The sequence below is a fragment of the Balaenoptera ricei genome, chromosome 10, assembly GCF_028023285.1.
Source record: "Balaenoptera ricei isolate mBalRic1 chromosome 10, mBalRic1.hap2, whole genome shotgun sequence".
Classification (NCBI taxonomy): Eukaryota; Metazoa; Chordata; class Mammalia; order Artiodactyla; family Balaenopteridae; genus Balaenoptera; species Balaenoptera ricei.
In genome coordinates, this window is record NC_082648.1 from 32,365,814 (window position 1) to 32,509,992 (window position 144,179).

Sequence of the window (144,179 nt, forward strand, 5' to 3'; positions counted from 1 at the left end):
TTTCTGTTTGAATAAAAAAAAAAATCCCACAAGGACTCAGAGGCAAAAAATATACAAATCAATTTTCACTGCAAAGTAAAGGAGCTGTTACAGTGAAGAATTACTGCACTGAATGTCAGTATTATGACATAGTATGAGTGTGTTTCATGTTTGGTAATTGCAATCATTGTTGCTTTTGTTGTGGTCATCCATGTACAATGCTTGGTGTCAGTTTATTTATCTCTTGTAAAAATAAAATACAGGGTGTGTGTGTGAAAAAAAATCTTGTATCCTGCAGCTTTGCTGAATTAAAAAAAAAAAAAAAGGAGGTGGTGGATCCTAACAATGTCCATTGTTGGTATGTTGGATGGGATAATACTTCTTTGTGTGGAATAGTTCCAGGTTTTGAAGGACATATACCATTCTCCTAGAAGCCTGTCACTTATATATCAGTAGCAAACCCTTAGTCTTTGTGACAACCCAAAACAATCCCAATATTTCTAAACACTCCCTACAGCTCCTCATATTGAAAATCATGGATATTATATTATCCCAAAGAAGAGTAAGAAGCATTGCTTTCCAAAGCTTTTATTGCTTCATTTTTTGAAGAGCTTTCTTGCTTATGAGATGATCTTTTTACAGAAAACAAAGGGATGGGACTGGAAATCTCAATTAAGTGTATTAACCGCTCTTGTGGGAGTATCTGAGAAAGAGAAGCAGAATAGCTGAAAGAATGTGGTATTCTGAATAAGATATCTAAGTTTAGTTTAGAAGTTCAAGTAGTTCCAGATGATGACAAGTTCACCTGTAGCCATGGAAGTGGATGGCTTATGCAGGTAGAGGTGAATATCATTAGAGATGAAGATGCCAAGGCACAAAATGGCCATGTTTTTGGATGATTAATTCACATGTACATTGAAAAGATTCAGAATGATGGCAGGACTTGGGACAAAGAAGAAACTATGTGAGGTAATAGAGATTTAAAAAGGGACATGTGAAAAGATATTTGTCACCTCCCGTAGTCAGGAAGAAGCAAATTAGAAAATAATAAGGTATTATTTTTCACCAGTTTGGTAAACATTAAAAGATTGATAATGTTCTGTACTGGGAGCTGAGCAGGCAAACAGATATTCTTATGTATCCCTGAAGGGAGTGCTACTATCTTTTTGATTAGACATTTGAAAATATCTATTAATTCTCCTGGCCCATTTTTGAGAAGTTATTCTGCAGGAACTTAGTTACAAATCTGTTTTTTTAGTTACAATTAACATAAAATTTTATATTATTTTCAGGTGTACAACATAATGTTTCAATATATTTAATCATTATGAAATGATCACCACAATATAATTCAGTTACCATTTACCACCACACAAAGTTGTTACAGTTTATTGACTATATTACCTGTGTGTACATTACATCCCCATGAATTATTTATTTTTATAGCTGGAAATTTGTATGCCTTAATCCTCTTTACCTATTTCATCCATCCCCCTATCCCTCTCCCCTCTGGCAACCACCAGTTTATTCTCTGTATCTATGAGTCTTTTTTCCATTTTGTTCTGTTTATTCATTTGTTTTGTTTCTTAGACTTCACATATAAGTGAAATCATACAATGTTTTTCTCTTATTTCACTTAGCATAATACCCTCCAGATCCATCCATGTTGCCTCAAAAGCAAGATTTTATTCTTTTTTATGGCTGAATAATATTCCATTGTGGTGTGTGTATATATATATATATATATATATAGCTATCACATCTTCCTTATGCATTTATCTATTGCTGGATACTTAGGTTGCTTCAATATCTTGGCTATCATAAATAATGCTGCAGTGAATATAGGGATGTATGCATATTTCCAAATTAGTGGGGTTTTTGTTTTGTTTTGTTTTGTTTTCTTCAGGTAAATTCCCCAAAGTGGAATTGCTGGATCATATGATAATATATCTTTAGTTTTTTGAGGAATCTCCATACTGTTTCCACAGTGGTTGCACCAATTTACAAGCCCACTAACACTCACAAGGATTTCCTTTTCTCTACATCCTCTTCAGAACTTGTTTTATGTCTTTTTGATAGTAGCCATCCTGACAGTTGTGGGATGGTGTCTCATTGTGGTTTTGATTTGCATTTCCCTGATGACTAGTGATGTTGAGCACATTTTCATGTGCTTGTTCACCATCTATATGTATTCTTTGGTGACTATTCAGATCCTCTGCCCATTTTTTATTTATTTATTTATTTTTGGAGGTTGAGCTGTATGTATTTATTTATATATTTTGGATATCATCCTCCTATCAGATATATCATTTGCAAATATCTTTTTTCATTCTGTAGGTTGCCTTTTCATTTTGTTGGTAGTTTCCTCTGGTGTGCAAAAGGTTTTTAGTGTGATGTAGTCCTTTTAGTTTATTTTTGCTTTTTGTTGACCTTGCCCAAGGAGACAAATTTTTTTAAATGTTGCCAAGATTGATGTCAAAGAGGCTACTGCCTATATTTTCTTCTAGTTTTATGGTTTCATTTAAATCTCTCATCCATTTTTGAGTTTATGTTTTGTATGATGTGAGAAAGTGGTCCAGTTTTATTCTTTGCATGTAGTTGTCCAGTTTTTTCAACAACATGTGTTGAACAGACTGTCTTTTCCTCATGGTATATGCTTGCCTCTCTTGATGTAGATTAATTGACCATATGAGCATAAGTTTATTTCTGGGCTTTCTATTCCATTCCATTGGTTTATGTGTCTGTGTTTGTGTCAGTACCATATTGTTTTGATGACTGTAGCTTTGTAGTATAATTTGAAGTCAAGGAGTGTGATACCTCCAGCTCTGTTCTTCTTTCTCAAGATTGCTTTGGATATTCGAGGTCTTTTGTTGTTCCATTACATATTTTAGGATTGTTTGTTCTAGTTCTGTGAAAAATGCCATGGGCATTTTGATAGGAGTTACACTGAATCTGTAGTTTGCTTTGGGTAGTATGGGCTTTTTAACAGTATTAATTCTTCCAACCCAAGAACACAGGATATCGTTCCATTTATTTGTGTCATCTTCAACTTCTTTCTTATAGTTTTCAGAGTACAGGTCTTTCACCTCCTTGGTTAAATTTATTCCTAGGTATTGTATTCTTTCTGATGCATTATAAATGATATTGTTCTCTTGATTTCTCTTCTGATAGTTTGCTATAAGTGTGTAGAAATGCATCATATTTCTGTAAATTAAATTTTTATCCTGCAACTTCACCAAATTGATTTATTAGTTCTAAGAGCTTTTTGGTTGGGTACAAATCTTTTTATAACAGTGTTAAAAAATTGGTAACAATATATTTATCAATAGTGGGACAGTGCATTGATAGTATGGAATAATATGATCCTACTAAAATGAACATTAGAAATAAGTGATTTAAGAGCAAATATCTATAATAAGTAAGAATTTTTTGCAGTTACAGAATTATATGTGGAGTAAGCAATAAAAAGGAAATAAATCCTGTATATATTGGTATAAAAGTAGAGAAAGGTTTGGAGATTACCCACCAATTTGATCACATGGTATATATTATGGGATAGGATTAAATGGAAAAGATAGAAATTATTAATGCTTTCCTTATACACTTTGATTTTTTTGACTTGTCAGTACTACTTTTGCTTTTAAAAATAAAATTATCCTAATAAATAAAACATTTTCTTCAAAGGAAATTAAAATCTTATAAGAGGATAAAAGAAGTATACAAATAGCATCAAGAAGCAGAACAATTGATGGGCCTTGAAAGATCAATAAATAATCTATTGAGGGCATAGTCTAAGGAAAGACCTCCATGAATTTTTTCTCATGCTTAATAATCTTTAAACAAAAAAATAATATTCAAAATTCTAAGTTAGATAGTCAAGTAGACAATGTACGAGCGAGATCTACCTTACAGAAAATTTTTTTCTTTATATGTGTTAGGAGTTCCTTCAAACATTAAGAAAAAAAAATGCTTCAGAAAGCAATAAGCTCTAGATTTTGACAAGCAGTATTTAGAATTTAACAGGCACTCCATGGTACATGTTTCATTGCCTGAGACATATCCTTAAAACTATTCACTTTGTCTAGATATTGCCTAGAAACAGTGTATTGTTTTACTAAATACAGCCCATCCCTAGCCTTTGGCTATAGATACAGTATTTTCATGACAGTATTACATGTCATGAAAATGATAAAGAAAAATAAGAAATAGCAGGCATATGTGAGAGATGAAAGCTATTATCTCTCTTAACCCAAGGTCATGAAGAATTCCTGCATATGAATATTATGTTTTGCAGAACTGGAATATACAAACTACTTCTTTAGCCCAAATTGTCATGGTGTTGCTGGGTTGTTGGGGTTTTTTTTCCTTCATCTATTTAAGCTAATGCATCATGTTTGGAACTACAAACCTGGGTGTCATCAATGAACTCCACCCCTCATTTCCAGTTCCACAAGAACCATAAGTAGGTGGATAGGTGTGTGTTAGGGTGGTAGCCCTGTCACATCCATCTATCATATCCTTGCTCATCCAGTTGTTGAGTCAACAGGAAATTGCAACCCTATAAGGAATAAAGGAAAACATCCACTTAATCTTCAATGTTTCCAACTTCACTGGATATTAAGGGAATCAAATTCCAACTCTACAGCTTCTAATTGTATGATTTGAACACGTTATTTTATCTTCTAAGCTTCAACTTCTTTGCCTATGAAATAGTGATTGTATCCTCTTTGTAGAGCTTTTGTGAACATTAAGTGAGAAAATACATGATAAGTTCCTGGTGCAATGTCTGCTTAGAAAATATTGACTCATCTCCTCATCTACCTATTTTACTTACCTGACTTCTTATTTAAATTTTCTCTCACTCTCTAGTTCACTTACTTTCTGTTCTTCCTGACCCTTTTCCTTCTCTAAATGCATATTCTTTCTCTGGAACAATTGTGATTCTTTTTCTCCCTTAATATTGCACTCCTTTTAAATTTTAACCACTAGAGGGATAAATAATAAGATATAATTCCACTCATCCTGATCTCACTGGGATCAGAGGATAAAATCAAAGAATCAAAGAAGAATCAAATAACTACAGAATGTTGACGAGATATTAGAAAACATATAATAAAACACGTAATATTAAATGAAGGGACTAGGTATTTAAACAAATATGAACAGTAAACGTTATAGTTTTCAAATCATTACCTCTACAATATATATAGTTAAAAAACTAAATTTTATTTTTCCTTGAAATTTTCCTCTAAGCCATTTTCTGAAAAAAAAAGACAAAAGACAAATGTGAGGGCAGAAAACTTTTAGCAACAAAGCCAGTTTGCAGGTTGTTCAATTCAAGTAATTTAAAGTCCAAAATAAATCCATACATTCAATTAAAAATGTATAATCTCTATTGCACAGCAAAGGAAACCATAAAAAAAAACTCAAAAGACAACACTCAGAATGGGAGAAAATATTTGCAAATGAAGCAACTGACAAGGTATTAATCTCCAAAACATACAAACAGCTCATGCAGCTCAACATCAAAAAAATAAATAACCCAATCAAAAAATTGGTGTAAGATCTAAATATACATTTCTCCAAAGAAGACATACAGATGGCCAAAAAGCACATGAAAATATGCTCAACATCAGTAATTATTAGAAATATGCAAATCAAAACTACAATGAGATATCACCTCACACTGGTCAGAATGGCCATCATCAAAAAATCTACAAACATCAAATGCTGGAGAGAGTGTGGAGAAAAGGGAACCCTCCTACACTCTTTGTGGGAATGTAAATTGATACAGACACAATGGTGAACAGTATGGAGGTTCCTTAAAAAAGTAAAAATAGAACTACCGTATGGCCCAGCAATCCCACTCCTGGGCATATACCCAGAGAAAACCATAATTCAAAAAGATACATGCACCCCGATGTTCATTGCAACACTATTTACAATAGCCAGGACATGGAAGCAACCTAAGTGTCCATCAACAGAGGAATGGATAAAGAAGATGTGGTACATATATACAATGGAGTATTACTCAGCAATAAAAAGAACAAAATAATACCATTTGCAGCTACATGGATGGACCTAGAAATTGTCATACTAAGTGAAATAAGCCAGACAGAGAAAAACAAATATCACATGATATTGCTTACATGTGGAATCTGAAAAAAGGGTACAAATGAACTTATTTACAAAACAGAAGTAGAGTCACAGATGAAGAAAACACACTTATGGTTATCAGGGGATAAGGGGGGAGAGGTATAAATTGGGAGATTGGGAATGACATATACACACTACTATATAAAAAATAGGTAACTAATAAGAATCTGCTGTATAGCACAAGGGTAATGGTCTAAATGGGAAAAGAATCTAAACAAAAAAAAAAGAGTGGGTATATATATATAAAATATCAAATACCCTATATGATTAAAAGTATCAATTAAAAATGTAAACAGTAAAGAAATGATGAATTCATGTAAAATATCCAATCCAGAAGTTACACTTTATATTTATTCACCTACTTTTCACACATACAGCAGAGCCTTATTTCTGGGATGCTACTTTGTATTTTTGTTTGTTATTTGTTCATTATTCTCTTATTTAAAAAAATGTTGCTCTGATAATTTGAGGACAATCTAGGCCTCACATAGTTTTACCACAGGAATCCTGCTGGCAGTGAGAGTCCTGTCTGTACCTTAGAGCTGCACTGGAGAGGACCAAACAGTTGGAGGCTCCAAGATTAACATTCCATCAAGATGGAAGTGTTCAAATATATTCTCGTGCTTAAGTTATATTTTAAGAAAAGGCACTTATATGTTTGTCCATATAATTCTGTGTATAATTGGCAATATTTAACATTTTAAACAACAGTTATAAAATGGTAATAAGTACATACCTATCAATAATTGTTTTAAATGAAAATGAACTAAATTCTTCATTCAAAAGACATAGAATGGATGAGTGAATTAAAAAAAACAGACCCATCTATATGCTGTCTACAAGACACTTGCTTAAGATGTAAGGACACACACACGTTGGAAGTGAAGGGATGGAAAAGGGTGTCTCATACAAATGGAAACCAAGAGAAAGTTGGGGTAGCTATACTTACAACAGACAAAATAGACGTTAAAATAAAAGGCTTAATGGGAGACAAAGATGGGCATTACATAATGATAAAGGGGTCATGACAAGAAGATATAACATTTGTAAATATTTATGCACCCAATATAAGAGCACCTATATAAATAAAGCAAATATTAGCACATTTAAATGGAGAAATTGGCAGCAATACAATAATAGTAGGGACTTTAATCCCCCACTTACATCAATGGATAGATCATCCAGGCAGAAAATCAATAAGAAAACTGTGGCCTTAAATGAGTTTTACACCAAGGAACTTACTAGATATATACAGAAAATCCTATCCAAAATCAGTAGAATACATTCTTGTCAAATGCACATGGAACATTCTCCAGGGTAAATCATATGTTAAGCCACAAAACACATCTCAATAAATTTGAGAATGTTGAAGTAATATCAAGCACTTTTCCCAATCATAATGGTATGAAACAAGAAATCAATTACAAGAAAAAAAATTTAAAAATCACAAATATGTTAATATAAACACCATGTTACTGAACAACCAGTGGCCAATGAAGAAATCAAAGAGGAAATTTTAAAATTCCTTAATACAATAAAAATGAAAATAAAACATACCAAAATCTGTGGGGATGAAGCAAAACCTGTTCTAAGAGGCAAGTTCATACTGATACAGGCCTAGCTCAAGAAGCAAGAAAAATCTCAAACAATCTAACTTTACATGTAAAGGACCTAGAAAAAGAAAAATAACTGAAGCACAAATTTAGTAGAAGGAAAGAAATAATAAAGGTCCAAGCAGAAATAAACAAAAGAGAGACTAATAAGACAATAGGGGAAAATCAGTGAAACCAAGAACTTGTTCATTGAAAAGATAAACAAAATTATCAATCCTTTAGCTACACTCACTAAGAAAAAAGACAGGGCCTTTTTTATAGAAATTAGAAATGAAAGAGGAGAAGTTATAACCAACACCACAGAAATAAAAGAATCATAAGAGACTGCTATGAAAAAGTATACACCAACAGATTAGACAACCTTCTAAAATGGATAAATTTCTAGAAACATATAATCTTGCAATACTTCATCAGGAAGAAATAGAAAATCTGAATAGCCCTATTACTTGTAAGGAGATTAAAGCAGTAATCAAAATCCTACCAACAAACAAAAGTCCAGGACCAGATGGCTTTAAATGGTGAATTCTACCAAACAATCAAAGAAGATTTAATACTTCTCAAACTCTTCTAAAAAATTGAAGAGGAAACACTTTTGAACTCATTTTATGAGGCCAGCTTTACTCTAATATCAAAACCAGGCAAGGACACTACAAAAAAAAATGAAAATTACAAGCCACTATCACTGATGAACATGGATGCAAGAATCCTCAACTATTAGCACACTGAATCCAACAATACATTAAAATAATCATACATCATGATCAAGTGGGATTTGTTCCAGCGATGGTTCAACATCTGCAAATCAATCAATGTGATACATATTAACAAACTGAAGAATAAAAATCATATTATCATCTCAATAGATGCAGAAAATTTTTTTGGCAAAATTCAACACCCATTTACAATAAAAATTCTCAACAATGTTGGCTTAGAGGGAACATAACTACATCATAAAGGCCATATATGACAAGTCTATAGCTAACATCATACTCAATAGGGAAAAACTGGAAGGATTTCCTGTAAGATTAGGAAGAAGACAAGGATGTCCACTTTTACCACTTTCACTCCACATAGTATTGGAAGTCCTGGCCACAGCAATCAAACAAGAAAAAGAAATAAAAACATCCAAATTAGAAAGTAAGAAGTAAAACTGTCACTGTTTGCAGATGACATTATTTTACATATAGAAAACCTTAAAGACCCCACCAAAAAAAACTTATAACAAATGAACAAACTCAGTAGAGTTTCAGGGTGCAAAATCAATATACAAAAATTTGTTCCACTTCTATACACTAACAGCAAACTATCAGAAAGAGAATTAAGAAAACAATCCCATTTATAATTGCATCAAAACATTAACCAATAATTTTAACAAAGGAGGTAAAAGACCTGTACACTAAAATTTATAAGACATTGATGAAAGGAATTAAAGAAGACACAAATAAACGGAAAGCTATTCTGTGTTTATGGATTGGATGAATTGGTATCATTAAAATAGCCATACTTCTCAAAGAAATCTGCAGATTCAATGCAACCCCTATCAAAATTCCAATGTCCTTTTTCACAGAACCATTAAAAAACACTCCTAAAATTTGTATGAAACCGCAAAAGACTCCAAATAGCCAAAGTAGTCTTGAGGCAGAACAAAGATGGAGGCATTACACTTCTTGATTTCATGACTTTACAAAGCTATAGTCATCAAACAGTATGGTATTGATATAAAAACAGATATATAGACCAATGGAATAAAATAGAGAACCCAGAAAGAAACCCACGCATATATAGTCAATTAATTTATGACAAAGGAGTGCAGATTGTGTAATGGTGAAAGGATAGTCTCTTTACTAAATGGTGTTGGTAAAACTGGACAGCCACATACAAAGAATAAAATTAGACTACTGTCTTACACCATACACAAAAGATCACTCCAAATTGATTAAGGACTTGAATATAAAACCTGAAACCATAAAAGTCCTAGAGGAATACATAGGTGGTAAACACCATGGCATCAATCTTGGCAACGTTTTTTGGGGAATCTGACTCCAAAAGTAAAGGTAACAAAAGCAAAAGTAAATAGTAGGATTACATCAAACTAAAAAGTTTCTGCACAGGAAATAAAACCATCAACAAAATTAAAAGGCAGAATGGGAGAAAATATTTTTGCAATTAGATATTTGAGAAGAGGTTAATATCCAAAATATATTTTAAAATTTATACAATTCAACAATGAAAAAACAATCCAATTTAAAAAGGGGCAGAGGAATAAACATATTTCTAAAGAAAACGTACAGTTGGCCATCAGGCACATGAAAAGATGCTCAACGTCACTAACCATTAGGGAAATGCAAATCAATACCACAATGAAATATCACCTCACACGTGTCAGAATTGCCATTGTCAAGTAGATAAGAAATAGTAAGTAATGGCAAAGACGTAGAGAAAGAGAATCCTTGTGCCCTGTTGGGGTGCAGCTATTATGGAAAACATTATGGAGTTTCTTCAAAAAGTTAAAAATAGAACTACTACGTGATCCAGCAATTTCACTTCTGGGTACATATCTAAAGAAAACAAAAACACGAATTCAAAAGGATATGTGCACCCCTTTGTTCATTGCAGTATTGTTTACAATAGTTAGGATATGGAAACAACCTAAGTGTCCATCAATTGATGTATGGATAAAGAAGATGTGAAAGACCCTGTGACAAGAAGGTATGTTTCCCATTTCAGGGAGTGAAAGAAGAACTTGGAGCAAAGAAGGCATTGTTCAAGAAGAGGCTCTGGAAGGAGAGAATCCAGATTGTGCAGGGTTTTATAGGCCAAATTAAGATTTTAGTTTTTCCCAAGAGTTACTGAAAGTCATTGAGAGAAGAACAATAGGATTAGAGTTGCATTAGGAAAATCACTCTGACTATTGTGACTAGAGTGGATGGGCCCAAGAGAAATGTGTGCCCATGTGCAGCATGACACATGTAGAAAAATGTTCATAGCAGTTTACTGTTCTTAACGGCCGTAAACTAGAAACAGACCAAATGTTCATCAAGAGTAGAACGAATAAGTAAATTGTCACTTATGTATACAATGGATTTCTATGTAAAATGGGAATGAACAGACTAAGACTGAACACTACTATGTGGATGAACTTCAAGCACATAATGTTAGATAAAAGCCAGACACAGAAAGACACATACAGTGTCATTCTATTTGCATAAAATTAAAAGCAGGCAAGACTAATGTGTGGTGCTAGAAGTTAGGATAGTAGTTATACTACGAGTGGTGAAGGAGGGAATAGTTATTAGAAGGGAGCATTAGGTGGGCTTCAGTGCTGGCAATGCCCTATTTATTAGGTGGTGGCTAAACAGGTGTTGGATTTGTGACAATGTATTTCACCGTATATTCACACTTCGTGCAATTTTCAGTATATGTACAATATTGCACTGGAAAAAACATTTTTAAACTTTTTAAAAGAATAGATTGAATTATTAAGAGTTATTGAATGGATACTATGAGATTGGTTGGGAAGCAATGGCAGTAACCCAAGTGAGAGAAATGATTTCTCCTTGAACATTGCTAATGTGAAGATGGAAAGGAGACTTATTTGAGAGTTATTATTTAGGCGGCAAAATGAATAGAATTTGGTGCTGAATTAGATATGGACTGTGAGGAATGAGGAACTAACAAGGAGTATTCCTTGGAGCAACTGATTTTGGAAACAAAAGAAGCAGTCCTCTGTTTGTGAGAAGGGACAAGGGGTAGAACAAATGAGCTGTGAGAAAAGGAGAAGGAGGTAGGGTTGCATTTGTTCAGAGAGCAGAGACAGAGTTGTGGAGACTGAGAGAGTGAATGATCTAAAGAAATATGATAGAATTGCAGAGTGCTACTGAATCATCATAACTTTCTAGTGAACATTTTACTGTGAAGGGTGACTTGCTCCATCAACACTCAGCTGTTCCTGTCCAGGCATGAAGAGAACCAGTGATTAGGATCACATATGATTGGAGTTTTGCTGGATGGGTGTGATCAATATTGTTTTCAGGTAATATGATAAGTCAAAATAAATCAGTAAGAGGTTGGGGTACATTCCAACTTTCCATCCTCATCATAATGAAAGAGGATTTTCAATGAGCATCTATTCAAGTGTTCCCTGGGAATATGGAAATTCACTTGAGAAGGTAACAGAGATGAGGGAAGCCAGTGTGATGAAGGTCATAGGTCTCCAGAATTACTATTCCTCTCCTCTCTAAACATACCTTCCATTGTCACTACAACCACAGTCACATATTACTGTTTTTCCTTCTTATCTTTCTCTTTATTGTTCTTTTTCTACAAGTCCCTTTCTCTTCCTCATGTCCTCTTCCCTTTAGGGGATTGTATGGAAGAAATAAAAGAAGTGGATCTGCCAAAATTGTGTTGGGACGCTGGCAGACTTGGGACTGGAGAAACTAAATTGAGAGGAAGATTAGTGTTTTAACTTTTTGGACACATCAGTTTATCCATAATTTTAGGCTTTAGTAACCAGTGGACCCATTGCAAAGACCCAATGCAAAGTCTATACGATTTAAGTGATATGCCAACTAGCATGTGGACACTAGGCAAAATTGCAAAAGAAAGCATTTTTACCTTTTTTTGTGTGCCTATCTCCCTTTTTCTTTTGCCAATAGCTAATTTATTCATTCAGTTATTCAGTCATTTATTCCACAAACATATTAACTACTGATGTATAGTAATATATCAGACACTAAGCTAGTTGTCTTCTAACAAGTCAGACCTGGGGGGGGGGGTCTCTTAATCCAAAAGGACCACCCCTCCCTCCTAAATTAGCCCTCTCTTTTCCATGACTCAATCAAAACCAACCATTCCCTGAGGGATGCTGATTAGATTTTTATTTAGATAACTCATACAAGTATATGCATAAATGGTAATAACTATAAGCATATGCCAGGCTCTCTCCTGAGCACTTTATAAGTATGAATACATTTAATCTTCACAACATACTATGAGGTAAGTAGTATTATTATCTCTATTTTATTTTATTTTTATTATTTTTATTTTTTTTCACACACACACACTGTATTTTATTTTTACAAGAGATAAATAGACTGACACCAAGCATTGTACGTGGATGACCACAACAAAAGCAACAATGATTGCAATTACCAAACATGAAGCACACTCATACTATGTCATAATACTGACATTCAGTCCAGTAATCCTCCACTGTAACAGTTTCTTTACTTTGCAGTGAAAATTGATTTGTATATTCTTTGCCTCTGAGTCCTTGTGGGATTTTTTTTTTACATTCAAACAGAAAGTCACAAAAATTATACTCATCCTCATCAGTTCACTCAGTCCCATGTAATTAATTTTTTTTTTCATCTTGATCTTTTGTTAGCACTTTTATGAGTTCATCAGTTTTTCACTAGAGTTCTGAAAATGTTTATTCATTCAGTTCAGCAGTACAGGCAGTTACCAGAAACCTGTACTTGTGAGAGTCTTTTCCATGAATTTCTTGAAGATGAAACCCTTTTATAGGAACATATTTGCAAAAGCATCAGAGTACACCCAGAACTGTCTGTAAATGAAAAAGACTTAAAAATGACCACGGTTAAAGATTTGATGATAGTTCATAATAATACAGTTGACAAGAAAATTAGTTATTTCTGAGATATACATTTTAAAGTAATAACTAGGATTGTGACTTATAACATTATACCAGAACATATAAGATTTTTAGAAATTTCATGTAATGTCTGAAATATTTATATTAACATATTTCCATACAAATAACCCAATGAAAGTTTAGTATTAGTTGTTTTGTTTGTTTGTTTTATTATACTGCAGGTTCTTATTAGTCATCAATTTTATACACATCAGTGTATACATGTCAATCCCAATCGCCCAATTCAGCACACCACCATCCCCACCCCACCGCAGTTTTCCCCCCTTGGTGTCCATATGTCTGTTCTCTACATCTGTGTCTCAACTTCTGCCCTGCAAACCAGCTCATCTGTACCATTTTTCTAGGTTCCACATACATGCGTTAATATACGATATTTATTTTTCTCTTTCTGACTTACTTCACTCTGTATGACAGACTCTAGATCCCTCCACGTCTCAACAAGTGACTCAACTTCGTTCCTTTTTATGGCTGAGTAATATTCCATTGTATATATGTGCCACGACTTCTTTATCCATTCATCTGTTGATGGGCATTTAGGTTGCTTCCATGACCTGGCTATTGTAAATAGTGCTGCAATGAACATTGGGGTGCATGTGTCTTTTGGGATTACGGATTTCTCTGGGTATATGCCCAGTAGTGGGATTGCTGGGTCATATGGTAATTCTATTTTTAGTTTTTTAAGGGACCTCCATATTGTTCTCCATAGTGGCTGTATCAATTTACATTCCCACCAACAGTGCAAGAGGGTTCCCTTTTCTCCACACCCTCTCCAGCATTTGATGTTTGTAGACTTTCGCATGATGCCCATTCTAACTGGTGTGAGGTGATACCTCATTGTAGTTTTGATTTGCATTTCTCTAATAATTAGTGATGTTGAGCATCTTTTCATGTGCTTCGTGGTCGTCTGTATGTCTTCTTTGGAGAAATGTTTATTTAGGTCTTCTGCCCATTTTTGGATTGGGGTGTTTGTTTCTTTAATATTGAGCTGAATGAGCTATTTATATATTTTGGAGATTAATCCTTTGTCTGTTGATTCGTTTGCAAATATTTTCTCCCATTCTGAGGGTTGTCTTTTCGTCTTGTTTATGGTTTCCTTTGCTGTGCAAAAGCTTTGAAGTTTCATTAGGTCCCATTTGTTTATTTTTGTTTTTATTTCCATTACTCTAGGAGGTGGATCAAAAAAGATCTTGCTGTGATTTATGTCAAAGAGTGTTCTTCCTATGTTTTCCTCTAAGAGTTTTACAGTGTCCAGTCTTACATTTAGGTCTCTAATCCACTTTGAGTTTATTTTTGTGTATGGTGGTAGGGAGTATTCTAATTTCATTCTTTTACATGCAGCTGTCCAGTTTTCCCAGCACCACTTATTGAAGAGACTGTCTTTTCTCCATTGTATATCTTTGCCTCCTTTGACATAGATTAGTTGACCATAGGTGCATGGGTTTATCTCTGGGCTTTCTATCTTGTTCCATTGATCTATGTTTCTGTTTTTGTGCCACTACCATATTGTCTTGATGACTGTAGCTTTGTAGTATAGTCTGAAGTCAGGGAGTGTGATTCCTCCAATTCCGTTTTTTTCCCTCAAGACTGCTTTGGCTCTTCGGGGTCCTTTGTGTCTCCATACAAATTTTAAGATGATTTGTTCTAGCTCCGTAAAAAATGCCATTGGTAATTTGATAGGGATTGCATTGAATCTGTAGATTGCTTTGGGTAGTAGAGTCATTTTCACAATGTTGATTCTTCCAATCCTAGAACATGGTATATCTCTCCATCTGTTGGTATCATCTTTAATTTCTTTCATCAGTGTCTTATAGTTTTCTGCATAAAGGTCTTTTGTCTCCCTAGGTAGGTTTATTCCTAGGTATTTATTCTTTTTGTTGCAATGGTAAATGGGAGTGTTTCCTTAATTTCTCTTTCAGATTTTTCATCATTAGTGCATAGGAATGCAAGAGATTTCTGTGCATTAATTTTGTATCCTGCAACTTTACCATATTCATTAATTAGCTCTAGCAGTTTTCTGGTGGCAGTTTTAGGATTCTCTATGTATAGTATCATGTCATCTGCAAAAAGTGACAGTTTTACTTTTCTTTTCCAATATGTATTCCTTTTATTTCTTTTTCTTCTCTGATTGCCATGGCTAGGACTTCCAGAACTATGTTGAATAATAGTGGTGAGAGTGGACATCCTTGTCTCGTTCCTGATCTTAGAGGAAATGCTTTCAGTTTTTCACCATTGAGAATGATGTTTGCTGTGGGTTTGTCATATATGGCCTTTATTATGTTGAGGTAGGTTCCCTCTATGCCCACTTTCCGGAGAGTTTTTATCATAAATGGGTGTTGAATTTTGTCAAAAGCTTTTTCTGCATCTATTGAGATGATCATATGGTTTTTATTCTGCAATTTGTTAATATGGTGTATCACATTGATTCATTTGCGTATATTGAAGAATCCTTGCATCACTGGGATAAATCCCACTTCATCGTGGTGTATGATCCTTTTAATGTGTTGTTGGATTCTGTTTGCTAGTATTTTGTTGAGGATTTTTGTATCTATATTCATCAGTGATATTGGTCTGTAATTTTCTTTTTTTGTAGGCTCTTTGTCGGGTTTTGGTATCAGGGTGATAGTGGTCTCATAGAATGAGTTTGGGAGTGTTCCTTCCTCTGCAAGTTTTTGGAAGAGTTTGAGAAGGATGGGTGTTAGCTCTTCTGTAAATGTTTGATAGAATTCACCTGTGAAGCCATCTGGTCCTGGACTTTTGTTTGTTGGAAGACTTTTAATCACAGTTTCAATTTCATTACTTGTGATTGGTCAGTTCATATTTTCTGTTTCTTCCTGGTTCAGTCGTGGAAGGTTATACCTTTCTAAGAATTTGTCCATTTCTTCCAGGTTGTCCATTTTATTGGCATAGAGTTGCTTGTAGTAGTCTCTTAGGATGCTTTGTATTTCTGCGGTGTCTGTTGTAACTTCTCCTTTTTCATTTCTAATTTTATTGATTTGAGTCCTCTCCCTCTTTTTCTTGATGAGTCTGGCTAATGGCTTATCAATTTTGTTTATCTTCTCAAAGAACCAGCTTTTAGTTTTATTGATCTTTGCTATTGTTTTCTTTGTTTCTATTTCATTGATTTCTGCTCTGATCTTTATGATTTCTTTCCTTCTGCTAACTTTGGGTTTTGTTTGTTCTTCTTTCTCTAGTTTCTTCAGGTGTAAGGTTAAATTGTTTACTTGAGATTTTTCTTGTTTCTTTAGGTAGGCTTGTATAGCTATAAACTTCCCTCTTAGAACTGCTTTTGCTGCATCCCATAGGTTTTCGGTCGTCGTGTTTTCATTGCCATTTTTTCTCTAGGTATTTTTTGATTTCCTCTTGGATTTCTTCAGTGATCTCTTGGTTATTTAGTAACGTATTGTTTAGCCTCCATGTGTTTGTGTTTTCTACGTTTTTTTTTTCCCTGTAATTCATTTCTAATCTCATAGCATTGTGGTCAGAAAAGATGCTTGATATGATTTCAATTTTCTTAAAATTACTGAGGCTTGATTTGTGACCCAAGATGTGATCTATCCTGGAGAATGTTCCGTGCGCACTTGAGAAGAACGTGTAATCTGCTGTTTTTGGATGGAATGTCCTATAAATATCAGTTAAATCTATCTGGTCTATTGTGTCATTTAAAGCTTCTGTTTCCTTATTTATTTTCATTTTGGATGATCTGTCCTTTGGTGTAAGTGAGGTGTTAAGGTCCCCCACTATTTTTGTGTTACTGTCGATTTCCTCTTTTATAGATGTTAGCAGTTGCCTTATGTATAGAGGTGCTCCTATGTTGGGTGCATACATATTTATAACTGTTATATCTTCTTCTTGGATTGATCCCTTGATCATTATGTAGTGTCCTTCCTTGTCTCTTGTAACATTATTTATTTTAAAGTCTATTTTATCTGATATGGGTATTGCTACTCCAGCTTTCTTTTGATTTCCATTTGCATGGAATATCTTTTTCCATCCCCTCACTTTCAGTCTGTATGTGTCCCTAGGTCTGAAGTGGGTCTCTTGTACACAGCATATATATGGGTCTTGTTTTTGTATCCATTCAACAAGCCTGTGTCTTTTGGTTGGAGCATTTAATCCATTCACGTTTGAGGTAATTATCAATATGTATGTTCCTATGACCATTTTCTTAATTGTTTTGGGTTTGTTTTTGTAGGTCCTTTTCTTCTCTTGTGTTTCCCACTTAGAGAAGTTCCTTTAGCATTTGTTGTAGAGCTGGTTTGGTGGTGTTGAATTCTCTTAGCTTTTGCTTGTCTGTAAAGCTTTTGATTTCTCCATCAAATCTAAATGAGATCCTTTCCGGGTAGAGTAATCTTGGTTGTAGATTCTTCCCTTTCATCACTTTAAGTATATCATGCCACTCCCTTCTGGCTTGTAGAGTTTCCACTGAGAAATCAGCTGTTAACCTTATGGGAGTTCCCTTGTATGTTATTTGTTGTTTTTCCCTTGCTGGTTTCAATAATTTTTCTTTGTCTTTAATTTTTGCCACTTTTTTACTATGTGTCTCGGTGTGTTTCTCCTTGGGTTTATCCTGTATGGGACTCTCTGTGCTTCCTGGACTTCGGTGGCTATTTCCTTTCCCATGTTAGGGAAGTTTTCGACTATAATCTCTTCAAATATTTTCTCTGGTCCTTTCTCTCTCTCTTTTCCTTCTGGGACCCCTGTAATGCGAAGTCGTTGCGTTTAATGTTGTCCCAGAGGTCTCTTCGGCTGTCTTCATTTGTTTTCATTCTTTTTACTTTAGTCTGTTCTGCAGCAGTGAATTCCATGATTCTGTCTTCCAGGTCACTTATCCGTTCTTCTGCCTCAGTTATTTTGCTATTGATTCTTTCTAGTGTAGTTTTCATTTCAGTTATTGTATTGGTCATCTCTGTTTGTTTGTTCTTTAATTCTTCTAGGTCTTTGTTAATCATTTCTTGCATCTTCTCAATCTTTGCCTCCATTCTTATTCCGAGATCCTGGATCATCTTCACTATCATTATTCTGAATTCTTTTTCTGGAAGGTTGCCTATCTCCACTTCATTTAGTTGTTTTTCTGGGTTTTTTTCTTGTTCCTTCATCTGGTATATAGCCCTCTGCCTTTTCATCTTGTCTGTCTTTCTGTAAATGTGGTTTTTGTTCCACAGGCTGCAGGATTGTAGTTTTTCTTGCTTCTGCTGTCTGCCCTCTGGTGGTTGAGGCTATCTAAGAGGCTTGATGGGAGGCTCTGGTGGTGGGTAGAGCTGACTGTTGCTGTGGTGGTCAGAGCTCCGTAAAACTTTAATCCACTTGACTGTTGATGGGTGGGGCTGGGCTCCCTCCCTGTTGATTGTTTTGCCTGAGGCAACCCAGCACTGGAGCCTACCTGGGCTCTTTGGTGAGGCTAATGGCAGACTCTGGGAGGGCTCACGCCAAGGAGTACTTCCCAGAACCTCCGCTGCCAGTGTCCCTGTCCCCACGGTGAAACAGAGCCAGCCCCCGCCTCTGCAGGAGACCCTCCATCACTAGCAGGTTGGCCTGGTTCAGTCTCCCCCAGGGTCACTGCTCCTTCCCCCAGGTCCCAATGCACACAGTATTCCATGTGCGCCCTGCAAGAGTGGGGTCTTTGTTTCCCCCAGTCCTGTCGAAGTCCTGCAATCAATTCCCACTAGGCTTCAAAGTATGATTCTCTATGAATTCCTCCTCTCATTGCCGGACCCTCAGGTTGGGAAGCCTGACGTGGGGCTCAGAACCTTCACTCCAGTGGGTGGACTTCTGTGGTATAAATGTTCGCTAGTCTGTGAGTCAACCACCCAGCAGTTATGGGATTTGATTTTACTCTGATTGCGCCCCTCCTACCATCTCACTGTAGCTTCTCCTCTGTCCTTGGACGTGGGGTATCCTCCTTGGTGAAGTCCAGTGTCTTCCTGTTGATGATTGTTCAGCAGCCAGTTGTGATTCTGGTGGTCTCGCAAGTGGGAGTGAGAGCATGTCCTTCTACTCTGCCATCTTGGTTAATCTCTATCTCTATTTTAAAAATGAGAAACCCAAGGGATGGAGAGATTAAGTAACATGGTCATCAGGGAGGTGGTAGAGGCAGGATTCAACAAAACAGTCTTTCTCCAAAGTCTGTTTTCCTAATGTCACTGCTCAGGTTCAGCTGCTCGCCACTTGAAAGCCAATACTCAAGAGATGAAAGGGAAAAGGAAAAAGCTACTTTTTTTCAGGAAGCCAGAAACCTGGGGAGAATGTGCACTCATGTCCAAAAACCACCTCCAAATATTCTGCTCAGCCATGAAAGTTTTTAAAGGGAGAATCATCTGGGGAGGGGGGTCAGAGCCATTCATTGTTACCTTCCACTGTGTGCAGATTTTCTTCTGATTGGTGGTGAGGTAACCAGGGCAGTGTTCCAGGACCCTTGTGCTCAGTCTGAAGTTATCATCCTCCACCTGGTTGGGGGCCTTTTCTCCTTCAGAAGAATTCAAAGGTATTCTGTTATATATATTCCTTGAGGAGAAACCAGGACCCTGCCCCATGGCTGCACTACTGTTTCTTGACTGCTCCTCTTTGTTTCTGCATTCCCTCCCTTCTCTGATAAGCAGCTCTTTGAATCTGCCCTTTGGAACTCAGGGAAGGTCAGGGAGGCTGAACGAACCTTATTTCCTACAAAAAAGAAACAGGGGACACGGAAAGAATTTATACCTGGGAGGACCCCACAGGGTCCTGCTGCATTTCACAAATCACTGCCCAACATAGCCTACACCTGAGGCTTGTTGTGAGGGGAGAAGAAGTGCTGCATTCTAATAGACTCTGTTATGGGTTGGAATTGAATTGCTTTAGCCTTTGAATTCACGCTTTTGTTCTTACCATCAGGAGTCTAGTGGCCGTTAGGGTGAAGTTGTTCAGTTGCTATTGAATTTTATGTAAACATTAAAGAAAGCAAAAGTCTATTCATGTCTCTAATTTGGAGAAAGACCTCTTTATGGTCATTGGGATTGATAATAATGAGGGTATAGGATCTACGAATTCCTAGGCCTATTCTATCTGACTTGAGGGGTGTTGACACCTACCCAGAGAAGTAGAAAGAGGAAGGATATACACTTGTGGGATCTCAGAAAGAAAGAAAACATGGAGCTAGGTGATCCAATTAGACAGTTAATGTGATATCTAATTTCTACTAAATCAGCAAATTATGTGGAACTTTTATAATCAGCATCCTGTTGGGAAGACTGAGACCAGTGTATTACTTCTTAACTTATTCTAGAGAAAAGGAAAGAAGGTGGATGAAACAAATAGTATGAAATCCCACGATGCTCAAGTTTTTTCAGCAGAAAAGAAAAAAATACACATTATAGTTTTACCTAGCAGTATGGGTTTAGTTTATGAGGATATGAAGGAGAGAATGCACTTCTTTTTATATCTCTTCCTCAGTGATTTCACTCATCCTCATTAATTCATTTTCATTCTTTCATTCATTCATTTTTATTCTTTTGCACTATTTTTATTCATTTGTTTACTCATCCATTTATGCACCTATTGAACAAATACTTTTTAAATGTCCTCCAACTGCCACGTATTGTTCTAGGTGCTATAGATATTGCCATAAATAATACAAGCAAATTCCTGGTCCAGAGTTCACAGTCTATGGAGGGCATAGGTAGTAGACAGAGAGAAACAACTAAGAAATTAATGAATAAGATAAATGGAGAAATGAGTTTCATAAATAAAACTGATGTGATAGAGAGAAACTTGTTGGGGGGTTATTTTAGATTATGTGACAAATGAATAAAATTGAATAAAAGGTAGCATGTGATAAATGTGATGACAGGATTTTAAATAAAGTGCTCTGTAAGCATTAAAAAAGAAAGAGTTTTGTTTAACTGGAAATAATTTAAGACATCCTTAAAGCTAGATAGAGTTTTGGTAGATGAAGTTGGTGGAAAAAAGACATTCCTGATTTGAGAAAGAAAATGAATAAAGGAGGAAATAAAAGGGAACACCTGCCATGTACAGCCAAAGGAATGAGGTGCAAAAGGATGGATGAGGGGTAAGGGGAGACAGCTTTTGGAAGCAAAGGAAACAGACTGCAGTCCTAAACATCATGAAACAAGTTTTAATTAAAAAATTCTTCAGGCAAAGGACTTGAATAGACATTTCTCCAAAGAGGATATACAAATGACAAAGAAGCATGTGAAAAAATGCTTAACATTACTAATAATCAGAGAGATGCAAATCAAAACCACAATGACACATAACCTCACATCTGTTGGAATGACTATCATCAAAAAGACAAGTGATAACCAACAAGTGTTGGTTAGGATGTGGAGAAAGAGAATCCCTGTGCATTGTTGGAGGGAATGTAAATGGGTACAGCCATCATGGAAAATAGAATGGAGGTTTCTCAAAAATTAAAAACAGAACTACCATATGAACCAACAATCTCATACCTGGATATATATTCAAAATAATTGAAAGCAAGGTCTTGAGATATTTGCACACCCATGTTCATAGCAGCACTATACACAATATCCAAGAGGAATAAGTAACCTATTCTTTCAACAGATGAAAAGATAAATGAAAGGTGGTAATACATACAATGGAATATTATTCAGCCTTCAAAAGGAAGGAAATCTTTTCACAAGCCACAATATGGATTAAACTTGAGGACGTTATGCTAAATGAAATGAGCCAATTTAAAAAAGACAAATTCTGTATGATTCTACTTAGATGATGTATCTAACATTGGCAAATTCATGAAAGTAGAATAATGGTTACCAGGGGCTGGGGGGAGGGGGAAAGAGGAGTTATTGATAAAATTTCAGATTTATAAGATAAAAAATACTAGAAATCTGTTTCACAACAATGTGAATGTAGTTAACTCTACTGAAAAATACACTTGAAAATGGTTAAGATGGTAAACTTTAAACTTTATGTTTTTTTATCACAATAAAAATAATTCTTCAGTTACTTTAGTTCTCAAAATCGTTATGCTGCTTTTGTATTAAACTATTAAACTTCTAAGGTGTGTGTGTGTGGGTTAGGTTGCAGGAAAATATATGTATCTGTTTGGATCTACATTAACCTCATTTATCTAAACCCCACTTACATGGATCTTGGAAACTTTTCCCATATTGAGCAACAAGCTGTCCTAAACAAGGGGACTTTGATTATTGTTTCAACAGTTTTTATTACTCTTGAATTATCAATATCTGTGTTGCAAAAGTTCCCATTACATTAGTTTCCCAACAAAATGTCATCTGATTATAGGACTTCTTTTGCCTCACCCTGTGTGAGTTCTGACACATTTCTAGTGTAAACTTGTCTAACTTTATACATCTGCATAATGTCTAGACCCAATACTTTGTAAGTATTAAGTTTAATATATTCAATATGTAAAAATTAAATAATATATTTGATATATAAGGTTGTCTCCTCTTTTATACAGATTAAACTGTAATTAAATGATAGATCCAAGTGAATATCATTTAGTGTTTAATATTTTATTGCCTCATTGATGCCTTATCTATTTTATAGGCATTAAATTACATAAAAATACATAAGGTGAATACTTAATCATCATATCACCTACATTAGAACACAAGTACAGAAATAAAGCATATAATTTTAAATATGTTTAACTCTGGAACCCTTATCTATTTACTTTTATAATTATTGGGGATTTTTTGGTTGTTTTTGTTTTGATTTGTGTTTTGCTTTTTAGAACTTTTCTGCTGTAGTTATCTTCATTTTGTGTTAACACGAGAGAGATGCTTTTCGTTGTACAAAACTGGCTCACTTTACATGATCTGAACTTGAGAAGCTTATATTTCTCAGGTTTCAAGACAACAGGCTAAATGTATGGGAGCACCTACTGGTGAAGGATGATATAGTCCTACAGACTGGTTTTATTGGACCTTGTAATTTAGACCAAGTTGGAGGGCATGAGGCTTATGAAGCCCTTAAGTGTATAATCAAGGGAATTCTGCTGCCAAAAAATGTTTATTGCTTAAATATTGCAAGAGAGTGGTCTTAGGCAAGAAATACAAGAACTGAGAAGACACTATAAAACAAATATACCATTTAGATGGGACCACAATATCTAACAGACATAAAATTGTTTAGTATTGAGGTACTAAAAGGTTTCATGAGGGCTGAGATAAGGTTTGTCTCCTTCACTTAGGGATTCACTTCTGAATCCCTAGCATGGTAACTGGTACCTTGAATGTGTCAATAAATATTTACTGAATTAATAAATGTTAACCGATTTGGAATTTCTTCCTCAAAATATCTGAAAATTTGCCTTCTGTTCTCCTTCTCCCATAGGACCATATCCATCGTTTATAATAAAAACAAGGAAAAATATAATTTGTGTGATAAATTTCTTTTTTAGATGAAAAAAAAAATGCTTCTTTTTGGTTAACCAGAAACCTTGAGCCAGTTAAAAAATATACTACAACTTTAGAGTTAAAAACTGCAATAATGAAAAATGACCTAAACTAATTAAAAGGAAGGTGATGGGGAGTTGCAAAGGCTTTGTAATCGAATATTTCTAGGTTCAAATTTCAGCTCCATAGCTTAGTAGCTGCATTAGGTTGGATGAATTGCTTAACTTCTCTGTTCTCACTTTCCTTTTTTATTAGAGTTTTGTGAAGATTTAATGAGTCAATGTATATGCAATGCTTTGTGCCTACTTGGTAAATAATAAATAGCAGCTATTGAATTTTTCTCTGAATGAAGGTACTCATTTTCCTAATTTTCAGTGGACCGTAAGCTTCTTGGGAGAGGGACCATATTTTATTCATTCCTAGAACATAGCACAGTGTCTGGCATAAGTTGGTACTTAATAAATAAATGTGTTGAATTAATAAAGAAAATAAATATTTAAACAACTATTTGGTGACTACTGTGCACAGTACTTGACAAAATTGTGCATGATACAACTTGTAACTGAGTTGTATGTAGACACCCAACAGAATCATTTAAAATATAGAAAGAGGATATTTTCTATCACTGGAATAATCTGTAATTCCTTTGATTAATCAAGTTTTTTTCATGATGATTTAGGAACTCACAAGTAATGCTGAGCTCAAATAACTGCATACTGGATGGAGACTATATTATAATGTATTCACACCATAACCACATTGTAGCTTAGTCACATAGTGATTTTTACCATTAAGGACATTTTTCTCATTTGCTTTCATTAATACAACTACTACTCAACCCCTGCTTAAAAGTATAGATAATTGGTTTTGAAAATTTCACAATAAAAACTGTAAAGCCGTTTTGTACTTGGTAATCAGGAAAGGCACCAGCAATGAAGAAGGGATGCTTTTAATAAAAATATTTTATACATCCACCTGAAAGTTCTCATGTGGCAAACATTACAACTCTTAATCATACCTAAATGTAAATCATCAGACCTGTAAATACTCTGGGTTATGTGAAAGTACTTTACACTTCTAAATGAAAATAATTTTGCCCATAAAGTAGTTATATCAAAGACATCTCTTTTAATCGATAGTTTAATAACCATTACCATTTTATGCGTATCTCAGAAGTGTGTAACATTCTCTGGATTGGTGTTCCAATGTGTAACAAATTTTTCTAGGCTTATGGAATCAAAAAACTATTCCAAACAGGTTTTAATAAGCTAAAACTATTGCCAAATATGAAATTATATTAATGATATTACTATCAAGGGAAAACCATTCCCATTGGAGACAAATGTAAACTCGGGTTGAATTTCAAGATATATCATTCTCTTTGAGATTAATGGAGAAAGATTTTTACACATTATCTTGTCGACAAGAATGCACACTATTTAGACTCATGCTTGGCATTATATGCTGTAGAAATGTAACGCAACATTTTCATAGAATGCAACTTATTTTCCAAGTTTATAAGTTAACAAAAAAAAGCACATTTAAAAATCGAGCTCTATAAACTTACAGCTTTTTTTGACCAAAACAAAACAAAACAAACGGAAGTCAAAATAATTGGGGCAAATAGATAACATGGTAAAACTTGTTTGAAAATTGAAATATTCTTTCTTTTTCCTTTCCTCATCTATATTCAAAGATGGCTACTTCATTTCTCAATCTTGTTCACATTTTTCACAAAATATAGCTATAAAAATAGTAAAATATGGTATACTCATTGGACCATTTTATAAACAGTTAAATGAAACATAAATACAAATTCAAATTAAAGATTTTTTCCCCCTGCAAGTTAGAGGATATTGGTCATGGAAGAAAATTCAGAAAAAAAAAAAAAAAAAAAAAAAAAAAACAGGCACAAAAAAGCACATGTAAAACATGTTTCTCTTAGAACTTTAACATTTAAACTGCAGTGTGTATAGCTTTTAATACAGAATTTTAAACATCCTTGAATCCTGTACATTATAAATAATGAGTTCTTTACCTCAGCCAGTTGGTAGGATATATTAAATAAGGGCTAATTAAAACTCTAATATTTGTTTTGGCATTCTTTTCAAAGTTTCAAAACACAATATATTGGTTCCTAAATGCTTTATTTTTCAAATTAAGAAAATTAAGGCATAAAAATTATGTACATATTTCAAATGAAGACTTTTCATTTTCTTCTTATAACTTTAAAAATTAACTTAAGCTACTTGCCCCAGAATTTTCCCTACAGCCATATAAACTGAATAACTGCTAATATAGAACTTAGATTAATGAATAATTTTTATCAAGTTTAAGTTTTGGTTCCATGCATTTTTTTTTTAAACCTTTGATGTCTGCCTCACTTTTCTAATAGGAAGTAGTAGTAACTGACAAATGAATAAATGAACAGCTAATGATACTAACAGAAAAACTTAGATGTACTGGTTTTGATTTTATATTACATTCCTTCACATAAGGTGGTTACATTTATTGATAATTAAAAATGTCTTAGCATGGAAGAATTGAAAATATGAAAATGTCATGATTCTATTACATGTTCTATTACAGGCATCATGAATGACATCCAGGTACTCTACCAGCTGAAAAAGTCTGAGAATCACTGACTTAGCATCTATTATGGCTGTGTCTAAATATGCAAATAAAATCCTAAACCATTAATAACAGCATTCCCATTTTCCCTGGCCTATCAACATGGTGGCATAGGCAGTAGGAGATTAAAACGGTAGTCCTGGCTTTCATACTTCCAACTCCAAGGCAATTGAATATATAAGATTTATTTCATATGACTATTCCATATAGATTCTTTCTCATTATGTTCAATAAATATTAAATTGATTTATAACGCAATTCCTCTTCTGAATGCTGGTTGTAGGGGTACATTAATATTGCGTATAAGTGCATAGCTGCTGAAAGATTTGCTAACTTTCCTGCCCTATTTTAAACCACAGATCAATAACCTTTCCATTTTGTACTTAAATTTCCATACCTTGTAAACAATAATCAAATAACAATAACACTAACATTACTAAATTTATTCTCTTTTCAACATCTCATCTAACTTTTATTGCTATTATAGCCCAGTTGAATTTCAAGGATAATAATGAAAATAGCACTGAACCAGGGAAACAGGGGAAATTCATTTGACCCCTGGATCTGCCCCTAAATAAACTGCATGATTAGGGCAAATCTGAGTGTCAATTTTCTCAAAAGCAAACTAGGAAAAAAAATATTTGCTTCAAAAGTTTGCCACAGGATTAAAATTAATTGATGTAAGTGAGGATTGTAAGTTATAAAGTACTATTCCAATGTATGTTATTACTACTATCATTTTGAAAATCCCTCTATTCTATTATAGCACTGCTATTTTCAAAATGTGGTGGACTCCTCCTTTGGGGACAAAAACAAGCTAAGTATTTCTGGACAGAATTTGCAATAAATAATCCTTCCAAGTAAAGTAACAGGCTGAGACAAACATTGTTTGGATACTCCTTTTCTGTATTGGCAATTCTCTTTTTAAAATGAAAGTTTATTAACAAATATGTAAGAGTCTCATTAAAATGAATTTATGTGCCCACGAGATGCTCAAAATCTAAAATTAAAAATAGGGTATTTTATACATATAAAAGAAGTATAGCCATGCTTTTTTCTTTCAACCCCTGCCATTAAAAGAATTTCTTTCGTATTGAAATTATCTATCAAACTGTTAGCGGTTTTGTACACAGGTTTTAGTTGACCACTAGCAATAAAGGAACATGAATTCTAGCTGTTAAATCTAAAAACCATAAATGGACAGAAATGTTACTCAAACTTCTAATTTTCTGCACCTTGTTTCAACCCAAACACTGCTCTTAAGTTGTCCATTCTCAAGATATGTCCCATGTTTGTTAAGAATTTCAGACACAACACATACACATTAGCAAATCTAGTATTCATCATGAATTTACCTAGAAAATCCTGTTTTACATGTGAATTAGGCTTTCACTAGGAATTAGTATAAGCCATAATGACTAATCTTACATAATGCATTTGTTTATTTTCTTCTGAAAAGTCAGATCTTATATTTCCTTGATGCTAAAATCTTATAAAACATTTCTTGCTGTCTTTTTTTCCTCTCTGCTTAGCTTAACACAATGCATGCCCTATAACAGTGTCTCTGAGCCTTTAACTAAAAATTAACTTTTAAAACATGTCAAAATAAGTTAGGATGTCTCATCTTCATTTTTTATTGTTTTCAGCACCGAGTCTTCTCCCAAAATTTTACATAGTTCATTGAGTCTCTGCTGCATTTTGGGAATTCCAGCTAGCTGAGATTCTAGCTTTTGTTTTTCTTCACTTAGTGTTAAACGAATAGCAGTGTCCAATTGTTCAAAGCGCCAACCTCCTTCACCATCAAACTGTAATAAATGAGTGTGGTATTTCCTGCATAATCAAAATGAAATGATATTATTAGCAATAATTACAAAAAGCCATTTTAGTTATAGATTTATCATTCTAATTGATATCCAAAGGCAAATTTTAAGTAAGGTGCCTATTTTACATTTGATTTTCAAGAATCCCTCAAAAGGTAAAGTATTGTGATTTTTTTTTACTCCAGAAGTCATTAGTCTAGCCTCTAGGAAATTCTATTGCTTGTATTAAATTTATTTTATATTCTGAGTATACGTGAATTGCAAAGGAAGACATACTGTTGCATCTATTTATATTCATAGTCCAGTATGAATAAATATCAAAGCATACTTAAAATGGGAATAAGGAAAGGAAGCAGAGGGAAGAAAGTAAAAATTTAAAAGGCTATTAAAAAAATAACTAAGAAAAATAAAGGAAATACAATACCAATTCATTAGTACACTATCCTTTGGGAATGAGTTAGTCAAGTAAAAATTTCTCAAAAATTAAAGTTTTAAAACATTAAAAAAAAATGAACTGATAGAAATCTTCAGCTATCAATACTTCCATGCTTTCAAATAACTTAATCTCTTTTCTCATGGCTCAAGTTCATAATTAGGAACTTCAGAGAGGCATGGAGATGACTTTATTGATGAGACAGAAGGCAATTCACCTTCTCCTAAATGAAGGCTAAGGACACCAATCTCTGGGAATTGTAGGGTGTGTGTAAAGAGGGTAATCTGGCAGAGCTGTCCTTGCATGGCTGAGCCACTGCATTTTGTCACTATGCTGAAGAGGCACATGTTCTTATGTGTCCTCAGTTTTTGTCTTTCTCTTACAGTTTTTCTCACTTCCTGCTCTTTTTTAAGCTGTCATCAGTCATTATTTACTATGATCAGTGGGGGTATATCAAGTAGCTTTTACCTCCATTTTTAAACTGAGATATGATTCATATACCATAAATTCATCCTTTTAAAATGTAAAATTCAATGATTTTTGGTATATTTACAAGCTCATGCAACCATCAGCACTATCCAATTCCAGAATATTTTCTTCACCCCAAAAAGAAACCTCATACACATTAGCAGTCCCTCTCAACTTCTCCTTCTGCTCAGCCCCCACCAACCACCAATCTCCTTTATGTCTCCATGGATTTTTCTGTTCTGGACATTTCATATATATGGACTCATACAAAATGTGGCTTTTTGTGACTGACTTCTTCCACCCAACAAAATGACTTCAAAGTTCATCTAGTTGTAGTGTTAGTACTTAATTCATTTTTATGGCTGAATAATATTCCATTGTATTACACATTTTATCTATTCACCAATTTATAGAAATTTGGGTTTCATCCCATTTTGTCTGGATGGTTTTAACATGCTCTAAGATGGGGAAACTAAACTAAGTTAAACTATGTCTAAAAGAGTAAATATCACTCTCAAGCTGAAGGCTGAAGTTCATGTGTTTGATAACATATGACAGAGATTAATCTTTTCCATATGCTTTTGAGTAACTATCTTTAGTTTTAAGTTTTCCAAAAATTTGACCTCACAATGGGTGGGACCTGACAAAAATTAAATTGAAAACAATGTATTCCTACATCAAGGGAAAAAATTTAAATGTGACAAAAGTGCTATTAAAATATGAGAGCTAAAACAAAAGTAATGGAAAAACAAAAGAAGGATGGTGATATAAGAAAGAGAAAAAATAGTAAAAAAAAATCATTTTGTTTATTTCATTCTCAACTTCTCTTGGGCTTTCCTAACCTTGGATCTACAACCAGGAGCAATTTTAGAACACAGTAGTTCAGATCTTGAGCAACTTCCATCTTCAATTTATATTGGAGGTTTGGCTCATCACTCTGGTCCTACAACATTATTTGGTTTTTACATGGGGGAAGAAACTGTATAGGTGTTTCATGACCTGATATTCAAAGGTGTGTTCTATATTATGGGCTAAAATAATATTTCAGAGTTTATCTTAGTCAGAGGAATTTAAAAGAAACCACTATTTTAACAGAGGCTCTTTGGAAATAATCTGCAGACATTCTACACAAATAAGATAAAGCACTGGAGAGTGATAATTATAAAATTGTAATTCTATTCAAGAATCACATAATTTAATAAGCTTCTATAATTTTTGACCTCTTCAGATACTGGTATTGATTTTCATCTTTATAATCAACAATTACCCATTTGCTGTTATGGAGGAAAATATAATACATATTTTTCCTCTTCTGAAATCTTTTCAGGGAAAATAAGAATTTCATGTAGGAAGAAAGGATAATCAGAAATAATAGATTTCTACAACCTAAAATAACTAAACCAGTTCATAAAGCAGAACTAATGCACTTTTCAGTTTACGGGGAAATATACTATGGGTAGCTGCAATTAAAAACATGTTTTTCTTGTTAGAAAGTATAAAATTAGATTTTATTATTTGTTTAAAAAATTGTCCACTACCCACCTATTTGAATGGCCAAAATCCAGAATACTGACAACACCAAATGTAAAGCTGTGGACCAATAGGAACTCTCTTTCATTGCTGGTTGTAATGAAAAATGGTAGAGCTACTTTGGAAGACAGTTTTGCAGTTTCTTACAAAACTAATCATACATTTAACAGTACGATCCAGTAACTGAACGCCTTGATATTTACCCAAAGGACTTGAGAGAACTCATGTCCACACAAAAACCTGCATATGAATGTTTATAACAGCTTTATTCATAATTGCTAAAAGTTGGAGGCAACCAAATGTCCTTCAGTAGGTGAATGGATAAACAAACTGTGTACATCAAAACAGTGGAATAGTGGGAAGCAGCCGCATAGCACAGGGAGATCAGCTCGGTGCTTTGTGACCACCTAGAGGGGTGGGATGGGGAGGGTGGGAGGGAGGGAGATGCAAGAGGGAAGAGAAATGGGAACATATTGTATATGTATAACTGATTCACCTTGTTATAAAGCAGAAGCTAACACACTATTGTAAGGCAATTATACTTCAATAAAGATGTTTAAAAAAAAAAAACAGTGGAATATTATTCAGCACTAAAAAGAAATGAGCTAGCAAGCTGTGAAAAGACATGGAAGAAAATTAAATGACTATCATCACCAAGTTAAAGAAACCAATTTGAAAAGGCCACATACTGTATGGTTTCAGGTATATGACATTCTGGAAAAGGAAAAACTGTGGAAACATTAAAGATGAGTGGTTTCTAGGTGTTGGGGAGGGAGGGATAAATAAGCAGAGCACAGAGGATTTTTAGAGCAGTGAAAATATTCTATATAATACTATAATGATAGATACATGTAATTATAAATTTGTCCAAACCCATAGACTGCACAACACTAAGTGTACCCTAATGTAAATTATGGACTTTGGATGATAATGATGTGTCAGTATAGGTTCATCAATTGTAACAATTATACCACTCTGGTGGGGGATGTTGATAATGGGGGAGGCTATGCATGTGTGGGCAGAGCGTATAGGCATATTTCTGTTCCTTTCAATTTTTCTGTGAACCTAAAACTAAAAAAAAGTCTTAAAAACAACAATAACAACAACAAAAACCTCTTTGTTCTTAAATTAAGAAAAAAAATGGCTGAATATGCTTCCAATGTCTCTTTAGGCTACTTGAATAGGAACTAAATGACAGGAAGGCATAATAAACCCATTGATAGAAGTCAGAAAAACACCAGGACTAAGAGCCGGAAAGGACTCAAAGAGTTCTTCTGGCCTGGTTCCACAGGCATATGTCATAACTGTCTTAAACCAGTTCCTGTTGGTTTTATCCAAGGGGAAATCAGAGCAATCACACTCATTGACATGGACTCTACCTCATCCTGGACTAGATCCAGACTGCCTCTGGGGAGACTGGCAAATCAGGGTCCTAACACTCCAGATGCTAATTAATTCTTTAGCAACAGAGAGACAAACTACAAAATTCCATAGAAAGGGTCACTTCATGAAATTCTCTATTTTCAGGTAAATTATCTGAGGAAAGAAAAATATGAAAAATCTGAATGTTTAAATAAAGTGTGAAATAGATTATTATCTTCTCTATAGAAGTAGAATTCAGTCAAAGAAGTTTGAACAATTAAAGCCTGATCTGCACGGAATGCTCAGCTTACTCACAATTTTAAAGTAAACATTTCTATAAGGTAAAGGGTCTGGAAAGGCTTCAAAGACCCAAAGGCTTTAACTCAAATAAAGCTTGCTACTTAGTCTAGGTATGAAGTTGTGTATATAATGACAGCTTTGGCATAAATGTGATCAGCCACATGCCAAAAAATGCTCCAGTCAGAGAGAGAGGAAGAATCCTTCCTGTCCCTTGGGAAATAGGAGGCCAAAGCATATAGAGTCCATTATATAGTTACTAACATGTCAAAGGAAAAGATTTTGATTTATGAAATAGAAATGCGAATGTAGAGAGTAGAATGTAGTGTGAATGAAAAAGTGTTTTTATGATTTATGCATGAGATACATTTTGAGTTCCTTATAATATGTAGAGCAATATAGTAGAGTATAGGGAGTATGATCATAGTAAATTATTTTTCTCATTTTTCTAGCTCTCAGTTTCTTCATCTGTATAATGGGAAAAATTAGATTACCTGTACTCTATAGCGTTGTCATTAGGCTTAAATAAAATGAGCCTGGAATAGAATAGGTGCTGAATCTGCATTAGCAACTATTATTATGATGATGAATCAATAAAAGAGTAGGGGAATGATAAAAATGGTATTGTAATTTTTTAAAAAGGGAAAACCCCATTAGGCTTTTTTTTTTTTTCTTCTGCCCATTTTTGGATTGGGTTGTTTGTTTTTTTAATATTGAGCTGCATGAGCTGTTTATATATTTTGGAGATTAATCCTTTGTCCATTGATTCGTTTGCAAATTTCTTCTCCCATTCTGAGGGTTGTCTTTTCGTCTTGTTTGTAGTTTCCTTTGGTTTGCAAAAGCTTTTAAGTTTCATTAGGTCCCATTTGTTAATTTTTGTTTTTATTTCCATTACTCTAGGAGGTGGATCAAAAAAGATCTTGCTGTGATTTATGTCAAAGAGCGCTCTTCCTATGTTTTCCTCTAAGGGTTTTACAGTGTCTGGTCTTACATTTAAGTCTCGACTCCATTTAGAGTTTATTTTTGTGTATGGTGTTAGGGAGTGTTCTAATTTCATTCTTTTACATGTAGCTGTCCAGTTTTCCCAGCACCACTTACTGAAGAGACAGTCTTTTCTCCATTGTATATCCTTGCCTCCTTTGTCATAGATTAGTTGACCATAGGTGCGTGGGTTTATCTCTGGGCTTTCTATCCTGTTCCGTTGATCTGTATTTCTGTTTTTCTGCCACTACCATATTGTCTTGATTACTGTAGATTTGTAGTATAGTCTGAAGTCAGGGAGTCTGATTCCTCCAGCTCCGTTTTTCCTCTCAAGACCGTTTTGGCTATTTGGGGTCTTTTGTGTCTCCATACAAATTTTAAGATTTTTTTGTTCTAGTTCAGTGCTTGTGATTGGTCAGTTCATATTTTCTATTTCTTCCTGGTTCAGTCTTGGAAGCTTATACCTTTCTAAGAATTTGTCTGTTTCTTCCAGGTTGTCCATTTTATTGGCATAGAGTTGCTTGTAGTAGTCTCTTGGGATGCTTTGTATTTCTGCAGTGTCAGTTGTAACTTCTCCTGTTTCATTTCTAATTTTATTGATTTGAGTCCTCTCCCTCTTTTTCTTGATGAGTCTGGCTAATGGTTTATCTATTTTGTTTATCTTCTCAAGGCACCAGCTTTTAGTTTTATTGATTTTTGCTATTGTCTTCTTTGTTTCTATTTCATTTATTTCTGCTCTGATCTTTATGATGTCTTTCCTTCTACTAACTTTTGGTTTTGTTTGTTCTTCTTTCTCTAGTTCCTTTAGGTGTAAGGTTAGGTTGTTTATTTGAGATGTTTGTTGTTTCTTGAGGTAGGATTGTATTGCTATAAACTTCCCTCTTAGAACTGCTTTTGCTGCATCCCATAGGTTTTGGATTGTCGTGTTTTCATTGTCATTTGTCTCTAGGTATTTTTTGATTTCCTCTTTGATTTCTTCAGTGATCTCTTGGTTATTTAGTATCGTATTGTTTAGCCTCCATGGGTTTGCGTTTTTTACGGTTTTTTTCCTGTAATTCATTTCTAATCTCATAGCGTTGTGGTCAGAAAAGATGCTTGATATGATTTCAATTTTCTTAAATTTACTGAGGCTTGATTTGTGACCCAAGATGTGATCTATCCTGGAAAATGTTCGTGCGCACTTGAGAAGAAACTGTAATCAGCTGTTTTGGGATGGAATGTCCTATAAATCTCAATTAAATCTATCTGGTCTTTTGTGTCATTTAAAGCTTGTATTCCCTTATTTTCTGTTTCGATGATCTGTCCATTGGTGTGAGGTGTTAAAGTCCCCCACTATTTTTGTGTTACTGTTGATTTCCTCTTTTACAGCTGTTAGCAGTTGCCTTATGTATTGAGGTGCTCCTATGTTGGGTGCATATACGTTTATAATTGTTTTATCTTCTTCTTGGATTGATCCCTTGATCATTATATAGTGTCCTTCCTTGTCTCTTGTAACATTCTTTATTTTAAAGTCTATTTTATCTGATATGAGTATTGCTACTCCAGATTTCTTTTGATTTCCATTTGTATGGAATATCTTTTTCCATCCCCTCTCTTTCAGTCTGTATGTGTCTCTAGGTCTGAAGTGGGTCTCTTGTACACAGCATATATATGGGTCTTGTTTTTGTATCCATTCAGTGAGCCTGTGGCTTTTGGTTGGAGCACTTAATCCATTCATGTTTAAGGTAATTATTGATATGTAAATTCCTATTACCATTTTCTTAATTGTTTTGGGTTGTTTTTGTAGGTCCTTTTCTTCTCTTGTGTTTCCCACTTAGAGAAGTTCCTTTAGCATTTGTTGTAGAGTTGGTTTGGTGGTGTTGAATTCTCTTAGCTTTTGCTCGTCTGAAAAGCTTTTGATTTCTCCATCGAATCTGAATGAGATCCTTGCTGGGTAGAGTAATCTTGGTTGTAGGTTATTCCCTTTCATCACTTTAAATATGTCAAGCCACCCCCTTCTGGCTTGTAGAGTTTCTGTTGAGAAATCAGCTGTTAAACTTATGGGAGTTCCCCTGTATGTTATATGTCGTTCTTCCCTTGCTGCTTTCAATAATTTTTCTTTGTCTTTAATTTTTGCCAATTTGATTACTATGTGTCTCAGAGTGTTTCTCCTTGGGTTTATCCTGTATGGGACTCTCTCCACTTCCTGGACTTGGGTGGTTATTTCCTTTCCCATGTTAGGGAAGTTTTCGACTATAATCTCTTCAAATACTTTCTCGCGTCCTTTCACTCTCTCTTCTCCTTCTGGGACCCCCATAATGCGAATATTGTTGTGTTTAATGTTGTCCCAGAGGCCTCAGGCTGTCTTCATTTCTTTTCACTCTTTTTTCTTTATTCTGTTCTGCAGCAGTGAATTGCACCATTCTGTCTTCCAGGTCACTTATCCGTTCTTCTGCCTCAGTTATTCTGCTATTGATTCCTTCTAGTGTATTTTTTATTTCAGTTATTGTACTGTTCATCTCTGTTTGTTTGTTCTTTAATTCTTCTAGGTCTTTGTTAAACATTTCTTGCATCTTCTCGATCTTTGCCTCCATTCTTTTTCCAAGGTCCTGGATCATCTTCACTATCATTATTCTGAATTCTTTTTCTGGAAGGTTGCCTATCTCCACTTCATTTAGTTGTTTTTCTGGGGTTTTATCTTGTTCCTTCATCTGGTACATAGCCCTCTGCTTTTTCATCTTGTCTATCTGTCTGTGAACATGGCTTTTGTTCCAGGCTGCAGGATTGTAGTTTTTCTTGCTTCTGCTGTCTGCCCTCTGGTGGGTGAGGCTATCTAAGAGGCTTGTGCAAGTTTCCTGATGGGAGGGCCCATTAGGTTTTATGAAATATTATTTATAAAACATTTTTGTTCATTTTTCCTTAAAACAAAGCAAAAAAAAAAAAAGCTTTTTCTTTCCTGTGCTTTCTCCAACTTAATCATATGGAGGGATATCAAGTTGTGATATTTCTTTTTCCTGGATTTTTAAAAAAGAACTAAAAAGATGATGCAAATTATATAAATATATTCTTTCCCAGTGTATGCTATGGAATAATGACTGTTTCAGTTTAAAAAACTCACTGGAGTTTTCTACTTCTTTTCAGAATTATTGGAATGTGATGATAATTTTTAAAAAATTCATTGTTATAATGTTAGGTTTGGGGTACCTTTTGTTCTTCCATTACTGTTATATTAGTTCTCATATTTTAATAGCAGTGTTTTCACATTTCAATTTTTCCCTTGACACAGAAATACATTGCTTTCAATTTAATTTTGGTCAGGCCCCACCCATTGGACAGTCAAATTTTTGGAAACCTTAAAACCCTAAAGATAGTTACTCAAAAGTATACAGAAAAGATCACTAATCTCTGTCATATGCTATCAAATACATGAACTTCATCCTTTAGGTTCAGAGCGATTTTACTCTTTTAGACATAGTTTAACGTTAACAGAAATACAGGCAGAAAATAACTGATATGTCTTATGCTCTATAGTAAAAAGTTTGGCAAAGTTATTCTTTCAGAAATATAAAGAAAAATCATCTATCATAAATGAGCATTGGAAACACTTACCAAAGAGAAGGCCTGTGTGTTATAGAAAGTAAGGAAATTCCAGTCCCTTTCGCAGCCTGAAATATCTTTCCTTCAACATCAATGCTGACAGCGCTGGTGCATTCATCCAGCAATGCATATTTTGGTCTTAAAAATAAGCACAAATACATTAAAATTTTTCATTTTGAATTATAATTCTTTCTTTGGGTAATATGAGCTGCAATGTTAACAATTTTAAAGGAGCAAAAGAGAATAATGACAATATTAAAGGTGATAAATAATAAAGCAAAAAAGCAGTCATTACCCCTCTTTGGACTAGAATTTCATATTCTTCTTAGATTTTACTTTTTAAATTAATTTTTATTGGAGTATAGTTGTTTTACAATGTTGTGTTAGTTTCTGCTGTACAGCAAAGTGAATCAGCCATATGTATATATATATCTCCTCTTTTTTGGATCTCCATCCCATTTAGGTCACCACAGAGCACTGAGCAGAGTTTCTTGAGCGATACAGTAGGTTCTCATTAGTTATCTATTTTATACATAGTATCAATAATGTATATATGTCAATCCCAATCTCCCAATTTATCCCATCCCCCTTTTCCCCCTTGGTGTCCATATATTTGTTCTCTACATCTCTTCTTAGATTTTAAAATAGATTTTTTGATACCTGCTCATAATACAATATGCTTTATTGCAGATGGGTGAATCATGAATATGAGGCAGAGGAAAAATGAGACAGCTTACTGAATGCACTTTCCTGGAGCATGCATGTTCATTCTTGGTGACAAGGTTCTGACTAATTAACATGAAAAATACATTACACATAGTAGCTAACTATCAAACAGGTCACAACCCTGTTGGCAAACATTTATTGAGAAGATAATTTTATCAACAATGTGAGTACCTAATCACAATTAATGGAATTTCATTGATTCAAGACCCTGCAAAAGTAAGTATGCTTAATCTGACAAATTTAGAGTAGGCATTTAACCTAGTAACTTTGAGACCATGTTCTTAAGGAAAAAAATCAGTAAATAGTTTTCTGATTGTACTCAATAATTTTTTTTCCTAGCTCAATTTTTACTCTGGAAATGACTGTCTACTACTATCAGAGGCACCTATCATTTGCCACCATTTCCTTCTGATAACTCTCTCCTTTTCATTTTCACCCCACAGGACTTTATCTTTTTTCCCCTTTCTCTGTCTTCTTTCAAGCCTGTCTAGACTTATTTGGTACTCAGTAGCATGACTTAGTTTTGTTAATGGGACCAAAGGTCAACTCATGCACTGTCATTTATTGTTTATTTCAGGGTTGAAAATCAGTACCAAGTATTTACCAGGACAACTTCCTCTGAAGAAATTCTGATATTTTAGAATAAATGACAATGAAAGTCCAGGACCAGATGGCTTCACAGGAGAATTCTACCAAACATACAAAGAACTTACACTGATCCATCCCAAACTCTTCCAAAAAGTTGAAGAGGAGAGAACACTCCCAAAGACATTCTAATGAAGCCACCATCACCGTGATACCAAAAGCAGACAAAGACACCACCAAAAAAGAAAATTACAGGCCAACAACTTTGGTGAATGTAGACACAAAAATTCTCAAAAAAGTTAGCAAACCAAATACAACACATAAAAAAGATCATACACCACAACCAAGTGGGATTCATTCCAAGTTCACAAGGATGGTTCAACATAAGCAAATCAATCAATGAGATACACCACATCAGCAAAAGAAAAGAAAACCACATGATCATCTTGAAAAATGCAGAAAAAGCATTTGACAACATTCAACATCCATTCATGATAAAAACGCTTACCACAGTGGGTAAAGAGGGAACATATCTCCACATAATAGAAGCTATTTATGACAAACCCACAGCCAATATAATACTCAACAGAACAGTGCAAAGCTGAAAGCCTTCCCACGAAAATCTGGAACAAGATAAGGATGCCCACTCTCCCTCTTCTATTCAATATAGTATTGGAAGTCCTAGCCATAGCAAGCAGGCAAGAAAAATAAATAAAAGGTATCCAAATTGGAAGAGAAGAACTGAAATGAATTCAGCAAGGCAGCAGATTACAAGATTAATATACAGAAATGGGTTGTATTTTTTACACTAACAATGAAATATCAGAAAGGGAATGCAAACAAACAATCCCTTTCAAAATCACATCAAAAAATAAAATAAAATACTCAGGAATAAACTTCACCAGGAGGTGAAAGACTTATATGCTGAGAACTACAAAACATTAATAAAGGAAATTGAAGATAATTCAAAGAAATGGAAAGGTATCCCACGTTCTTGGATTGGAAGAATTAATACTGTTAAAATGGCCATAGTACACAAAGCAATCTACAGATTTAATGTGATCCCTAACAAATTACCCATGACATTTTTCACAGAACTAGATCAAATAATTCTAAAATTTATATGGAACCATGGAAGACCCAGAATTGCCAAACAATCCTGAGGAAGAAGAACAGAGCAGGAGGCATAACCCTCCCAGACTTCAGACAATATTACAAAGCTACGGTAATCAAAACAATGTGGTATTGGCACAAAAACAGACATATGGATCAATGGAACAGAGAGCCCAGAAATAAACCCACACGCCTATGGACAATTAATCTTTGACAAAGGAGGCAAGAATACACAATGGGGAAAAGACAATCTCCTCAGCAAGTGGTATTGGGAAAGTTGGACAGCTGCATGTAAATAAATGAAGTTAGAACACACCCTCACACCATACACAAAAATAAACTCAAAATGGCTTAAAAACTTAAATATAAGGCAAGACACCATAAAACTCCTAAAAGAGAATGCAGGCAAAACATTCTCTGACATAAATCGTACCAATGTTTTCTTAGGTCAATGTCCCAAGGCAATAGAAATAAAAGCAAAAATAAACAAATGGGACCTAATCAAACTTGTAAGCTTTTGCACAGCAAAGGAAACCATAAGCAAAACGAAAAGACAACCTATAGACTGGGAGAAACTATTTGAAAATGATGTGACTGACAAGGGCTTAATTTGCAAAATATACAAACAGCTCCTACAATTCAATAACAGCAACAATAAAAAAAAAACCCAATTGAAAAATGGGCAGAAGACCTACATAGACAATTCTCCAAATAAAACACACATATAGCCAAAGGGCACATGGAAAGATGCTTATCATTCCTAACAATTAGAGAAATGCAAATCAAAACTATAATGTGGTACCACCTCACACCAGTCAGAATGGCCATCATCAAAAAGTGTATAAATAATAAATGCTGGAGAGGTTGTGAAGAAAAGGGAACCATTTTACACTGTTGGTAAGAATGTAAATTGTTACAGCCACTATGGAAAACAGTATTAAGGTTCCTCAAAAAAACTAAAAATAGAGTTGCCATATGATCCAGCAATCCCACTCCTGGGCATATACCCAGATAAAGCTATAATTTGCAAAGATACATGCACTCCTATATTCATAGCAGCACTATTTACAATAGCCAAGACATGGAAGAAATCTAAATGTCCACAGACAGATGAATGTATAAAAATGAGTATACACACACACACACACACACACACACTGGAATATTACTCAGCCATAAAAAAGGCTGAAATAAGGCCATTGGCAGCAACATGGATGCAACTAGAGATATCATATGGATATATGTGGAATCTAAAATATGACACAAATGAACCTATCTGTGAAACAAACAGACTCATGGACATACAGAACAGACTTATGGTTGCCAAGGGGGAGGGAGAGGTTGGGGTTAGCAGATGTAAGCTATTATATATGGAATGGATAAACAAAAAGATCCTACTGTATAGCACAGAGAACTATGTTCAGTATCCTATGACAAACCATAGGAGAGGAATTTTTTAAAAAAGAATGTGTGTGTGTGTGTATGTGTGTGTGTGTATATATATATATATATATATATATATATATATATATATATATATATATATATATATATAACCAAATTACTTTGCTGTATAGGAATAATTAACACAACATTGTAAATCAACTATATTTCAATAAAAAGTACAGTGTAAAAAATAAAATAAATGACAATGAAAAGATACAAATTGAAACAAGTATTAATTTCTCATTCAGCATAAATAATTATTTAGCCCTGCAAACTGTTTTTCTATGATGGACTTGCTTATCAATAAGGTCCTGTTACCTACTGGGGGGGCAGGTATAGTCAGGGATAATAGATACAGGAGTCAAAGCCAACTTTAACACTCCATTTGACTTTAATATCAACTCTCTATGCAAAGAATTAAAAGATCACTGCAGGTTCCCCTTGACAACAGAAATAGTTTTGCTGGTTAGTTTTGGTTACTGTTGTGGTTTAAGTATTACGCTTTATTTCTTTGTCTCAGAGTTGATTTCTGTTTGTGGATGATTTTCTTAAGTGGAAACGAGGGAGAAGAAAAGGAAGTATAAAACAGAGAGGTTTGTAGTAAAATTTTCCTTTTTCTATAAATCTCTTTTCAGTAATTAATTTACTTATCGTATTCTGTCTTATTTTTTAGAGTACATTGAGCTAAACAGAAGAGATGCAATTTTAGAATTAGAAAAATAGTATATTTCTTACCATCCATTGTCATAGCAAACCCTAGCCTATCAGACGTAAGATGTATCAAACACTTTGTTTTCTTGGTGGGACGGGTTGTGTGTGTGTGTGTCTGTGTGTACACATATGTAAGTATATTAAGCAATGGCTGTATGCTGAAACTGATATAACGAAGTAAAACATTAGGTAACATTGTTTCTCAGATTTTCCTTCCATTCTCTTTTGGTGCATCATCAGAAGAGTGAGCCTTGAGAAGGATCTAATCTATTACCCATAAGAAGGGACTTTTCTGGTGAGTCTTTAAGCATTAAAATTAAAATCCTCTCGGTCAAGGCCTGTTGGACCAGAGTCTGGCTTGGCACATCCATGTGGCTCACAGGGTCTTGGTGCTCCGGCTGGGTGTCAGGCCTGAGAGTCCGAGGTGGGAGAGCCGAGTTCAGGACATTGAACCACCAGAGACCCCCAGGCCCCACATAATATCAGTTGGTGAAAGCACTCCCAGAGATCTCCATATAAACGCTAAGACTGAGCTCCACTCAAGGACCAGCAAGCTCCAGTGCTGGACACCACATGCCAAATAAATAGCAAGACAGGAACACAACACCACTCATTAGCAGAGAGGCGGCCTAAAATCATAATAACTTCACAGACATGCCAAAACACATCACTGGACGCGGTCCTGCCCACCAGAAAGACAAGATCCAGCCTCATCCACCAGAACACAGGCACCAGTCCCCTCCACCAGGAAGCCTACACAACCCACTGAACCAACCTTACCCACTGGGGGCAGACACCAAAAACAATGGGAACTACGAACCTGCAGCCTATGAAAAGGAGACCCCAAACAGAGTAAGTTAAGCAAAATGAGAAGACAGAGAAATACGCAGCAGATGAAGGAGCAAGGTAAAAACCCACCAGACCAAACAATGAAGAGGAAATAGGGAGTCTACCTAAAAAAGAATTCAGAGTAATGATAGTAAAGATGATCCAAAATCTTGGAAATAGAATGGAGAAAATACAAGAAACGTTTAACAAGGACCAAGAAGAACTAAAGAGCGGACAAACAATGGCAAACAACACAATAAATGAAATTTAAAATTCTCTAGAAGGAATCAATAGCAGAATAACTGAGGCAGAAGAATGGATAAGTGACTTGGAATATAAAATAGTGTAAATAACTACTGCAGGGCAGAATAAAGACAAAAGAATGAAAAGAATTAAGGACAGTCTCAGAGACCTCTGGGACAACATTAAATGCACCAACATTCAAATTATATGTGTCCCAGAAGAAGAAGAGAAAAAGAGACAGAAAACATTTGAAGAGATTATAGTTGAAAACTTCCCTAATATGGGAAAGGAAATTGTCAATCAAGTCCAGGAAGTGCAGAGAGTCCCACACAGGATAAATCCAATGAGAAACACGCCAAGACACATATGAATCAAACTATCAAAAATTAAATACAAAGAAAAAATATTAAAAGCAGCAAGGGAAAAGCAACAAATAACATAAAGGGAATCCCCATAAGGTTAACAGCTGATCTTTCAGCAGAAACTCTTCAAGCCAGAAGGGAGTGGCAGGACATATTTAAAGTGATGAAAGGGAAAAACCTACAACCAAGATTACTTTACCCAGCATGGATCTCATTCAGGTTCGACGGAGGAATTAAAAGCTTTACAGGCAAGCAAAAGCTAAGAGAATTCAGCACCACCAAACCAGCTATACAACAAATGCTAAAGGAAATTCTCTAGGCAGGAAACACAAGAGAAGGAAAAGACCTACAATAACAAACCCAAAACAATTAAGAAAATGGTAATAGGAACATACATATCGATAACTACCTTAAATGTAAATGGATTAAATGCTCCAACCAAAAGACACAGACTGGTTGAATGGAAACAAAAACAAAACCCGTATATATGCTGTGTACAAGAGACCCACTTGAGACCTAGGGACACATACAGACTAAAACTGAGGGGACAGAAAGAGATATTCCATGCAAATGGAAACCAAAAGAAAGCTGGAGTAGCAATTCTCGTAACAGACAAAAAAGACTTTAAAATAAAGACAAGAGAGAAAGAAGGACACCTCATAATGATCACAGGATCAATCCAAGAAGAATATAACGATTGTAAATATTAATGCACCCAACATAGGAGTACCTCAATATATAAGGCAAATGCTAACAGCTACAAAAGGGGAAATTGACAGTAACACAATAATAGTAGGGAACTTTGATACCCCACTTTCACCTATGGACAGATCATCCAAAATGAAAATAAATAAGGAAACATAAGCTTTAAATGACACATTAAACAAGATGGACTTAATTGATATTTATAGGACATTCCATCCAAAACAACAGAATACACTTTCTTCTCAAGTGCTCATGGAACATTCTCCAGGATACATCATATCTTGGGTCACAAATCAAGCCTTGGTAAATTTAAGAGAATTGAAATCATAGCAAATATTTTTCTGACCACAACACTATGAGACTAGACATCAATTACAGGAAAAAAACTGTCAAAAATACAAACATATGGAGGCTAAACAATGCACTACTAAATAACCAAGAGGTCACTGAAGAAATCAAAGAGGAAATCAAAAAATACCTAGAAACAAATGACAATGAATACACGATGGCCCAAAAGCTATGGGCTGCAGCAAAAGCAGTTCTAAGAGGGAAGTTTATAGCAATACAATCCTACCTCAAGAAACAAGAAACATCTCAAATATACAACCTAATCTTACACCTAAAGCAATTAGAGAAAGAAGAAGAAATAAACCCAAAAGTTAGCAGAAGGAAAGAAATCATACACATCAGATCAGAAATAAATGAAAAAGAAATGAAGGAAACAGTAGCAAAGATCAATAAAACTAAAAGCTGGTTCTTGGAGAAGATAAAGAAAATTGATAAACCATTAGCCAGACTCATGAAGAAAAAGAGGGATAAGACTCAAATCAACAGAATTGGAAATGAAACAGAGAAGTAACAACTGACACTGCAGAAATAAAAAAGATCATGAGAGATTACTACAAGCAACTATATGCCAATAAAATGGACAACCTGGAAGAAATGGGCAAGTTCTTAGGAAATCACTACCTTCTGAGACTGAACCAGGAAGAAATAGAAAATATAAACAGACCAATCACAAGCACTGAAAATGAAACTGTGATTAAAAATCTTTCAACAAACAAAAGGCTGGGACCAGATGGCTTCACAGGCGAATTCTATCAAACATTTAGAGAAGAGCTAATACCTATCCTCCTCAAACTCTGCCAAAATATAGCAGAGGGAGGAACACTCTCAAACTCATTCAACGAGGCCACCATCACCCTGATATCGATACCAGACAAAGATGTCACAAAAAAAGAAAACTATAGGCCAACATCACTGATGAACATAGATGCAAAAATCTTCAACAAAATACTAGCAAACAGAATCCAACAGCACATTAAAAGGATCACACACCACGATCAAGGGGGGGTTATCGCAGGAATGCAAGGATTCTTCAATATACACAAATCAATCAATGTGATAAAACATATTAACAAACTGAAGGAGAAAAATCATATGATCTTCCCAATAGATGCAGAAAAAGCTTTCGACAAAATTCAATACCCATTTATGATAAAAACCCTTCAGAACGTAGGCATACAGGGAACTTACCTCAACATAATAAAGGCGATATATGACAAACCCACAGCAAACATCATTCCCAATGGTGAAAAACTGAAACCATTTCCACTAAGATCAGGAACAAGAAAATATGCCCACTCTCACCATTATTATTCAACATAGTTTTGGAAGTATTAGCTACAGCAATCAGAGAAGAAAAAGAAATAAAAGGAATCCAAATTGGTAAAGAAGAAGTAAAACTGTCACTGTTTGCAGATGACATGATACTATACATAGAGAATCCTAAAGATGACACCAGAAAACTAGAAGGAGTAATCAGTGAATTTGGTAAAATAGCAGGATACAAATCAATGCACAGAAATCTCTTGCATTCTTATACACTAATGATGAAAAATCTGAAAGAGAAATTAAGGAAACAGTCCCATTTACCATTGCAACAAAAAGAATAAAATACCTAGGAATAAACCTACCTAAGGAGACAAAAGACCTGTATGCAGAAAACTATAAGACACTGATGAAAGAAATCAAAGATGATACAAACAGATGGAGAGATATACCATGTTCTTGGATTGGAGGAATCAACACTGTGAAAATGACTCTACTACCCAAAGCAATCTATGGATTCAATGCAATCCCTATCAAACTACCAATGGCATTTTTCACAGAACTAGAACAAAAAGTTTCACAATTTGTACGGAAACACAAAAGACCCCAAATAGCCAAAGCAATCTTGAGAAAGAAAAACGGAGCTGAAGGAATCAGGCTCTCTGAATTCAGACTATACTACAAAGCTACAGTAATCAAAACAGTATGGTACTGGCACAAAAATAGAACTATAGATCTATGGAACAGGATAGAAAGCCCAAAGATAAACACACGCACATATGGTCACCTTATCTTTGAGAAAAGAGGCAAGAATATAAAATGGAGAAAAGACAGCCTCTTCAATAAGTGGTGCTGGGAAAACTGGAAAACCAAATGTAAAAGAATGAAATTAGAACACTCCCTAACACCATACCCAAAAATAAACTCAAAATGGATTAAAGACCTAAATGTAAGGCCAGACACTGTAAAACTCTGAGAGGAAAACATAGGCAGAACACTCTATGACATAAATCACAGCAAGATCCTTTTTGACCCACCTCCTAGAGAAATGGAAATAAAAACAAAAATAAACAAATGGGACCTAAGTAAACTTAAAAGCTTTTGCATAGCGAAGGAAAGCATAAACATGACAAAAAGACAACCCTCAGAATGGGAGAAAATATTTGCAAACAAAGCAACTGACAAAGGATTAATCTCCAAAATATACAAGCAGCTAATGCAGCTCAATATCAAAACAACAAACAACCCCATCCAAAAATGGGCAGAAGACCTAAATAGACATTTCTCCAAAGAAGATATACAGATTGCTAACAAACACATGAAAGAATGCTCACCATCACTAATCATTAGGGAAATGCAAAATCAAAATTACAATGATGTATCACCTTACGACGGTCAGAACGGCCATCATCAAAAAATCTACAAACAATAAGTGCTGGAGAGGGTATGGAGAAAAGGGAACCCTCTTGCACTTTTGGTGGGAATGTAAATTGATACAGCCACTATGGAGAACAGTATGGAGTTCCTTAAAAAACTAAAAATAGTACTACCATAAGACCCTGCAATACCACTACTGGGCATATACCCTGAGAAAACCATAATTCAAAAAGAGTTATGTACCACAATGTTCATTGCAGCACTATTTACAATAGCCATGACATGGAAGCAATCTAAGTGTCCATTGACAGATGAATGGTTAAAGAAGATGTACCACATATATACAATGGAATATTACTCAGCCATAAAAAGAAATGAAATTGAGTTATTTGTAGCAAGGTGGATGGACCTAGAGTCTGTCATACAGAGTGAAGTAAGTCACAAAGAGAAAAACAAGTACTGTATGCTAACACATATATATGGAGTCTAAGAAAAAAAAAAAGGTTCTGACATACCTAAGGGCAGGACAGGAATAAAGATGCAGATGTAGAGAATGGACTTGAGGACACAGGCAAGGGGAAGGGTAAGCTGGGACGAAGTGAGAGAGTGGTATGGACATATATACATTACCAACTGTAAAATAGCTAGCTAGTGGGAAGCAGCCACATAGCACAGGGAGATCAGCTCGGTGCTTTGTGTCCACCTAGAGGGGTGGGATAGGGAGGGTGGGAAGGAGATGCAAGAGAGAGGGGATACGGGGATATATGTATACATATAACTGATTCACTTTGTTATACAGCAGAAACTAGCACAACATTGTAAAGAATTATACTCCAATAAAGTTGTTAAAAAAAAAGTACCCCCCCAAAATAAAAATAATAAAAATAGTAATCCTTTCAAAAAAATTAAAATCCTCTCAAAAAGAGTATACAATTTTGATACTTAATACTCCTTGCCAAAGTTCTCCATTTTAGTTAGCGCAAGTGTTCCACATTACAACTCAAATCTTGTTATTAATCCTTTGAGAATGAGGAGAGGCACTTTCTCATTATTATACGTTTCCTTCACTCGATTTTTAAAAAATTTTACTTTTTAAAAAAATTTATTTATTTAATTTATTTATTTTTGGGTGCATTGGGTGTTTGTTGCTGTGTGTGGGCTTTCTCTAGTTGTGGCGACCTGGGGCTACTCTTCGTTGCAGTGTGCGGGCTTCTCATTGCAGTGGCTTCTTTCATTGTGGAGCACAGGCTCTAGGCATGCAGGATTCAGTAGTTGTGGCTTGCAGGCTCTAGAGGGCAGGCTCAGTAGTTGTAGTGCACGGGCTTAGTTGCTCCACAGCATGTGGGATCTTCCCACACCAGGGCTCGAACCTGTGTCCCCTGCATTGGCAGGTGGATTCTTAACCACTGTGCCACCAGGGAAGCCCTATTTTTACTTTTTGTTGAAGTATAGTTGATTTTCAATGTTGTGTTGATCATTGCTGTACAGCAAAGTGATTCAGATACACACACACACACACACACACACACACACACACACACACTTTTTTTTTCCCTTCCTCAGCCATGCTGCGTAGCATGTGGGATCTTAGTTCCTTGACCAGGGATTGAACCTGCACCCCCTGCATTGGAAGCATGGAGTCTTAACCACTGGACTGCCAGGGAAGTCCCTATACATTCTTTTTTGATATTCTTTTTCATTATGGTTTATCACAGGATATTGAATATAGTTCTCTGTACTATATAGTAGGAACTTGTTGTTTATCCATTCTATATATAAAGCTTACATCTGCTAACCCCAACTTCCCACTCCATCCCTCCCCCAAGCCCCTCCCCCTTGGCAACTACCAGTCTGTTCTTTCTGTCTATGAGTCTGTTTCCATTTCATAGAGGAGTTCATTTGTGTGATATTTTAGATTTCACATATAAATGACATCATATGGTATTTGTCTTTCTCTTTCTGACTTACTTCCCTTAGTATGGTAATCTCTAGTTGCATCCATGTCGCTGTGAATGGCATTATTTCATTCTTTTTTATGGCTGAGTAGTAGTCCATTGTATATATGTACCACATCTTCTTAATCCATTCATCTGTTGATGGACATTTAGGTTGTTTCCATGTCTTGGCTATTGTGAATAGTGCTGCTATGAACATAGGGGCTCATGTATCTTTTTGAATTATAGTTTTGTCCAGATATATGCCCAGGAGTGGGATTGCTGAATCATATGGTAATTCTATTTTTAGTTTTCTGAGGAACCTCCATACTGTTTTCCACAGTGGCTGCACCAACTTACATTCCCACCAACAGTGCAGGTCCTTCACTGGATTTAGCATTTCTATTTCATTTTATTTTTTTTCCAATAAATTCTGCTTTTCAACCTGCTCATCTTCCCTCATCTTTCTGTGAAGCACTAAATTCTTTCCACTGTTATAACTTTATTTTCATTCAGTATCACATTATATCCAAAATATTTTAGATACAAAAGTTTCAAATATTTAGTTTAAGTTATATGTACTTAAAATCTCTTTAGGTTAGCATCTTTTATTAATGCCTGTTGTTTTTTCTTACAGAGCTTATCTTATTAACACACTGACATAGTGAGAAATTTATGATCATACCTTACATTACATCATATTACATTTCACCAATTATGCTAGGGATCATATTACTGAGTATTTATGGACGAGGCTCAAACAGATTCAGGGTAATAGTGGGTAACAGCTGGTCATAAACGTCACACTGTAAAGTTTACTCTTGAATCTCACCAAATCATCTCAAAAAGGTCATTCCAAAATGCACTTCACTAAAAATTCTGAGTTCACAAATTTTGGTTCATACTTCTTTAGCTTGCCATATTCTTGAACTAACCGTGTCATTATTACAAATACCATGTTATTACACAATATTTTTTCATTAATAAAATCCAGGTATAACACAAAAATAATACATATTTGTATGATTTAATTTATTTGAAATTGTAGAACAGGAGAAGTAATTTATCAGGATAGAAATCAGAACAGAAATTGTCTATGGAGAGATTTGACTGGAAAGGGGCATGAGAGACTTTCTATGGTGATGGAAACATTCTTTATGTTAATTGGGATATTGGTTACATAATGTATATACATTTGTCAAAAGTCATAGAATTGTATACTTAAATACATTTATGTATGTGGTACATAAATTTATAATAATAATAACACTAATGATAATACTAATAAATAAACCCTGGCTAGCTATTACATAATAGTACACATAATAGCATACAAAATAAAAAGAGGGATATAGGGAATTCCCTGGCAGTCCAGTGGTTAGGACTCTGTGCTTTCACTGCCACGGGCCTGGATTCGATCCTTGGTCAGGGAACTAAGATCCTTCAAGCCGTGTGGTGTGGCCAAAAAAAAAGAAGAGGGATATATAAACTGCAATATGCTTTATGAAAGTAGTTACATTAAAAAATAACAACCAACTTTTGTATACCAAAATAGAGAAAAAAATTATACCAAAATTTTATGTTACAGGTAGTGAGACAACAGATTTTTTCTTATTTTTACTTATCTAATTTTCTACTTTTATAATATAAACATATAATTATATTTAATAAAGTTGTTTAAATTATTTTTTTAATGATAAATATTTTGTGTTATATTCTCACCAAAAAGGCTGAACCTAAATATAATCAAGCTTTTAGCTCTAATTTCCAGTTTACAAGACAAATAGGAGACTGAGGAAAGAGGTAAAGGGATCTCATGAGGAAGCAATCAGATCAATCTAGAAAGGACAACATTCTTACAGGACAACTGACCCAGTTTCTTTAACAAGTCAATGGCATAAAAGATGGGGGAAGGGGACAGAGGCAGGGAGAAGAAGAGACTCTTTAAATTAAAAAATAATTAAGAGATATATAACAACAAAATTCAGTATATAAAATTTGTTTGGATCTTGGTTTGAACAAACCAAGCATAAAAAGATATTTTTGAGACAATCAGGGAAAATGAATATGAACCAGGTATTACATGATTTTAAATGATTATTATCAAATTTTTAGTTATGATTATGATATATTATGTAAGAAAATATCCTAATATTTCAGAGATTGATGCCAAAGTATTTAATGAAAAAATTCCATGATTTTGGATTTGCTTTAAAATGCTTCATAAATAAAAAATAGATAAATCAAGTGCTGTATTAAATCAGTGTGATAAGAATATGGGATTCATCTTACAATTTTCTCTCTTAGATGAAGTTTTAATGGTTTTTCCATAATAAAAGATTTTTTAAAAATTGGTAGCCAACTTGTTGCTAAGTGTTTAATGAGGCTTACTTGATAATTTTTTTGTGTGTGGTCTTTATCAGCTTTTAAAAGTTCCCTATGAAGGTATTATTGCTTCCACTGCAGCTTCTTCAAGAGTATGGCATATGCCCCAGCTTATGGTCTGTTCAGGCATTCATGCACATAACTCTTGGGCTTTTTTGCCCAAGATATAAGTGTTAAAAGTGAGTAACAACTCAGGTTCTCATTGCCAGAGGCTTAACGTAAAAAAAAAGGGAATTTATTTTTCACAGAAGAATAGGACAAAAAAGAGAAACAAATTAGAATAGCTTTAATATTTCTTTCCAATGTCTTATGTTTGGTACCTTGAATTCAAAAGGCTATGAAGCTGGTTGCAAATAGAAAAGTTTTATCAAGAGAAATTTTTTCCTGCATCTCTTTATTTCTGACTCCATTAAGACTTAGGCTGGCTGGTTCCTTTTTCCATTGGATATGCCTCTGATTTTCAAGGAGGAGAGCACTACTAAGTTTTATAGGCTACTGAGTGGTTAGAAAGTTAATTTAGTTTGAATTTAATAATTTAATTGAGAAGTATTACTGAATGTCTACCTCCTGTGTTCACAACAGTATAACAGTGGTTATGTATTCTTCACATTTTAAAATTAGTAATAATCCTACTTTCAAACTTAGGACATATAAAAATTTAATTTTGTCATCTAACATTACTCAACATAAAAAAAATTTTAAAAATACTTGGAGATTTCTGTCACATTAAAAAAATAACTTAGGAAATTAAAAAACTGTAAATTCTAAGCACTAGTTTTTCAGAAAAATATTTTCAGGCTAAAGATGAGGGCACGGAATCCTAGCCAAACATTTTTTGGTTACAACAATGGAATAGTCATTACTTGAGTATAATATACTTACCTATGATAAAACATGCGAGCCATGCCCATTCTTTGCTTTTCCCCTCCTGACAGGACATCTTTCCAGTCCATAACAGCATCCCATCCTTTAAAATATATATAAGTATATATTTTATAAGGCATCTTTTAACTAAAGAGAGCATATTTTACAGTTTTTATCCAGACAAGTGATTCCTAGCAAGTTTAAGTTATTAACACAAAGAACCTGATATATCTCAGAAATGCTTGGATAAGCTAGAGAGCCTTATTTTTAAGCATTTTATTTTAGATTTGATATTTTTTACCAGTAATAATTACTTACATTGACAAAATGTCTTCTAAGAATTCCAAATACTGACAGTCTGAAAATGTGTTTGTTTCTGAATATCTCCAAAGAGTTGATAGACTTAATTTGGAGAGTGGTGGGAGAAAAGATCAACAGATTTGCATAGGCTTATTGCAAAGTCTACAAAGGGTATGACAGGAGCTAACTTAAATGGTTTCCATCTGCCTGGCACTTTATATGAGTTTTCTCATTATATATTTCACAACCTTATTAGGTAGCTATTATTAGTTTTATTTTATAGGTCCATAAGCTGAAATTCATGGAGAAATTGATATATCAAATTTTACACAGCTATATATTAGAGTTAGGATTTATATGCAGGTCTATTTATATGCAGGACTTTCTGTTGGCTATTTATTCAAAAAGCAAGCCTTCTATTTTTTAAAAAAATAGGTTAGGTCAATACATACTGATATAGAAACGTACCTAGAATATTTTTTACATGGAAAACCAAATTGCAGAATTTTGTGTGTGTTTGTATACAGTTGACCCTTGAACAACACAGACTGAACTGTGAAATACATGTATTAAACATGTATTTTTTTCAATAGTAAATACTACAGTACTATACAATTTGCAGTTGGTTTAATCCGCAAATGCAGAACGGCAGATATGGAGGAACCTTGGTTAGAGACAGCCTACTATAAGTTATATGCAGATTTTTGATTGCAGATTTTTCGATTGCCTGCTAAAACTTTTGAGTTTAGTGGAACAAAGGACATGATTTATTTAAATATGTAAAATTAAAGTTTCCTTTGACTCAAATACTTTTCTCTTTTGCCTTCTCAGTTGGCAGGGGGAAAATTTTTTAAGCCCAGAACACTTCTCTACTGTATAGCAATCTGAATCTATTTTTCAAATCCTCACTTATGTTTCATAAATGCTATACAATTAAGTCATAGAGAAAATTTTCTTTCTACAATTTTCACTAGAAGCAAGAACACATATACATATATAAATTATGATTGCATTTCTGTAAATAAACACACATACACAACCTCTCTGGGAATAGAATTATGAGACTTTTACTTTCTAAGCTATACATTTTTATAATATTTGAAAATTTTATTATTTTAAAATTATTTTTATGGCTTTTCTTAATTTTGTAATAAGAAAAAAACGTTACTTAGAAACAAAACCATGCGGCCTATTAGGAAGACAGCCATATCAAGTATTTTTCTGAAGTGGGAATATCATAAAATGGAGCAGACTAGGCAAAGCCTGATTTTCAAAGAGGAAAATGACTGTCAAAACTTCACATACACACCACACACACACACACGACATTTCCAAATCCCAAAGTATTCAAGGCTTAATTTTTCCATTTGGAAAAATATCCAGGCTCTTTGCTTTCTTTATTCTTCCTCAGCTGAATTTTCATCTTTATTAAAATTTCTAAATAAACTTGGTCAAAGGGAAAGGAAATAAGAAGTAGAGTTTCATTGTTTCTTGTGCCCTGGATTGAAAATAAGATTTTCCCTGTTTCCCAATGATACTCCCCAGTAGGGACCAGTGTTCATTCTTGGGCAAACTTCCAGGAATTTTCTATCTATTTAAAAACATAATTTTATATTAGGAAAAAATCTCTAAATGCCATGTGGTTCAAAGTTCTTGCTTCTAGTGAAAACTGTTGAAATAAAATTTTCTCTATGACTTAACTTTATAGCATTTATGAAACATAAGTGAGGATTTGACAAATAGGTTCAGGTGCTACACAGTGGAGAAAAATTCTGGGCTTAAAAAAATTTCCCCCCTCAACTGAGAATGCACAAGACAAAAGTATTTGGGTCAAAGGAAGCTTTAATATTATGTATTTAAATAAATCATGTCCTTTGTTCCACTAAACCCAAAAGTATTAGTAGGCAATATTTCATGATCAGAGAACATATAAATCAAAACTCTGAGTCATAATATCATCTCTGATGTTGAAATAGTGAGAATAAATTAGCTAAGAAGTGAACAGTTTTCCTGCTTCCTAAAGATGAACAAACTGCTTTAGTTCACGTCTATTCATTAACACTTCTACTCCTTTCTATTTTGTAATCTCTTTGATGGAATAAAACATAGTTTTAAAATCCATCTTTTACTAAAGCCAAGAATATCTCTAAGCAAAGTATTAGCTAATCTTACTAGAACTTCAGCAGGCTTCTTCCAGAGTAAGTGATGTCCTTGCAAATTTAAATGCTTTCCTGCTTTGCTTTAAAACACGTTTCATGTTTTAAGGACTAGGCAAGTAAAGTGGGTTTCCTTAGCATTTTTTTTTTTATGTGTAAGGATATAGCAAGTCTTATTAGCATCTAAGAAGCTAAGATAGCATAGAGCAGTGGCATAGCCTAATATAGAATATTGACTTTCAAGTCCCATCTGTGTTTGAATCCCTGTCCCACGACTTGCTGAGGGCCCTGGGGAAACTACTAAACTTCTGAATTTCATCTGTAAAAGGGAGTTGGTAAAACCCACATCACCAGGCAGTCACAAATATTAAACAGGATGACACTGTAAATTGCTTAATATGTTATATTCTGCAGAGTAAGTACTCAATAAACCATAACAATTACTATTACATTATTAAGGAAAATTCTGAAAAACAGTTCCAGAATTTCTTTTGACTTCTAAAAGGATAGAATATCTCATGTTTATTATAAATTTCTATTCAGATTGTTCGATTTCAAACTTACCCAAAATTAACAGGCAGCTATTATTCAGCCACAGTGTTTTAAAACTGGGGAAAAGTTCACCATATGAAACAAAAAGAAAACCTGCTTTCTATATTTATAGCACTTATGAATTATGTTATTATAAACACAATAAAATAAATAGAATAATGCCTCTTTTGCCTAACTCATTTGCTTATTGTAAGGATCAATAAAATAATACATGTGAACTTTCTATATAAAATATCAAGTACCATCACACAAAGACAAAATATCATGGTATCAATATCAACTAGTTCTATTACCTTTAGCAACTGATTCTTGCACATTTACTATGTGCCACTGTTTTAAATACTTTACATACAGTCTAACTTAATCTTCACAGAATCTTTATAAGGTAGATATTTATCCCCACTTTACAGGTGAAGATACAGAGAACAGAGCTATTTAAGATTTTTTTTTTCAACATCTTTATTAGAGTATAATTGCTTTACAATGTGTTAGTTTCTGCTGTTTAAGAAAGTGAATCAGCTATACGTATACGTATATCTCCATATCTCCTCCTTCTTGTGTCTCCCTCCCAGCCTCCCTATCCCACCCCTCTAGATGGACACAAAGCAGTGAGCTGATCTCACTGGGCTATGTGGCTACTTCTCACTAGCTATCTATTTTACATTTGGTAGTGTATATATGTCCATGCCACTCTCTAACTTCATCCCAGCTTACCCTTCCCCCTCCCCGTGTCCTCAAGTCCATTCTCTACATCTGCGTCTTTATTCCTGTCTGGCCCCTAGGTTCTTCAGAACCAATTTATATATGTGTTAGCATATGGTATTTGTTTTTCTCTTTCTGACTTACTTCACTATGTATGACAGTTTGTAGGTCTATCCACCTCACTACAAATAACTCAATTTCGTTTCTTTTTATGGCTGAGTAATATTCCATTGTATATATGTGTCACATCTTCTTTATCCATTCATCTGTTGATGGACAATTAGGTTGCTTCCATGTCCTGGCTATCATAAATAGTGATGCTATGAACGTTGTGGTACATGACTCTTTCTGAATTATGGTTTTCTCAGGGTATATGCCCAGTAGTGGGATTGCTGGGTCATATGGTAGCTCTATTTTTAGTTTTTTAAGGAACCTACATACTGTTCTCCATAGTGGCTGTATCAAGTTACATTCCCACCAACAGTGCAAGAGGGTTCCCTTTTCTCCACACCCTCTCCAGCATTTACTGTTTATAGATTTTTTGATGATGGCCATTCTGACGAGTGTGAGGTGATACCTTATTGGAGTTTTGATTTGCATTTATCTAATGATTAGTGATGCTGAGCATCTATTCATGTGTTTGTTGGCAAACTGTATGTCTTCTTTAGAGAAATGTCTATTTGGGTATTCTGCCCATTTTTGGATTGGTTTGTTTATTTTTGATATTGACTGCATGAGCTGCTTGTATATTTTGGAGATTAATCCTTTGTCAGTTGCTTCATTTGCAAATATTTTCTCCCATTCTGAGGGTTGTCTTTTCGTCATGTTTATGGTTTCCTTTGCTGTGCAAAAGCTTTTAAGTTTCATTAGGTCCCATTTATTTATTTTTGTTTTTATTTCCATTTCTCTAGGAGGTGGGTCAAAAAAATCTTGCTGTGATTTATGTCATAGAGAGTTCTGCCTATGTTTACCTCTAAGAGTTTCATAGTGTCTGGTCTTACATTTAGGTCTTTAATCCATTTTGAGTTTATTTTTGTGTATGGTGTTAGGGAGTGTTCTAATTTCATTCTTTTACATGTAACTGTCCAGTATTCCCAGCACCACTTATTTAAGAGGCTGTCTTTTCTCCATTGGATATTCTTGCCTCCTTTATCAAAGATAAGGTGACCATATGAGTGTGGGTTTATCTCTGGGCTTTCTATCCTGTTCCATTAATCTATATTTCTATTTTTCTGCCAGCACCATACTGTCTTGATTACTGTAGATTTGTAGTATAGTCTAAAATCAGGGAGCCTGATTCCCCCAGCTCCATTTTTCTTTCTCACGATTGCTTTGGCTATTTGGGGTCTTTTGTGTTTCCATAAAATTGTGAATTTTTTTGTTCTAGTTCTGTAAAAAATGCCATTGGTAATTTGATAGGGACTGCACTGAATCTGTAGATTGCTTTGGGTAGTATAGTCATTTTCACAATGTTGATTCTTCCAAACCAAGAACATGGTGTATCTCGGTAGTATAGTCATTCTCACAATGTTGATTCTTCCAAACCAAGAACATGGTGTATCTCTCCACCTGTTTGTATCATCTTTAATTTCTTTCCTCAGTGTCTTATAGTTTTTTGCATACAGGTCTTTTGTCTCCTTAGGTAGGTTTATTCCTAGGTATTTTATTCTATTTGTTGCAGTGGTAAATGGGAGTGTTTCCTTAATTTCTCTTTCAGATTTTTCATCATTAGTATATAGGAATGCAAGAGATTTCTGTGCATTAATTTTGTATCCTGCTACTTTACCAAATTCATTGATAAGTCCTAGTGGTTTTCTGGTAGCATCTTTAGGATTCTCTATGTATAGTATCATGTCATCTGCAAACAGTGACAGTTTTACTTCTTCTTTTCCGATTTGGATTCCTTTTATTTCTTTTTCTTCTCTGATTGCTGTGGCTAAAACTTCTAAAACTATTCTGAATAATAGTGGTGAGAATGGGCAACCTTGTCTTGTTCCTGATCTTAGTGCAAATGGTTTCAGTTTTTCACCATTGGGAATGATGTTTGCTGTGGGTTTGTCATATATGGCCTTTATTATGTTGATGTAAATTCCCTCTATGTCTACTTTTTGGAGGGTTTTTATCATAAATGGGTGTTGAATTTTGTCAAAAGCTTTTTTTTCATCTATTGAGATAATCATATAGTTTTTCTCCTTCAATTTGTTAATATGGTGTATCACATTGATTGATTTGCGTATATTGAAGAATCCTTGCATTCCTGGAATAAACCCCACTTGATCATGGTGTATGATCCTTTTAATGTGCTGTTGGATTCTGTTTGCTAGTATCTTGCTGAGAATTTGCATCTATGTTCATCAGTGATATTGGCCTGTAGTTTTCTTTTTTTGTGACATGTTTGTCTGGTTTTGGTATCAGGGTGATGGTGGCCTCATAGAATGAGTTGGAAGTGTTCCTCCCTCTGCTATATCTTAGAAAAGTTTAAGGATCGGTGTTAGCTCTTTTGTAAGTGTTTGATAGAATTCACCTGTGAAGCCATCTGGTCCTGGACTTTTGTTTGTTGGAAGATTTTTTTTTTAATTTAATTTTATTTATTTTTTTATATAGCAGGTTCTTATCATTTATCTATTTTATACATATTAATGTATGTATGTCAATCCCAATCTCCCAATTCACACACCATCCCCACCCACCACTTTCTCCCTGTGGTGTCCATATGTGTTGGAAGATATTTAATCACAATTTCAATTTCAGTGCTTGTGATTGGTCTGTTTATATTTTGTATTTCTTTTTGGTTCAGTCTTGGAAGGTTGTGCTTTTCTAAGAATTTGTCCATTTCTTCCAGGTTGTCCATTTTATTGGCATATAGTTGCTTGTAGTAATCTCTCATGATCCATTGTATTTCTGCAGTGTCAGTTGTTACTTCTCTTTTTTCATTTCCAATTCTGTTAATTTGAGTCTTATCCCTCTTTTTCTTGATGAGTCTGGCTAATGGTTTATCAGTTTTGTTTATCTTCTCCAAGAACCAGCTTTTAGTTTTATTGATCTTTGATACTGTTTCTTTCATTTCTTTCTCATTTATTTCTGATCTGATGTGTATGATTTCTTTCCTCCTGCTAACTTGGGGGTTTTTTGTTCTTCTTTCTCTAATTGCTTTAGGTGTAAGGTTAGGTTGTATATTTCAGATGTTTCTTGTTTCTTGAGGTAGGATTGTATTGCTATAAACTTCCCTCTTAGAACTGCTTTTGCTGCAACCCATAGCTTTTGGGCCGTCGTGTTTTCATTGTCATTTGTTTCTAGGTATTTTTTGATTTCCTCTTTGATTTCTTCAGTGACCTCTTGGTTATTTAGTAGTGCATTGTTTAGCCTCCATATGTTTGTATTTTTGACAGTTTTTTTCCTGTAATTGATGTCTAGTCTCATAGTGTTGTGGTCAGAAAAATATTTGTTATGATTTCAATTTTCTTAAATTTACCAAGGCTTGATTTGTGACCCAAGATATGATGTATCCTGGAGAATGTTCCATGAGCACTTGAGAAGAAAGTGTATTCTGTTGTTTTGGATGGGATGTCCTATAAATATCAATTAAGTCCATCTTGTTTAATGTGTCATTTAAAGCTTATGTTTCCTTATTTATTTTCATTTTGGATGATCTGTCCATAGGTGAAAGTGGGGTATCAAAGTCCCCTACTATTATTGTGTTACTGTCAATTTCCCCTTTTATAGCTGTTAGCATTTGCCTTATATATTGAGGTTCTCCTATGTTGGGTGCATTAATATTTACAATTGTTATATTCTTCTTGGATTGATCCCTTGATCATTATGAGGTGTCCTTCTTTCTCTCTTGTCTTTATTTTAAAGTCTTTTTTGTCTGTTACGAGAATTGCTACTCCAGCTTTCTTTTGGTTTCCATTTGCATGGAATATCTCTTTCCGTCCCCTCAGTTTCAGTCTGTATGTGTCCCTAGGTCTCAAGTGGGTCTCTTGTACACAGCATATATACGGGTTTTGTTTTTGTTTCCATTCAACCAGTCTATGTCTTTTGGTTGGAGCATTTAATCCATTTACATTTAAGGTAGTTATCGATATGTATGTCCCTATTACCATTTTCTTAATTGTTTTGGGTTGGTTTTTGTAGGTCTTTTCCTTCTCTTGTGTTTCCTGCCTAGAGAATTTCCTTTAGCATTTGTTGTATAGCTGGTTTGGTGGTGCTGAATTCTCTTAGCTTTTGCTTGCCTGTAAAGCTTTTAATTCCTCCGTTGAATCTGAATGAGATCCATGCTGGGTAAAGTAATCTTGGTTGTAGGTTTTTCCCTTTCATCATTTTAAATATGTCCTGCCACTTCCTTCTGGCTTGTAGAGCTTCTGCTGAAAGATCAGCTGTTAACCTTATGGGGATTCCCTTGTATGTTATTTGTTGCTTTTCCCTTGCTGCTTTTAATATTTTTTCTTTGTATTTAATTTTTGATAGTTTGATTCATATGTGTCTTGGCGTGTTTCTCATTGGATTTATCCTGTGTGGGACTCTCTGCACTTCCTGGACTTGATTGACAATTTCCTTTCCCATATTAGGGAAGTTTTCAACTATAATCTCTTCAAATGTTTTCTGTCTCTTTTTCTCTTCTTCTTCTGGGACACATATAATTTGAATGTTGGTGCATTTAATGTTGTCCCAGAGGTCTCTGAGACTGTCCTTAATTCTTTTCGTTCTTTTGTCTTTATTCTCCTCTGCAGTAGTTATTTACACTATTTTATATTCCAAGTCACTTATCCATTCTTCTGCCTCAGTTATTCTGCTATTGATTCCTTCTAGAGAACTTTAAATTTCATTTATTGTGTTGTTTGCCATTGTTTGTTCGCTCTTTAGTTCTTCTAGGTCCTTGTTAAACGTTTCTTGTATTTTCTCCATTCTATTTCCAAGATTTTGGATCATCTTTACTATCATTACTCTGAATTCTTTTTTAGGTAGACTCCCTTTTTCCTCTTCACTTGTTTGTTCTGGTGGGTTTTTTACCTTGCTCCTTCATCTGCTGCATATTTCTCTGTCTTCTCATTTTGCTTAACTTACTGTGTTTGTGGTCTCCTTTTCACAGGCTGCAGGTTCATAGTTCCCATTGTTTTTTGTTGTCTGCCCCCAGTGGGTAAGGTTGGTTCAGTGGGTTGTGTAGGCTTCCTGGTGGAGGGGACTAGGCCTGTGTTCTGGTGATGAGGCTGCATCTTGTCTTTCTGGTGGGCAGGACTGCGTCCAGTGGTGTGCTTTGGGGTGCCTGTGAACTTATGCTTTTAGGCAGCCTCTCTGCTAATAGATGGGGTGGTGTTCCTGTCTTGCTAGTTATTTGGCATGCGGTGTCCAGCACTGGAGCTTTCTGGTCCTTGAGTAGAGCTGGGTCTTAGCGTTTATATGGAGATTTCTGGGAGTGCTTTCACTGACTGATATTAAGTGGGGCCGGGAGGTCTCTGGTGGTCCAATGTCCTGAACTCGGCTCTCCCACCTCAGAGGCTCAGGCATGACACCCAACCGGTGCACTGAGACCCTGTCAGCCACACGGCCAGGTACGTGGGGAGTTTCTTGCCTTTTGGGAAGTCTGAGGTCTTCTGCCAGCATTCAGTAGGTGTTCTGTAGGAGGTGTTCCACATGTAGATGTATTTTTGATGTATTTGTGGGGAAGAAGGTGACCTCCACGTCTTACTCCTCTGCCATCTTGAATGTCCCCCAGCTATTTAAGACTTGATTCCAGAACTCTGACTTTGAAGCTTACATTCCTAATTACTGTACTACCCTGCTTCTTTTGATAATGTTAATGGGCTAAAAAATAAAACATAAAACCCATGCAAAATTTAACCTAGAATTCTAGCTTGCTATTTCATTAGTTTTTCTAGGCTATCAAATTATATTTTTATCAAGTTATTTGAAAGTAATTTTGTTTTTTTGAAAGTAATTCTCTTTTGAGCTAATATGTATAACGGTTTTTCCTACTTTTTCAAAAGTATGTTTTATGTTGAAATACTACAGTACAGAAGTTTCTATATTTTATCTAATTCTCTATTTGTTGCTTTAGAGAAAAAAATGTATTGGTAAGACTGTGGGTCTGAAAATAAATAAGTTCTGTGATACCTACTTCTCAAATTATTACATTTAATGTAAGCTGAGAGCTTGACAGGAGAATATTTCTGTCATGAACTTTACATACATTTAGATTGACTATGGCCTCAGGGACACATGTACATTAAAATATGACCAAAAAAAAAAAAACTGTTTTCAAATGCTAGCAGCAGATTTAGTAAAAAGCTTAGTGTGCTGCATGAAATATAACATAAGCAGAAAAGAGCATGTTAATAATGGAAAAGCAACAAAAGCTGTAAACGTCATCTTTACTTGCGTGCTTATGTTCCAACAACAGCATACATTCAAATTAAACCCAAGTTTATTTGTTAAAAATTAATTTAAATACATGAAAAAACACAAATTATAGACTTTACCTCCTTCTCTTTGAACTATATGGTAGAGGTGAACATTATGTAGGATACAGTCTAGATCGTGGTCTGTATAGCCTTTATCATGCATGTCATCCACTGAATCTGGATAAATGACTTGATCCCGAAGACTTCCAAGAGACATGTACGGCCTGTAAAACACCAAGAACACAAGAATCTTAGTACAAAATCAGTTTCGTTTACTCAGTGTGACATCCTGGTGGTCTGAAAACTCCAGAGCAGACTTTAAATATCATATTCCTAGGATTATATTTATTACCTGGTGATGAGTATTTCTCAGGCGTGGCAGGATAAAACGCTGTTATATTCATGTAAAAACATATAGAGACATAGCCACAAGAAAAGTTCCTACAAGAAATACTTGGATGTTTTCAGCACAGAAATACATACTTGTTCTGTTGTATTTTATAATTGTTGCTTCTGTATTTCATCTAAAACTATTTGGGTTAAACATAAAATTTGAGGTTTTGACCCAGCAATGTGAACAAACAAAACTTAAAAAATATCATTCACAATAAGAGAAATGCAAGTTAAAACTATACTGGGTTTCTTAGCACATTGGTAGAAGTTTAAAAGCTTGACAACTCACTCAATTGGCAAGTCTATGGAAACACAAGGTACTTTCATACAATGTGAAAATGCAAAATGGTACAACCCTTTGGAGAGGATTCTACAAACCAATATATCATCTGGTCTTTGACCCACTTCTAGGAATTTATTTTAAAGATATACTTCCAAAAATACACCACCATCAACAAAAAAATGTGTAAAGTTATCCATTACAGCATTCTTTGTAACTGCAAAATATTGAGAACCTAAATGCACATACAAAGGAGACTGACTGAATAAACTATAGAACCTGCACTGTGCAGCTATAAAACAGGATGTGGAAGATCTCTATGAATTGACATAGGGTGATTTACATAATATATTGTTAAGTTGAAAAGCAAAGTGCAAAGTAGATATATAGCTGGGTTTCTCAACAGTGGTATTATGGAGATATTAAATCAGATAATTCTTTGTCACTGAGGTATATCCTGTGTATTACAGGATGTTTAGCAGAACACTTGATCTCTATGCTCCAGATGCTACTAGCATCCACTGCAGCAGTGACAAAAAAAAAAAAGTCTCCAAATATTATTTTGTCCCTTTAGGGGACAAAACCATCCCCATTTGATAGAACCACTAATATGTAGTATACCACTTCTATGTAAAGTGAAAGCAAAATAAGAAAATATACATCTGTCTGCTTATATTTACAAAAGGAAACAGTAAACCAGAAACTAATGAAATCAGTTACCTATAGGAGATGGGAGGAACAAGGCAGAATAGATAAGGGAGGGAAAGACCTCTTTAAGAATACTTTCTATATAGTTTTTACTCTTAGAATCATGTTAAAGTGTTATTATTTTTTTAAAAATTTAACCAGTAACACGAAGGAAGAAACCCTAAAATTGAATACAAACAGAAACAAATTAACTGAAAAGTATATCAAATGAATAACATAACCACATAAAACAGGGAGGAGGGACTGATCCAAGTAACTTTCAAATTTGGTTACATAATTTCAGTTGAAAACCAAAAGAACCACAAAGAAACCTTAAAACTAATTGTTCATGTTTCTTGTTGCTATAGGTGTAGCAATTCTGAAACTATGTTGTAGGATTGACCAAGTAAGTAAACATTTTAATAACGTTAGGAGGTAAGGTTCTCACTGTGGAAGAAGGAAGATACAAATATGAAATGTGGGAAGGGGAGAAAAATATACTGTAATGTTTAATTTGAATTAGAGTATCAGCATGAATTCATAATTTTTTGAACAAAAATCTATTTCCTCGTTCTGTGTACATTTGCTGCATCCTGATACTATCCTTTGAGAAGGTCACAACAGCATTTAGGAAGTATAGAGGGTTGAATTGTGGACCTCAAAGATATGTCCAAGTCCTAACCCCTATTATTTGTGAATGTGACCTTATTTAGAAAAAAAAAAAAAGGTGTTTGCAGATGTAATTAAGTTAAGGATCTTGAGATAAGATTATCCTGGATTAACCAGATGGGTCTTAAATCCAATAAATACCTTTAAAGAAGAGGAAAAACACAGGGAGGAAAGTCATGTGAAGACAGAGGCAGAGATTGGAGTTATGCTGTCACAAGCCAAGGAACGCCGGGCACCACTGGAAGCTGGAAGAGGTAAGAAAAAATTCTCCCCTTGAGCTTCCAGAAGGAGGGTGACCCTGCCAACACCTTGATTTTGGATTCCTGGCCTCTAGATCTGTGAGAAAATAAATTTCTGTTGTTTCAGACCAGCAAGTTTTTGGTTTCAGTAGATCTCGGAAACTAATGCAGGTAGTATTATTGCAAAAAAATGTGTAAACTGTATTGTATCATTAGAAAGCTATCAGATAAACCCAAATTGTGGGACTTTATGAATATACAACAACAACAGTCCTGCACTCATTATAAATATCAATATCATAAAAAACAAAGAAAGGCTAAGGAATTCTTTCACATTAAAAGAAACTAGAGCAACATGGCAACTAAAATACAATGTATGATGATGGACTGAGAAAAACAAGTTATTATAAAGAATAGTATTATGACAATTGGAAAAATTTGAATGTGGAAAGTTGTTGGAGGAGGTAATCAAGAGGACTTCACTGCCAGTTGACCTGTGAGCTGGACCCAGGCAATCTGACGCTCCAACCCCCTTCCCTGACCTTGGAATGTATGCTCAACCCACAGTTCCCACAGCTGCCAACTATTTTCAAGGACACAGACTTGAGGGAGCAATGTGGTGTTGAGACCATATGGATGGTATACATGAGGGAACCCCATTAAAGCCTCTATATAAACTTTTAAGATTCTGGTGGATAGAAGTGGAGAGGCTCATCTTGAGGCTGCCCATGACAAGCCTCAAATGTAAATTCCCTTGCTTATTAAACCTGCCATCCACCAATCTGGAGTGGTCTGCCTCTTTCTTCTGTCTCTTCTTGCCCTCTGTGTACAAGGGCCGGTTTGAGAACCAACAAAAGTATGTTCAGATAATATTATATCAATGTTAATTTTCATGAATTTGATCATCATACTATGTCTATGTTAGAGACTATTCTTGCTCTTTGAAAATACTGTTCCTCATTGAGTAACATGGGTTTGAACTGCATGGGTCCACTTATACATGGGGTTTTTTTAATAGGAAATATTACAGTACTTCACAGTCTGTGGTTGGTTGAATCTGCAGATGTGGAACCATAGAAATAAAGGGCCGACTATAAATTATACATGATTTTCAACTGTGCTGGGGTCAGTGCCTCTAACCTCTGCATTGCTCAAGGGTCAACTGTACACCCTAAAGAAGTTAGGGGTGAAGATTTATTTACAGCAACTTACTTAAAAAAAAAAGGTGTGTGTGTGTAGAGAGAGAGAGACAATTAAAGGTTTTAAATACAAACTGTGTTTGTAGATTAATTCTCTATCTATTTTCCCATAACATGCAAATGATTTAGTTGAAGGATAGATAGCACAAAAATTTATTTTATAACAGATTTAACTAACATTTGAAAATCAAAATATTTATATTTCAATTATACATATATGCATTCATGTAATAAGGTTTGCAATGGAGTCTTTGCAAACATAAGGAATCTCTAGTCATATTTTTAAAATTGAGATATAATTCACATTATAAAATTCACCCTTTTAAAGTGTAAAATTCAATGATTTTCAGTATATTTACAAGCTCATGTAAATATCACCAGTATCTAATTCCAGAACATTTTCTTCACCCCCAAAAGAAACTCCATACCTAAGAGCAGGCACTCCTAGTTCTTCCCTCCTCCCAAGCCCTGGCAATCACTAATCTACTTTCTGTATCTGTGGATTTGCCTATTCTGGAAATTTCACATATTTTCATATGTATGGAATCACACAATATGTGGTCTTCTTTCTGTCAGCATAATATCTTCAGGTTCACCTATGTTGTAGCATGTAGCAGTATTTCATTCCTTTTAATATCTGAATTAAATTCCATTGTATGGATACACCATATTTTGTTAATCTGGATATTTCAGTTGTTTCCACTATTTGGTTATTATGAATAGTGGGCATACACCTAGTAGTGGGGCATATGGTAACTCTGTTTAACTTTTTGAGGAACTGACCAATTGTTTTCCCAAATGGCTGCACCATTTCTAGGCACTTTTCTTCTACCATGTTCCGTATGTCTTCTCCTGCTCTCTGATTTCCTTCCTTCTCCAGTCTAACCATATATTTTTTAAAAACAGAATTAGGACACAAAGTTATTTGTTTATTTCCATCATTTTAAGCATTTATATAATGTGGTATTATCTTAAATTAATATCTGGTAATAATAACAGTAGCATAAAATAGATACTGACCATCAGGACCAGTGAACAATTTTTTAGTCGGTATTCTGAGACTACTAAGAAGAAATACAAGGAAATATTGGGAGTCAGTACTTTAGCTAACTTACAAAGTGATGCCAGTTCCAACTTAACGTAAATCAGAAGTTTAGATATCCTTAGCATAAACCCCAAATATAATTCAATCCACAGAACAGCCATGATACAATACATAACTGAGACTGCAATAATTAAAATACATCTGAATGTTCATTTCAATGGTGTTTCTACAGGATTCCATCATAAGACTTGATTAACTGGAAATATTTGATGAAATTATATTTTATATCTACATTTTGGGGAAGACAGTATAGAGTCATGGTTGTGATAATGGGCTTTGGAGAGATGGTTCTGGACTGGAATCCCAATCTCACCATTTACTAGCAATGTGACCCAAATTCTGAGCTATAGTTACCTCATTTGTAAAGTAACTCACTTTATTGCATTTGTTATGAGGATTAAATGAAGCAGTAGGTTTTCATAAAGCAATGTAGAGCACTTAGTACAGTACTACAGGCACATAGTAGGCATTCAATAAACCATTATGGAGACAAAAAAGTTCATTTCAACTTAGGTTTATGTTATCTACCTATGTGAAAGGGCAATATCTTAAAAAAGAGCATAAGTTTGTTTTCTATGACTGTGTGCCTGTTTGTGTTTTGTAAATAAGTTCATTTGGAAACAAACTTATGGTTACCAAAGGGGGAAGGGGAAAGTGAGGGATAAATTAGGAGTTTGGGATTAGCAGATACAAGCTACTATATATAAAATAGATAAACAGTAAGGTCCTACCGTACAGTACAGGGAACTATATTCAACATCTTGTAATAACCTATACGGGAAAAGAATATGCCACACACCTACAGTCAGTTTATCTTCGATGAAGGAGGCAAGAATATACAATGGGAAAAGGACAGTCTTTCAGCAAGTCGTATTGGGAAGGTTGGAGAGCCACATGTAAATAAATGAAGTTAGGACACATCCTCTCACTGTACACAAAAATAAACTCAAAATGGTTTAAAGACTTAAACATAAGACATGACACCATAAAACTCCTAAAACAGAACATAGGCAAAACATTCTCTGATATAAATTGTACCAATGTTTTCTTAGGTCAGTCTCCCAAGGCAATAAAAATTAAAACAAAAATAAACAAATGGGACCTAATCAAACTTACAAGCTTTTGCATAGCAAAGGAAACAATAAACAAAACGAAAAGACAACCAACAGAATGGCAGAAAATATTTGCAAATGATGTGACTGACAAAGGCTTAATTTCCAAAATATACAAACAGTTCATTGAACTCAAATACAAAACCAAACAAACCCTATCCAAAAATGGCCAGAAGATGTAAATAGACATTTCTCCAAAGAAGACATACAGATGGCCAATAGGCACATGAAAAGATGCTCAAAGTCACTAATTATTAGAGAAATGCAAATCAAAACTACAATGGGGTACTCCCTCACACCAATCAGAATGGCCATCGTTAAAAAGTCTACAAATAACAAGTGCTGAAGAGGATGTGGAGAAAAGGGAACCCTCCTACACGGTTGGTGAGAATGTAATTTGGTGCAGCCACTGTGGAAAACAGTATGGAGGTTCCTTAAAAAACTAAAAATAGAATTACCATATGACCCAGCAATCCCACTACTGGGCACATACCCAGAGAAAACCATAATTCAAAAAGACACATGCACCCCAATATTCATTGCAGCACTGTTTACAATAGCCAGGTCATGGAAGCAACCTAAGTGTCCATCATCAGATGAATGGATAAAGAAGATGTGGTACATATATACAATGGAATATTACTCAGCCATAAAAAGGAACGAAATTGGGTCATTTGTAGAGACGTGGATGGATCTAGAGACTGTCATACAGAGTGAAGTAAATCAGAAAGAGAAAAACAAATATCATATATTAATGCATATATGTGGAATCTAGAAAAATGCTACAGATGAACCGGTTTGCAGGGCAGAAATAGAGACACAGATGTGGAGGACAAACGTATGGACACCAACAGGGGAAAGTGGCGCAGGGGGGGCGTGGTGGTGGTGGTGGTGTGATGAACTGGGAGATTGAGATTGACATATATAAATTAATATGTATAAAATGGATAACTAATAAGAAACTGCTGTATAAAAAAATAAAATAAAATTCAAACAATCAAAAAAAAAAAAGATACATGAACCCCTATGTTCATAGCAGCACTATTCACAATAGCCAAGACTTGGAAACACCCTAAATGTCCATTGACAGATGAATGGATAAAGATGTGGTGTATTTATTGCATGGAATACTACTCAGTCATAAAAAAATAATGAAATAATGCCATTTGCAGCAACATGGATGCAACTAGAGATTATCATACTAAGTGAAGTAAGTCAGAAAGAGAAAGACAAATACCATATGATGTCACTTATATGTGGAATCTAAAATATGACACAAATGAACCCCTCTATGAAATGGAAACAGACTCACAGACATAGATAACAGACTGGTGGTTGCCAAGGGGGAGGGGTCTGGGGGAGGGATGGAGTGGGAGATTGGGATTAGCAGATGTAAGCTTTTACATATAGAATGGATAAACAACAAGGTCCTACTGTATAGCACAGAGAACTATATTCAATATCTTATGAAAAACCATAATGGGAAAGAATATAAAAAGAATGTATAGATATGTATGAATGTGTGTGTGTGTGTGTGTATGTGTGTGTATATGTATATATACATATATATATCTGAATCACTTTGCTGTACAGCAGTAATTAACATTGTAAATCAACTATAGGTCAATTAAAAAAAGAATATGAAAAAGAATATATATGTAACTGAATCACTTTGCTATACACCAGAAATTAACATAACATTGTAGCTCAACTATACTTCAATTTAAAAAAAAAAAGAAAAAAGCAGATACAAAAGAATTTCTATTTAGCCAGCTAAAAGACATGTGGTTTTATTCCCATAGTAAATTTTTATTATTCTCAACATGATTAATAAATAATAAATACATAATTACCTAGATTTTAGAGAGTATATTCTGTTAAACACTTAAGTATCTCGTTTACCCAGAAATATTTCATTTAGTAACTGGAGCACCACTTAGTTCACTGTAGCAATTTATGGGACCTCAAAGGTATCAATATGCATAAGGCTGCCAAATGTTTTCTTTGTAAAAAGAATTTGAAGAAGCAAAACTTTGTAACTTCTAATTGGGAGATTGGGATTGACACATATACACTATTGATACTATGTATAAAATATACAACTAATGAGAACATACTGTATAGCACAGGGAACTCTATTTAATCCACTGTGATGACCTAAATGGGAAGGGAATCCAAAAAAGAGGGGATATGTGTATATGTATAGCTGATTCATTTTGCTGTACAGTAGAAACTAACACAACACTGTAAAGCAACTATACTCCAATAAAAATTAATTTAAAAAACTTTGTAACTTCGGGACTTCCCTGGTGGTGCAGTGGTTAAGAATCCGCCTGCCAATGAAGGGGACAGGGGTTCCAGCCCTGGTCCGGGAAGATCCCACATGCCGCGGAGCAACTAAGCCCGTGTGCCACAACTACTGAGCCTGTGCTCTAGAGCCCGCGAGTCACGACTACTGAAGCCCGCGTGACACAACTACTGAAGCCTGTGCACCTAGAGCCCGTGCTCCGCAACAAGAGAAGCCACCACACCGAGAAGCCTGTGTACCGCAACAAAGAGTAGCCCCACTTGCCACAACTAGAGAAAGCCCACACACAGCAGCGAAGACCCAACGCGGCCAAAAATAAATAAATAAGTAACTAAGTAAGTAAGTAAGTAAATAAACAAATAAAATTTATTTTAAAAACTTTGTAACTTCTTTAAAAGATTCATTTAATATTATTTATGCCTTCTTTATGACTTCTGAAATCTGTCAATTCTCTTTGATGAACAGATATGAAAATTTATCTCATAAAAACTCTTAATTATAATTTTGTTTTGCAATGCTTAATTTCTTATTGTGTTTATAAGCCTAATAATATGTTGAATATGCATTCTCAAAATTAAAAAAAAGTAAAAACAGAACTTAAAAGCTTTTAAGACACTCTGGGCTTCCCTGGTGGCGCAGTGGTTGAGAATCTGCCTGCCAAAGCAGGGGACACGGGTTCGAGCCCTGGTCTGGGAAGATCCCACATGCCGCAGAGCAACTAGGCCCGTGAGCCACAATTACTGAGCCTGTGCGTCTGGAGCCTGTGCTCCGCAACAAGAGAGGCCGCGATAATGGGGGGCCTGCACACTGCGATGAAGAGTGGCCCCCACTTGCCGCAACTAGAGAAAGCCCTCGCACAGAAACGAAGACACAACACAGCCATAAGTAAATAAATAAATAAATAAAAATTTTAAAAAAATGTTAAGAAAAAAATAAAAAAAAAAGAAGACACTCTTAGCTACTAAGTTTTAAAAAATTCAATCAGGATGAGATTTAAATTAAATGTCTACATAATTTGTTATTTGATTTACTGTTACTCAAAATGATTTAATAGAATATGAAAATTGCTATTTTGAAAATTTATGTGAAGGGAATATTGATGAAATTATACACAAATATTTCATAAAAGTATATATTCATTAAGGACCCAAAAAATATTGCTTTATTAAAGTTCCATTTTTTTCTCAATTGTTTTATGATCATGTGAAATGGTAAAAATAACACATTCTATATGTGTTTATTGAGGTACATAGCAACTAAGGATACTCTAATAATAGATTTTATTAATATAATTATTTAAAAATACTACTATAAAGTTACAACTGAATTCTCTGGAAAGGCTATATCAAGAAATTTGGGTTGAGGTTGAATCTATTTGAAAGCACAAAAAAATGGAGGACCCTATATCCAATGTTTATACTATTAGTTTGCATGTGATCCTTTTTCCTGCTCATAGGCCTGGAATTTAACATTTTAAGTTAGCTCAAGTTTCTCTAGTGCTACCACAGTCATACATAATTGATAAGCACTTAAAGTACTCTTTACTAAACTTTCCTTTCTAGATATATAGGCCTATTCAGATTATCTTCTAAATAATTCAGGTAGATCAATTACCATGTCACTTGCTCTGGCCCATTCTTTTGTTGTTTGTAGTCCAAACAACAAAAGAAATAGATTGCTTACAATTAGTAGATATCAAAAAGAAACACTATCTAGTTTAAATTTACTTTCTCTAAGTAAAATCCAGAATTACCTCTATTTGTTGTGGAAAAGATATTGGAATAAAGCTATAGGTATCATACTATAATTTAGATTATCATTATTTAAGCAATTATCAAAATTTCCTTTTTAATCTGAAATTAGTTTGAATGCATCTATATTTAAAACTGTTAATTATAATAGTAAAATTAAAGTAAAATTATTAGAGATCAAATCCACTCCCAGGGATTATGGCTTTTTACAGTTATATTACAATGTCTCAGGGTACTTCTATAATTTGTATTATACTGCCTACTTTTCTATATTAAATATCTGACAATATATGATTCTTGGCAAAATGTATTGACATTTATTAGGGTTTATACTATTCTCTATTTTTCTCTTTAATAGAGACAAAGTAGGAAGAAGAAAGCATTGAGAAATGTTAGCTCTATACTTGAAGTCTGTGGAATGATCACCCAAAATGCTAAATATTTCATAATCATCTAGAATTTAATTGTGAACAATATTGATAAAAATTTTATAGCAATACTCATGTATTTAAGGCATGAGATGTGTTAGGTTTAAGAATAAGGTACAGGAGAGTAGGGGCAAGATGGCGGAAGAGTAAGACGTGGAGATCACCTTCCTTCCCACAGATACAGTAGAAATACATCTACACGTGGAACTGCTCCTACAGAACACCCACTGAACACTGGCAGAAGACGTCAGACCTCCCAAAAGGCAAGAAAATCCCCATGTACTTGGGTAGGGCAAAAGAAAAAAGAAATAACAGAGACAAAAGAATAGGGATGGGACATGCACCAGTGGGAGGGAGCTGTGAAGGAGGAAAGGTTTCCACACATTAGGAAGCCACTTCGTGGGCAGAGACTGCAGGTGGCAGAGGGGGGAAGCTTCGGAGCCACGGAGGAGAGCGCAGCCACAGGGGTGCGGAGGGCAAAGCGGAGAGATTCCCGCACGGAGGATCAGTGCTGAGTAGCACTCGCCAGCCCGAGAGGCTTGTCTGCTCAGCCACCGGGGCAGGCGGGGGCTGGGAGCTGAGGCTCGGGCTTCGGTGCTAGCCGGGAGGGAGTCCGGGAAAAGTCTGCAGCCGCTGAAGAGGCAACAGACTTTTTCTTGCCTCTTTGTTTTGCGGCGCGCAAGGAGAGGGGATTCAGAGCGCCGCCTTAATGAACTCCAGAGACGGGCGTAAGCCGCGGCTATCAGCGTGGACCCCAGAGGTGGGCGTGAGCCGCGGCTATCAGCGCGGATCCCACAGCAACAGGGGCGCAGAGGGAAAAATGGAGAGATTCCCGCACAGAGGCTTGGCGCCGAGCAGCACTCACCAGCCCGAGAAGCTTGTCTGCTCACCCGCCAGGGTGGGCGGGGGCTGGGAGCCGAGGCTCGGGCTTCGGTCGGATCTCAGGGAGAGGACTGGGGCTGGCGGCATGAACACAGCCTGAAGGGGTTAGCACACCACAGCTGGCCGGGACGGAGCCCAAGAAAAAGTCTGCTGCCGCCAAAGAGGCAAGAGACTTTTTCTTGCCTCTTTGTTTCACGGCGCGCAAGGAGAGGGGATTCTGAGCGCCGCCTAAACGAACTCCAGAGATGGGCGTGAGCCGTGGCTAACAGCGCGGACCCCAGAGACAGGCGCAAGCTGCGGTTATCAGCGCGGACCCCAGAGACGGGCAGGAGATGCTAAGGCTGCTGCTGCCGCCACCAAGAAGCCTGTGTGCTAGCACAGGTCACTCTCCACACCGCCCCTCCCGGGAGCCAGTGCAGCCCGCCACTGCCAGGGTCCCGTGATCCAGGGACAACTTCCCCGGGAGAACGCATGGCGCGCCTCAGGCTGCGGCAACGTCACGCCGGCCTCTGCCGCCGCAGGCTCGTCCCGCATCCGTCCCCTCACTGCCCCCGGCCTGAGTGAGCCAGAGCCCCCGAAAGAGCTGCTCCTTTAACCCCGTTCTGTCTGGGCGGGGAACGGACGCCCTCAGGCGACCTACATGCAGAGGCGGGTCCAAATCCAAACCTGAACCCCGGGAGCTGTACGAACAAAGAAGAGAAAGGGAAATCTCTCCCAGCAGCCTCAGAAGCAGCGGATTAAAGCTCCACAAACAACTTGATGTGCCTGCATCTGTTGAATACCCGAATAGACAATGAATCATCCCAAATTCAAGAGGTGGACTTTGGGAGCAGGATATATTAATTTTTCCCCTTTTCCTTTTTTTGTGAGCGTATATGTGTATGCTTCTGGGTGAGATTTTGTCTGTATAGCTTTGCTTTCACCATTAGTCCTAGGGTTAGGTCCGTCCATTGTTATTGTTTGTTTCTTTGTTTTTACTTAAAAACATTTTTTTTCCTAATAAATGTTTTCTTAATAATTTTTTCCTTATTTTCTATTTTTAGAAATTAAAAATAATTTTTGGTAAGTTTTTTCATATTTTTTATTTTAAAAAATTAAAAAATTTTTTTCTTAAATTTTTTTCTTAATTTTTTAATTTTTTATTATAAAAAATTAATAAATCTTTTTTTTAAAAATTAAAAACAATTTTTTTCTGAATACATTTACTCTTAATAATTTTTTTTCTTATTTTTTATTATAATAGTTTTATTTTATTTTATTTTATCCTCTTTCTTTCTTTCTATTTTTTTCTCCCTTATATTCTGAGCTGTGTGGATGAAAGGCTCTTGGTGCTCCAGCCAGGCATCAGGGCTGTGCCTCTGAGGTGGGAGAGCCAACTTCAGGACACTGGTCCACAAGAGACCTCCCAGGTCCACGTAATACGAAACGGCGAAAATCTCTCAGAGATCTCCATCTCAACATCAAGACCCAGCTTCACTCAACGACCAGCAAGCTACAGTGCTGGACACCATATGCCAAACAACTAGCAAGACAGGAACACAGCCCCATCCATTAGCAGAGAGGCTGCCTAAAATCATAATAAGGCCACAGACACCCCAAAACACACCACCAGACGTGGACGTGCCCACCAGAAAGACAAGATCCAACCTCATCCACCAGAACACAGGCACTAGTCCCCTCCACTAGGAAGCGTACACAACCCACTGAACCAACCTTAGCCACTGGGGACAGATACCAAAACAACGGGAACTACGAACCTGCAGCCTGTGAAAAGGAGACCCCAAACACAGTAAGATAAGCAAAATGAGACGACAAAAAAACACACAGCAGGTGAAGGAGCAGGGTCAAAACACTCCAGACCTAACTAATGAAGAGGAAATAGGCAGTCTACCTGAAAAAGAATTCAGAATAATGATAGTAAAGATGATCCAAAATCTTGGAAATAGAATAGACAAAATGCAAGAAACATTTAACAAGGACCTAGAAGAACTAAAGAGGAACCAAGCAACGATGAAAAACACAATAAATGAAATTAAAAATACTCTAGACGGGATCAATAGCAGAATAACTGAGGCAGAAGAACGGATAAGTGACCTGGAAGATAAAATAGTGGAAATAACTACTGCAGAGCAGAATAAAGAAAAAAGAATGAAAAGAACTGAGGACAGTCTCAGAGACCTCCGGGACAACATTAAACACACCAACATTCGAATTATAGGGGTCCCAGAAGAAGAAGAGAAAAAGAAAGGGACTGAGAAAATATTTGAAGAGATTATAGTTGAAAACTTCCCTAATATGGGAAAGGAAATAGTTAATCAAGTCCTGGAAGGAAAGAGAGTCCCATACAGGATAAATCCAAGGAGAAACACGCCAAGACACATATTAATCAAACTATCGAAAATTAAATATAAAGAAAACATATTAAAAGCAGCAAGGGAAAAACAACAAATAACACACAAGGGAATCCCCATAAGGTTAACAGCTGATCTTTCAGCAGAAACTCTGCAAGCCAGAAGGGAGTGGCAGGATATACTTAAAGTCATGAAGGAGAAAAACCTACAACCAAGGTTACTCTACCCAGCAAGGATCTCATTCAGATTTGATGGAGAAATTAAAACCTTTACAGAGAAGCAAAAGCTGAGAGAGTTCAGCACCACCAAACCAGCTTTACAACAAATGCTAAAGGAACTTCTCTAGGCAAGAAACACAAGAGAAGGAAAACACCTACAATAACAAACACAAAACATTTAAGAAAATGGGAATAGGAACATACATATCAATAATTACCTTGAATGTAAATGGATTAAATGCTCCCACCAAAAGACACAGACTGGCTGAATGGATACAAAAACAAGACCCATATATATGCTGTCTACAAGAGACCCACTTCAGACCTAGAGACACATACAGACTGAAAGTGAGGGGATGGAAAAAGATATTCCATGCAAATGGAAATCAAAAGAAAGCTGGAGTAGCAATTCTCATATAAGACAAAATAGACTTTAAAATAAAGACTATTACAAGAGACAAAGAAGGATACTATATAATGATCAAGGGATCGATCCAAGAGGAAGTTATAACAATTGTAAATATTTATGCACCCAACATAGGAGCACCTCAATACATAAGGCAAATACTAACAGCCATAAAAGGGGAAATCGAAAGGAACACAATCATAGTAGGGGACTTTAACACCCCACTTTCACCAATGGACAAATCATTCAAAATGAAAATAAATAAGGAAACACAAGCTTTAAACGATACATTAAACAAGATGGACTTAATTGATATTTATAGGACATTCCACCCAAAAACAACAGAATACACATTTTTCTCAAGTGCTCATGGAACATTCTCCAGGATAGATCATATCTTGGGTCACAAATCAAGCCTTGGTAAATTTAAGAAAATTGAAATCGTATCAAGTATCTTTTCTGACCACAACGCTATGAGACTAGATATCAATTACAGGAAAAGATCTGTAAAAAATACAAATACATGGAGGCTACACAATACACTACTTAAAAAGGAAGTGATCACTGAAGAAATCAAAGGAGAAATCAAAAAGTACCTAGAAACAAATGACAATGGAGACACGATGACCCAAAACCTCTGGGATGCAGCAAAAGCAGTTCTAAGAGGGAAGTTTATAGCAATACAAGCCTACATCAAGAAACAGGAAACATCTCGAATAAACAACCTAACCTTGCACCTAAAGCAATTAGAGAAAGAAGAGCAAAAAAACCCCAAAGCTAGCAGAAGGAAAGAAATCATAAAGATCCGATCAGAAATAAATGAAAAAGAAATGAAGGAAACAATAGTAAAAATCAATGAAACTAAAAGCTGGTTCTTCGAGAAGGTAAACAAAATTGATAAACCATTAGCCAGACTCATCAAGAGAAAAAGGGAGAAGACTCAAATCAATAGAATTAGAAATGAAAAAGGAGAAGTAACCACTGACACTGCAGAAATACAAACGATCATGAGAGATTACTACAAGCAACTCTATGCTAATAAAATGGAAAACTTGGAAGAAATGGACAGATTCTTAGAAATGCACAACCTACCGAGACTGAACCAGGAAGAAATAGAAAATATGAACAGACCAATCACAAGCACTGAAATTGAAACTGTGATTAAAAATCTTCCAACAAACAAAAGCCCAGGACCAGATGGCTTCACTGGCGAATTCTATCAAACATTTAGAGAAGAGCTAACACCTATCCTTCTCAAACTCTTCCAAAATATTGCAGAGGGAGGAACACTCCCCAACTCATTCTACGAGGCCACCATCACCCTGAAACCAAATCCAGACAAAGATATCACAAAGAAAGAAAACTACAGGCCAATATCACTGATGAACATAGATGCAAAAATCCTCAACAAATTACTAGCAAACAGAATCCAACAGCACATTAAAAGGATTATACGCCATGATCAAGTGGGGTTTATTCCAGGAATGCAAGGATTCTTCAATATACGCAAATCAATCAACATGATACATCGTATTAACAAATTGAAGGAGAAAAACCATATGATCATCTCAATAGATGCAGAGAAAGCTTTTGACAAAATTCAACACCCATTTATGATAAAAGCCCTGCAGAAAGTAGGCATAGAGGGAACTTTCCTCAACATAATAAAGGCCATATATGACAAACCCACAGCCAACATTGTCCTCAATGGTGAAAAACTGAAACCATTTCCACTAAGATCAGGAACAAGACAAGGTTGCCCACTCTCACCACTATTATTCAACATAGTTTTGGAAGTGTTAGCCACAGCAATCAGAGAAGAAAAAGAAATAAAAGGAAACCAAATCGGAAAAGAAGAAGTAAAGCTGTCACTGTTTGCAGATGACATGATACTATACATAGAGAATCCTAAAACTGCCACCAGAAAACTACTAGATCTAATCAATGAATTTGATAAAGTAGCAGGATACAAAATTAATGCACAGAAATCTCTTGCATTCCTATATACTAATGATGAAAAATCTGAAAGTGAAATTAAGAAAACACTCCCGTTTACCATTTCAACAAAAAGAATAAAATATCTAGGAATAAACCTACCTAAGGAGACAAAAGACCTGTATGCAGAAAATTATAGGACACTGATGAAAGAAATTAAAGATGATACAAATAGATGGAGAGATATACCATGTTCTTGGATTGGAAGAAACAACATTGTGAAAATGACTCTACTACCCAAAGCAATCTACAGATTCAATGCAATCCCTATCAAACTACCACAGGCATTTTTCACAGAACTAGAACAAAAAATTTCACAATTTGTATGGAGACACAAAAGACCCCGAATTGCCAAAGCAATCTTGAGAACAAAAAATGAAGCTGGAGGAATCAGGTTCCCTGACTTCAGACTATATTACAAGCTACAGTAATCAAGACAGTTTGGTACTGGCACAAAAACAGAAATATAGATCAATGGAACAGAATAGAAAGCACAGAGATAAACCCACGCACATATGGTCACCTTATCTTTGATAAAGGAGGCAAGCATATACAGTGGAGAAAAGACAGTCTCTTCAATAAGTGGTGCTGGGAAAATTGGACAGGTACATGTAAAAGTATGAAATTAGAACACTGCCTGACAGCATACACAAAAATAAACTCAAAATGGATTAAAGACCTAAGAGTAAAGCCAGACACTATCAAACTCTTAGAGGAAAACATAGGCAGAACACTCTATGACATAAATCGCAGCAAGATCCTTTTTTACCCAGCTCCTAGAGAAATGGAAATAAAAACACAAATAAACAAATGGAACCTAATGAAACTTAAAAGCTTTTGCACAGCAAAGGAAACCATAAACAAGACCAAAAGAGAACCCTCAGAATGGGAGAAAATATTTGCAAATGAAGCAACTGAAAAGGATTAATCCCCAAGATTTATAAGCAGCTCATGCAGCTCAATAACAAAAAAACAAACAACCCAATCCAACAATGGGCAGAAGACCTAAATAGACATTTCTCCAAAGAAGATATACAGATGGCCAACAGACACATGAAAGAATGCTCAACATCCTTAATCATTAGAGAAATGCAAATCAAAACTACAATGACGTATCATCTCACACCAGTCAGAATGGCCATCATCAAAAAATCTAGAAACAATAAATGCTGGAGAGGGTGTGGAGAAAAGGGAACCCTCTTGCACTGTGGGTGGGAATGTAAATTGATACAGCCACTATGGAGTACAATATGGAGGTTCCTTAAAAAACTAAAAATAGAACTACCATATTACCCAGCCATCCCACTACTGGGCATATACCCTGAGAAAACCATAATTCAAACAGAGTCATGTACCAAAATGTTCATTGCAGCTCTATTTACAATAGCCAGGAAATGGAAGCAACCTAAGTGTCCATCATTGGATGAATGGATAAAGAAGATGTGGCACATATATACAATGGAATATTATTCAGCCATAAAAAGAAATGAAATGGAGGTATTTGTAATGAGGTGGATGGAGTTAGAGTCTGTCATACAGAGTGAAGTAAGTCAGAAAGAGAAAAACAAATACAGTATGCTAACACATATATGGAATCTAAGGAAAAAAAAAAAAAAAGGTCATGAAGAACCTAGTGGCAAGATGGGAATAAAGACACAGACCTACTAAAGAATGGACTTGAGGATATGGGGAGGGGAAGGGGTGAGATGTGACAGGGTGAGAGAGTGTCATGTACATATATACACTACCAAATGTAAAATAGATAGCTAGTGGGAAGCAGCCGCATAGCAGGGAGATCAGCTCGGTGCTTTGTGACCACCTAGAGGTGTGGGATAGAGAGGGTGGGAGGGAGGGAGATGCAAGAGGGAAGAGATATGGGAACATATGTATATGTATAACTGATTCACTTTGTTTTAAAGCAGAAACTAACACACCATTGTAAAGCAATTATACTTCAATAAAGATGTTTAAAAAAAAAAAAAAGAATAAGGTACAGCTAAGTATTGCTGTGTTACCATAGTAATAAGTTAGCAATCTGAAAGCCATAAAATCTAGCTATTCATAATTTATGTAAATGTACATTCTGGAACCAATCATGTCATCAGAATTTTTTCATGAACAACAACAACTAGATTTGAGTCCTCAATGTGTAAGTCATTCATAATAGTCTTAAAATAAATATGTAGCAAAAAAGAAGAAATTCCCAACTGAAAAGATATACTGGGGCTTCCCTGGTGGCGCAGTGGTTGAGAATCTGCCTGCTAATGCAGGGGACACGGGTTCGAGCCCTGCGCTGGGAAGATCCCACATGCCACGGAGCAGCTGGACCCGTGAGCCACAACTACTGAGCCTGCGCGTCTGGAGCCTGTGCCCCGCAACGGGAGGGGCCGCGATAGTGAAAAGGCCCGCGCACCGCAATGAAGAGCGGTCCCCGCACCGCGATGAAGAGTGGCCCCCGCTTGCCGCAACTAGAGAAAGCCCTCGCACGAACCGAAGACCCAAACACAAAAAACAAAAATAAATAAATAAATAATAAAGTAGCTATAAAAAAAAAAAAAAAAAAAAAAAAAAAAAAAAAAAAAAAAAGAAAAGATATACTTACCATTACTGAAATTACATTTCTAAGATAGGATATTTCTAGGTACCAAAGGAGATATGTGCACAGCCTTTTAAGAGCAGGGACTGTGTTTATTTCCAAGTAGTAATAAAAATACTGTTAGTGTAATAATCAAAGTACTCCCAAACTGGGAAGAATGCAAACTTTTCAAAAGTCAACTTTGTTGTATTTATCATTATATTAGATTACTGTATGAAATTCCTGATATTTGACCTTTTGACCTACAAAAATTGCAATTCTATTTGGTTTAACCTAATAATTGATTCATAAAATAATGAAAACTTTTATATGCAAAGGAAGATTTTTTCCATTATCATTTTTATCAATTAGCCTATAAAAGAGTTAAATATGAAAAAAATGCATCCTTAACATTTTTCCAAGCGATAAATAAAAATTAAAGCAAAAAATAAAAAGCTACAGGAAATCGTTTTTATATTTATAGATCTTTTAGAGATTTTTAAAAACTGAACTGTACCAATTAATACACAGGAGGTACTAAAATGTATAGTTGGTCATTCTGAGCCAATTGCCCAAAGATATTTATGCAAAGTTTACTTGATTTGAACCTAATAGTCAGAAAGCAAAGGAATAGAAGTGAATTAGCTATAGCAATACTACTGAGCCTTATTCATGGCTAAAATAATTTCTTTTAAAAAAGATATGTTAAGTGACAAATATTTATTGCCATCACAAAGAAGATCTTGTGACATATCTAGTGCAAGCAAGAAAATAGTTTGCTTCCTAATTAGTATAAGAAGCCAGACCAATTTGCCAGTAGAAACCAAATCAGTGGAGATGTTCATTCACTCATTTATTAAATCATTCATCAGACATTCATTGAACAGTTACAATATGCCAATAGGTATACTACAGACTTAGTAGAATACCCCCCAGTGCTGTACAGAGTGCTATACAGAGACATGCCCTTTCTAGCTTATATTCTATAAAGATTTATTCAACAGTGACTCAAAAAGGGCAAAATCTGTTCCAGTGACAACTCCCTCTCCTCAAGTTCAGATTTGTCTAATTTGGGGGCAACAAGATCAGTGTATGTATAACCTTTTAGGTATGGGGCTCCATGAGTATGCCTGGATTAAGCCATATTACATTTTTCCTTTACTACAGTGCCCTTTCAGACCAACATTCCACTCAGGCTAGCCTGCATCTTACTTAAGTAAATATACTCCTTGTCCTTCAGAGGCTCTCCCTATCTTGTTTTGGCACCTAGAGATTCATCAAAAAGAATCAAAAAGTCTGAAAGCTAGAGACTCAATAGAAAACAGTCATCAAGATATCTAAAGTAGCACGACCCCATATTCTTATGTATGTCCTTTTCCAGATCACACCCTCATTTTTTAATCTGAGATCTTAGGCAAAAAGAAAAAAAGTAAGGATCACACCAAAAATTCTTTACTGACTATGAGGGCACCCTCTCTTCCATGGAGAAAGGAGGCAAATTAGGTCTTCTAACCTCCTTTCTGGTCTCATGTGCTTTCTGGTTCCTTAATAGGCATTATCTAGTTTTAAATGTGTGGATTAAACAATGCTGTTATATAACATAGTTCTCTTATCCCTCCAAAGAGGAAATCCTGGATTTGGAAGGCATTCATAAAGAAACAATTCAAAAGAAAGTTCATATTTTAAAATATCTACAGAACTTATTTGACACAGGCATGTCTTAGCAGGCAGTACAGTTGTGGCAATGCTGCTGTTACTAGTGTTATTTAAGTATTCTGTCCATTCGGCTGAACTTCCTAACACAAAACACAGTCTTTGTTGCGAAAGATAATCTCTTCTTTTGACAACTTAAAGGGTAAATAATAATTTTTTATGCCATAATGCATCATGAAAATTAAGATTTGCTTATTTTACTTTTCTTCAAGAAGTCTGATTTAAAACTACGGGTATATTTTTGAGAGATTATTTTATATTTTATAGAGAAATGGATTTTAGAAGAATAGGAAAGAACAGAGAACATATTCTAATTTGAAAGTGATTTGAACATAGTTTAATTTAAATGAATTTCACTTTTACACAAGAATATAGCTTCTTTCACATTAACATAAATGAATGACAGCCAAGTATCTGTGCAAAACTTTATGCTAAAATTGGCTTGGATTGCCCTGTACCCCAAGCATTATAAGGACCTCTGCTTCCAAACAATAGCTTGATATTAGTACAGATTCAGCATACCAAGCAAACAACCTTAACTGGTGATACTCACTTTCAAGGGCAGGCAGGAGAGTAGTAATTTTTCAGAAACATGTACCCTGCTGCTAGCAGTAAGCAAGACAAAGTGACTTTAGACTCAGACACACCAAAGTTCAAATGCTGGCTCCAAAATTTATCAGTGGAATGACTTCAACCTCTCTAAGTTTTCTCATCTATAAAATAGGGATACTAACACCAACTTTATGGGTTGTCATACAGATAAATCAGAAACATGTAATATATGTAAGCAGTGACTAATACATAGTAATTGCTTGTGTTAGTAGTAATAGACCAGAGATGCTCAGCCCTTGCTCAAGATGCCCTAGGATCCACCAATTATCTCAAGAGGTCATAAGATTGTCAAAATAAAAATCAATATTAATTTACCTTATTTAAGAAACACATAACCTATATCATTAAAGGGATGTGTGGAAATGCCATCAAAGAAAACAATGGATTACATGTTGGCACTTCTAAAAGATGAGATTTCATGTCATAAGCTCTTCTAAGAGAAACAGTTGAAGAATATAGAAATTTTTGGAAGTGAATGCAAACTATAAAAGAATGATAGTTTGTTTTTCCCCATAAATTTGCGACAGTGTTAGAGAATCTTTTTATTTTATTAATTAAGATTAATTAAGACTGTCTGAGAAAATATTTTAAGGTCAAACAGTAGGGCTTTTTTTTTCTGCCTGAGGTATATATTTTTAATAAGATTATTTTATTAACCTGCAATAAGAGGCAGTGAATACAGAGGATTTGTACCCAAAGATTTGGTGAACTCTGACCCTGGCTTTAAACTGGTGTGCAACTCAAAGTATTAAAGTTTATAATCCCTTTGAACTCAAATTTAATCATTTAAAATAATCTATTTAGCATGACATGCAGAGAGTAATCAATAGGTACTGTTCATATGTTAAAAGATAGAAGTAATATTATCTATATTTAATTCTCTGTACAATCTAATTAGTCATGCTATTATTCCTGTGTACAACCAAATTTAGGATTTTAATGTTGTATTTTATTTAAAACTATGATTCATAACTACTTTATCTATTAAGCAGCATTTACATTTAGTCTAGAAGATTCAGTAACATGATAGTTGAATATACTACCTTGTGAATGAAGCAGTTAGTAAATAAATACTGAGCTGATAAATAATATGTTATTTATAATTTCAGAATATCTTCTGACCCAAAAAAAATGAGTGTTGTAGAAACAAGTTACTGTCTTCTTTTGCTATGTTTTTCAAGAAGCACTAACAGACTAAAATTTAACCTGTTAAGACTATGTCATTTATTCAAAAAGAGGAGACGAGCTTCTTAGGTGGATACTAGGGAAAGGGCAGACCCCCAAAGCACTACAGAACTTTAAAAAGTAATTCAAAGAACTTCAGCTGAAAGAACATCTTAGCAATGATTAAGGACCTAGGGGATGGATGCTATTACCTTCAGTATGTACCAATGACATAATATTAATAATAAATAATTGCTTTCCTCAGCTTGGTGTATTAGAAGGAGGGTGGATAGAACAGCCCTGCTTAGAAGGAAGTATCCAAAAAACAAAAACAGAAGACTCATGCTTACTTGAATCGGTGGCATTTCTGCTCTACTTAGACATTTAAGAAACATCCAATTTATGACAATTGTTAAAATTCTAACTTTCAAAACCCAGGTCAAGTGACATGCTGTTCTACAATATTTTTTCTCATTTTGAATATTTCTATAGCATTTCTTATCTTTCTTGAGGCATTTATTCTGGGTTTTATAGGACATAGTTGCATGTTTTTGTTTATAACCAAATTAGACACAAACACACATTGAGAGTGACTGTGTCTTTATTTATTCACTATCCTCTAAAGCATCTTCTAGCAGGGCATTAATAAACACTGATTTAAAAAAAAAAGAGTAGAGCATTGACAAAGAATAAAGTACAGTAATTTTCCCAAGATATGAAATACAATATCCCTACTATTCTACCCCCATTTTTTTCTTTTATTTTTTTCTTTGTTTTAAAAAATGTTTAGTCAAATTTAATTCAATCCTTATAATCCTTTCACTTTCTTAACCTTTTACTTCTCAAACTTCAAAGTCAAGTATGGGCAGAAGTGTGTACAAATTATCTTTTCATGCAAATTTGTGGGAAGTCTGAATCTATTTTAGATCTGTTGGCCTTAGTGTAAGTATTTGGGCATAAAGTTTACAGTAGTAAGAAGATCATGGTTAAAATTTCTGTCCCTAGATATTTCTACCAAGAAAGGGTAGTGACAGCAGGAGCTTTGGGAACAGAATTACATGGTGGGCTGTTGCCAAACTGGAGACCGTTGCTGGGGAGAAATATGTGATGTATACAACTGATACCCTGGAGAGTTTTTTTTTAAAGTAGCACAAAGGAACCCAAGATTTTGCTGCCTTTTGTCAGTAAACAACTATTATCTTCTGTCTTGCTTCCTGCCCTCCCTTCCATCCTCCATCCCCTTCTTCTTTCTTTCCTTCTTCCCTACTTCCCTTCCTCTCCTTCATGCTCTGTTTCCCCAAGCCCCACCAAGTGTTTCAATTTCCCATTTTGGTAAGTGTTAGCATACAATAGTATTTTGTTAGCAAGTGAACTAAACAAATTAAAGATTGGGGTTCAGGGATTCCCTGGTGGTCCAGTGGTTAAGAATCCATCTTGCAATGCAGGGGACGCCAGTTTGATCCCTGGTCGGGGAATTAAAATCCCACATGCCGCAGGACAACTAAGCCCGCAAGCTGCAACTACTGAGCTCATGCTCTCTGTAGCCCGCGCACAGCAGCAAAGAGCCCGCGCGCCACAACTAAGACCAGACGCAGCCAAAAAAGGAAAAAAAGAAAAAATGATTGGGCTTCAGAGTCTTTAATGGCTGAAGACACAGATGTACTAGGGAATTACTAAATGACTAATGAGCCATAAATTTGTGGATTAGTGAAAGCTAGAGCAGGAGATCATAAATCAACCTTTAAGTGGTTAAGACAAAGTGCACCAAGAACTGACAAAAGAAATTCAGGATCTGTATTCAAGTGTAAGAATTTTCCTGAGGGTCAGATGGCTAATACAGTAGGGAACAATGAGTTTCAACTATCAGTTTAAAGAGTATAGTCACATTGCTCAGGAAATTCAGTCTCAAACAGCCTAAGATTGCCAAAATAGTTTAAGAACTATCTGAGCAAAACTAAGAATTTTACCATCTACCATCCCAAATAACTTTTTATTTGTATTCTTGAACCAAGGCCCAGATTTTATTTTATCTGGTTCTCATTATTAACATTGCTGAAGTATCAGAAGATATTAACTGGGGAAATATTGAGGTGATTTCACAATTTCTCAGGAATTCAGGTTTCCCAACTTGAAACTGACCCATAGCGGCTCTTCAAATTCTCTGAAAATTTCATTATTATTAAAAATTATTATTTTATTATTATTAAAAATTTCATTATTATTTAAATTATTAAAAAAATCAGCAGTCCCAATATACTTAATCAGAACATTTTTTCCCTCGGTTTACTTTTTTTTCTGTACACTACATGACATTATTAGAAATCCACTTTAACAAAACCCACTCCTTTTTTCCCCATAAAAATAACAATTAATTTACATTTGATCATTGCATAAAGAGATTGATCCTCTACCAAGAAGTCTTTCAGTCACGAAAAGTGAAAACAGGGGGATTATTATAAAGGTCTGTTTGTGACTTATGAAGTTGATTCTGTAGGTACATAAGACTCAATTCTATATTTAATTTACAGGTTTTTTTCTGCCAAACTAGTACTTAACCTATATTCTATTGCTATAAATTAATGCAATAAGATACTAGATAATATTCATTAATAAGAATATCCTAAAAAGAAAAGTTTAAGATTATCTACTGACAAATATTTTGAAATAGGTTGTAGCAGCTTTCTTTTTTTTTTTTTTAAACTTTTTATTTTATATTGGAGTATAGCCAATCAACAATGTTGTGATAGTTTCAGGTGCACAGCAAAGCGACTCAGCCATACATATACATGTATCCATTCTCCCCCAAACTCCCCTCCCATCTATGTAGCAGCTTTCTTTTAAATCATAAAGACACATAAGATTATTTTTAAATTTTTTTGAAAAAATCAATAGCTTTTAGAATACTAGACGTAAATACTATATTTAGGCTCTCCTAGTTTACATATACATTTAAATAAATTTTATGCTCTTTTGCAAGATATTGGTCCTATAGGATTTTAAACAAATACAAATTTTCATGTTTCTAGAAGCTTTATAATCAAGATAAAATGACTTTTAACATTAATTATTAAAAAAAAATTAAGCCTTAAAAAATAGACTTTCATTCTCATTTTTCTTAACTAAGGTGTAGTTGACCTTTTGCCTAGGCAACAGTAAACTTCATAATTAAGAAAACGTTTCCTAGTGATTTATGTTTGTTGCAAAATAACATAGTTAGGTCTCCTGAGGGCAAAGACTAGAATTTTTGCACTTCTTTTTTCTTTTTTTTTCCACTTTTAAAAACTGTGGTAAAATACATGTAAAATAAAATTTACCATATTAACCATTCTTAAGTGTACAGCTCAGTGATATTTTTTCCAGGTTTACTGAGATAAAATTGACATATAACATGGTGTAAGTTCAAGTTATAAACATGTTGATTTGATATACTTACATATAGCAAAATAATTATCACCGTATTGTTACCTGACACTTATATTACTCACATAATTACCACTTTTTTTTGTGGTGAGAACATTGGTCTACTCTCTTAACAACTACCGGTATATAATGTGTTATTAACTCTAATCACAATGGTGTGTATTAAATTCCCTGAACTTATTCAACTTCTAACTGTAAGTTTGTACTCTGGACCAACATCTCCCCATTCCCCCCACTCTCCAGCTCCTGGTAACCACCATTCTACTCTGTTTCTACAAGTTCAGCTTTTTTAGATTCCACATATAGGTGATATCAATACAGTATTTATCTTTCTCTGTCAGACTTATTTCACTTATGTTGTCACAAATGTCAGGATTTCCTTTTTCATGGCTTAAGAATATTCCATTGTGTATACATACATTCCACATCTCTTTCTATTCATCTGTTGACAGACATTTAGGTTGTTTTCATATTTTGGCTATTGTGAATCATGCCTCAATGAACATGGGAGTTTAGATCATACAGTAGTTCTATTTTTAATTTTTTGAGGAAACTCCATACTGCTTTCCATAGTGGCTCCACCAACTTACATTCTCACCAGGAGTTCATAGGGGTTCCCTTTTCTCTACATCCTTGCCAACACCTGTTATTTCTTATCTTTTGAGATTAACCACTCTGACAGGTGTGAGGTGATACCTCATTGTGGTTTTGACTTGCATTTCCCTGATGATTAGTGACGTTGAGCACCTCTTCATGTACCTGTTGGACAATCTGCATATCTTCTTTGGAAAAATGTCTATTAAGATCCTCTGCCCATTTTTAAACTGTACTGTTTGCTTGTTTGTTTGTTTTCCTATTGAGTTGTATGAGCTCCTTATATATTGTGGATATTGACCTCTTATCAGATATAAGACTTGCAAATATTTCCTCCCATTCCATTGGTTGGCTTTTCATTTTGTTGATGGTTTCCTTCACTGTGTAGAAGATTTTTAGTTTGATGTAGTTCCACCTGCTGATTTTTGCTTTTATTGTTTGTGCTTTTGGTGTCATATCCAAAAAATCATTGCCCAGACCAATGTCAAGGAGTTTTTCCTATGCCTTAAGAGTTTTATGGTTTCTGGTCTTACATTTAAGTCTTTAATCCATTTCAAGTTCAGTTTTGTGAGTGGTGTAAGACAGAAGAAGTCCAATTTCATTTTTCTGCATGTGGTTATCCAATTTTACCAATACCATTTATTGAAGAGATTATCCTTGAGTAGTCTTGACTCTCTTGGCAAATATTAATTGACCATATGCAGGCATTTATTTCTGGGCCCTCTATTCTCTTCCATTGGTTTATGTCTATTTTTATACTAGTACCATACTGTTTTGATGACTATAGCTTTGTAACAGAGTTTGAAAACAGGAAGTGTGATGCCTCCAACCATGTTCTTCTTTCTCATGATTGCTTTGACTATTCAGGGTCTTTTGTACTTCCACAAAAATTTTAGGATCGTTTTTTCTATTTCTGTGGAAAATGCCATTGGAATTTTGATAGGAATTGCATTGAATCTATAGATGGCTTAGTGCAGTATGGACATTTTAATAATATTAATTATTTCAATCCATGAGTATGGGATATCCTTCCAATTGTTTGTGTCTTCTTTAGTTTCTTTCCTCAAAGTCTTATAGTTTTCAGTGTATAGATCTTTCACTTCCTTGGTTAAATTTATTCCTAAGTACTTTATTGTTTTTGATGCTATTGTAAATGGAATAGTTTTTCTTTATTTCTTTTCAGATAGTTTGTTGTTAGTGTATAGAAACACAATTGATTCCTATATGTTGATTTTGTATCCTTCAACTTTACTGAATTCATTGATTTGTTCTAAATGTTTTTGGTGAAGTCTTTAGGATTTTCTACATGAAAGATCATATTATCTGCAAAGACAATTTTACTTCTTCCCTTCTGGTTTGAATGCATTTATTTCTTTGTCTTGCCTGATTGCTCTATCTAAGATTTCCAGTACTTTGTTGAATGAGAATGGTCAGATGGGCACCCTTGTCTTGTTCCTGATCTTAGAGGGAAAGCTTTCATTCTTTCACCATTGAATGTGATATTAACTCTGAGTTTGTCAAATGTGGCCATTATTATGTTGAAGTATGTTCCTTCTAGATCCAGTTTGTTGAGAGTTAATATTATGAAAGGATATTGCATTTCGTCAATTCTTTTTCTGCATCTATTGAGATGATCATATGATAATTGTTTTTCATTCTATTAATGTGGTGTATCATATTTATTGATTTGCAATGTTCAACCATCTTTGCATCCCAGGGATAGGCTAAAGGCTCATCAATATTATCTTTACAAATAATCAGTTCTTAGTTTTATCGATCTTTTCTATTGGTTTTCTGGTTTCTATTTCATTTATTTCTGCTCTTCTCTTTATTATTTCCTTCCTTCTGCAATCTTTGGACTTTATTTTTTCTTCTTTTTCTAGTTCCTTTGAGATGTAAAGTTAGGTTTACTTGAGATCTCTTTTCTTCTTAACTTATTGCTATAAATATCCCTCTGAGAACTGCTGTTGCCACATCACATAGGTTTTCATATATTGTGTTTCCATTTTCATTTCTTTCAAGATATTTTAATTTCTTTTTTGATTTCTTCTTTGATCCACTGGTTGCTCAAGAGTGTGTTGTTTAATTTCCACCTATTCATAAAATTTTCAGCTTTCCTCCTGTTATTGATTGCAAGTTTCATGTTGTTATAATGGGAAAAATACTTGGTAGGATTTCAATCTTCTTAAATTTGCTAAGACTTATTTTGTGTCCTATCATATAATATTCCTAGAGAATGTTCCGTGCATGATTGAGAAGAAGTGTATTCTGCTGCCATTGGATGGAATGTCTGTATATGTCTACTAAGTCCATTTGGTCTAAATATTGGTTCAAGTCCAATATTTCCCTGTTGATTTTCTGTCTGGATGATCTACCCACTGTTGAAAGTGGGGTACTGAAGTCCCTAACTATTAATTTATTGCTGTCTGTCTCCCTTCAGATCTGTTAGTATTTGCTTAATATATTAAGATGCTCTGATGTTGAGTGTACATATATTACAACTGTTATATCTTCTTGATGAATTGACCCCATTTTCATTATATAATGACCTTCTTTGTCTCTTTTTAGCAATTTTGGCTTAAAATCTAATTTTTCTGATATAAGTATAGCTATCCCTGCTCTCTTTTGGTTTCCATTTAGATGGAATAACTTTTTCCATCCCTTCACTTTCAATCTATGTGTGTCTTTAAAGCTGAAGTGAGTGTCTTCTTATAGCCAGCATATAGTTGGGTCTTGTTTTTTCATCCATCCAGCCATTCTATGTCTTTTGGTTGGAGAAGTCAATATATTTACATTTAGACTAGTTATTGACAGGTAAGGATTTACTAATGCCAACTTACTGTTTTCTGGTTGTTTTGTCTCTTGTTCTTTTCTTCCTCTCGTGTAGCCTTCCTTTGTGAATTGGTGATTTTCTGTAGTGGTATGCTCTGATTTCCTTCTCTTTATCTATTGTGAATCTACTCTAGGTTTTTGCTTTCTAGTTCCTATGAGGCGTATATAAAACATCTTGCAAGTTTTACTCTCCCCCTTTTATGTTTTTAATGTCATAATTTTTATATTGTGTATTCATTAATAAATTGTACTAGTTATAGTTATTTTAATACTCTCATCCTTTAACCTTTATACTAAGAGTTAGATGGTTAACACACCACCATAATACAGTATTAGAGTATTATGAATTTGACTATATATTTACATTTACCAGGGTTGTATATTTTCATATGTTTTCCTGTTACTAATTAGCAGCCTTTCATTTCAATTTGAAGAACTCCTTTCAGAATTTCTTGTAAGGCAGCTCTAATGAACATGAATTCCCTCAGCTTTTGTCTGGGAAAATATTTCTCCTTCATTTCTGAAGGATAACTTTGCTGATTATGCACTTTCTTATGTCTGAGAAATGTCTTTCATTGCTCAGTGTATAGCTATATTCAAGAACTGTATCTATATTATAAATGAAATCTAAAATAGCAAAAAATAAAAAATTTATGTATATAATTTTATTTGCATTAAAAGAGTAGATTCTATGATGTAACAGAATATTTTCCTCATGATTTTATGCTTTAAAACCTAAATAAGAAATTAAAATCGGTCTACTTAATGCATTAATGTCTGAAACTTAAACTTTGGCAGTAATATTTAGTTTTCAGATCCAGAACATTTCCCAAAAGGATTCTAAAGCACAGACAAAGAGACAATGATTCTGCTGTCACAGATGTTATCTATTTTGTGTTAAATATAAGTATTCATAGCACTGCTCACATCCAATATTTTTTTACTGCCAATACAGTTCTTCATCCTTCTACACTTCAGATAGCTTCCTACTACTCTGATAGGTCTTACTTTAAAGAAAAAGCCACACAAAGCCTCATCTGCATAACTACAATATATGATCTAAAAATTAGTCCAGTGGGCAGGACTGTACAAACAATTTCTGACAAAGGAAAAAGAGGAAGAGAGATGTGATAGCATCATACTTGATGTAACTTTTATATTTGCTCTTGTAATATAATTTCAGCATAGGTGCTCTATTAGGTTCCACAGAATAGTCCTCTAACACAGTAGGAGTACTTTTGTGATGTCGACCTAACCCAGGGTGATGACAGATGGAAAAATTACTGAGTCAGATGAATTTAATTTTAATTTTCTTTAAATTTAATTTTCTGTCACCCACAATAAATATTCCAAATTTTCAAGTATAACTTTCTGTTTAGACATCTGTAAATTGTTATGAAGGAAGGTAGTTAAAAACTTCAGAAGAAAAATGTTCCTTTTAAATATTTCTATGCTTACTTTTACACTCATTATTAGAGTAAAATATTTTTAATTAAGGTAGTTTCAAATCATTAATTAATTATATAACAGAATTGTGATAAAGATTATTTCACAGAGGCTCTTAAAATATAATTGAACAATTTTAGAACATATGAATGTATGCAGCTTGATGGAAAGACTAGTATACTATCCAAGAACTATTAATTTTTTTGTGAGAAGAGATAATCTGACATCTAAGGCAATATACTTACTCTTTGGACTAGCCTGTTACTCCTTGAGACTAACATCTATAGTCTTTGAGTGTTCATTACAATGATGTGAAAATGAAAAGAATTGTTATTATCCTGGAAACTATTATAATCAAAGCAGTAAGAAAACTTTTTAGGATAATTTTCATTTCCTTAATTGTATCTCTCAATAAAAACATGCTTAAAGATTACCTACAGAAGAGTTTAAGGAATCAAGATAATTCAAAAGCAAAAGGAAATTGTTCATTGTGATTTAAAAAACTTTACCTACCTTTGTGGAATATAGAACATATGTTGTGGAGGTGGTTTATATAGGATTCCTTCATACACAGGCCAGAGCCCACTTAAAATTCTGAAGAGAGAACTTTTCCCACAACCATTGGGACCAGTTATCAAAAGATGCATTCCTTCTTCTACCTAAGGTAAGAAATAAAATTAGAAATTACAATATGTAAAAATGGTTTCATTTGGCAGCATTTAAAAGGGATTTTTTTTTAAACTTTCAAACACATGATAACCTAGGATGGGCAAGGAATCAAAGAAAAATATATCGGGATTGAGACCATCAAATTTGGCTTTTGACTATGCTCTGATGCTAAAAGCATCATAAAATAATCCAATTCCAAAGAAATGGATCTTCTTCGAATGAGCACTGACTTCCCAAAATTTTCATTGAGGTCTTGCCATCACATACTACACAAATACGTAGGAACATAACCACGTGGAAATAAGAAATTGTAAAATTTTAATTTAAATTAAAATAGATTAAATTTATTTTATTTATATTAATATTTGATTAAATTTACTTCAATTAAGATACAACTTTGTTGTATTTGTAAGTTGGAGTTCTACGAGTCAGCTGGGTTGTTTAATTCAGTAGTCTGAAATGTTACAGAAATCACAAAAACCCATAATGAGAGACATAAAATGATTCTAATTTTGGTTTATTCACAGATGGAGAAAATACGTTTATGAAATTAAGACAGAGACAAGCAAGAAGACTGTAATTTAGTCTTATGTCTAGGGATGAATTAAGTTATTTATCAATTGTTGATTGGATGATTCTCTTAGAATCTTTCAGCTTATTTATCATTTAAATTTAAACAGTTATATTTTATGACTTCTTATTCCACCTAATAGGATCAGGAAGTTGGCAATGTGCTATTTAAAAGGTATTGTAAGGGTCAAGAAAAAGGAACATTATTTAAAAATCTGATTTACTTCTAAGAACAAATGATATTTTATAATCAGTGACTAAAAAATGAATATAGTATGAAAGTACAAGAGGCAGAAATATACAGTATGTCTGTATATGTAGCTTTGTACAGTATAGATACAAATATCTAAGGTCCATGATGTAGAATACATTATGTTGAAAACTCAAAGGTGAAAGAGCATTACATTACTTGTATTATGTCACTATAAGGAACCATATCCATGTATATCCATTACTCATTTGCTGTGTATAACATAAGCTAAAATCTTTTTGCTGAAAGAAGGTGGTAGGGAGAGGAAGGGAGGAAGGGAAGGAAAAAAAGGTTGATATGAAGGTTAGATACAAGAACTAAGAATGTATGTAATAAATAAATGTAAAGCAAAAATGGTTCAGATTTATATTCTGAGTAATTAGTCATTTCCTCAGCAAACATTGATTGAATATCTAAATGTGCTTGACATTCTTCTAGGCACAGAAGATACAGTGCTGCTCAAGACAAAGTCCCTGTTCTTGTGGAGCTTACATTTCAATGGCAAAGACAGCAATAAACACATGAACAAAAAATTAACTAGTCATAAATATTATTATGATAGCAAAAAAGGAAGATGTGTTAGGGAAAGATGGTGGCATTGTGAGGTTGGCAGGGGAAAGGGGCTTCTTTTGATTAGGTGGTCAGGAAAGTCCTCTTTGAGGAGATACCATTTTGCTTTAGCCTGGTAACAAGAAGCAACAAGTAAGATCTGGTGGAAGAGCATTCCAGGCAATAAAGATAGCTACCACAAGGACATAAGACAGGAGCAAGCTTGAGTCTATAAAATCTGATCACAGATATTTTTTTCTCCCTAATTGTAGGCAAACTGAAATGCCATTTTGATACAGTAAAATTTTAAAAAAATCCTGGGAAGAACCCAGAAAGGGTTTTGTGATTTGCTCTGCTCTTTCAGTAGAGAGAGGATTAAGAAAGTGTAATTCTGTAGAAGCATAAACACTTTTCAAATGATTTTTTAAAGGTATGTGCCATGGCAAAAGGTATATAAACAAAATATTTAATAGGGTCATTCTCTACTAGGAATTCTCAGAAATTTAACACATTTTGAGTCATAATAGAAGACTTTTCTACATTCATATTATTTTTTAGCATAAGTTTTCTGATGTTTAGTAAACAGTGAGTGTGAGGCAAAAGAATTCCCACATTTACTGAAATTTTCTTCTCCAAATGGTTTTTTAATTCCAAAAGGTTAACATAAGAACAAGAATGTTTTCCTCTAGAAACCTGTTTATTTATCAATCCATGCAGAGGAAACAAAATTTTCTATTATACTTTGGGGACCTGAGACTTTAAATAAAACTCCCTGTCTGACTCAGAAATAAATAATTATCATAAAAGTATACTATATTAACATATACCTTTGTAGAACCTCAAAATTTATGACACTTTCACTAGATTAAGTATTTTAAAATTCATTTTATATAAAAATATACTGAGCTCTGAATTTTTTCACAGAAAGAGTGTTATGTGTCCAAAATAATGTATTTAGTTAGTAGGTGGCAGAATTCAAGACTCTCCCTCTATTTAATAAATGGAGCAACAAGAATTGATATTATGAAACCTAACCTGATGAAAAACCTCTATACAAAGTCATACATTATAAATTGCTAAAGTATTAGCAAATAGTTAAATATCCCATGTAGGCCTCTTCAAAGGCTTTATTTTAAATCTACTTAAGATTATGATGCATCATAAGCACCTTATTGCTACTTTATAGGTCCATAAATGGAAAAATAGATCCCAACCAAATTGTAGTTAAAACACAACTTCTCTTACGTTTATTAACACAGAATTTCTCCCTGTTCAGTACTTCTCATCCTCTTCCAGCAGGCTTATGCACTTTCAAATACATCTTTAATAATTAAACCTAGACTAAGGTCCATATTAAAATCATTAAATGCACATATACGGTCATGTTTCTAATTCTGTTATCAAGTCCAATCATGTCATTGTTTGAACTAAGCACAGATCACTACACTTGTCAGCAAATTATTTTGTACTTGAATTCCAAAATGTGTGTTTGAATTTTACAATACTTTAAATCAGGGTCTCAGATTTATTAGCTATTTTTTTACCTTAGTTTTTGTAATCAAGACAGAGTATTAAATAACAAATAACTATTATTCTCAACGGAATTAAAAGCTAAATTCCAATTCATGAATCTTCTGATCATTTTTTCCTAATAGAAGATGTGATTATTGAAAATATAAATTAAATTTAGAGAATGTAAACTTGCTGATGACCTCTTCTCTCATATTTTAGTAAATATATAACAATATAGGCTTGTATTTTTTGAGTAACTCCTATAAGGAAAAAAACATAAAATGTATTTCCAGATATTAATTTCTGAAGAAATTTCCTATTGTTCCCAAAAGTTACTTTGTATAGGCTCTCAGTGTACTCTAATTTTGATTTTCAACCAGGCCATAAAGCAGTAGAAATCAAATTTTTCTTTCTCTCTGCTTTCTGAGGAAGTAACTGCATCTGTAATTGAGCCTCTATGCATACCTTTCTTGATTTCCCCTCCTTTCCATATGCTCCTCCAAGTATTTAATATAAGGTACATGAATTCTGAGTTGTTTTGTATTATTGTGTTGGCAACAATCAGAAGATTCTTGAATATCATCTTACTTTGAAGTTTAGCTTGGAAGCCACCACTTCTCCCGTTGGTGTAATTATGGGAACATTTTCACAAATAATTCCATGATCCACATCAATAACTTTTCCTATAAGTTAAGGAAGAGTTTAAGTTTCAAAAGCTATCATGTGTTATTGCTAATTAAATAACTTAAAGTATAATGTAGCATAACAGATAAATTCACTATAAAGATAATTCACATTAATGAATCATAGAAATAAATGTAAATATAGATATCTATACCTAAAGCAAAGTCTAATGTAAATTTGCACATTTTGACATATTTGGAAAATCTCAGAAATATTATTTTACTATAATATGATGTTAATATCATAATGAGAGCAAAGCTAAACTCTATCTGGTATAACCCAGCCACACTGTTTATAACTACTTATTTCTCTAAATTAAACTTTCCTATAGAAAAAAAACACAGTTGCAAAAAGGAAATTAAGACATAGAACTATAATTTTTAAAACTATAATAACCAAACCAAATGATAGAATGATGGAGAACAATATGACATTAGCTCTAATTCTGTTTTTTGAATTTTAAATGCAAACAATTCATTCTGCCATATGTGCAGTTTCTAAAAATAATTCTAGACATTTTGTCCTAAATAAAAGTAGCATAATATTTTTTATGGTAATATTAGTCACTACTCCTCAAAATGCAGCACTGACTTTAGGAATAACTGTTTAAATAACTAAATGTTGGTTCCTTACATCTGTTCAAAGCTATCTTCTAAAAAACTTTGGTTCTGTTGATAAACATTTAAATATAGAAAAAATACAAAAACATATGAGTTTAATACCTTTGATTTCCAGTGTCTCACTGAGGGGTAATTCTACGTTAGCTCCACTCTTGCTATGGTTTTCAGACTCTTGCAAGACAGCAGTTCTCTTATAAATGCCTCTTTTTACTTCATCAAAGACCCAAAACATGTTGTATACTCGAGCAGTATAGCCTGCTAATTCAGTTATCTAAAACCAACATAGGGAGAAAAAATAGTATACTCGAGACCGACTTTTAAACAAATATGCAATCATATAAGCTTCTTGATTTAATGTTAAAGATCCTATTTTATTATACCTGAAAAGTAGATAGTACATCTGATAACTAAAACCAGTAACACTAAAAAACTTACCAAGAAAGCAGCATAGTAAGTCAACAGCTTAAGTTTGATTGGAATTAAAAAAACACATAAAAATTATTCATTCAAGTCAGAGTTCAAAGTGAAATGTAAAGACTTCAGAATATTAGTGAGACTTAAAAATCTTTCAAACAATTTTCTGATTTGGCCCCTGTTTGCATGAAAATTTGATTTCCAGAAATTAGAAGTTTTGTGAAAAGCTTAAATCCATTCAGTGAAATAATGATTCTTTATTTTGATATCTTTTTTTCAATTAAAAATAGAAGATTTTAAATAGAAGAAAAATGCATATTTTTCTTATTATGAAATGACATTTCTGAGTCAAACTGATTGTCACAATTCCTAAGTTTGGCCAGAGAAAATACCCCTGCAGGTGGATACCAATATTGGGCGTGAGCTCAGTGAAAAGCTTTAAATCCTTTTCAGTCCAAATCCCACAAAATTCAGTTTCTTTTCAAGCCAAACATGATTTATATGCCCAAAGAAAAATATTAAATATGACTTTTTTTCTAGATGAGATTATAAGATGAGATAAATCTCTGCTTTAGTTCAAAAGGCTCAATAGAGTGGTATCTTGCTCCTATTCTGCCAGTTGTCCAATTTAGGTTGAATCTCTGCTGCTTTTCTATTAAAAGAACACCTTGTTATCAAGGTGACTCATCTGAAAGATGACTCATGTCCTGTCAAGACCATCTTTCTCAGTGAAAAGGAAGCAACAAAAACCATTCTCTTACAGAACTGTTTAGTAGGAAATTGGTATCAATAAGCAAGGCATGTCACTAATAAATGTCTCTTAAACAATAAACTATGGACTAATACATTACCAACATTGTGTAAGATTTTTGTGTGTGCAAAACTTAAACAATGAATGAGCAGGTATTATTGTTAAAAGCCTTCTACCACATGTCTCTACTGTGTGAGAGGTCTATAATTAGATTAGTATTTCATTTCTATATATTAATGTTATAGCTATTATATAGGATAATTTCTAAAATGTTATCTAGAAGAATCTCTTGAGTTCCCAAGTAGAGGAAAACAGAACTAAGGATTAACAAAATATGGATCCAAAAGAAACCTAAGTAAATATAGTTGCATTAAAAAAATCTGAAACAAATGTGGAGGTCAATTAAAGAAAGGCAGGAGGCATTGAGTTAGTAGACCAGGATGCAGGGATGAATGGGCAAAGAGTGTCAAAAAAAAAAAAATGAGAATGTGACTGTGGACAAATTACTTTGGGATATAAGACAAGGGGGTTTGTCTAAAAAGAAACCTTGTTCCCTCTAGAGCTAGTGGAGAATCCATGATGCTTTCATGTGCTTTCACAGGAGTAATAAGATTCTTTAGAAGTGAAAGTTCTATGATTCAACGCACATACAGGCAAAATAAAACAAAATGCAATCATTTCTTGTGTTGGAGACAATCTAGAAAAAAGAACTGATATTCTCTCTGTGACTTAGATAGCAAAGTGTTTGAATGTGAGATATATAAAATTTTGATTTCTCATTTAATTTTAATAATAAGTAATTTATTAGCTGAAAAAGCTATCCCCAAAACTGTGTCTCCAGATTATCAAAATTACTATTTGAAAAAAAAGTTTTAATTGAGTTGTCTTGCTTTGTGGCCCTAAACAACTGGTTTTACCTTTTTAAAAAAAAAACCAATTCAATAAATCAGTTGTTAAATGAGATTGAAAAGTTTTGTCAGCAAATCACAAACTTTGCAACTATTTAATATAATTTATTCAAGGATAATTTAATAGGTAGCTAAATTTATAATGATGCTCTGGCAATTTATATTGATGCAAAAGCCACAAGAGTAATTAATAGTGAGAATGACTGTCCATGGGAATATTATTTAATATCTGAATTGAATAAAGTGATTTTTAATATTAACCCTGTGCTATCTGTAGGTCTTATTACCATTCTCTCAGCAAATATTTACTGACCATATACAATGTTCCAAGCATTAAAATAGATATTAGGAATGTAAAGATGAATAAGATAGTTCCTGCTTTCCACTCAGGGTCTTATGCAAAAGATAGACAATTATAATGTCGTAAAGTACCAGGTGTACTATGAACACAGAGAAGGAAGACCCAAACTCTGCAGGGAAGTCAGAAAGAAAGTGGAATCACAAGATGGTTTTTTATACGTGGTTGGTAAGGCTTGACTTGTCCTGAAGTATAATAAAAGTTTGCAAGGTATATAAGTAATATTATTGGCTAACACTTATTAAAGTGCTTATGACCACAACAACTCAACAAAGTCATCACTATCATTATCCCCATTTTACAGATCAAGAAACAGACACAAACAGGTCAAGTTCATATAATTTGTAAATACTGGAGCAAGAATTTAAATTTAGGCACTCTGGCTCCAAAATCCATACCAAAGGGCCTTTTAGTAAAATTTAAGAGCAAATATGTCGTACTATAGACAGAAAAAGGAGTTGACAATTGAGAGTATAAAAATTGAAAGGTATTAGCAGCAATAGACTTGGGAGTTGTTGTCCTTTATCTTGATTATACTCTTAGCAAATTTTGGTAGAGAAAAGATGTTTCCAAAATAATAAACATATGTGGTAATTTACATTTTTGCGTGATTTTCATATATCTTATTTTAATCAAATTGATAACAAGAAATGCAAGTACCTCTTTGTATGAAGACATAATCCTTTCAATAGCATCAGCTCCAGAGGCCAATAAATTTCGAGCAGTGGTAAACGCTTCTGTCCGCTCACTAACCATAGCTTGCTTTCGATCATCCTCTAAATCTAAAAGCAAATTACAAAACTGTCGAATTTTTTAAGTAACTAAGTGTTTTGTTTTGTACTATGAGACTGTGACTAAAACAACCATATGAAAACTTTTCATTAGTATCAGCAATTTCCTAGGAATTAATGAATTATTTAAAAAATAGTGTTTGTACCAGATTTTATTTAAATTTTCCTTTGTCTTATTATTTTTCTAGAAGGAGAGTTAGAAGAATTAAATCTATAGGAATTAAGACTATTTTCATTTAGCATTCTTTCAACCCTTACCAAAGTCAACGTCCTGCCCTTATTAGAGCTAGGTAATAAAATACTACTGATTCAGTCAATAAAATACCATTAACTAGAATCTAAGCAAATATTTCTAGTGTGATTTCTTTAATAGAAATGTAAAGTAGCTGACCCTCATACTAGCTCTGTCTACCTGTTTCAATTTTCACCCTACAGTTTAGCAACACCCCAACCATGCAATATTCTGCTTATTCTCTGGTATTTGCATATATAATATTTTCTGACCTTAATATACTTTCTTTTTTGCCAAGCTCTTTCTTAAAGAGTTAGCTCTTTAGTACAGGTTTCCCTGGAAACCCTTGTCTGGCTTTTCCAGTGGACTATAAGTTCTTTAAGGGGCAAGACTGTATTTTATTCATTATTCCTAGTACTCACCAGAGTGTCTAGAACACAGTACTCCTTAATGTGTATTGAATGGATGGATGGATAGATAGATAAATATCCTAAATTGCTGTCAATGCAGAATTATGGTTAAGAGCCAGAAGTCAGACTAGGTTAGAGTCCAGACTCTACTACTTATTGGCAAGTAGTAAGGTTAGTAGAGCAAGCCACTAATCTTCTCCATGCTACCTTGTCATCTGTAAATGAGGGAAATAATAGTACTATCTCAAACAATTCTATCTCAGAGGGTTGTTGTGAGATTTAAAGGGGAAATACAAAGTGTTAGCCTAATCCATGGTTTATAATAATTGTTCTTAAATGTTAGGTGTTATTATTTTCTCTAAGTGTTATTGTTATTATTGCATATCTACTCCATTTAGTATTATTCTTCAAAATTATTCTCTCCAGGTCATTACTTTAATCTTGGCATCAATTTGATTCTCTATCCGGTATTTCTATGGACTATCACCAAAATTCTAAATTGAAAGCTGCAAATTAATGAAGAAATTAGAATAATATAAATAGCCATGGGCCCACTTTGCTATTTATTTTGCTTGGATTTATCTCAGTGAAAAGGATTTTTTTTTTTTCTCCATGACATGCAAATATTTAACATGTGCCCTGCTATATCTACCAGATACTTTCACCTTTACTTGCTCATAGACAGCTCAGCTGAGTTTGAAAGGGATCCATGCATAATATAAGGTAAAATTCACTCAGCAGATATTTACTGAACAGCTGGATTTAGAAGAAATTAGGCAAGGTGTTACCAGATATGCAAGGATTAAATGTAATTTTCAGATTCTTTCCTTAGGAAGCTTACAGTTTGATAGGAGATAGAAGACAAGTTCCCAAATAACAATGCAGGGCAGCCTATGAGGAGAGTTAATATGACACATTTGAAGGATGCAAAAATAATTTCTTGCTGCAAGAGACAAGAAATGCTTCATGGAGGAGTAGACTGAGAGTGAGGCCTTGAAGACTGCATACAATTTTAAAAGATCACAAGTACAGCATAAGCAATGTCTCAAAGAAGGGAAATTTCAAGCAATGCCAATTGAATAATAAACTGGTCAAGTTACAGTATGGGTTGGTGTTAAGCACTGATTTTACTCAAGTATCAGAAAAACCATGAGTTCATGGGGACTTCCTAGCTCGAGAGTTAAGTACTGCTCCAGAGAACTATCTTTAGTTCCCTTGAAGTTAGTCTGTTTCCTTGAAGAATGAAAAAAGAAAGGCTTTGAGTGTTAGTATAAGTGATGAGAGAAAGACCTGAATGGCTAAATAGGCTGGGAACAGAATGTAGATATTCTTAAACACATTTAAATGTGTGAAAAATTTAGATAGCCACAAAAAATTAACAAAGGATTCTCAGCAAGCTACCAAAATAGTGATTGCGGTATCAGTTAAAGTGCTAAGAATAGTTTTGGCTCAGAGAATCTGGCTGATGATCTAAAATAATTATGGGATTTTATGAATTTGGGTTAAAAGGGGTTTGAATAATAGCTTTCACTGATAGCCTCTGTTAAGAAGAAATAACACTGATCATAAGCAAGAAGAACTACAATACTGCAACTTGCGAAACAAAAACCACATTCACAGAAAGACAGACAAAATGAAAAGGCAGAGGACTATGTACCAGATGAAGGAACAAGATAAAACCCCAGAAAAACAACTAAATGAAGTGGAGATAAGCAACCTACCAGAAAAAGAATTCAGAATAATGACAGTGAAGATGATCCAGGACCTCGGAAAAGAATGGAGGCAAAGATCGAGAAGATACAAGAAATGCTTAACAAAGACCTAGAAAAATTAAAGAACAAACACCTAGAAGAACTAAAGAACAAACAAACAGAGATGAATAGTACAATAACTGAAATGAAAAATACACTAGAAGGAATCAATAGCAGAATAACCAAGGCAGAAGAACGGATAAGTGACCTGGAAGACAGAATGCTGGAATTAACTGCCACGGAACAGAAAAAAGAAAAAAGAATGGAAAGAAATGAAGACAACCTAAGAGACCTCTGGGACAACATTAAACGCAACAACAGTCGCATTATAGGGGTACCAGAAGGAGAAGAGAGAGAGAAAGGACCCGAGAAAATATTTGAAGAGATTATAGTTGAAAACTTCCCTAACATGGAAAAGGAAATAGCCACCCGAGTCCAGGAAGCATAGACAGTCTCAGTCAGGAAAACCCCAAGGAGAAAAACGCTGAACACATAGTCACCAAATTGAAAAAAATTAAAGACAAAGAAAAATTATTAAAAGCTACAAGGGAAAAATGACAACTAACATACAAGGGAACTCCCATAAGGTTAACAGCTGATTTCTCAGCAGAAACTCTACAAGCCAGAAGGGAGTAGCATGATGTATTTAAAGTAATGAAAGGGAAGAACCTACAACCAAGACTACTCTACCTGGCAAGGATCTCATTCAGATTTGACAGAGAAAGCAAAAGCTTTACAGACAGGCAAAAGCTAAGAGAATTCAGCACCACCAAACCAGTGCTACAACAAATGCTAAAGAAACTTCTCTAAGCAGAAAACACAAGAGAAGAAAAGGACCTACAAAAACACACCCAAAATAAATAAGAAAATGGTAATAGGAACATACATATTGATAATTACCTTAAATGAGAATGGATTAAAGTTCCAACCAAAAGACACAGGCTCACTGAACGGATACAAAAACAAGACCCATATATATGCTGTCTACAAGAGACCGACTTCAGACCTAGGGACACATACAGATGGAAAGTGAGGGGATGGAAAAAGATAGTCCATGCAAATAGTAATCAAAAGAAAGTTGGAGTACCTATGCTCATATCAGATAAAATAGACTTTAAAATAGTGTTACAAGAGACAAGGAAGGACACTGCATAATGATCAAGGGATCAATCCAAGAAGAAGATAAAACAATTATAAATATATATGCACCCAAAACAGGAGCACTTCAATACATAAGGCAAATGCTAATGACTATAATAGAGGAAATCAACAGTAACACAATAATAGTGGGGGACTTTAACACCTTACTTACACCAAAGGACAGATCATCCAAAATGAAAATAAATAAGGAAACAGAAGCTTTAAATGACACAATAGACCAGATAGCTTTAATTGATATTTATAGGACATTCCATCCAAAAACAGCAGATTACACTTTCTTCTCAAGTGCACACAGAACATTCTCAAGGATAGATCACACTTTGGGTCACAAATCAAGCCTTGGTAAATCTAAGAAATTTGAAGTCATATCAAGCATCTTTTCTGACCACAATGCTATGAGATTAGAAATGAATTACAGGGAAAAAAACGTAAAAAACACAAACACAAGGAGGCCAAACCATATGTTACTAAATGACAAAGAGATCACTGAAGAAATCAAAGAGGAAATCAAAAACTACCTAGAGACAAATTACAACAGAAATACAATGATCTAAAACCTATGGGATGCAGCAAAAGCAGTCCTAAGAGGGAAGTTTATAGCAATACAAGACTACCTCAGGAAACAAGAACAATCTCAAATAAACAATCTAACTTTACACCTAAGGAACTAGAGAAAGAACAAACAAAACCCAAAGTTAGTAGAAGGAAAGAAATCATAAAGATCAGATCAGAAATAAATGAAATAGAAACAAAAAAAAAATAGCAAAGATCAATAAAACTAAAAGCTGGTTCTTTGAGAAGATAAACACACTTGATAAATCTTTAGCCAGACTCATCAAGAAAAAGAGGGAGAGGACTCAAATCAATAAAATTAGAAATGAAAAAGGAGAAGTTACAACGGACACTGCAGAAATACAAAGCATCCTAAGAGACTACTACAAGCAACTCTATGCCAATAAAATGGACAACCTGGAAGAAATGGACAAACTCCTAGAAAGGTACAACCTTCCAAGACTGAACCAGGAAGGAAAAGAAAATATGAACAGATCAATCACAAGTAATGAAATTGAAACTATGATTACAAATCTTCCAACAAACAAAAGTCCAGGACCAGATGGCTTCAAATGTGAATTCTATCAAACATTTAGGGAAGAGCTAACACCCATGCTTCTCAAACTCTTCCAAAAATTGCAGAGGAAGGAACACTCCCAAACTCACTCTATGAGGCCACAATCACCCTGATACCAAAACCAGACAAAGACACTACAATAAAAGAAAATTACAGACCAATATCACTGATGAATATAGATGCAAATATCCTCAACAAAATACTATCAAACAGAATATAAAAACACATTAAAAGGATCATACACCATGATCAAGTGGGATTTATCCCAGGAATGCAAGGATTCTTAAATATACACAAATCAATCAATGTGATACACCATATTAACAAACTGAAGAATAAACACCATATGATTATTTCAATAGATGCAGAAAATGCTTTTGACATAATTCAACACCCATTTATGATAAAAACTCTACAGAAAGTGGGCTGAGAGGGAACCTACCTCAACATAACAAAGGCCGTATATGACAAACCCAGAGCAAACATCATTCTCAATGGTGAAAAACTGAAAGCATTTCCACTAAGATCTGGAAAAAGACAAGGATGTCCACTATTATTCAACATAGTTTTGGAAGTCCTAGCCACAGCAACCAGAGAAGAAAAAGAAATAAAAGAAATACAAATTGGAAAAGAAGAAGTAAAACTGTCACTGTTTGCAGATGACATGATACTATACATAGAGAATCCTAAAGATGCCACCAGAAAACTACTAGAGCTAATCAATAAATTTGGTAAAGTTTCAGGATACAAATTAACACACAGAAATCTCTTGCATTCTTACACACTAACAATGAAAGATCAGAAAGAGAAATTAAGGAAACAATCCCATTCACCATTGCAACAAAAAGAATAAAATACCTGGGAATAAACCTACCTAAGGAGGTAAAGATCTGTACTCAGAAAACTATAAAACACTGATGAAACAAATCAAAGTGGACATATATACACTACCAAATGTAAAATAGCTAGTGGGAAGCAGCCGCATAGCACAGGGAGATCAGTTCGGTGCTTTGTGACCACCTACAGGGGTGGGATAGGGAGGGTGGGAAGTAGACATAAGAGGGAGGAGATATGGGGACATATGTATATGTATAGCTGATTCACTGTGTTATAAAGCAGAAACTAACACACCATTGTAAAGCAATTATACTCTAATAAAGGTGTTAAAAAAAAAAAGATGACACAAACAGATGGAGAGATATACCATGTTCTTGGACTGGAAGACTCAATATTGTGAAAATGACTATAGTACCCAAAGCAACCTACAGATTCAATGCAATCCCTATCAAATTACCAGTGGCATTTTTCACAGAACTAGAACAAAAAATTTCACAATTTGTATGGAAACACAAAAGATCCCCAATAGTGAAAGCAATCTTGAGAAAGAAAAACAGAGCTGGAGGAATCAGGCTCCCTGACTTCTGACTATACTACAAAGCTACAGTAATCAAGACAGTATGGTACTGGCACAAAAACAGAAATATAGATCAATTGAAAAGGATAGAAAGCCCAGAGATAAACCCACGCACATATGGTCAACTAATCTATGACAAAGGAGGCAAGGATATACAATGGAGAAAAGACTGTCTCTTTAATAAGTGGTGCTGGGAAAACTGGACAGCTACATGTAAAAGAATGAAACTAGAACACTTCCTAACACCATACACAGAAATAAAGTCAAAATGGATTAAAGACCTAAATGTAAAGCCAGACGCTAGAAAACTCTTAGAGGAAAACATAGGAAGAACACTCTTTGACATAAATCACAGCAAGATCTTTTTTGACCCACCACGTAGAGTAATGGAAAAAACCCAAAAATAAACAAGTGAGACCTACTGAAACTTAAAAGCTTTTGCAAAGAAAAGGAAACTATAAACAAGACAAAAAGACAACCCTCAGAATGGGAGAATATATTTGCAAACAAATCAATGGACAAAGGATTAATCTCCAAAATATATAAACAGCTCATGCAGCTCAATATTAAAAAGAGAAACAACACAATCAAAAAGTGGGCAGAAGACCTAAACAGACATTTCTCTAAAGAAGACATCCAAATGGCCAAGAGGCACATGAAAAGCTGCTCAACATCACTAATTATTAGAGAAATGCAAATCAAAACTACAATGAGGTATCAACCTCACACTGGTTAGAATGGCCATCATCAAAAAATCCAAACGATAAATGCTGGAGTGGGTGTTGAGAAAAGGGAACCGGCTTGCACTGTTGGTGGGAACGTAAATTGATACAGCCACTATGGAGAACAGTATGGAGGTTCCTTAAAAAACTAAAACTAGAACTACCATACGATCCAGCAATCCCACTGCTGGGCATATACCCAGAAAAAACCATAATTCAAAAAGACACATGCACCCCAGTGTTCATTGCAGCACTCTTTACAATAGCCAGGTCATGGAAGCAACCTAAATGCCCATTGATAGATGAATGAATAAAGAAGATGTGGTACACATATACAATGGAATGTTACTCAACCACAAAAGGAACGAAAATGGGTCATTTGTAGAGACATGGATGAACCTAGAGACTGTCATACACAATGAAGCAAGTCAAAAAGAGAAAAACAAATATCGTCTATTAATGTATGTATGTGGAATCTAGAAAAATGGTACAGACGAACCGGTTTGCAAGGAAGAAATAGAGGCACAGGTGTAGAGAACAAACTTATGGGCACCATGGGGGGAAAGCCCAGGGGTTGTGGTGGGATGAATTCGGAGATTGGGATTGACATATATACACTAATATGTAGAAAACAGATAACTAATAAGAACCTGCTGTATAAAAATAAATAAATAAAATAAAATTTAAAAAAAGAAATAACACTAGCACAGATGGACTGGTGTTCTGTATGACATGGTAACTTCTATGTTGCTTTGGCAGATTATTATCTACTGGGCTTTCTCCATGCTTTTAAAATTATGAATTTGTAACAAAATTACAAATAGCTCTGGAAAGACTTCATTTGACTTATTCTACTGGTTTTTCTTTGGCAGGTAGTTTGAGAACAGTGCAAGAGTATTTTGTCATGCACACATTAGCAAATAACTTCTATGACAAGGCAAGATTCCTTAGTGTCAGAGATATAAATTCATGACCTAAAGCACTCGCCTATTTTGTATCCTAGGTAAACACATTTCATTTTCCTCACCAAATATTTAAAATATTTTTTCAAAAGTTCCACATTTAAGGATTTAATAGTTAACATATCTGCTCATTTTACTGCTAGTTTTCATCACTGCTAATAATAAGTATGTATTGAAACAGTCACATCCGTTGCTATTTCACTGAAAAGATGAGAAAGAATTTTATAACTCAGGTTTAAGTCTATTAATTTTTAAAAGTTAAAAAAAGTAGGCTATTCTTTTGTACTTTTATCCTTTGCTTTTATAATCTGAGTTTATTTAATTTCATTTACATGTTACCTTTGTCATCTTGACAAATCTCAGCAAAAACTATAGCCTTACTCTACTTCATACCATATATAAATATCAACTCTAAATAGATTGATGATATCAATGTGAAATGAAAAACCAATAAATTTCTAAAAGATAAAATTGGAGAGTATCTTTATGACCTTGGGTTAGACAAATGTTTCTTAAACAGGACATAAAACCATTAACCACAAAGAAAATGATTGATAAATTGAACTATATTAAAATGATAACTTCTCTTGGACACTGTTAAGAGACTGAAAAAGGAAGAATCAAGTGGGAAAAGATATTTGAGATTTTTTGTGTGTGTGTCTGACAAAAGACTTATTACAGAATACATAACAGCTCTCACAAATCAATTAGAAAAAAAAGATAAGCTAATTTAAAATTAATCAAAAAAATTATCAGCACTTCATAAGAACAGCTATCCAAATGGCCAATAAATGAATAAAAAGTGCTTAATCTCATTAGCCATCAAAGAAATGAAAACTAAGACCACAGTAAAGTACCACTATACACTCACCATATGCCTAAGATGAAAAATGCCTAAACGAAAAAGACTGACGTCAAACATTGACAAAGATGTGGAGCGACTAGAATGCTCATGCGTACTATACGATACTATTTATAGAAGATTCAAAAACCAGCAAATATTAATGAATGGTCAGTAAAATAATTATCTTTGCTGTGGCATGGCAAGGGCAGGAGTAAGTGGAGTTGGGGTGGGGGGCTAATGATGAGGATAGGACTGGGAAGGGGTATGGAGGCTTCTGGGATGAAGGTAAGGTTCTATTTCTTCTGAGTTGTAATTATGTATATGTCTTAACTTGCTGACAATTGGTTGAGTGGTGCACTAATGATTGTGTCTTGTTCACATATGTGTTATACTTTAAAAATCATAACTACATATATGCATAGCTACTTACAGCTAAAAGTATGTCTTTGATATATATTGATAATTACTGTTATTGGTCGACAGGAGAGTAATCATATCTAAACTGACCTATAATATAACATTTTATTTGAATAATTTGACATTGGAATATGAGACATACTAATGCAGCAGGAGCTATGGATCTAATCTTGTTGCAGGTACATTTTGAGAATACAAACATCACCCATGTTACTAGGGTGATGGGTAGAATATAGTTCTATTCCTAAGAACAGTATCTCTCAGTTGCTACTTCTGATGTGCCACCTCACACTAGCAGATTACCAACACTGGCAGTGCCAGTGGCTTAGCTGCTCTCTTCCCTACTCGTTAGGTGTCTGTAATAAGGTCTGGCGGGAGAGACCTATAAGTAGCTTTCCCTGGCCTTGCCCAGAACTGCTCTTGATATAAAGAGAAGAAAAGTGGAAGTGGCCTATAAGATTAAACAACTGAGATTATAGCTCCCAAGTAACTATTTTCTTCACATAATTTCAGTCTTTCTCTTAATATGAAGCAAATAAAGGGGTAATGTCCTCTATAAAGATAATAGAGATGATACAAAATTAACCATTTCAATACCTTTTTCAACCATTTGGTCCTATGATTACTTGGTCTCAAATAAGTTAAGTCCCTTATAGAATAAGTTCCAATACAGCTAATATAGAGGCAGCATAGTGAAGGGAAAAAAAGCAATGCACAAGGAATTACATAATGTCTTCTATCCTTAGTGCTTCCACTAACCATTTGTGTGACCTTAGGCAGACCTGGGGCTCCAGACTAGATCACCTGTAAGCTCCTCTTCTGACGTGAAAATGACATGATACCATATGCAGTTTTGTAATGTGAACTTGAATATAAATATTCAAACAAATATTCAAACAATTTATGTAGGCTATTCCTCCTATTTGCATCTTTACCTCCAACTTCCTAATCACTTTCAAATGCCTTGCTCTTTTAACAATAATCAGGCCAGCAAACATCTATTGAGCATTTCCTATGATGCAGGCATTGCTCTAAATTCTACACATGGGATCTTCCTTAATCTTCATAACAACCCTGCTATAATTTCCCCCATCTTGGAAATGGGGAAACTGAAGTACAAAAAGGTTAAATGATTTGTCCAAAGTCACAGCCCAGTAAGCAAAAGAGCCAGCATTTGAACCCAGGCAATCTGATACCAGAGCCCACATAGTAAGAATGTAATAAATATTAACCGTTGCTTCCACCTAAATTCTTACTATTTGCCATGGACTGTTTCAAGGCACATTAAATACATTATTTATAATTTTATAACAATTCTGTAAAATTCTGTAAAATATATACATTCCTATAGTATATATAGGAATATATATTCCTATAGTTAAGAAAGGAAAACTGAGGCATATAAAGTTTCTGTAACTTTCTTAAGGATGGATAACTACTAACTAGCAGAGTCAAGATTTGAACAGTGGCCTGTTTCTTCCTTTACTCTTCTCTTTCTTTCCTCTTTTCTGCTTTTTCTCCCTTTTCTCTTTGCCATCCCTCTCTTACTCATCCATTTCTTTCCATCTATTTTTGCATTAAAATATGTACTATCATGTGCTTAATTTATCTCTAATGTAAGAGACAGCTCAGGGCGTAAGTATAAATTAAGACTGAAGACTAGATTAGGATAGATAGTATTTAATTCCAAGACCTAAAGCCTCAAAGATAATATCATTATCTAAAAAAAAAATCAATTATTTTGTCTGAGTAAAATGATAACTTAATGTTTTCATGTGGTATGTCATCATCATCACAGTAACCTTAGAAATTACAGAAGATATTGAAGCATACTCTCTTAATATTATCATATGAATTCATTTTATTCTTCTATGAAATTCTTATATTGCTTTTCTTTTTATAAAATTTTCTTTTGAAAAGAAGCTTTAAGAATTATTTTGTTTCACTTGCATCAATGTGATTATTAGCACAATTTCAATCTAAAATTTTAATGCTGTTTCTTTAATTTACTATTGTATTTTCAAGATTTGTAGGATTTATTTTTAAATATCTTATTACATCACCTACAGAAGATTGTTAGATTGTTTGCATACATTGTTTACTTCTTACTGGTCTCTGTGGGGTTAATTTGTCACCATTAATATCTGCATTTTCTCTGTTCTATGTTGAATACTCCAGGGTTTTCTAATAAGACCAGTTCTTCCAAAGACTAACAGAACAACACCATAATTTTGTCATTGGGGTAGTTTCTAATATACATTATACATGAAACTTTTAAAATATCCATAAACTGATGGATAGATATTCACTATGAATATCTGACAATTTTGTTAAATTTCTTAGTAAAACTAATCTTAAGACCATACATTTTTGTCTTTTTTTTCTCTAATACCCTTTTGAAAAAGCAATTTATTTTATTTCATTATGAAAGGATTAAATCTAAAAATACTAACAATGCCTTTTTCAATAGAAGCTTTTTAAAACGATTAAAACGAATTTTGAAAACATTAAGTAAACAGATAAAATTCAGTTTTCCTAGTGGTCTAAATACACTATTAGACAGTTGAGTTGCAGAGTACATTTGGTATATGCATAGCACTTACCACAAGGGATTGACAAATCCTACTTTGCCAAAATGAACAATTTTAGGTTAAGAATGACTCAAATTTGACAGGTGTTTTTGTGAGAATTGGTAAAGCATTAAAGCACTGTTTTAAATATTAAAGCATATGGTAATTTTTTACTTTTTATTGGATGACTTCAAACAAATAACTATTAATACTTAATTCTACACCAAAAATAACTGTAAAATAGTGTGAATTCTGTTACATTTTTCTTAGTGTTGCCTTTTGTTTTCTAGGCAATAATTGTCACCATGTCAATGTTCTTGATACATGCTCTTGATACATTATTCTACTAAATCCTCACCACCCCACTCTGAAGTAGCCTTTCTGATTCTCATTTTACAGATGAGGAAACTGAGGTTTAGACAGTTTAATTAACATGACTAAAAGGACACAGACAGAAAGAGGGAAAGCAGTTGAGCAAAGCTCTGTCTCACCACAAAGCCCATGTTTTTGTCTAGCTCCTTCAACACTAAGACCAATTTTGGTCAAGTGGTTTTTAAAGAGGAGGGGGAATATTTTACTTCGGAAAAATAGAGGAAAATGCTGCTTCTTTAATTAATCCCCCTCTGTCCTGCCAATTAAGACCCAAACTCCCATCTCAAGTATTACATAACATTTTAATATTGTCCTCCTTGTCTTTATCTTTCTTAGTTGTTCCAAAGGATGAAAAATGTTGATTAAAAAAAACCACTGGGACAGTGATAGGACAGAATTAGACACCTGCAACTTTACAACCCCTATCCTCACAATACCACCAAATAGGAGGTTTTCTATATTACCTACAAGTAGAGGAGACCTTGTTCCATGGCATGAAGCTCTCCCTGAAACAGTATTATTAGTTGTCTAATGTAGTCAACCAACTATTCAAATCACAAATCAGGGCAGATCTAGTTATAGAATATTTATAGACTAAATGCATGCTATGTGCAGAACTGAAATTTACAACACATGGGGAGACTTTCTATTATACTCTTTTTGAAGGTATTAATTTGTGTTGAGTTGAACTGTAAACTAGAGAATCATTCTATATTAGGCAGTATAATTAAAATTGCTCACGATCAACTCCCAAAAACACTACATCAGAGATTTCTGAAATATCACAGAACTGGAAAGGTCTTTTGAGTCACTTCTTTCATACTGCTGTTCTTATTACTGGATGTTGCAAAGTCTGCCATTGTTTCTGACCATTAAGGACTATAGAATGATGGCTACACAATTCACTGACATAACTCCAGCAGTGACACCTTAAAGAGAAATAATCAGAAACATATATTTAATATTAAGCATAAATGCCATTACCACCATCTGCAAAGCCAGTTGCAGTGATAATAGGTAGAGCCACCATAATTAGTCCACTGCTGCTCCAAACATACTTCATCAAGAACTGCTCTATCATGATGTACCACAAACGTTTGGATAAAATGAGGTTCATCTGATTTGCTAAAGCTTTGTAACTTTTCTGGAGTTGCTTCATTTCTACCTATGGAGAGAAAAAGAGATAAGAATTAACCTAGTATGAACTATAAAAATAAATAACATATGCTTGAGAACTTTCTTTAAAGATAATTACATATTATTTTGTTTTACTTAGTATACTATTATCTGTGATTCTAACAATCAGTAAATACAGATTAATGTCAGAATTAGTCATTATTTAGTTGTAATCACACCTGTATTATTTTTTAAATGTCTGATATTCAGTAAATATAATGTTAAATATACATATATATAAGTGATTTATACTTATGTTTTCAAATTTATATGTATAAGATGTTAAAATTAAATGATATTCCGTAAGACATGAATAAACAGAACCTTATCCTTTTTGATTACAGCAAAAATATCTGAAAATAAACACATGACATGTATATGTGTAATTAGACTCCACTTTTGAACTAACTCAATTTACTAGGTTTTGTCTTAAATGCAAGAAGCCTACCACATGCTATAATTTATATCACTGAGCTCAGTGATTCAAGAATGACATAAATATGATTACTACAACATATTAAGCCAATTTTCAAGTGGGAATAGAAGTCCTAAATTTGCTTTAAATTTTCTTCTTCAGATTGGTACTACTATAAAATTTCTTTTTTTGTTGTTATTGATGATGTTTCAAAATTAAATAATTCTGCTTCGTAATTATAATACCATTTCAACTTTAGAATAACTTACTATTTCATTTGCCAAGTCATTTGTAGTACGATTTCAGATGCATCACCTTAAAAAGTCTTTAATGTACTGCAAGTTTATGTAATCAGGTTAACTATTTAAGGGACCTGTTTAATGTTGAAAATCTTTAATATTTAAAAATAACATTCTGGAACTCCTTTTTTCCTCTTCATCTCTAATCTTAGCTTTTCCCTCTAAGCTAGACAAAATTTTATTTCACTACCTTTTTTTATTTGTGTCAAAATATGGTACTGAACATTAAGAGTAATGGAAATGCCATTTGTAAGCCACTCTCCTGCACTTCTTAGAACTGAAGAACTCCATCATGGACCAGGCATGCAAAATTGTCACACCTGTCTTTCATATGAAAGCACTTTTTTTTCTCTTGAAAAACAAACAAACAAACAATGCCATCCTAAATTTTCCATCTCAGTGGAAGTATGTTTACTTAGTTTCCAAACATATTTTTTCTTCAATGTTCTAGGACCATCTACTTAGGATTTCAGTTTTAAGAAAATGCTTTAGAGATAATTCTGAGCATATTTGGATAACTGAGACTAAGTAGACTTTTTTAGAATGCTGAAAATGTTATTTTCATGAAACTTTAGAAAAGTTTGCACTCTACATATAATTCTTTAACAGTTTGTGATTAAAAAGGGTAATGAAGCATATATTTTAATACAGGTTTGAATGTCATAAGAATCTAAAACCCTAAAGAAGTGGGTCCATCAACAGTACAACAGATGGTATCTAGCACTGCAGTGGCAGCTTGAACAGTCTCACATTTCACCCGTCACCTTAATTTCTTTCTTACCTTATGTCCTCTGTAGAAGGCAATTTCTTCAACATTGGCTATAATTCTGGAGTGCACATACCGCAAATAGCCTTTCCTATGAGCTTCTTCAGCCACCAATTTACCAAATTTGGGAGAGCAGGCTTTTAACACTTTAGCAGTGGCATATACCACAAGGCCTGCTAAAAGGGTGGGCCCAATTGGGCTTGCTCCTCTGGATGTAGCAGTCTTGATGAGTGTATAGGAAGTCAGGATTACATCTAAAATAGGTTTGGTCAGATTGGAATACAAGTGAGCCACAGACTGAGAGAACATCATAATATCCTCAGTAAGAGACTGGTCAGGGTTTGCCAGCCTCCCATCCATATTGATCACCTTATAATAAGTCTGATTTGTAAAATAGGTTTCATAGGCATGGTCGACTAGGCGAGTTCTGAAGGCCAAGGCCAATTTGCCCTCTAGGTACCTTATTGCACTGTTGACAAAGGTGGCAGGAATGGCTATCATAAGCCACTTGATTAATTTGATGATGAAAGTCCGAGGCTTCTTTTCCACAATGCTTTTCACGATTTTTCCATCCAAACCAGCTACATAGATAGACAGAAAGGTTCTTGAGATTAGAGCTACTGAGTGGAGGCAGAGCCATCCTGTCTCAGTGGTCACAAGTTTTGGGAAGAGAATTTTCCGAAGTTCTAGTAGCTGTTTGAAAAAATCTGCATTCACTCCAGGCGAAGGTTTTTTACAAGTGGCCTCGGTGCAATGCAGTATTTCTCTGTTCTCTGCAGCCGGGTAAGCTTCTTTTTTCTTCCAGTGGCCAGATTGCTTTAAACGCTTGCCAATGATGGGACAGAGGGTTTTCAGAGCATAGGCTGCAGCCACCACGCAGGCAGCCCTTTTAGCAGTCCTCGATCTGGTCCATTTCACTCGATCAGCTGCTGCATTTAGCATATGTATCATTTTCCCAGTTACCCAAACCGGCTTCAGAAAGAATTGGTTTTAAAAGATCATGCTCCCCGGGAATCCCAAGCAAATGTTTCAGAAAGTTCTACAGCGTTCCATACTCTGCAGCGTTTCTCCTCTTCTGTTTTTTGTTTTTATTTTTTAAGATTTTGTTCTGTGACATGCAGCACAGCACAGACTCCACTGCGTCTACTGGGGATGATTCCCTCAGAAGCTCAAGCTGCACCAAGCAGCCCCAAGCTCCTCCCTCTCAGGCCCCTCATTGGCTGTAGGGGCGACGGGACCCCTGGAATCCTCGCTGCTTTCCTTTGAACCTTGAAAATGAAGAGAGAGCAAAACGAATTACATCCTTAAACAGTTCAGAGAGTTAAATGTCTATTTTTGGAGAGGTCGAATCAGGGCAGCTGCTGGCGACAAAACCTCCCCTAGCGACTGAGCATGCTCAGCGTCACTTAGAAACCCACAGAAGTTTCAGAAAATACATCACTTCTCTAAGGTTTTAGTAGATACCACAGAGGAAGAGCAAAAAGAAAGTGAGATTTCTAAGAGCTAAAAAACGAATGAGGGAGGAGGAACTGGGGAGATGAGAGAAGAGGGACACGAAGATCAACATATAATGAAAAGGGTATGGAATGAATCTGAAAGGGAGAGAGATGAAAGTGACATATGGGAGAGGCACTGGAAAAAAACAAAGTATCAAGTACTTGGATCTGTTTTCCGGCACTCCTCCCTCCCCCATTAAATTTTTTTTTCCGTCTCTGTAATTTCACATGAAGTCCCAGAACCTATCAGACAAGTTGAGCCTATTTTTTTGTAAATAAATAGGAGATAAGTCTTCTGTATAATAGAAAATAATTCTTTGCTATGCGTCCATTCCAAAGTTTACTTGTCCTTATAATGAAAACCTTCCAGCCCTATAACTGCTATTTTTAGCAATAGAGATCTGATGCATTGGTGATTATTTACAAGGTGACTATTAAATAAATGAGAGCAGTGTTTCACTTCTACCACCCCCTTGTGTCCTTTAGAGTTGTTACTTGGAGGTATGTTACTTTATAATCAAAAGTTAACCATTTGGGAATCAAACAGGAGTTAGATGGTAGAAATAGCTTCTTCAGGATCTTACGTCATTTTGCAAGAGTTTCTTGTCTTTTGTAAGCTTTTGCTTTGTTTGTTTTGTTTAGGTTTACAGATAATCTGCTGGCTACTTCCCATTTCCATTTTGATTATTTGATAAAAATCAAAAGTGTTTAAAAAAATTCTCTACATCCCTAATGGAGAATTTAACTGCTAAATAGTCAAGCAAAATTTTGATATTTTAAAAAATGTAAAAGGCATGTTTTTAGGCAAAGATGAGTTATTCTCAAAAATGCAAAAACATTTTTGTTTCTCCTCTGCCCCCGTTCCCCCATACACAACATACACACACATTTCTAGTCAGTTGGAAGCCTGGGAAGATATGCATTAAACTAGAACAGAGGTTGGCAAATTACAACCCAACCAGTGGGCCACATTTGTCCCACCACCTATTTTTATATAGCCCATGAGCTAAGAATAGTTTTTATATTCAAAATATGGCTGAAAATATATCAAAAGAAGAATAATATTTTGTGACATGTGAAAATTATATGAAATCTTTATTTCAGTGTCCATAAATGAAGCTTCATTGGAACACAGCCATACCCACTTATTTACTTATTGTCTTTCAAGCCACACCCATTTATTTACTTCTTGGCTTTCAAGCCACAGTGGCAGAACTGGGTAGATGAAATAGAGCCCAAAGTATTCATTATCTGGCCTCTGGAGAAGTTTGCCAAACCCTGTGCTAGAATATAAAACTTGCCTCAGTGTTGTGATCTTCATTATTCAGTTTACGGTGAATAAAGAACTACCCTCACTTTTATTAGTAACCATATTCTTAAACTTTCCAAACTCCTTCTTTTCCAGGTACCTATATGAGTTCCAAGAATCATCACAGATCTCTTTTCATTTGTTTGCATTCAATTCAGCAGATTTACTAATACATGAGTAGCAAATTCATGCAAGATTCTTTGATAGCTGGCCGTATTAGCACAGTAATCTATCATTCCATCAAGACTTTCTAAGTCTGTACATCGAGATCATAGTGTCATAGTGGTTATTTTCAAAAAAAATTTTGTTCCTAATCTCATGCTTCTCATGTGTCAAAATAAGGCTGCCTTACATGTATAAATTTTAATTCTTTATGTCACATCTCCTCACTACGATAGGACATGTGGAGGGTCAGGATAAACTTAACTGGGGGTGATAGGAGGATGTTCAGTTGGCAGAACATGATACACAGAGGGATGCATGGGTCAGAAAGCAGCTGGCAGTCAAGGGAAGTGGCCTGTATCACTGGCATAGGACAACAAGATCAGGGGAGGAGCAGGGCAGTGGGAAATCTAGAAGCAAAGAAAATTAGAGACCTAAATATGCAGGCCTAAATATGTAGGCAGGTCAGTTTACCAACTGGTAATGAAGCTGGGGTAGAGGAAAAAGCTTTTAAAGCCTGGAGTGAAAGCCTTGTTAGACTGAGGAACTGGGTATAAAGAAAATGATCAAGAAGAGAAATTTGGTTGCCAGAAATGTGATAGAAGGAAGGTTGAAGTCCAGTTACTAGAACAAGGGAAAAGGTCAATATAAGATTTAACTTGTTAAGCCACTAAAGTACAGGCCTAACTATCAGCACTTAAATTCCACTCCCACCCTTCATCCCACCCTGCCCCCAAGGGTCAGGATTGATTTGAGCATCTGAGACTAGGCTCAAGCCTTCAGGAAAGGCAGAGATGATAGAAAAACAGATAGGTAATTCCAGTTGGAAATATATGCCATTTAAATAAGAAATTATGAATGTCAAAGTACTTCTTTCATTTTTTTATACTGGCATGATGCAATTAAAGCAACGATAATGTTAATTTGAGTTCCAAACTAGAGAAAAGGGAGGTGGAAAAAAAAAAAATCACTGCTTACTATAGTAAACATAGTTCAGTCTAATTTCCACTCAAGCTTGTCAAGTTTACATGTTTTTATATGGGGAAGTATTAAAATTTTCTTAAGAGGGGAGAAATAATCTTAGACAAAGATATTGAAAGTAAATAAAAATTAAAAATAAGCAATAATTATTAAATTACTCTGTTCTCAAGTGAGATACTCTCAATGTCTGTGTCAAAGTGGATACTACCAATGTCCATGGAAGAGTAGGATTAAATACATTTTATATATGTTAGAGAACATATACATATATTTACATATATTAGGAAAACTATATGATTTATAAACTATAAAACGTAAGTAATTTTTTATAATAAAGAGATCTACATATACAGGTATGTAAATAAAAATATATATCATGTAGATAATATAAGCTTGTGTGTTTAGATAGTAAATCACCAGAAAGTAAATAATTTTTAGTAATAAAGATAAATTAAGGTTTAAGAATTTTGGATGGATTTCCTTTTCAACAAATGCTAAATAATATTTTATCAGTGCTGTATTTCTTTCTTGAACAGTTTCCTGACCCAAGAGGTTACCTAATTGCCCTCTGGCCCTAAAACAGCTCAGTCTTTGACTCTTATTATCTATCAGTCATGCTAGCCTTATTCATGTGAGGCATAACATTGATGATGAGATCTTAGGTCAACATTTCAGCTGTTACAAATAACTACCTAATAACTAGTCTAATTTTTTAGTACTTCACTGAATTTTTGTTATAAAAATCAGTATTTATATGATTACACAAGATGTCTATCCTGGGACATAATCCTATTTTAGGTACTATTTCCTAATGACAACAGAAAATGTATTATATTTGAAATTATGAGATATTCCCCAGGTTAAAATGTGGAAAACAATAATGACAATTGGGGAAAAAAAAGTATTTTGTGCATTTGTTTGGGATAAGAGATTCCTAGTTTCTAACCAAAATATCATAGAACACTTTGTAAGATAAATTTTTGTAAGAATATACAAACATAATACGGATATGAACAGCAAAACCCAATTTTTGTTTTGAGGTTTTTTTTCAGTAAGGAGTTTAAAGTCTTTGGGCCTTTACAGCTAAATTAAGTTTTGATGAAGTTCTCTCAAAAAATAACAAAATATACAGAATAATCAGTTACTATAGTGCAATGTTTCTAATAGACAACTGTTTACTGAATATTAAAACTACAAGTGAAAGATTTTAAAGGATTTGGAGAAAGAGTGGTAAGTGGGAAAGGAAATATTATCTTTAGGATTATAGATCTATAACGTTGTCCTCTCTTTTTCTCCACCAAGTCTGGTCTTTGACCTGAAAGAAGAGGCTGAAACCAATACAGAACTAAATAAAATTATGGTGCAGGTGGTTTGAAACACTAACCCTGTGGCCACAATCCGGTATTTCATTTACTTAGGTTTCCCTTGCCTGAGCTGTAAAATCTGTGCTCTTTTTCCTTGAGGCGGGCTGACTGCTTTCCCAGAGCTTCGCTTGCGGCTCTGTCAGGATACGTTCTCCGCGGAAACCGCAGAGGCCGTCGGGAGGCCCGGAAGCAGCCTACCCCAGGCCGCAGAGGCTGTCGGGACGTGGGTCATACTCTCTGGAGCCGAGAGGGGCCATCTGAGGCGTAAGAACCTGTTGCTCAGCCCAAGACGAAGAAGTCAGAGCAACAGCCTGTCGCGACCCCGGTGTCTTCTTGCTCCGAAGTTTTGAGGAGATGAATTGGGTCGGGGGATCCCGGTGAGTTGTACTGCTGGAGACTGAGACTGTAGCATTTGAGTCCCTGGACATTCATTCCCGTAATGGCGCCTCTTCCGTTAGCCCTGGAGGGGAGTGCACAGACTTAGCTGGAAAGAACTTGTCAGGAGTGCGTCTTTCAATCGTTATCTAAGATGGGAGATCCTAGCACCAAGTCTCTATTCCTAAACCAGAAGCAATCCAGCTTCTTCCCGCTGTGTTTCCAAAGGCTTCACAGGTGGGGCTACTTTCCATGCGGTTCTCTGCTCACCGTGTGTCCCGCGTCCTCCTCTAATGAGCACCTGAGCCCTTTTCTGCCTTCTTCCCGCCCTGCCCGTCTTTCTTGGGAGGGGTTTCTTTTAGGTCAATATATAATCTTTGCATGAATTTGTGAAGTATTATGGAAGAGGACATTCCTTGAGGCCCTTAAATACATTGATGGGGGTGGGCACTATCAACCATAAAAATCCAATATAGTTTGTTTTAAAGTGAGGTAAAATAAATAGTTTTTACTTTAATAACTTACAGAGAATTTACAATGTACTTTGTATTTAGGAGTAATCACATAAAACATAATGGGTTGGCAATTTTGTTTTATATAACCTATTCATTGCTATTGACCTTGGAGTCCATTAGGATGGAAATCATGTGGGCCTATAATTTCATTTGATCAAATTCCTTGATGAAAAAAATTGTTTTGATTGAAACTCTAAGCCATTAAATACAATTTTTTTCACAAGTAGACCCAGGAGAGTGGTATATGGTTAGAATATAACACATTTAAATTCTAACGAATTTGTAAGAGGAAAGACAATTTTTGTATTCACCAAATATTGTAACTGTGCCCAATAATTTTAGCAGGCACATTTATCCTGTTGAAGAATATGTTAGCATTTTATTTTAGAAATTTATCTTGATTATTCCTGGCTAGTGTTCTACCATCAAACTTCCACTTTGGAGAAAAGTGAAAATTCATTTACAGGCTTCACAAGATTTAGATGATATATGATTATAATTTCATACAATTTGATTATAATATTTTCTAAAATGTGAATATTAAATGAGTTATGAAGTCATTTTACAAATGCTTAAGCATTTAATGTGTTACATTTTAAGCATGAAAATGTAAAAGTGCTATTCTTATTCTGTTATATATCTCAAACTTCTGGTTATTCAGGGAGTAATATTTTAGTTGCTATTGGGAGGATGTAAAAGCAGTAAACCACAGGAAACGTGTAGTCAAAGACTGTGTTTCTCAAAGTGAGGTAGTGCTGTACCTGGAGGTATTAGGTACCAGGGGGCTTAAGAAACCACAGAAGAAACATGACACATCTCCTTGGAGCATCAGATCTCCTCGGAGATCAGAGAAAAATATATTTTAAAATTTAAACTAACATGGATACATTATAGAGAAAAATACAAAACTCTTGTGAAATTTTAAGATACAATATGTAATTTAAAATAAATTTTCTTGTGTATGGTGGGGGTGCAGGGGGGTGAATGGGCTCCTTAGGGTCAAACTGCAGATTTGTAATGAAAAGATGAGTACCTCCACTTTCTACTATAACAGTTGGCAAGATTAGTTGATCATGGCATCTGATCATGAGACCCTAAAGGGCCTCAGAATCCCAGACAATGCTTAGTAATCACTAGCAGCTGATTGGAGCTACTATAGAATAGAAATTTAATTCTTATCCCAGACCATCCTGGAGTACTTGTTTCTTCCCCTCTGATGTTAGGATGGTTTTGTGGTTGAAAATTTTGGGAACTATTAGGAACTTAAAATATAGACAAGTGAAATAACTGGAGAACATTTACAGAGTCCCCTCAGAACAACTGCTCCCTTATAACATTCAACATTAAGTATTCAACAAGTATGTTTTTACATGCCTACATGTTTAGGACATTGTTAAGCTGTATGGGGGGATTCAGAAGTGAAAAGATATAATTTTGGCCCACAAAAAGAATATATGGTAGAATGGTGAGATTATAATTAGGTAAATGACTCTAATACTAGATAAATAGCACTTAATATATAACAAGCACTGTTCTAAGTGCTTTTTGTATATTATTAGCTCATTTACTCTTAACAAGAACCCTATGAGGTATGTACAGATGTTATCCCTATTTTACTGGTGGGGAAACCATTAACGTTAAATGACTCACCCAAGGTCACGTAGCTAATCAGTGACAGAGGATTAGAGAACAATGTGCTTAACCACTACACAGTGCTATATAGAAACATGTGTATTGTAAAAGTGGCCTGTGGATAAATAAAGGGCTGCGGATATTTAGAGAATTGAGAAACAGGAAATTATGTTAAGCCTTGAAGGATAGCAGAACAAACACCACAGAGAAGCAATGAAATACAGGTTCTTAAAAGTTGAAAAGGATGTGAGATAAATAATTGATCAAGTTGGAGACCTAACCTTTAGGAAGAGTTCTTAGAAGAGATGGATTGGGAGGGGAGGTATTAAAGAACTTGAAAGGATTATTTTGCAGACAGTGTGTGTGGGGGTCTGCATAAGGACAGGAAAACACTTAAGGGACTATACATTTTTGTCAAGGGAATGAATGAAGCAGGCTATAGCAAGTTTACATTTTGGTCATAACAACTTGATTGTATACATTAAACTGAAGGAGAGTATTCTTGTATATTATAGGAACCTGAGGTATGTTAACTTTAATTACAGAATCATCTAATAGGAGCATCTTTATAGTTCCAAAGGTCTCTACAGTTTTTCTTGGCATTTGACTTTTTGCTGCTCTTCAGTTTAGGGACTCTACCAGTTATACATAAAATGTCTTTTGTGAGGGAAAGGGCTAGGGAAGAAGTAAGCTTCCCTTATTTTTCTTTTTAAATTACTTAACTTGGTTTGCCTTTAGTGTTATGGTTTGTGGACATCTTTGCAAGATGTCATAACATTTCATTTCAAACAAAGTCTCATTTAGGGTAAAGATATTTGATCTAAGCTGAAACTAATTTATACATCTCTGATAGCAGTTCCCAATCTACTGTCCCTGAAACTTGCTAATCAGTGATAATGTCAGGTTTTTCAATTTAAGGACTGTTCTAAAATTATATTCCTCTTACTTTTTTTGATTTTAAAGTGCCTCTCCCCCTTTAAGTCCTCTCTTGACAAAATTAAAATATCAGTAATTTGTCAGTCTTACCAATTAAAAAAAATATTTTTATTTGGGAATCATTGACCTAGAACTGTAATTTTTGTTTTATACTTTTTACAAGTCACCGCTGAGACCCTGTATTTTCCTAGTCAGGTTAAGGTGTAAATTTGAGAGAGGTCAGGTATAAGCACTGATTTTTTAAAATTTGGAAAAGGTTCTCTTTTATTTTCCTTATTTATTGATTGGTGACTTGTTTCACCAAATTCATAGCCACCTCAGAAATGAGGGTGGTAGGATAGAGGAGAGGAAGTAGAATATAAAGATGTAACCAGTCTTTGGGCCAGAATATGCTATTCAGAATGAGATCACCTTTTTATAACTTAGATTGAAGAATGTGACCAGTGTCATAAGAAAGACACAGATTAAAATCTTGTTTAAATTTAGGTGAGGTAGAGGTTTGCATTTGTAAATGTAGGCCTAAAATGTTCACCTGTGCAAAACATTTGTTGAATGCTATGCACCAGGTGCTGTGCCAGGTCGAGGTACAAAATAACCGAAATTTAGTCTCTTTCTGATAGATTTATAGTTTATCGGGGGGAGGGGGAATATGACATGCTATTAAGCTTGAAAATGTTTAAGATCAGAGGCCAAAATATGTGGTTTAAAAAATAGATACTGTGAATAATAGTAGAACATAGGATAGTTTTAGATAGGGTTTGGCAAATCAGAAACAAGTATGAAAGAAAGTTCAGATGGAGAAAGACAAAGAAGAAAATAAACATTACATAAGTAATTGGAGATAAGATTATATATTTAAATATTTTTAAATGTGTGTGGTATTTGCTTGACAGGTTGAAAGACAGACTGAGAAGTTGAAATTTGATCTGTTATTGAGGACTCATTCAAATTTAGAAGTAATGCAATGAAAGTGGTATTTTATGACTATTTGTGATATTAGTGGTGTGTAGGTTGGAATATAGCAGGGAAAGACTCCAAGATAGGAATACTAGTTAGGATTCTGCTTGGGGGAGGGGGGGGGAAACAACTAATACTAATTTTTCATTTTCTGATATGACTGTATATTCTCCAAATCAATACCAGTGCTAACTCATTTTAGGTACTGTGGGCTATGTGAATTTGGGTTAATTACTAAACCTCTGTACAGGGGCAGATCCATGTTGTAAGGAGCCCTCTTTATGGAAAAAGAATACAAAATTGTGACTACAAAATTATGTACAGGGCTTGGAAAGGGCATGCATATTCAGGTGAAGTGCCCTGAAGCTTAAGCTTTACAATAAATTGTCTTCACAGTAAATTAGCCTCTGTCTCTATACATCTCTTTCTTCATCTGTTAAATGGGGATAATACTTAAATGTACAGTGAACATCATCTCAGTTGCTTGGGACAGTCATGGTTTATGCCTGTGGTCCTGGTGGCATGCCCAGTTCTGCTTTGGTCTTGGAGTATTTTTGTTTTGTTTTGGTTTTATTTTTATTTTTTTTAAATAGATACATGTCAAAGATTTTATTTAACCAATTTTTATCTCATTCATTATTTTTTTTTTGCATGTGTCCATCATAATTTTTTTTTTAAACATCTTTATTGAAGTATAATTGCCTTACAATGGTGTGTTAGCTTCTGCTTTATAACAAAGTGAATCAGTTATACATATACAATATGTTCCCATATCTCTTCCCTCTTGCATCTCCCTCCCTCCCACCCTCCCCATCCCACCCCTCTAGGTGGTCACAAAGCACCGAGCTGATCTCCCTGTGCTATGCGGCTGCTTCCCACTAGCTATCTATTTTACATTTGGTAGTGTATATATGTCCATGACACTCTCTCACCCTGTCACATCTCACCCCACCCGCTCCCCATATCCTCAAGTCCATTCTCTAGTAGGTCTGTGTCTTTATTCCCATCTTGCCACTAGGTTCTTCATGGCCTTTTTTTTCCCTTAGATTCCGTATATATGTGTTAGCATACTGTATTTGTTTTTCTCTTTCTGACTTACTTCACTCTGTATGACAGACTCTAACTCCATCCACCTCATTAAAAATACCTCCATTTCATTTCTTTTTATGGCTGAGTAATATTCCATTGTATATATGTGCCACATCTTCTTTATCCATTCATCTGTCGATGGACATTTAGGTTGCTTCCATGTCCTGGCTATTGTAAATAGAGCTGCAATGAACATTTTGGTACATGACTCTTTTTGAACTATGGTTTTCTCAGGGTATATGCCCAGTAGTGGGATTGCTGGGTCGTATGGTAGTTCTAGTTGTAGTTTTTTAAGGAACCTCCATACTGTTCTCCATAGTGGCTGTATCAATTTTTAATTGAAGTATAGTTAATTTACAATGTTGTGTTAGTTTCTGGTGTACAGCAAAGTGATGATTCAGTTACACACATATATATACACACACACATATTCTTTTTCATATTCTTTTCCATTGTGGTTTATTATAGGATATTGAATATATTTCCCTGTGCTATACAGTAGGACCTTGCTGTTTATTTTATCAGCACTTGCTGATAAAATTAAATGTGCTGGGACATGAGCAGCTTGGGGCAACTAACTTGCTGCATTGGGTGGGAAGTATTTAATGCTGCTATCCTTGCTGGCCGCTTGTTGTACCAGCTAGTTGTGCCATTGCATGCTAAGGTCGGAGAGATTTGTCCAGCCACCATGGCTGGGGTTGGGAAATTTTAGATTAGGTGTCAGTGAAATATCTATAAGGAATTGGGGCCTTTCAGTCCTGTGATAGAACATACAACGAGTAGTAGGACTGTTGCTGCTATAGTGGTTTTGCCAACAATTATTTTCTTTTTTTCTATTTTTTGGTAATGCTTTTGTAATCTTTTTGGCAGCAGGGAGCTCAAATAAAGAAAAATAAATACTTAATGATAAATTAAGTTCTGATATTTTGTTTTTCAGTTAAGTTGATGTGAATCTGTAACTTGTGTACAAGATGTGTGCCAACATTTATCATCTCTCATGTTTATGTCATTGACCACATGAAAATCTGAAGCCACAAACCTACTGAAAAGCATCAGGATTTACTTTCAGATATAGTAGTTATTTTAAGGCGATTATAGCTGCAGACAGTAATTTGACACATGGAACTGAAGAACATTAAAGATAAAATTACTTCTGCAGTAATAATATGAATACAAATTTGATGTATCATAGCATCATGGGTAAAACAGTGTTCTTACTAAATTATGTACCTATGTAGCCAAGATATACCTGGAATTGGTTGTGGTTTACATATATTTCATAGTTGCATCCAAAGAGGCTTTATATTTTACCAAACAGAAGCTGCAGTTGTCACAGTTTCAAACAATTTTATATAGGCACAGTTAATGTAACTGAATTACAGTGTTTTTGAGACAATACTAATGTTGAATACAAAAAGAATACTTCGGCATATCATTAAAAGCTTTCTCTCTTTGCTGCCTTTCCTTAATTGAATTTCATGAACATTTGAGTCCTTTAAGAATTACTTTATAAATCAGTCTGTTTGTCCTACATTGTTATTGAACATTTTTATAAGCAAGTCCTCTAAATTTTGATGACATTTTGTTCAAAAACAGTTGGAAATTTTTATTCAAAGTAGTCCCTAAATGGAGGGAAAAAAACAACTTTTGAAGGTTTTAGTGAATTATAATTATTGAAAATAATATTTTTAAAACTTAATTGTGAATAGCCTGAAATATACACCTATGTTGAGGTATCATTCACATTCTAAAATCTCTTCCACTGTGTGACTCAAGAGATGGCGGCTCATGCTTATCATTACAGCCTGTAACTGTGAAACATTGTTTTCTGTGTGAAAATACTATAAGAATTCAGTCTCTTAAGAACTTACTTTTAATTAGCCTCTGTATTCTGAGTATTAGATGGATTTCTGCCTGTTGATTTGCCAAATTTTTTTCACAATACTTTACCTTTTGTAATTCATACATCTAAAAACTTTTTTCTTGTATTACAAGAGAAGAATTTATTTAAAGCTATAATATTCTAAAATATATCATTACTATTCTTAACACATCAGGTAGACCTGCTTTAGTTTTGTGGAAAGCCAACGTAAGTACTTTTTCTAGGCTAGTTACTGCCCTGAATCTTAATAAGTCTGCTAGCTAACAGTGCTAGATTATGATGTTTTCGGTTAATATTAATTTCGGTGTAACACGAACCATAAAATATTATTTTTCATTTTTTAGTTTTTGCTCTATTAATTTTATTTACATTTTCCACTTTTAATTACATGTAAGGTATTATAAAATTTTAACAATCTAGAAACAGTTTCTCTTGCATGGTATCATGCCACTGAAAAAAATAAACTAAGCAGCAAACTAAAAAGCAAAACAAAATAAAAGAAACAAAAAAGAACAATTTAAGACTAACTGACAATTAAGGCATAAGACACCCATAGTTTTGAATCCCTAATGTAGTTTCAATATATCCTGCATATTCCATGTAAAATGTACTTCAGTATTCTTTTTGATATTACTTTGACAGCCTTATTACTTTTGTCTTTTTTTTTTGAAAGAAAGTATTTCTTTAACATTTCCTTTAAATCTTTTCCTATTAGAAAGAATTGCAAGGGGCAGAATGCCTTGATACATTTCTGTAGTCAGCATGGTTCATTTTTTTTTTTTAATATCTTTATTGGGGTATAATTGCTTTACAATGGTATGTTGGTTTCTGCTGTATAACAAAGTGAATCAGCTATACATATACATATATCCCCATATCTCCTCCCTCTTGCCTCTCCCTCCCACCCTCCCTATCCCAGCCCTCCCTGTGTTACGCAACTGCTTCCCACTAGTTATCTGTCTTACATTTGGTAGTGTATATATGTCCATGCCACTCTCTCACTATGTCCCATCTTACCCTTCCCCCGCCCCATGTCCTCAAGTCCATTCTCTGTGTCTGCGTCTTTATTCCTGTCCTGCCCCTAGGTTCTGCAGAAACTTTTTTTTTTTTTTAACGTTCCATACATCTGTGTCAACATGTGGTATTTGTTTTTCTCTTTCTGACTTCACTCTATATGACAGTCTCTAGGTCCATCCACCTCACTACAAATAACTCAACTTTGTTTCTTTTTATGACTGAGTAATATTCCATTGTATATATGTGCCACATCTTCTTTATCCATTCATCTGTCGATGGACACTTAGGTTGCTTGCATGTCCTAGCTATTGAAAATAGAGCTACAATGAATATTGAGGTACATGACACTTTTTGAATTATGGTTTTCTTAGGGTGTATGCCCAGTAGTGGGATTGCTGGGTAGTATGGTAGTTATATTTTTAGTTTTTTAAGGAACCTCCATACTGTTCTCCATAGTGGTTGTATCAATTTACATTCCCACCCACAGTGCAAGAGTGTTCCCTTTTCTCCACACCCTCTCCAGCATTTGTTGTTTGTGGATTTTTTGTTGATGGCCATTCTGACTGGTGTGAGTTGATACCTCATTACAGTTTTGATTTGTATTTCTCTAATGATTAGTGATGTTGAACATCCTTTCATGTGTTTGTTGGCAATCTGTATATCTTCTTTGGAGAAATGTCTATTTAGGTCTTCTGCCCATTTTTGGATTGGGTTGTTTGTTTTTTTGATACTGAGCTGCATGAGCTGGTTGTAAATTTAGGAGATTAATCCTTTGTAGGTTGCTTCATTTACAAATATTTTCTCCCATTCTGAGGGTTGTCTTTTCATCTTATGGTTTCCTTTGCTGTGCAAAAGATTTTAAGTTTCATTAGGTTCCATTTGTTTATTTTTGTTTTTATTTCCATTTCTCTAGGAGGTGGGTCAAAAACGATCTTGCTGGGATTTATGTCATAGAGTGTTCTGCCTATGTTTTCCTCTAAGAGTTTTATCATGTCTGGCCTTACATTTAGGTCTTTAATCCATTTTGAGTTTATTTTTGTGTATGGTGTTAGGGAGTGTTCTAATTTCATACTTTTACATGTACCTGTCCAGTTTTCCCAGCACCACTTATTGAAGAGGATGTCTTTTCTCCATTGTATATGCTTGCCTCCTATATCAAAGATAAGGTGACCATATGTGCGTGTGTTTATCTCTGGGCTTTCTATCCTGTTCCATTGATCTATATTTCTGTTTTTGTGCCAGTACCATACTGTCTTGATTACTATAGCTTTGTAGTATTGTCTGAAGCCAGAGAGTATGATTTTTCCAGCTCTGTTTTTCTTTCTCAAGATTGCTTTCGTTATTGGGAATCTTTTGTGTTTCCATACAAACTGTGAATTTTTTTGTTCTAGTTTTGAGAAAAATGCCATTGGTAGTTTGAGATGGATTGCACTGAATCTGTAGATTGCTTTGGGTAGTATAGTCATTTTCACAATGTTGATTCTTCCAATCCAAGGACATGGTATATCTCTCCATCTATTTGTATCATTTTTAATTTCTTTCATCAGTGTCATAGTTTTCTGCATACAGGTCTTTTGTCTCCTTAGGTAGGTTTATTCCTAGGTATTTGATTCTTTTTGTTGCAATGGTAAATGGGAGTGTTTCCTTAATTTCTCTTTCAGATTTTTCATCATGAGTGTATAGGAATGTGAGAGATTTCTGTGCATTAATTTTGTATCCTGCTACTTTACCAAATTCACTGATTAGTCCTAGTAATTTTCTGGTAGCATCATTAGGATTCTCTATGTAGAGTATCATGTCATCTGAAAACAGTGACAGTTTTACTTCTTCTTTTCTGATTTGGATTCCTTTTATTTCTTTTTCTTCTCTGATTGCTGTGGCTAAAACTTCCAACACTATGTTGCATAAAGATGGTGACAGTGGACAACCTTGCCTTGTTCCTGTTCTTAGTGGAAATGGTTTCAGTTTTTCACCATTGAGAATGATGTTGGCTGTGGGTTTGTCATATATGGCCTTTATTATGTTGAGGTAAGTTCCCTTATGCCTACGTTCTGGAGGGTTTTTATCATAAATGGGTGTTGAATTTTGTTGAAAGCTTTATCTGCATCTGTTGAGATGATCATATGGTTTTTCTCCTTCAATTTGTTAATATTTTGTATCACAGTGATTGATTGCATGTATTGAAGAATCCTTGCATTCCTGGGATAAACCCCACTTGATCATGGTGTATGATCCTTTTAATGTGTTGTTGGATTCTGTTTGCTAGTATTTTGTTGAGGATTTTTGCATCTATGTTCATCAGTGATATTGGCTTGTCGTTTTCTTTCTTTGTGACATCTTTGTCTGGTTTTGGTATTAGGGTGATGGTGGCCTTGTAGAATGAGTTGGGGAGTGTTCCTCCCTCTGCTATATTTTGGAAGAGTTTTGAGAAGGATCAGTGTTAGCTCTCTTGTAAATGTTTGATAGAATTTGCCTGTGAAACCATCTGGTCCTGGGCTTTTGTTCGTTGGAAGATCTTTAATCACAGTTTCAATTTCATTACTTGTGATTGGTCTGTTTATATTTTGTATTTTTCCTGGTTCAGGTTGTGCTTTTTTAAGAATTTCTCCATTTTTTCCAGGTTGTCCATTTAATTGGCATATAGTTGCTTATAGTAATCTCTCATGATCCTTTGTATTTCTGCAGTGTCAGTTGTTACTCCTCCTTTTTGATTTCCAATTCTGTTGATTTGAGTCTTATCCCTTTTTTTCTTGATGAGTCTGGCTATGGTTTATCAATTTTGTTTATCTTCTCCAAGAACCAGCTTTTGGTTTTATTGATCTTTGCTATTGTTTCCTTCATTTCTTTTTCATTTATTTCTGATCTGATTTTTATGATTTCTTTCCTTCTGCTAACTTTGGGGTTTTTTTGTTCTTCTTTCTCTAATTGCTTTAGGTGTAAGGTTAGGTTGTTTATTTGAGATGTTTCTTGTTTCTTGAGGTAAGATTGTATTGCTATAAACCTTTCTCTTAGAACTGCTTTTGCTGCATCCCATAGGTTTTGGGCTATCGTGTTTTCATTTTCATTTGTTTCTAGGTATTTTTTGATTTCCTGTTTGATTTCTTCAGTGAAATCTTGTTTATTTAGTAGTGTATTGTTTAGCCTCCATTTGTTTGTATTTTTTACTGTTTTTTTCCTGTAATTGATATCTACTCTTATAGTGTTGTGGTCAGAAAAGATACTTGATATGATTTCAATTTACCAAGGTTAGATTTGTCACCCAGGATATGATCTATCCTGGAGAAAGTTCCGTGAGCCCTTGAGAAGAAAGTGTATTCTGTTGTTTTTGGATGGAATGTCCTGTAAATATCAATTAAGTCCATCTTGTTTAATGTATCATTTAAAGCTTGTGTTTCCTTATTTATTTTCATTTTGGATGATCTGTCCATAGGTGAAAGTGGGGTGTCAAAGTCCCCTACTATTATTGTGTTACTGTTGATTTCCCGTTTTATGGCTGTTAGCATTTGCCTTCTGTATTGAGGTGTTCCTATGTTGGGTGCATAAATATTTAAAATTGTTATATCTTCTTCTTGTATTGATCCCTTGATCATTATGTAGTGTCCTTCTTTGTCTCTTGAAATAGTCTTTTTTTCTTTCTTCAATTTTATTTTTTTTTAAATCTATATTGGAATATAATTGCTTTACAATGGTTTGTTAGTTTCTGCTTTATAACACAGTGAATCAGCTATACATTTACATATATACCCATATCTCCTCCCTCTTGTGTCTCCCTCCCACCCTCCCCATCCCACCTCTTGTAATAGTCTTTATTTTAAAGTCTATTTTTTCTGATATGAGAATTGCTACTCCAGCTTTCTTTTGATTTCCATTTGCATGGAATATATCTTTCCATCCTCTCACTTTCAATCTGTATGTGTCCCTAGGTCTGAAGTGGGTCTGTTGTACACAGTATACATACGGGTTTTGTTTTTGTATTCATTCTACCAGTCTTTGTCTTTTGGTTTGAGCATTTAATCCATTTACATTTAAGGTAGTTACCAATATGTATGTTCCTATTATCATTTTCTTAATTGTTTTGGGTTTGTTTTTGAAGGTCTTTTCCTTCTCTTGTGTTTCCTGCCTAGAGAAGCTCCTTTAGCATTTGTTGTAAAGCTGCTTTGGTGGTACTGAATTCTCTCAGCTTTTGCTTGTCTGTAAAGCTTTTAATTTCTCCTTCGAATCTGAATGAGATCCTTGCTGGGTAGAGTAATCTTGGTTGTAGGTTTTCCTCTTTCTTCACTTTAAATATGTCCTGCCACTCCCTTCTGGCTTGCAGAGTTTCGCTGAAAGATCAGCTGTTAGCCCTATGGAGATTCCCTTGTATATTATTTGTTGCTTTTTCCCTACTGCTTTTAATACTTTTTCTTTGTTTTAATTTTTGATAGTTTGGTTAAAATTTTCTTGGCATGTTTCTCCTTGAATTTATCCTGTATGGGACTCTCTGCACTTCCTGACTTGATTGACAATTTCCTTTCCCATATTAGGGAAGTTTTCAACTATAATGTCTTCAAATATTTTCTCAGTCCCTTATTTTTTTCCTCTTCTTCTTCTGGGGCCCCTATAATTTGAATGTTGGTGCATTTAATGTTGTCCCAGAGGTCTCTGAGACTGTCCTCAATTCTTTTCATTCTTTTTTCTTTATTCTGCTCTGCAGTAGTTATTTCTACTATTTTATCTTCTAGGTCACTTATACATTCCTCTGCCTCAGTTATTCCGCTATTGTTTCCTTCTAGAGATTTTTGATTTCATTTATTGTGTTGTTCATCATTGTTTGTGTGCTCTTTAGTTCTTCTTGGTCCTTGTTAAACGTGTCTTGTATTTTCTCCATTCTATTTCCAGGATTTTGGATCATCTTTACTATCATTACTCTGAATTATTTTTCAGGTAGATTGCCTATTTCCTCTTCATTTGTTTGTTCTGGTGGGTTATTACCTTGCTTCTTCATCTGCTGTGTATTTCTCTGTCTTCTCATTTTGCTTAACTTACTGTGTCTGGGATCTCCTTTTCACAGGCTGAAGGTTCATAGTTCCCGTTATTTTTGGTGTCTGCCTCCAGTGGGTAAGGTTTTTTCATTGTGTTGTGTAGGCTTCCTGGTGGAGGGGACTGGTGCCTGTGTTCCGGTTGATGAGGCTGGATCTTGTCTTTCTGGTGGGCAGGACCACGTCCAGTGGTGTGTTATGGGGTGTTTGTGAACTTACTATGATTTTAGGCAGCCTCTCTGCTAATGAATGGGGTTGTGTTCCTGTCTTACTAGTTGTTTGACATAGGGTGTCCAGCACTGTAGCTTGCTGGTCGTTGAGTGGAGCTGGGTCTTAGCGTTGAGATGGGGATCTACGGGAAAGCTCTTGCCATTTGATATTATGTGGGGCCGGGAGGTCTCTGGTGGACCAATGTCCTGAACTCGGGTCTCCCACCAAAGAGGCTCAGGCCTGACACCCGGCCGGAGCACCAAGACCCTGTCAGCCACACAGTTCTGAAGAAAAAGGAGAAAAAAAGAAAGAAAGAAAGAAAAAAATAAATAAAATAACATAATTTTAAAATATATGTTATTGAAGATTAAAAGAAATAGAAAAGTAATTAAAAAAAAGAAAGAAAAAAGAAGAGGGCAACCAAACCAAAAAACAAATCTACCAATGATAACAAGCGCTAAAAACTATACTAAAAAAAAAAAAAGGATAGACAGAAACCTAGGACAAATGGTAAAAGCAAAGCTATACAGACAAAATCACACAAAGAAGCATATGCATACACACTCACAAAAAGAGGAAAAGGAAAAAACATATATGCATTTATATATATTAAAAAAAAGGGAAGAGAACAACCAAATCAATAAACAAATCTACCAATGATAATAAGCTCTAAATAATAAATTAAGATAAATATAAAATCAGAAACAAATTTGATGCAGAAAGCAAACCCCAAGTCTACAGTTGCTCCCAAAGTTCACCACCTCAATTTTGGGATGATTTGTTATGTATTCAGGTATTCCGCAGATGCAGGGTACATCAAGTTGATTGTGGAGATTTAATCCACTGCTACTGAGGCTGCTGGGAGAAATTTCCCTTTCTCTTCTTTGTTCTCACAGCTCCTGGTGTTCAACTTTGGATTTGGCCCCGCCTCTGTGTGTAGGTTGCCTGAGGGCATCTGTTCCCTGCCCAGACAGGACAAGGTTAAAGTAGCAGCTGATTAGGGGGCTCTGGCTCACTCAGGCTGGGGGAATGGTGGAGAACGGAATGCGGGGTGAGCCTGTGGCAGGCAGAGGCCGGCGTAACGTTGCAACAGCCTGAAGCACGTCATGTGTTCTCCCGAGGATGTTGTCCCTGGATAACAGGACCCTGGCAGTGGCGGGCTGCACAGGCTCCCAGGAGGGGAGGTGTGGATAGTGACCTGTGCTTGCACACAGTCTTCTTGGTGGCTACAGCAGTACCGTTAGTGTTTCATGCCTGTCCCTGGTGTCTGCGCTGATAACTGTGCCTCACACCCATCTCAGGAGTTCGTTTAGGCGGTGCTCTGAATCCCCCCTCCTTGTGCACCCTGAAACAATGGTCTCTTGCCTCTTAGGCAGGTCCAGACTTTTTCCCGGGCTCCCTTCTGGCTAGCTGTGGCACACTAGCCCCTTTCAGGCTGTGTTCACGCAGCCAACCCCAGTCCTTTCCCTGGGATCTGACCTCCAAAGCCTGAGCCTCATCTCCCAGCCCCTACCCGCCCTGGCAGGTGAGCAGACAAGCCTCTCAGGTTGGTGAGTGCTGGTTAGCACTGATCCTCTGTGTGGGAATCTCTGCACTTTGCCCTCTGCACTCCTGTTGCTGCGCTCTCCTCTGTGGCTCCGAAGCTTCCCCCCGCCCACTCCCCACCCCTGTCTCCACCAGTGAAGGGGCTTTCTAGTGTGTGGAAACTTTTCCTCCTTCACAGCTCCCTCCCAGAGGTGTAGGTCCTGTACCTATTCTTTTGTTTCTGTTTTTTCTTTTTTCTTTTGCCCTACCCAGGTATGTGGGGAGTTTCTTGCCTTTTGGGAAGTCTGAGGTCTTCTGCAGGCATTCAGTAGGTGTTCTGTAGGAGTTATTCCACGTGTAGATGTATTTCTGATGTATTTGTGGGGAGGAAGCTGATCTCCACGTCTTACTCCTCCACCATCTTGAAGGTCCCTCCCAGCATGGTTTTATTTCTTTCCGTATCTGTCTCTCTCTGCCCCTCCCTCATTCTCTCCCTTACTGTTTCCCCCTTTTTTCCCTACCTTCCCTCAATTAACCTTTTTTACACCTCTCTGTTTTACTTTATTCTTTTTGCTTAACAAAAAATAATGTAACAAATATCTATATTCTTTCTTCATATAATTGGTAACTTGTAGTGTTTTATGAAGAGGTTATGACCTACTGATTTTCTTTTTAGTATGTAGCTATAATGGCAACTAATAGTGTTCATTCAGGCGTTTATTGAAAGAGATGGTTACAGTATGTGACTTTAAAAATCCATTTTCTAGAATGAAATAATAATTGTTAAAAGGATGAGCCTCATTCCCATTTCCCCACTCCCAATTCTCTGGTAGTTAAAATTTCAAGGCAATATTAGAAAAACTCTTAAAGTTATTTTTTATAAAGTACATATAAATTTCATGAAGAAACTGGCATTTGAACGGGGTCTTGAAGGTCCTGAAAGTTTTGAATAAAAAAATGTGGTGGAAGAAGTATCTATATATGAAGAAGAGTAGTATATATTTTATTTTTTTAAACATCTTTACTGGAGTATAATTGCTTTACAATGTGTTAGTTTCTGCTGTATAACAAAGTGAATCAGTTATATGTATACATATATCCCCGTATCCCCTCCCTCTTGCTTCTCCCTCCTACCCTCTCTATCCCACCCCTCTAGGTGGTCACAAAGCACCAAGCTGATCTCCCTGTGCTATGCAGCAGCTTCCCACTAGCTATCTATTTTACATTTGGTAGTGTATATATGTCAGTGCTACTCTCTCACTTTGTCCCAGCTTACCCTTCCCTGCTGAGTCCTCAAGTCCATTCTATGCATCTGTGTCTTTATTCCTGTCTTGCCCCTAGGTTCTTCAGAACCATTTTTTTTTAGATTCCATATATATGTGTTAGCATATGGCATTTGTTTTTCCCTTTCTGACTTAGAGAAGCATATATCTTAATTTGGTTGGGTGTTGGAATACATGAAGTGGAAGAATGGAAAACAAGGTTGAAATCTTAGTGATGGACAGGCTATGGAAGTCCTGTCCCTAAGTAATAATCAGTGCTGCATTTTATTGTGCTTACCATTATAGTAAAATATATTGGAGAATATTTGCATAAAATCCAGGAGACTTTAAAATATAAGTATGGTAGTTAGGTACATATTTAATATTGCAGTAGTCAAAGTAGCTAATGACTTCTGGGGATTCATATTTTATATATGGCAGGGTGTTTTAATTATGTGGACTTTTTCTTTTTTGTTAGATATAAAATTCCACGTAGTTTCCCCCATTATTTAGGGGTATTGTTCTCCCATTTTTTCTATCTTTATTTTTCTCTAGCTTTATTGAGTTAATAATTGACAAATATAAGATATTTAAAGTGCACAACATGATGATTTCATATATGTGTACATTGTGAAAGTAATCCCCTCGTCAAGTTAATAACTATATCCATCACCTCACAGATTATTTTTTTAATTTTATTTTATTTTTTATACAGCAGGTTCTTATTAGTTATCTATTTTGTACATGTTAGTGTGTATATGTCAATTGTCAATCACAGTCTCCCAATTCATCCCACCACCACCAACACCCCCCACCACCTTCCCCCCTTGGTGTCCATACGTTTGTTCTCTACATCTGTGTCTCTATTTCTGCCCTGCAAGCCAGTTCATCTGTACCATTTTTCTATGTTCCACATATATTCATTAATATACGATATTTGTTCTTTATATTTTTGCCTTAATTCACTCTGTATGACAGTCTCTAGATCCATCCACGTCTCTACAAATGACCCAATTTCGTTCCTTATTATGGTTGAATAATATTCCATTGTATATATGTACCACATCTTCTTTATCCATTCATCTGTCAGTGGGCATTTAGGTTGTTTCCATGACCTGGCTATTGTAAACAGTGCTTCAGTGAACATTCGGTGCACGCGTCTTTCTGAATTATGGTTTATTTTGGGTATATGTGCATTAGTAGGATTGCTGGATCATATGGTAGTTCTATTTTTAGTTTTTTAAGGAAACTCCATACTGTTCTCCATAGTGGCTGTATCAACTTATATTCCCACCAACAGTGCAAGAGGGTTCCATTTTCTCCACACCCTCTCCAGCATTTGCTGTTTGTAGATTTTCTGATGATGCCCATTCTAACTGGTGTGACGTGATTCCTCATTGTAGTTTTGATTTGCATTTCTTTAATAATTAGTGATGTTGAGCAGCTTTTCATGTGCCAGTTGCCCATCTGTATGTCTTCTTTGGAAAAATATCTGTTTAGGTCTTCTGCCCATTTTTTGATTGGGTTGTTTCTTTTTTTAATATTGAGCTGCATGAGCTATTTATATATTTTGGAGACTAATCCTTTGACCGTTGCTTCATTTCCAAATATTTTCTCCCATTCTGAGGGTTGTCTTTTCGTCTTGTTTGTAGTTTCCTTTGGTTTGCAAAAGCTTTCAAGTTTCATTAGGTCCCATTTGTTAATTTTTGTTTTTATTTCCATTATTCTAGGAGGTGGATCAAAAAAGATCTTGCTGTGATTTATGTCAAAGAGTGTTCTTCCTATGTTTTCCTCTGAGAGTTTTATAGTGTCCGGTCTTACATTTAGGTCTTTAATCCATTTTAAGTTTATTTTTGTGTATGATGTTAGGGAGTGTTCTAATTTCATTCTTTTACATGTAGCTGTCCAGTTTTCCCAGCACCACTTATTGAAGAGGCTGTCTTTTCTCCATTGTATATCCTTGCCTCCTTTGTCAAAGATTAGTTGACCATAGGTGTGTGGGTTTATCTCTGGGCTTTCTATCCTGTTCCATTGATCTATATTTCTTCTTTTGTGCCAGTACCATATTGGCCTGATTACTGTAGCTTTGTAGTATAGTCTGAATCAGGGAGCCTGATTCCTCCAGCTCCGTTTTTTTCCCTCAAGACTTCATTGGCTATTCGGGTCTTTTGTGTCTCCATACAAATTTTAAGATTTTTTGTTCCAGTTCTGTAAAAAATGCCACTGGTAATTTGATAGGGATTGCATTGAATTTGTAGATTGTTTTGGGTAGTATAGTCATTTTCACAATATTGATTCTTCCAATCCAAGAACATGGTATATCTCTCCATCTGTTTGTGTCATCTTTGATTTCTTTCATTAGTGTCTTATAGTTTTCTGCGTACAGGTCTTTTGTCTCCCTAGGTAAGTTTATTCCTAGGTATTTTATTCTTTTTTTTGCAATGGTGAATGGGATTGTTTCCTTAATTTCTCTTTCTGATCTTTTGTTGTTAGTGTATAGGAATTCAAATGATTTCTGTGCATTAATTTTGTACCCTGCAAATTTACCAAATTCATTGATTAGCTCTAGAAGTTTTCTGGTGACATCTTCGGGATTCTCTATGTGTAGAATCATGTCATGTGCAAACAGTGACAGTTTTACTTCTTCCTTTCCAATTTGTATTCCTTTTATTTCTTTTTTTTCTCTGATTGCCATGGCTAAGACTTCCAAAACTATGTTGAATAATAGTGGACATCCTTGTCTCGTTCCAGATCTTAGTGGAAATGCTTTAGTTTTTCACCTTTGAGAACGATGTTTGCTGTTGGTTTGTAGTATATGACATTTATTATGTTGAGGTAGGTTCCCTCTCTGCCCACTTTCTGTAGAGTTTTTATCATAAATGGGTGTTGAATTATGTCAAAAGCTTTTTCTGCATCTATTGAGATGATCATACTGGTTTTATTCTTCAATTTGTTAATATGGTGTATCACATTGATTGATTTGCATATATTTAAGAGTCCTTGCATCCCTGTGATAAATCCCACTTGATCATGCTGTATGATCCTTTTACTGAGTTGTTGTATTCTGTTTGCTAGTATTTTGTTGCAGATTTTTGCATCTATATACATCAGTGATATTGGTCTGTAATTTTCTTTTTTTGTAGTATCTCTGTCTGGTTTTGGTGTCAGGGTGATGATGGCCTCATAGAATGAGTTTGGGAGTGTTCCTTCCTCTGCAATTTTTGGAAGAGTTTGAGAAGCATGGGTGTTAGCTATTCTCTAAAAGTTTGATAGAATTCACATTTGAAGCCACCTGGTCCTGGACTTTTGTTTGCTGGAAGATTTGTAATCACAGTTTCAATTTCATTACTTGTGATGGGTCTGTTCATATTTTCTATTTCTTCCTCATTCAATTTTGGAAGGTTATACCTTTCTAAGAACTTGTCCATTTTTCCAGGTTGTCCATTTTATTGGCATAAAGTTGCTTGTAGTAGTCTCTTACGATGCTTTGTATTTCTGCAGTGTCCATTGTAACTTCTCCTTTTTCATTTCTAATTTTATTGATTTGAGTCCTCTCTCTCTTTTACTTGATGAGTCTGGCTAAAGGTTTATCAAGTTTATTTATCTTCTCAAAGAACCAGCTTTTAGTTTTATTGATCTTTGCTGTTGTTTACTTTGTTTCTATTTCATTTATTTCTGATCTGATCTTTATGATTTCTTTCCTTCTGCTAACTTTGGGTTTTGTTTGTTCTTTCTGTAGTTCCTTTGGGTGTAAGGTTAGATTGTTTACTTGAGATTTTTCTTGTTTCTTGAGGTAGTCTTGTATTGCTATAAACTTCCCTCTTAGGACTGCTTTTGCTGCATCCCATAGGTTTGGGATTGTCATATTTCTGGTGTAATTTGTCTCTAGGTATTTTCTGATGTCCTCTTTGATTTCTTCAGTGATCTCTTGGTTATTTAGTAATGTATTGTTTAGCCTGCATGTGTTCGTGTTTTTTCGGTTTTTTTCCCTGTAATTGATTTCTAATCTCCTAGCGTTGTGGTCGGAAAAGATGCTTGATATGATTTCAAATTTCTTAGATTTACCAAGGCTTGATTTGTGACCCAAGATGTGATCTATCCTGGAGAATGTTCTGTGTGCACTTGAGAAGAAAGTGTAATTTGCTGTGTTCGGATGGAATGTCCTATAAATATCGATTAAAGCTATCTGGTCTATTGTGTCATTTAAAGCTTGTGTTTCCATATTAATTTTCTGTCTGGATGATCTGTCCATTGGTGTAAACGAGGTGTTATAGTCCCCTACTATTATTGTGTTACTGTCGATTTCCTCTTTTATAGCTGTTAGCATTTGCCTTATGTATTGAGGCGCTGCTATGTTGGCTGCATATATGTTTATAATTGTTTTATTTTCTTCTTGGATTGATCCCTTGATCATTATGTAGTGTTCTTCCTTGTCTCTTGTAACATTCTTTATTTTAAAGTCTATTTTATCTGATATGAGTATAGCTATTCCAGATTTCTTTTGATTTCCATTTCTGTGGAATATCTTTTTCCATCCCCTCACTTTCAGTCTGTATGTGTCCCTAGGTCTGAAGTGGATCTCTTGTAGACAGCATATATGTGAGTCTTGTTTTTGTATCCATTCAGTGAGCCTGTGTCTTCTGGTTGGAGCATTTAATCCATTCATGTTTAAGGTAATTATTGATATGTATGTTCCTATTACCATTTTCTTAATTTTTGGGGGTTTGTATTTGTAGGTCCTTTTCTTCTCTTGTGTTTCCCACTGATAGAAGTTCCTTTAGCATTTGTTGTAGAGCTGGTTTGGTGGTGCTGAATTCTCTTAACTTTTGCTTGTCTGTAAAACCTTTGATTTCTCCATCGAATCTTAATGAGATCCTTGCAGGGTAGGGTATTCTTGGTTGTAGTTTCTTCCCTTTCATCACTTTAAGTATATGATGCCACTCCCTTCTGGCTTGTAGAGTTTCTGCTGAGAAATCAGCTGTTAACCTTTTGGGGGTTCCCTTGTATGTTATTTGTCCTTTTTCCTTTGTTCCTTTCAATAATTTTTCTTTGTCTTTAATTTTTCTCAATTTGATTACTGTGTGTCTCAGCATGTTTTTCCTTGGTTTATCCTGTATGGGACTCACTGTGCTTCCTGGACTTGGTTGGCTATTTCCTTTCCCCTGTTCGGGAAGTTTTTGACTATAATCTTTTCAAATATTTTCTCAGGTCCTTTCTCTCTCTCTTCTCTTTCTGGGACCTCTATAATGTGAATGTTGTTATGTTTAATGTTGTCCCAGAGGTCTCTTAGGCTGTCTTCATTTCTTTTCATTCTTTTTTCTGTTTCGTGGCAGTGAATTCTACCATTCTGTCTTCCAGGTCATTTATCTGTTTTTCTGCCTCAGTTATTCTGCTATTGATTCCTTCTAGTGTATTTTTTCATTTCAATTATTGTATTGTTCATTTCTGTTTGTTAATTCTTTAATTCTTCTAGGTGTTTGTTCTTTAATTCTTCTAGGTCTTTGTTAAACATTTCTTGCATCATCTCAGTCTTTGCGTCCATTTTTTTTCTGAGGTCCTGGATCATCTTTATGATCATTATTCTGAATTCTTTTTCTGGAAGGGTACCTATCTCCACTTCTTTTAGTTGTTTTTCTGGGGTTTTATCTTGTTCCTTTATTTGGTACATAGCCCTTCGCATTTTCATTTTGTCTATCTTTCTGTGAATGTGGTTTTCCTTCCACAGCCTGCAGAATTGTAGTTCTTCTTGCTTCTGCTATCTGCCCTCTGGTGGATGAGGCTATGTAAGAGGCTTGTGCAAGCTTCCTGATGGGAGGGACTGGTGGTGGGTAGAGCTGGGTGTTGCTCTGGTGGGCAGAGCTCAGTAAAACTTTAATCTGCTTATCTGCTGTTGGGTGTGGCTGGGTTCCTTCCCTGTTGGTTGTTTGGCCTGAGGCAACCCAGCAATGGAGCCTACCCGGCTCTTTGGTGGGGTTAACTGCAGACTCTGGGAGGGCTCATGCTAAGGAGTACTTCCCAGAACTTCTGCTGCCAGTGTCCTTGTCCCCACGGTGAGCCACAGTCACCCCCCGCCTCTGCAGGAGACCCTCCAACACTAGCAGGTAGGTCTGGTTCAGTCTCCTATGGGGTCACTGCTCCTTCTCCTGGGTCCCAATGCGCACACTACTTTGTGTGTGCCCTCCAAGAGTGGAATCTCTGTTTCCCCCAGTCCTGTCAAAGTCATACAATCAAATCCCGCTAGCCTTCAAAGTCTGATTCTCTAGGAATTCCTCCTCCCGTTGCTGGACCCCCAGGTTGGGAAGCCTGACATGTGGCTCAGAACCTTCACTCCAGTTGGTGGACTTCTGTGGTATAAGTGTTCTCCAGTTTGTGAGTCACCCACCCAGCAGTTATGGGATTTGATTTTATTGTGATTGTGCCCCTCCTACCATCTCATTGCAGCTTCTTCTTTGTCTTTGGATGTGGGGTATCTTTCTTGGTGAGTTCCAGTGTCTTCCTGTCTATGATTGTTCAGCAGTTAGTTGTTCTGGTGTTCTCGCAAGAAGGAGTGAGCACATGTCCTTCTAATCCGCCATCTTAAACCAAACTCTTTTTTTTTTTTTTTTGGTGAAAGCATTTAAGTTCTCCTCTCTTAGCAAATTTCAGTTATACAGTACAATGTTATCAACTATAGTTACCATGGTATACAATAGATCCTCAGACTGTAGTCATCTTGTAACTGAAAATCTGTACCATTTTTACAGAGCTTTCCCTATTTCCCCCACCCTTCAGCAACCACTTTTCTATTCTCTGTTTCTGAGTTTGAACTTTTTGTTTAGATTCCACATATAAGTGTTACCATGTGGTATTTGTCTTTCTCTGGATCATTTTACTTATGGTAATGCTCTCCAAGTTCATCCATATGATTGCAAATGACATGATTTCATTCTTTTTAAAGGCTGAATGACTTTCCATTGTGTATATATATACCACATTTTCTTGATCCATTCTTTCATTGATGAACACTTAGGTTGTTTTTGTATCTTGGCTATAGTTAATAATGCTGCTATGAACATGTGACTAGAGCTATCACTTTGAGATATGGATTTCTCTTTGGATATATACCCAGAAGTGGTATTGCTGGATCATGTGGTAGTTCTATTTTTAATTTCTTGAGGAAACTCCATACTGTTTTCCATAGTGGCTGCATCAATTTACATTCCTACCAACAGTTTACAGGGGTTCCTTTTTCTCCACATCCTCCCCAGCATTTATCTTTTTTATTTTTGATAAAAGTAGTCCTAACTGGTGTGTGGTGATAAATCATTGTGGTTTTGATTTGCATTTTCTTGATAATTGGTGATATTGAGCACTCTTTCATGTACCTGTTGGCCATTTGTATGTCTTCTTTGGAAAAATGTCTATTTAGGTCCTTTGCCAATCTTTAAGTTGGGTTATTTGGGTTTTTGCTATTGA

The 144,179-nt window shown here is 35.0% G+C and overlaps 1 protein-coding gene across 4 annotated transcripts; it reads right to left on the reverse strand.

The window, feature by feature from the left end:
- Window positions 1–28,045: 28,045 nt before the first annotated feature.
- ABCD2 (ATP binding cassette subfamily D member 2) lies at window positions 28,046–115,946 on the reverse strand. 4 transcript variants are annotated; one of them, XM_059934548.1, is made up of 10 exons: window positions 115,011–115,946; window positions 113,324–113,504; window positions 100,225–100,340; window positions 97,236–97,404; window positions 96,418–96,512; window positions 92,793–92,938; window positions 61,979–62,124; window positions 51,811–51,895; window positions 36,915–37,040; window positions 28,046–28,265 (listed from the first exon to the last, which is right to left on the reverse strand). In XM_059934548.1, exons 1-10 carry the CDS (start codon window positions 115,944–115,946, stop codon window positions 28,046–28,048), a joined length of 2,220 nt encoding a protein of 739 aa, XP_059790531.1. The 4 variants fall into 4 exon arrangements, with proteins under 4 accessions (XP_059790531.1, XP_059790530.1, XP_059790532.1 ...); XM_059934547.1 differs by having other exon boundaries at window positions 100,225–100,346; XM_059934549.1 differs by lacking the exon at window positions 36,915–37,040.
- Window positions 115,947–144,179: the final 28,233 nt, after the last annotated feature.

Excerpts from the sequence above, each read along its gene's own strand:
- ABCD2 (XM_059934547.1), bottom strand. The coding sequence starts at position 115,946 with ATGATACATATGCTAAATGCAGCAGCTGATCGAGTGAAATGGACCAGA. Across the intron at positions 96,513-97,235 it reads TGAGACACTGGAAATCAAAG|GAAAAGTTATTGATGTGGAT; the intron begins GTATTAAACTCA and ends CTTAACTTATAG. Across the intron at positions 28,266-36,914 it reads ACACACAGGCCTTCTCTTTG|GAAATACCACACTCATTTAT; the intron begins GTAAGTGTTTCC and ends TTGATTATGCAG.